Source organism: Ranitomeya imitator, chromosome 1, assembly GCF_032444005.1.
Source record: "Ranitomeya imitator isolate aRanImi1 chromosome 1, aRanImi1.pri, whole genome shotgun sequence".
Lineage (NCBI taxonomy): Eukaryota > Metazoa > Chordata > Amphibia > Anura > Dendrobatidae > Ranitomeya > Ranitomeya imitator.
Window position 1 is genome coordinate 130,294,601 of NC_091282.1, and position 144,179 is coordinate 130,438,779.

The 144,179-nt window shown below is 44.0% G+C and overlaps 2 protein-coding genes across 2 annotated transcripts; both read left to right on the forward strand.

Moving 5' to 3' along the window:
- The first annotated feature begins 14,707 nt into the window (after window positions 1-14,707).
- On the forward strand, window positions 14,708-16,096 carry LOC138656981 (uncharacterized). The gene has a single exon (XM_069744457.1). The coding sequence runs from the start codon at window positions 14,708-14,710 to the stop codon at window positions 16,094-16,096; it is 1,389 nt and encodes a 462-aa protein (XP_069600558.1).
- A 1,246-nt stretch (window positions 16,097-17,342) lies between these two features.
- Window positions 17,343-97,799, forward strand: FAM151B (family with sequence similarity 151 member B). The gene is made up of 6 exons (XM_069750984.1): window positions 17,343-17,494; window positions 22,735-22,860; window positions 36,080-36,239; window positions 77,583-77,797; window positions 84,067-84,202; window positions 96,451-97,799. Exons 1-6 carry the CDS (start codon window positions 17,347-17,349, stop codon window positions 96,614-96,616), a joined length of 951 nt encoding a protein of 316 aa, XP_069607085.1. The 5' UTR covers window positions 17,343-17,346; the 3' UTR covers window positions 96,617-97,799.
- Window positions 97,800-144,179: the final 46,380 nt, after the last annotated feature.

Here is a 144,179-nt window from a genome sequence, read left to right on the forward strand (position 1 = left end):
GCAGTGCTCTGGTCTCATTGCCATGGAGTTACCAGTGTGTCGACTGGACCAGGAGCTTGGAAAGCGGTTTATATACTTATTCATGGAAACTTTTACAGACTGAATCTGCCAGAGAGCAGCTTCACTTTCTTTATAGAGACCCCCCGACGGCAAGAGCACTACTAGATCAAACCGCGACTCTTCTCTCATGGTATCATCCATTTATCATCATCTTCTTCCTAATCCTTACACCTAATAGTCAAATTCAGTTAGAAATGTTTGTGTTTAGGGTTTTTAAGATCTTATAGTATTAAAAATCACAAGGGTCTGGAATAATTCCTTCCTGCTAGTTAAAGCAAGTTAAAAAATAGAAACCAAGCAGGAGCTAAAAAACGATAAAATCTGGAGCCAGCATTACCCGGCAAGCACAATTACAAACTTGGAATCTGCCGCCATCATATAAGGACGATATATCTGATGGGAATCTTCCGCCATCATGTAAGGACGATATATCTGATGGGAATCTGCCGCCATCACATAAGGATGATATATCTGATGGGAATCTGCCGCCATCACATAAGGATGATATATCTGATTGGAATCTGCCGCCATCACATAAGGATGATATATCTGATGGGAATCTGCCGCCATCACATAAAGATGATATATCTGATGGGAATCCTTTTACTGTAGCGCCTATAATTGCTAAGCAAACAGATAACACTTGCTGCAGATGGCACTGTCCTCAGTATGGACGCACTGAACACTACATTGTACTATTGCTTTTTGTATCATTGTAAAAGTAAGACAAGTATTGTATCTTCTGCTAATCCTTGACAATAACAAGGGACGGCTCCAGAGAAACCGCTCAGAATAGCACTTTCCAATTCTCTCCTAGTAGACACGTGAGGTTAGCCATTACAGCATCCCCAGTGCAATTTATCCCTATGTACATTTGCTTTCCTGATTAATATGAAGCTTGTATAATTATTCCTGCCCCTATAATTACACTGCTGGATCAGTTTTTCACATCGAACATGCCAGGCTGGTTTTTCAGGCCAGGGCTGTAAATTTACTGCATAAAGATCTCCCATGTGTTGTCATTTCCAAGGCTGTAAAAGTGTTCTGTATCTTGTGCTTTCCGTGTAGTTTAGATACACATAGATGCATCCCGCCTCCGTGGAGCTCCTGAGGTTCCTCGTCATGCCTTTATATCCTATAAGCTATATTTAGATACGACTGATCAGTATGAGACAAATAATTTAATTTACTTTGTATATTTCTAATGACACAAGCAATAATTTACAGAAGGCTCACATATATTTTTGTATTGCATTTATTAACATTGCATAGCGTATCCATTGCATTTAAGCCATGTGTAATAATTAAAAAAAAATCTTCATATGCAAAACCTTTCGGCGTTTCTGAAGTGGCTAAACCAGATGCTGTACTCCTTGCCAATAATGGCTTATATTTGTGTTTGGTTTGCACATGCTGACTAACTCTCTCTCTTAATATAATTTATTATAACAGTAAAATGTAGAGACAGGGAGCATGATTCCAGTGATGGGTAAAATAAAAGCTGCCAAGACGGTAAGCGCAAAAGGCTATTGTCCAGTAAACAAGGGAAAAAGTGAAAATTGATTTGCTCACCTGACAGGGTTGTGACAGTCACAACAACCCTCTGTGATTGCTTGTTTGAAAAGGCAATCCACTAAAAATGATTGGGTGCAAAACTTGTAAGTAAAATGGATTAAATCCATGCTGCCAGAGGTCCCATGACGCTGAGGCCAAATACAGCATGGATGCAGTTTTTATTTGGCAATGAATTTCAAGATCATCATACCCCTTCATCAGGGCAATTCATCATTGTATGAAACTCATTGACAAATAAAAACCGCATCCATTCTGTATTTGGCCTCTCATTGTCATTGGTCCTCTGGCAGCACGGATTTAAATCCAATTTACCTCCAAGTTTTGCACCTGATTCCAGTGATGTATCACTTAGAGCTGCTTGCTGTAGTTTTGACAAACTCCTGCTAAGTAATTTTATCATTACAGGACTAGTAAACCTGTTCCCAAGTAGGCAAGCAGCATATTAACAATCCTGCCACCACCACTGATAGGCAGCTTTCTGTATATACTGTGCATAGGCAGAAATCTGACAATCTGTGTTGTGGGAGGGATTATACTGAGTTCAACATTCAGGCTACCGTCACACTAGCAGTATTTGGTCAGTATTTTCCATCAGTATTTGTAAGCCAAAACCAGGAGTGGAACAAATAGAGGAAAAGTATAATAGAAACATATGCACCACTTCTGAATTTATCATCCACTCCTGGTTTTGGCTACAAATACTGATGTAAAATACTGACCAAATACTGCTAGTGTGACGGCAGCCTTAGAGAACTGCTAAATCTGCAGTAAATAATGGTTTCAAAGCGCCAGCAAGCAGTAAGTGATTGCTGAAATCTGGGTTTCTGCCCCTACATCATGCTGCATTCAAAAGAGGCATCAAAGCATGGTGACAGATTCCCTTTAAAATGAGAAATGTTGCCATGATTTAATATTTGAGGTTGACCCAATCATCTTTCCTCTTGCTTCTCTTACATTGCAGTGTATAACCTGGGAAGTGTGCTATGTACTATAACATTTGGCCTGCTAATGGTGGAGTTATCTAATCTGCTGAAACGTCACTTAACCAATTGGCTATCTATTGTCTGTATACTGACTGACATATTTTTTTTCTCCCCAGTTTGCAGATCAAACTCTGCTATTCATGTGAATGAGTCTGTCAAAAAAAAAAAAAAAAAACAGCATGCACTTGGACAAAATCTTTGTCATCCAAGTGCTGTCCATTTTTTGCTGTTTTTAAATATAGGTTTTTTGTTTGTTTGTTTTTTTGGCACAACAGAAAAATTTATGCCAGACTGATGGTGAAAAAGAATATACAGACCAAAAAAAGATAAAAGCAGATTCGGCATACTGATGAAAGACCATTATGTTGTTGTTTTTTTTTGCTATGTAAAAAACCAAAGCCCAGACGTCTGAATAAGGCGTTACCTAGTTTTCACCAAACAACCCGTAATCCCCATCCATGGAAAAGGTGATAACTTGTTGATTGGTGGAGTCCGACCCCAGAGCACACTAAAGGTACCTTCACACTGAACGATATCGCTAGCGATCCGTGACGTTGCAGTGTCCTGGCTAGCGATATCGTTCAGTGTGACAGCGACCAACGATCAGGCCCCTGCTGGGAGATCGTTGGTCGCTGCAGAAAGTCCAGGACTTTTATTTCGTCGCTGGACTCCCTGCAGACATCGCTGAATCGGCGTGTGTGACGCCGATTCAGCGATGTCTTCACTGGTAACCAGGGTAAACATCGGGTTACTAAGCGCAGGGCCGCGCTTAGTAACCCGATGTTTACCCTGGTTACCATCGTAAAAGTAAAAAAAAAAAAAACACTACATACTTACTTTCAGCTGTCTGTCCCCAGCGCTGTGCTTTCCTGCACTGGCTGTGAGCGCCGGCCAGCCGGAAAGCAGAGCGGTGACGTCACCGCTCTGCTTTCCGGCCGCTGTGCTCACAGCCAGTGCAGAGAAGCAGAGCGCCGGGGACAGACAGCTGAAGGTAAGTATGTAGTGTTTGTTTTTTTACTTTTACGATGGTAACCAGGGTAAACGGGTTACTAAGTGCGGCCCTGCGCTTAGTAACCCGATGTTTACCCTGGTTACCGGCATCGTTGATCGCTGGAGAGCTGTCTGTGTGACAGCTCTCCAGCGACCAAACAGCGACGCTGCAGCGATCGACATCGTTGTCGGTATCGCTGCAGCGTCGCTGAGTGTGAAGGTACCTTAAGGCTATGTGCACACGTAGGAAATGTGGTGCAGAATTTTCTGCACTAAATCTGCATCTCCTGGCAGAATCCGCAGGTGCGTTTTTTGTGCAGATTTTACCACTGTGGATTTCTATAAGGGGTGCAGAAACGCTGCAGAACTGCACAAAAGAAGTGACATGCACTTCTTTGAAATCTGCAGCTTTTTCTGCACCATGTGCACAGCTTTTTTTTTTCACATTGATTTACATTGTACTGTAAATCACAGTGCAGTTCTGCAGCGTTTCTGCTGCAGAAAAATCTGCTGCAGTTCTGCACTAAATCTGCATCGTGTGCACATACCCTTATACCTGTTAGGATGGAGCAGCAGTGCACATGTTTGACTGTCGCTCAGTTTATTTCCTATGGGGCTGCCAGTAGCTGCACTGGGTAGAGAATGAATAGAGCTGCGTTCAGGTTGCATTTTTGAACTGGGATAAAAATTCCCATTTTTCTGATCGTTGCGAGTCCCAGTGGTTGGACCACCACCAGTCAGCAAGTTATCACCAATCCTTCCGTCAGATAGGTGATAACTTGATTCATTCATATTTGTTTAAGACTCATAATACATGTGGTATTGGTTCAGTTAGAGAATCATTTTCCAAACATCAGCCTATGGGGACCACACTCTTAAAGGGAACCTGTCACCCCCAAAATCGCGGGTGAGGCAAGCCCACCGGCATCGGGGGCTTATCTACAGCATTCTGGAATGCTGTAGATAAGCCCCCGATGTATCCTAAAAGATGAGAAAAAGAAGTTAGATTATACTCACCCAGGGGCGGTCCCGCTGTTGGTCCGGGTCCTCCCATCTTCATCAGATGACGTCCTCTTCGGGTCTTCACGCTGCGGCTCCGGCGTACTTTGTCTGTCCTGTTGAAGGCAAAGTACTGCAGTGCGCAGGTCTCTGACCTTTCCCGGCGCCTGCGATTTTGGGGGTCACAGGTTCCCTTAAAGTCCTATAATTTTACTTTGCCGTTTTCTTCCTTTAAGAATGACTGATCTCCTTTTTCGTGACCATGTAATGTATTTGTTCACCAGGTGCCTTGCATTTCAATGATATGCTCAGTCCCTAGAAAACTACAAAATATTTATCATGTAAATTTAAGCCTGATCATTCAATAATATGTCTGCATTGTCCTAAAATTTCCTCTCCATTTTTCCAGTCAGTATTGGCAGTGCTTTGGACGCAGCACATGAACGTCTCCGCAAGATAAATTGACATGCTGCGGTCTAGAAAGATGCGCCTCGTGTGTATATGCAGGGAAGCCGGAGTCATCCGTGCATGCATAGTGCAGATGGGATTTCATAAAATCCCCCCCACTATGCTGTAACATCTGGCCTCTGCTGATGTACGCAGTGTTCAATCCGCAGCGTATACTGACTGTGGAAACATACCCTAACTCTCTGGAATTCTTCCAATCACCGATGACAAACACAGATCCTAAGAATTTGAGCGATTACACTTCATTTATGTACACCCCATTAAATCCCAATCATTTTGAAAATTCAGTTTTACCCCGGAGATACCACCAATGATTCCACTAGGATTCAGCAAAGGGTATTTATTATGCAGATACCTTGCCGCTGAAGGCAAGACCTGTCACTAACCTGTTCTGGAGGCTATCGGATAGAAAAACTCTAGGGGTTTTCACAGTGCTGTACCCCTGATAGGTAAACATTAGAGAATGGCTATTTCAAATCAAAAATCTAAATATATACTTTTTTCCATTTTTATGCTGCAATTTTTGGTGTTTTTTGTGTTCTGTATGTGTCTACACCCACACATTGCATTTATCATACAGTTTATAACAGTGCTCTCTTAGGCTGCTTTCTCAGTCTGTCATTTTCAGATTGTCCACAGACCTGACATGAACTCCAAGGGTTTGTACACACGTTGCGGATTTGGCTGCGGATTCGCAGCAGTTTTCCATGCGTTGTACAGTACTATGAAAACCAAATCTGCAGTGTCCATGGTGCAAAAAATACCACACGGAAATGCTGCAGTTTATATTCCGCAGCATGTCAATTCTTCCGCAGCGTTTTACACCTGCTCCTCAATAGGAATCCGCAGGTGTAAAAACGCAGGTGAAATACGCATAAAAAATGCAGGAAATCCGCGGGTACAACGCAATCTGCAATGTGGGCACATAGCCTTAAAAAAAATTCCTTCGCGTATCAGGCTATAGTCAGGAGATCTGTGGCCCAAAATCACAGGTCATATGCATAGATCTTACTGTGTCCCATACTATGTTACATACTCCTATAGTGCCAAAGAGATCCCATTGGTTCAGTCTTCAGAGATTTTTTTTCTTTAATGGTTAGGCTTGCTTCACTCTTCACTTTGTGACAAATCTCTTGTGTTACAACAGCTTAAAGCGTTATCTGGCATCGGCCAGAGCGGCTCCCTTATGGGAAGTGACATTACAACACGCATACTGGCCGAGACGTGTCTGATCAGCAGGTGGTGTGCTCCTGTCCTAGGGAACAGGATAATACCTGCCAGTTGTGCACAGCTCTCGGCAGTTTCCAAAGCGGTAGTGATCTGCTGTGGATGTCAATGGCTAACCCAATTAAGAGGAACCTATCAGCTGAATGGGCAGCTTGCTTACAGCCAGGTACGTTTTTATCTGAAATGCTTCGGCGCTTGAAAAGCTGGGATTATAGGCAGAGATGAGACTAGTCTGGCCCCGGCCTGCTTCTCCCCGCACTGCTGTGGTTGATGAACAGGTCTCTCCCATGTGAGTACATTGACAGGTATCTCCCAATCAGCTAGAGTGGTGCTGGGAGAAGTTGGCCGAGGGCTGTGCCGGACTAGTCTGTCTTTTTCTGGGAAAGACATAACTGGCTACAGTCGTGCTGATACAGGCTGCCTGCGGTTTGGGCAGCATGACTCGACACGCCCGTTTCCTGTAAACCCAGTTTCCCTATAAACAGCAGTATTGTTTTCCATGGTTGGTGACTGGTATTGCAGCTTAGTCCTTTTCACGTAAATACCAGATGCAGCTCGTGGACATTTTGCTTTTCTTGGGCAAGACTTTCCAGTAAGTATTCTAACTCTACACATCAACTGATGAGATTCTTCTCCTCTGAAACGAAAAACTCTTGGTTTTTGATCCCTATCTTCTGAACAGGAAAAACTTTTATACTTGCGTATTCTTTAGATGATTTATTAATGATTTTATATGAAAAGATATCTTAAAATATCAGCATTTAATGGTCGCTCATTTTCTATCACCTTCATCCTAGATGAGTTGTAGTTTTGGATCAATGAAAACTGTAGTCTTTTTCACAAGATACAATTATCCAAAGCTTCCATAGACAAGTCATGCTGGACTGGATAGTTTCCTACCACTATATTTTATGGTGTCGTAGTAAAATAATCTAGAGTCACATGCAGATCCATTCATAGTAGTGGCATGACATTGGTTAAAGCTAGAAAAGCAGGTATTCATATATGAAGTGAAGATTAATGCGCTTTACTGATGCTCTCGAAAAATGGCAAATTTCAGCTATGCAATCCTATAGATTCCCTAAACTGCTGGCAGTCCATAGCTTTTCAGTGCATTCAGATCTCTTGTAATCGTCACAGGCTTTAGCATTTGTTTTGTATTGAATCTCTCTACACTTTTCTACCTGTCTGTCAAAAGATTAAATGTAAAATAACACAAAAATGGGGGCTGTATTGTCCCCCGTGCAGGGTCGTGTGTGTGCACCACTGCAGAATATGATGGTATAAGTCTAGACTGACATTCAAAATTCTGTTGGTAGTTTTCAGAAACACTTGACAAGTTTGTTATTAGACACATTTCTGAGCCGTACTTCTTTAAGGCTATGTGCACACTGTGCGGATTTGCCAGCGGATCCGCAGCGGATTGGCCTCTGCGGATTCGCAGCAGTTTTCCATCAGGTTTACAATACCATGGAAAACCAAATCCGCCGTGCCCATGGTGCGGAAAATACAGCGCGGAAGGCGCTGCTTCCTGTCCTGGCCGCACCTTCTACTGTATGAGCGGTCACGTGGGGCCGCTCATTTACAGTAATGAATGTGGCTCCACCCCTATGGGAGGTGGAGCCGCATATTCATGACTGTAATTGGCGGCCCCACGTGACCGCTCATACAGTAGAAGGTGCGGCCAGGACAGGAAGCAGCGCCAGCCAGCGAGGGAGCCGGGTGAGTATTTTAAGAACAGCGGGTGGGCGCACAGGGGGTGGGAGCGAGGTGGGGACATGGAGCTTTATTTTAGACATGAGAACCAAAAAAACAAAAACGAATATTCATATCTTCTCTACAGCAAACGCTGCTGCAGGAAAGATATGAATGGGGCTTCAGCACCAGTGGGGGGGACAGCGCTTACTGTAGCGCTGTCTCCTGCACGGCACACGGACTGCACACAGACAACGTCCGTGTGCGGTACGTGTTTTACACGGACCCATTGACTTTAATGGGTCCGTGTAATCCGTGCGCTCCCACGAACACTGACATGTCTCCGTGTTTGGCACACGGAGACACGGTCCGCAAAAAATCAATGACATCTGCACAGATGCATTGATTTTAATGTGTCTACGTGAGTCAGTGTCTCCGGTACATGAGGAAACTGTCACCTCACGTACCTGAGCCACAGACGTGTGAAACCGGCCTAATGGCTGTCTCACAGGAACATGGTTTACACGTATCACAGCTCCTGGGCAGAGGAAGAAACAAAGGAGTATACAGACAGGACAGCATGGCATTGTAACTTGGGCTTTCTTTGAAGTAAAAAATTTTGCTTTTGTTTTATCACGGGAGCATTATTAATCAAGTCAATGAGGTTGGTACTGCAGCTGCCACTCAGCTAATATGTTCAGAGGGCTGGAGACGAGCAGAAATACTTGCTCCTGGGATTAAATAGGACCATAAGTGACTTGTGCTCCCCTCCCACACCCCAGCCAGGAGCTGTGATATGTACTGACCATGGATAGGAGCAGCTCTGCACAGTCACACAGCCATTACACAGTACACAGCAGGACACCATTTATAAGATTGCAAGGAAGAGGGAGGATGAAGGAAAAGTCAGCTCACCGAAATGCCTTGCAACATGTTTGCAAAAATCATGCACACAGAGCCGTCCTAGTCTAAGGCTACTTTCACACTAGCGTCGTACGACGCACGTCGCAATGCGTCATTTTGCAGATGCAGAAAAAACGCATCCTGCAAAGTTGTTTGCAGGATGCGTTTTTTCTCCATAGGCTTGTATTAGCAACGCATTGCCACACGTTGCAACCGTCGTGCGACGGTTGTGGCGGACCGTCGGCACCAAAAAACGTTGCTTGTAACGTTTTTTGGTGCGTTGTGTCCGCCATTTCCGACCACGCATGCGCGTCCGGAACTCTGCCCCCTCCTCCCTGCAACTCACACTGGGGCAGCGGATGTGTTGTAATAATGCATCCGCTGCCACCGTTGTGCTGCGTTGTCACAGGATGCGTTGGTACGTCGGCCCGACGCTAGTGTGAAAGTAGCCTAAGATGTGGTCAGTGAGGCAGGAAGGAAAGGAGGGGTTCTCCAGAGATGAGGTAAGTAGAATCCACCAGTAAGATAAAAAGTAACTTTTAATTTATTGAAAAATTGTTTGCAACCAGTATAGCAGTATAGGACTCGGTTCAGATGGTACACATAAAGGAAACCAACGCGTTTCAGCGATATACCTTAGTCACCATACCATGATTAAGGCATATCGCTGAAATGCGTTGGTTTCCTTTATGTGTAAGATCTGAACGGAGTCCTATACTGGTTGCAAACAATTTTTCAATAAATTAAGTTACTTTTTATCTTACTGGTGGATTCTACTTTCCTCATGGCTGAAGAACCCCTCCTTTCCTTCCTGCTACATTTATAAGATTATCGCAATACAAGAACTTTTTTTTTACACCTCCAATTGTGGAACATATTATTGTTTCAAGATCTATTGATTTAAAATGTACGTTTTCGCGGAATATATTTAAGAGCCTAGACTCTTGGCTTTCTTTGATAACAGGAATGTGACGACTTGGCTCTGAAATAGATCCCAATGAATCCAGATATATCCCATAAACCTATATTTCAGCTAAACCTAACTTAACTTTATAACACTATTACATTTAATCTGCATAAAAGAGATAATCTTAGATGCAGCCTCGTGCTAGAACGCTAAAGATTGACTTAGTAAGGCAGTGTGTGCTGACCCCCAGTAGTTCCCAGTCATGAGCTTCTCCAAAGTAAGGACCTTTACCCATTATAGTTTATGGTGCTAAGCAGGAGTGTCTGCAAAAAGAAACAAATCAAACTCTGCGATTTTAAACCAATGAGTCCCTGAAAAATTAAGGACTGTGCGTAGATACCATCTGGGTGTCATGAAAGTGCTTCCCATCTTTAAATTTTCTAATGGTTTGGAGAAGATTGTAGGGCTTCTTTTTTCCCATACGAAAAAAACTGATGCCATACTGATGGCTAATAGACCAAAAATGGATAAAATGAGATCCAGCACACTGATACAAAGTCAATTTGTTCCCATAAGCAACCCCCATCCACTTGTTCCCTCTGCAAAAAAAAAAAAAAAAAACTTCACATGTGGGACGTTGCATAGATGTGCTGCCACACCTGTGCTGGAGGCTGTAGAAGCTTAGCACATCACCAGCACTTGCAATTCCATGATACAGGTATTGCACATCAATAAATAAGAGTTTATTACAATGATCTGTAAATAGTCCAGTTATGGTTTAGTTTTGAACCATTATGCATTTGGACAAAACACTTGATTCAGACTTAATTTTTTTTCCCTTCCTTTGTAAAGGGCTTGGCATGCCCGTCCATACGATTGCCACATACCGGCCTTCCTATGCTTGTTATGCACATTACTGGGTTTTTCTAAAATTCGAAAAATTTCTTGATAATAAAGGTTCTTGGTTTTTTTCCTCCTTTCCCTATCAACATACTTAATTATTCTTAAGAAATGACTTTTCTTTTCCATTTATTTATTTTTTAAACTTTATATGCAAAAGCCGAGCATGAGTTTATCCTATCAATGGTGCACATCTCCTCTGTACTCCACATCAGGGATATATATATTATTATTATTATTATTATTATTATTATTATACATACGCTCAGGATTTTCATAGCTTACGTGCAGTCTGTTAACATTTTCAACCATTGCGGATAGATACATCATACATCACTGACACCGCTCGGTAACGCAGCGCTGCCAGGATTTTGGAAAGATCATTAATTATTTAATTACAACGTCTGGCGTATTTTGTGCTCATTTTACCACTTCGTCCAAAGGTCCATTTACACGACAGGATGAAATATCTGTTTCATGTCGGTGTATTAGAGGTGTGTTAGGGTATGTGTCCACGTTCAGGATTGCATCAGGATTTGGTCAGGATTTTTCATCAGTATTTGTAAGCCAAAAACCAGGAGTGGAACAATTAGAGGAAAAGTATAATATAAACATATGCTCCACTTTTGCATTTATCACCCACTCCTGGTTTTGGCTTACAAATACTGATGAAAAATCCTGACCAAATCCTGATGCAATCCTGAACGTGGACACATACCCTTACTGTTTCTGCAAATAAGGGTATATTATTTTGTATAATGAAAAGCTTTACAACCATCCAATATAATATTTGTATTCATTCCCACTGGGTTTCCAGTGTGATCACTATATTAACCGAACAAGATTTGTATCCATAGAAGTAACGTTGTTACTTTCTGTGGTATGACAGCAAGCCGAGGTATTGAAAATGGTGAGAAATCGGTATAGAAAATATATTGGGAGATTATAGAACAATTATTTATATACGAAGAATGAGGCTACGTGCACACGTTGCGGAAAGTCCTGTGGATTTTTCCGGACTGATTTTGGTAAATCCGCAGGTAACCCGCACTGCGGATTACCTGCTGGATTACCGATTTTTTTGTGCGGATTTCACGTGCAGATTTACACCTGCGGATTCTTATTATGGAGCAGGTGTAAACCGCTGCGGAATCCGCACAAAGTATTGACATGCTGCGGAATAAACAACGCTACGTTTCCGCGTGGTTTTTTTTTTTCCACAGCATGTGCACTGTGGATTTTGTTTTCCATAGGTTTACATGGTACTGTAAACTCAGGGAAAACAGCTGCGGATCCGCAGCAAAATCTGCAACGTGTGCACACAGCCTAAGACTTATTTGCTGGAAGTAGAGATGTGCAAAAAGATTTTCAGTACTCTGTTCCGACCTCTCATCCGATCCACTGCTGCGGCTGAACGGACTTCTGCTGCTGGTATCCTCATCTGGGAATCTTCATAGTGAACGGGTCTCGCCCAATATCATGATGATTCAGGGTCTAGGATGAGACGAGCGCACAGCAGATGCCAACGGTGTCGGCCACAGGGTGAAGTCCGAGCTGCAACATCGGAACGGACAGGATAGAACAGGGTACTACAGAACTTTTTTGCTCATCTCTATCTGGGACAGTAATATCCCTTTAGGAAATTCATGTATGACCGTGTTCTGGGTCAGAATTTTGCATCAGTATTTGTAAGAGAACCAGGAGTGGATGAAAAACAGCAGGGTTTTTTTGTTTGTTTTTTCTCCGTATTACTCCACATGAGAAATCCAGTGTTGCCAGGAGAAACACTATGTATATTACCCATATTTTTGATTACCGTAGTTTTTCATGCGTGTTTTGTTTTTGATGCATTTTATATTTATTCAATTGCATGAATATAAAAGCATTGTCGTTGTGCGATTTAAAAAAAAAAAAAAAAAAATGCACCAGAGTTTAAAAACCATAAGTAAAAAGGCACTGTGTGAATGGCAATTCAGAAATTATTTGTTCTCCACTTCTGTAACATGCAGCATTTTTTTTCCCCTGCACAGAAAAAAAGGCCACAAAACACACTGTGGGTGAAAAAAGTCCTAATGAAAAGAATTGCACCACTTCTGTATTTTAACCCCACTCCTGGTTTTTGTTTTGAAAAAAACAAAAAAGCAAAATACTGACCAAAATTATTTCAATGGCCATGTTCAACTGTGAACAAGGTAATTTTGGTGTGAAATATCAGTTTCCTGCTCCCGATTTATACAGTCTGTTTGCATTGTTATATGTATATTAGTTATGATGTTATGAAACGCTGACAAATGTGCGTTACCGATGGGTTAATGGTTCTCATTTCTGTATTGGTGTCAGTGTCACACCATGGCCCTGAGCATTACCAAATGTTCATAACCATCACACACACCGATTACCCAGCATTATATTGGATTGTTTTTATGCAAAAAAAAAACAGTTAAAATTAAAAATGGCACAAAATGGTGATAGAAGCAGTAAGGAGGAGATGGGAATATTTCTCTACAATGATCGTCCTCTGCACTTTGTAAAGGTTGGGAAACAATTTTATCCTATTTTGTATTTTTTCTTTACTTTTGCGTTTGTCTTGATTTTTAGATAATTTGTAACGTGTTAATTCATTGTACAATAAAGCAATTTGTATTTAATAAACTGCGAATAAACGTTATTCAGTCCAGTCGTGTCCGTGTTTGTTGAATGCACCTTTTTAGTTGTTGCCATTCATCTTGTCATAGACATACAGCATAAGCCCACATCTGGATGTAGGGTGAGTGGGTGCTAAGGAACAGAGATGAGCGAATATCGTCGGCTCCCTCCTTATACTGAAGTAGATGCAGCGGGAACCTGGATACCTGGAGCGCTCCCGATTAATCAGGTGTTCGGAGCCGCAACTGCATGTGTCGTGGCTGTGTGACCGTTACATCACACAGGCTCTCTCCATGCATGTGTTGTGACTGTCACACAGCTGCGACACATACAACTGCGGAGCTGATCAGCCGGAGCGAGCTTCCCTCTGCAGCTTATTCAGTAAGTACCATAGCTTGCCAAATAAGCCCGGACCCAATCAAATTCGCTCATCTCTACTCAAGAGCCACCAACAGGTCATGTTTTCAGGATTTCCTTAGTATTGCACAGGTGATCATTTCATCACCTGCTCAAGCGTTAATTCCATCACCTATGCAATACTAAGGAAATTCTGAAAGCACACAGCAGAAGCTGCAGAGATCAGCAGCAGGGTCCTGGCTTGTGGTGCTTTCACACTGTATTTTGGCACCCATTCGTTGGTCCCTTTTGGTGCTTATGTCTGTATCCCCCCACCCCTCCTCCCCAACCCAGCGAAATTGCATTCAGGTGTAGACGCCAACAGGGCTATAGACAATAATTTTGCCGATAGTGAATGTGCGCTCTGTTGTGTATCCTGCTCGATCTGCAAAATTATAGTTTATGGCCTTGTCGGCGAATACATCTGAATCCCGTTTTGCAGGGGGTTCAGACATAAGCCCAGACGGGACCAGTGAACAGGTGTCTGAAGGCAATGGGATAGCACAGTTAGGCTATATGCTCACATTGCAGATTTGACTGTGGAATTTTCTGTGCAGATTCTGTATTTCTTGGTAGAAAACGCAGGTCAGAATCTGCACCTTTTTTTTTTTGTATGTGCACACGTTGCAAACTTTTGTGCAGATTTTTTCCTTTTTTTTACCCCTGCGGATTTCTATTATGGAATGGGTGCATAAATGCAGCAGATCTGCAAAAAGAATTTACATGGTCCTTTTTTGACTCTACTGCGTTTTCCGTGCACCATCAACACAGCATTTTTTATTTTTTTTTGCCATTGATTTACATTGTACTGTAAATTACTTGTGGACCTGCAGTGTTTCTGCACGGAAAAAAACACTGCAGATCTGCAGGAAATCTGCAATGTGTGCACATACCCTTACATTGTGGGACCCTCCCAGACCCTCAGGAGACCACCACTCTCAAATATATCTGTATCTACATGACCCTGGTGCAGTTAATCATGATAGATCACAGCACTACGGCCTCCAGCTCTACCGCTCTAGATCACAGCACTATGGCCTCTGGCTCTACCGCTCTAGATCACAGCACTATGGCCTCCGGCTCTACCGCTCTAGATCACAGCACTATGGCCTCCGGCTCTATAGATCACGGCACTATGGCCTTCGGCTCTACTGCTCTAGATCACAGCACTATGGCCTCTGGCTCTACCGCTCTAGATCACAGCACTATGGCCTCTGGCTCTACCGCTCTAGATCACAGCACTATGGCCTCCGGCTCTATAGATCACGGCACTATGGCCTTCGGCTCTACTGCTCTAGATCACAGCACTATGGCCTTCGGCTCTACCGCTCTAGATCACATCACTATGGCCTCCGGCTCTATCGCTCTAGATCACATCACTATGGCCTCTGGCTCTACCGCTCTAGATCACAGCACTATGGCCTTCGGCTCTACCGCTCTAGATCACATCACTATGGCCTCTGGCTCTACCGCTCTAGATCACATCACTATGGCCTCTGGCTCTACCACTCTAGATCACATCACTATGGCCTCCGGCTCTACCGCTCTAGATCACATCACTATGGCCTCTGGCTCTACCACTCTAGATCATAGCACTATGGCCTCTGGCTCTACTGCTCTAGATCACATCACTATGGCCTCCGGCTCTACCGCTCTAGATCACATCACTATGGCCTCTGGCTCTACCGCTCTAGATCACATCACTATGGCCTCCGGCTCTACCACTCTAGATCACATCACTATGGCCTCTGGCTCTACTGCTCTAGATCACATCACTATGGCCTCCGGCTCTACCGCTCTAGATCACATCACTATGGCCTCTGGCTCTACCGCTCTAGATCACAGCACTATGGCCTCCGGCTCTACCACTCTAGATCACAGCACTATGGCCTCTGGCTCTACCACTCTAGATGACATCACTATGGCCTCCGGCTCTACCGCCCTAGATCACATCACTATGGCCTCTGGCTCTACCGCCCTAGATCACATCACTATGGCCTCTGGCTCTACCGCCCTAGATCACATCACTATGGCCTCTGGCTCTACCGCTCTAGATCACAGCACTATGGCCTCTGGCTCTACCGCTCTAGATCACATCACTATGGCCTCTGGCTCTACCGCCCTAGATCACAGCACTATGGCCTCTGGCTCTACCGCTCTAGATCACAGCACTATGGCCTCCGGCTCTACCACTCTAGATCACATCACTATGGCCTCCGGCTCTACCGCCCTAGATCACAGCACTATGGCCTCTGGCTCTACCACTCTAGATCACAGCACTATGGCCTCCGGCTCTACCACTCTCTATCTTGTAGACAGCAGGTTGCTTTATGGCTGCAGCCTGTAGGACATTGAGGGGCACATACAATGCCAGCGTCCTGGGCCAGGAGCTGCAGTGATGACGCCGTATTGCTTGTCTACTCTTTGACGTTAATGCTGGGGTCACACAAGTGTGTGTGTGTGTGTATATGTGTATGTATATATTATACACACACATAATCCAGAAAAGTGGGATGACTTTTTGTTTTTTTTTCTTCCCATCAAGTGTCAGTTTTTTACAAGACTGTAATGCATCTGGAAAAATTCTATGCCACACTGGGTCTGTATGACATGCGACTATTTTTTTTTTTCCCCTTTTCACACCCATCCAATTTTGGAGTGAAATCACATCACACAGTAATGAAAAAAATCTTTCATCGGCAAGTTAGGTAAATCTAAATATATTAGGCTTTATTACAAGTGTCTCTCTCTTGGACATTACTAATTGTTAGAGGGGCACTTTACTGGCAATGTTACTTTTGGGGGGCGGTCAGGACAATATACCGTAATATGGGCACACAAGTGACTGTAACGTTCACTAAGTATTGCACACAGGAGTATTGTTATTCTTTAGGGCATTAGGTTGAGGGGTGTGAAGGAAAAGTCACAAGTCCAATGTGTCAGTCCTAACCGCTGCAGCCAGTCAGGGCAGCCTGATGGAAAGGCCTGACTGGCATTACTGAGCTTCCTGCCATTCCATCTGGCCCAGTCATTGCACCTTCCAGACACACCAGGGCTGCAGCTCGGGGATTTTCTGTCTATTTTCTATGTCTTTTTCTACCACTAACAAGGTCAGTAGTTTTGGGGGGGTCAATGTGGGCTATAAAGGTGGTCTCACTGCAGTAGAGGTTCGACTGATGGGCACAGTTCTGCTCCACTCCCAGCCTATGGCCTGGCTGCAATAGCTGTGGGCAGGATTCATCTGTGACCACCCCTACAAGCAGACCACTGGCGCAGCACCTCCGTTCTGGGGGTCCCAGTGATCCTACAGAAAAAGATTTCTTGTCCGACAACCACTTTCTTAGTGCATGGAAACGTCAAGCACCTGACCTGCATTTCCTGACGCCTTTTTAAAAAGTTCTGGTAGCTGAACCTTCCACAGTGTGATGAGGGCACAGTCACACCTGCGGCATTCATTGCTCCCCGCTCACACTGAGGATGACACGTCTGCAGCAGCACGATGGCGGCGGTCCCTCCCCTAGGATCACACTGTACGTATGAAGCTCCGCCTACGTGGTGTAGGTCACGTGGTGGGCCGTGGCGCCGCCCTCTTCCCTAATGCTCGCTCAGTGCGGCGGCGCCGGCTCGTGTATGCAGCGCTGCAGGTTGTCGCTGTGTATCGCTGGCAGCGCAGTAGCAGCGCTCGTCACTTTCTGCCTCCTGTTCTGTGCGCTGCCCCCGGGGCGGACCATGGCCAAGAGCGGCGGTAAGGCCCAGCGCCGATGTCACTGCTGTCACCAGAGCTCTAGTAGGAGTATAATAAATGGGAACTTACTGACCGCTATGCATTCTGGAACACAAGACAAATTGGGGCCGTTTTCTGATTTAAAGGGGTTGTCCAGTGAATGCAGATGATGATTTATAGCGATCAAAAGAGCACTACAATGGGGGGTCTAGAATGGAGCGGAGGCGCATAGTGTCCCTGACTGCTGCTTCAGTCCTTCTCTGTGACACTGGGGCCGGACCCCACGATAAGTTACCACCGGCCTGTGGAGAGCCGACAACACCGTGAACTTCTTGTCAGGAGAATGTGCAAAATCCTCTTCACAGGAAGAGGACAGGAACTCCACAGCGCCACCTGTTGGAAGCAGCCATCCTACAAGTCACTATTGACCCATTAACAAGCCTTGGAATGTGAAACCTTTAGGCCATGTTCACACTATGCGGTTTTTACTGCGGAACCGCGGCGATTTTGCCGCTGCGGGTCCGCAGCTGTTTTCCATGCAGGGTACAGTACAATGTTACCCTATGGAAAACAGAAACCGCAGTGCACATGATGCGGAAAAACCCGAAAAAAAACGCACAGAATTGCTGCGGAAAAAAAGAAGGACCATGTCACTTCTTTGTGCAGAATCGCAGCGATTCTGCACCCATAGAAGTGCATTGATCCGCTTACTTCCCACATGGGGCTGTGCACACCATGCGGGAAGTAAGCGGATAATGTGCGGGTTATACCCCTCCAGGCCCCGGGAACCATATTTGTATTTAAAAAAAAAAGAATTAAAATAAAAAATCATGTATACTCACCTCTGAAGTCTCAGCGCTGCACGCGGCCGTCCGGTCTCAGGTTTGCTATGCGACCAGGACCTTCGGTGACATCGCGGTCACATGACCGTGACGTCACCGAAGGTCCTGGTCGCACAGCATCTTTGGAACCGGACCGCCGCCTGCAGCGCCCAGGAGATCGGGACGTCAGAGGGTGAGTATATCATCATGATTTTATTATTTTTAACACTACTATTGATGCTGCATATTGCTGAATATGCAGCATCAATAGTAGGGGTAAATCCCGCAGCGGAACCCGCAGAACAAACCGCGATTAATCTGCAGGGATAACCGCAGCGGGTTTGCCCTGCAGATTTATCAAATCCGCTGCGGGAAAACCCGCGGGACAAAAAGGAACGTGTGAATGTGGCCTTAAGGTACCGTCACACGACGCTGCAGCGATCTAGACAACTATGCCGATCGCTGTGTGGTCGCTGGAGAGCTGTCACAAAGACAGCTCTCCAGCGACCAACTATGCGAAGTCCCCTGGTAACCAGGGTAAACATCGGGTTACTAAGCGCAGGGCCGCGCTTAGTAACCCGATATTTACCCTGGTTACCAGTGAAAATGTAAAAAAAAAAAAACACTACATACTTACATTCCGATGTCTGTCCCCCGGCGTTCTGCTTCCTGCACTGACTGAGGGCCGGCCATAAAGCAGAGTGTTGACGTCACCGCTGTGCTTTACGGCCGGCCGGCGCTGACAGTGCAGGAAGCAGAACGCCGGGGGACAGACACCGGAATGTAAGTATGTAGTGTTTGGTTTTTTTTACATTTACACTGGTAACCAGGGTAAACATCGGGTTACTAAGCGCGGCCCTGCGCTTAGTAACCTGATATTTACCCTGGTTACCAGTGAAGACATCGCTGAATCGGCATCACACACGCCGATTCAGCGATGTCTGCAGGAGATCCAGCGACGAAATAAAGTTCTGGCCTTTCTGCTCCGACCAACGATGTCACAGCAGGATCCAGATTGCTGCTGCGTGTCAAACACAACGATATCGCTAGCCAGGACGCTGCAACGTCACGGATTGCTAGCGATATCGTTGTTAAATTGTTCAGTGTGAAGGTACCTTTACACTAAACGACTTACCAACGATCACGACCAGTGATACGACCTGGCCGTGATCGTTGGTAAGTCGTTGTGTGGTCGCTGGAGATCTGTCACACAGACAGCTCTCTCCGGCGACCAACGATCAGGGGAAAGACTTCGGCATCGTTGAAACTGTCTTCAACGATGCCGAAGTCCCCCTACAGCACCAGGGTAAATATCGGGTTACTAAGTGCAGGGCCGCGCTTAGTAACCCGATATTTACCCTGGTTACCATTGTAAAAGTAAAAAAAAAACCACTACATACTCACATTCTGATGTCTGTCACGTCCCCCGCCAGCGTCCACAGAGTTAAAACTGCTTTCGGCAGGAGCACTGCTAATGCACGAGCTGCTGCCGAGAACTTCCCTGCACTTTCTGTGTCAGCGCCGGCAGTAACAGCGGTGACGTCACCGCTGTGCTCTGCTTTACGGCCGGCGCTGACACAGTGGACGCCGGGGGACGTGACAGACATCAGAATGTGAGTATGTAGTGTTTTTTTTTTTAACTTTTACAATGGTAACCAGGGTAAATATCCAGTTACTAAGCGCGGCCCTGCGCTTAGTAACCCGATATTTACCCTGGTTACAAGTGAACACATCGCTGGATCGGCGTCACACACACCAATCCAGCGATGACAGCGGGTGATCAGCGACCAAAAAATGGTCCTGATCATTCCCCAACGATCTCCCAGCAGGGGCCTGATCTTTGGTCGCTGTCACACATAACGAGATCGTTAGCGGGATCGTTGCTACGTCACCAAAAGCGTGACGTTGCAACGATGTCATTAACGATATCGTTCTGTGTGACGGTACCTATAGGACAAAAGCCAAATCGGAATCTGTTTGCAGACGCGGTGTTTCAGGGTATTGTCCCCTCATCAGTGTCACAAGTATGAGAACTGATTTAACCTCAGTTTAGAGCCTCTCACCCAGCCAAATCAGCTCTCATACTTTGCACTGACGAGGGCCATTAGTGCGAAACACCACGTCTGCAAACTGCGATTCTGATTTGGCTTTTGTCCTAAGTCACATTTAGGCCATGTTCACACGTTCCTGATTTCCATCCTTTTTTTTCTGCACTAGAAACCGCAGCTCTTGGCAGAAAACGCAGGTCCTTTTTTTGGTGCGTTTTTTGATGCGTTTTTTGATGCGTTTTTTAGTGCGTTTTTTTATGCAGTTTTCTATGCAGAGTCTGTGTGTTTTCTAGGGAGTTTTTTAGGGTTAAAATGGCTGAAAATACCCTACCCCTAACCCTAACCCTACCCCTAACCCTATTCTAACCTTAGTGGAAAAAAAAAAAAAATTCTTTATTTTTTTTATTGTCCCTACCTATGGGGGTGACAAAGGGGGGGGAGGGTCATTTACTATTTTTTTTATTTTGATCACTGAGATAGGTTATATCTCAGTGATCAAAATGCACTTTGGAACGAATCTGCCGGCCGGCAGATTCGGCGGGCGCACTGCGCATGCGCCCGCCATTTTGGAAGATGGCGGCGCCCAGGGAGAAGACGGCCGGAGGGACACCGGGAGGCCGGGTAAGTATAAGGGGGGGAGATGAGGGCACGGGGGGGGGCGTCGGAGCACGGGGGGTGGCATCGGAGCATGGGGGGGGTGGGATTGGGGCACGGGGGGCAGCCACACTGCAGCGGTTCTGCACCACAAACCGCAGGAAAACCCGCAGATATATTTTTCATCTGCGGGTTTTACTGCGGGTTTGACCTCACAATGGAGGTCAATGGGTGGGTGCAGAACCGCTGCAGTTTTGCAAAAAGAAGTGACATGGTACTTCTTTTTTACCGCGGCTATTCAGCGCGGCTTTTTTTTCCCGATTCCCGCATCATGTGCACAGTGGTTCCTGTTTTCCATAGGGTACAGTGTACTGTACCCTGCATGGAAAACAGCTGCGGAGCCGCAGCGGCAAAATCGCGGCGGTTCCGCAGTAAAAAAATGCACTGTGTGAACATGGCCTTAAAGGGTCAATAGTGACCTGTAGGATTGCTGCTTCCAACAGGTGGCGCTGTAGAGTTCAAGTCCTCTTTCTCTCTGAAGATGCAATTTGCATATTAAATTTCCCAGAGGAGCATTGCACGGCGACTAAGCCTCCTTACCTTGGCATGCCAGAGTTGGTATGTTGCTCTCCACAAGGAGAATCCTTACCCCTTAGACCTTTGTCGGGAAAATGTGAATCAGAATATCTGCCCTTATCTCCCCCTCATCTCTCCATAGAATTTCATGTGCACCAACTGCCATCTCCTGTCCCAGTAATAGGAAATCTCACTGGATCATCCGTCAATTAAAGCACCAACACAGTGTTTTGTTTTAATTTCAGTGCTGGAGTGGTGCTACTAAAGCAAGACCCCTGCACCTAATATTATGCTCCCCACCCGCTGTCTTCAGCTTTTCCCGGGGCCTCTCCGGTCCTGAGCCGCGGACGTCAGAGGTAACGGCCACAAGCTCCGTGTCAGTCTATGAGCCTCGTTCTGCCTCTCATAGACTTACATTGAGTTGTGACTTCCGTCTCATCCAGCAAACAGGAGCGATCCGGCCGGTCACAATCTGCAGAAGAGAAGCGGTGCCGATTACAGAGTTACTTACGTTAGTGGCGCCACTCCAGCGCTGGGGAAAAAATAAAACCGCTGCAGTGGTGCTTTAATAATTTAGAGAATCAATGATCGGTCTGGGAGGAAAAAAGAAGCAGATTTCTCCAATAATCAATATATGAAAACGTTTTTTCTTTGTGTGTGCTATTGATTTGTGGAAATAAAATGTTAAATATTGGTTACAATTGACACGTTGATAAATCTGGATGGGGGTGACCAGATCTCCTCCCAATTTCAGCACTTTGCCAAACTGTAATGTGCAGCGAAAAGTGTGAACTGCTGCGTTTCTGTGTTTGAACAACTGGACACTCAGGAAAAAATAAGCACAAGCAATTTTTAAGGGAATTCTGGCAGAACCCCCGGATGCACTGAGAGCACCAGTGTGAACATTGGAAATAAAGCCGTTGTGTGGGTGTTTCCAGTATGACACCCTGATATTTACCGGCCACGTAGAAATGCTTGACAATTAACACATCCATGACCAATCTGAGTCTTTTTTTGTCATCTGTTGGGAATGTTATGAGCGTATAAATAATAGAAATGTGTATGCCGCCATCATATTTCACTGCAGGGAAACTACAAACTGACATATCTTTATCATTACTATCTCTTCCTTTCTCCTATATCCATTTTCTTGGAAATAAAAGTCCAGAACTTGTGTCCTTTTACTCGGCCTGACAGAGGATCGCTGTTGTTCTTCCCTTAGGTCGATGGCGAGAGGATATCTTGGATTATTTCCTGGACAAGGACCTGATAAACGTCAGAGATGGAGTAGAAATACTCTGGGAGCATGCGACAAACAGCAAGGAGAAGCTAGAGCAGGCGCTGCAGGGTGAGTAGTGTGGATCCCAGGCAGCTGTAGGTGACACAGAACCAGCACTCCACGGACATTTGGCTTTCTATGATGGATCCCAGTCACTTTCTTGCAGATCTTATATTTCAGTTGTAGATCTCGCCACCTTCTGACATCGGTGTACTACATGGTGATTAAAAAAAAAATAATCCCCAAAACGAAAAAGTGAATCACAGAGCAAAATATATATAAAATATAATGTCTTTATTAATCCAAATGATAACAATAAAACCAAGTAACAAAAGAAAAATCAGCAGGGTAAGTGGCACCAATGGGCTATGCTCAATAAATACAAATATAAGGGGGTATACATATGTTATATATTCAGAGCGGATAATCCACAGGGTGGGTAATAGGAGACATATTTAGCAGAGTACACAGTGGTTAAATGTGGCGGCCTGGATGGACATACAAAATATGCAGTCACTAATAGTAAACAACAATGAATATGTCTATAATGACCAGAATCAAACCATATATGCCCACATAGTGCATAATATAAATCAAGAGTCCCCAATATCCACAGTGGGTATACCGGCAGATGATAAACAGTAAGTAAAAAAAAAATATACCAACCTAAGTACAGAGCATAGAAGAGGCCCCGACGCGCGTTTCGCTTTCAATGCTTCCTCGGGGGGCCTAATACTCTGGGAGCATGCGACAAACAGCAAGGAGAAGCTAGAGCAGGCGCTGCAGGGTGAGTAGTGTGGATCCCAGGCAGCTGTAGGTGACACAGAACCAGCACTCCACGGACATTTGGCTTTCTATGATGGATCCCAGTCACTTTCTTGCAGATTTTATATTTCAGTTGTAGATCTCGCCACCTTCTGACATCGGTGTACTACATGGTGATTCAGTGCAAAAAGTGGCTGTGATTGACAGCTGCCCTCCTTCTCTAATAAAGGAGATCTAAGAAGTTCTTATTGACCCCATAGCACTTCAATCATCAGTGCTGAATGCAGGGCCGACAGGGTGGGGGTTCCCTTTTTACTTTTCAATCTGTCTAGTATCAATAATAAGAAGCAAAAAATCCAGCATCCGCAGCAATGTTTGGTAAAGTTAAAACATAACTGTTATTGCGACATTAAAACAAAAATGGGTAAAAAAAAACGCGGTAAGGAAAGGGGATGGTTAAAGGATCCTGAGGTCTACATGTCTAAGAGTGTGTGCGACACACATAGACTTGTGTCCCCTGAGATCCTTTTAAACCCCCCTATTCTCTTTTTGAGATTTTTTTTTTTTTACCAATTTTTTGTTTTAATGTCACAATAAAAGTCATGTTTTAACTTTACTAAGCCTTGCTGTGGATGCTGGATTTTTTCCTTCTCATTACTCCTGTCCCCCAGCTGTTGGTTTGGAGTATCCGTGCACCACAGTTGATGGAGGCAATCTATATTTGATGAGCTGATCTACTTTTTTCTTGTCTAGTATCAATGTCTGCTGTGTTTTATACCTTTAACCCAAACCACGGGCAGCAAGAATCAGACTTTGGCTGCATGAATCACATAGGGAGAGACCTGTCAGTCAAATTGATCAGGGTGGGGAGAAGCATCAGACTAGTCATTCGAGACACACAAGCTCTGATTCATCAAAGTGTTAATACCCAAAATCTGACATAAAACCTTACAGCAGAAATACATAAGTTTTTTTGTAAGGCGCTTACCACTTTTCAGATGTGCCTGATTTATTTAGAGGCATGCACCTCTTAATGAATCCAGCACCTCTGACTCCGGCACACCCCCAATAACTTGGGTCTTGGTCCTCTTGGAGAATCGAGGCCTATAGTGCCCGGCCAGCTTTTCAATATATCTTTTCTCTGACATCTCCAGCATTTCACAGGACACCTACGTAGTGCAATCACACAGTCAGTGTCTGATTCACATGGTTCTGATGAAAGGTTCCCTTTTAGGGCAGTCTCACACGTCCAGATAATTCCGGTACCGGAAAAATCAGTACCGGAATTATCCGTGTCCGTGTGCCGGTGCGTTTCTGTGGCACACCAGTGTGGCACACGTGTGCCGCCCGTGTGCCCACAGGGTACCACTTGCACCGTGCAGGAGACAGCGCTAAAGTTTAGCGCTGTCCCCTGCATCTGGTGCTGAAGCCGCGATTCACATCTTCCCTGCAGCAGCGTTTGCTGTAGAGAAGATATGAATAATCGTGTTTAACCCCTTAATGACAGCCAATACGTCTTTTAACTGACCTGAGATATAAGAGAATAGCCTCCCCATACAGGTGACAATCCAGCAGCTGTCGCTGTCCATTATAGCTGACAACTTTCTGCATCAGCCACGATCAGTGTTTGCACCTTCCAAATCTGTTTAACCCCTTAGATGCTGCTGTAAATAGTGACTACGTCATTATAAATGGTTAACAGAGTGTGGGGGCTTCATCTTTATCCCAATTGGTGCCCTCAGATCATGATTTTGTGGTCCTGATGTTTGCCGTGGCAATTCATGACCAAACAGCAGCATTAGCATCTGATGGCTTTTGTAACCTGTTCAGAAGTTAGAGGCATTTAGGTGGTAAAAATGCACATTTACATTCCTGTCATGCCACTTTGCATTAATTCCTGTAAAGCACCTGAAGGGTTAATAAACTACCTGACAGCAGTTTTCGATATGTCAGGGGGTGCTGTTTTTAAAATGGTATAACTTGTGGGGGTTTCCCAATATATGAGTCCCCTAAAGTCACTTCAAACATGGATAAGTCCCTAAAAAAATAAATTTTGTCAATTTCCTTGAAAAAATGAAAAATTGCTGCTACACTTTTAAACCTCCAAAAATGCTAACAAAATAAAATAACATTTTACAAATCATGCTGCTATAAAGCCGACATGTGGGAAATGTTATTTATTAATGGTTTGCTGTGGTATGACCATCTGGATTAAAGGGATAATCATTCAAACTTTGAAAATTGCTAATTTTTTAACATTTTTCTCAAATTTTTTGATATTTTTATAAACAAACACAAAACATATTGACCTAAATTTACCATTATCATAAAGTATAGTGTGTCAAGAAAAAACAGTCTCAAAATCACTGGGATTTGTTGAATCGTTGCAGAGTTATTACCACATAAAGTGACACTGGTCAGATTTCAAAAATTTGGCTCCGTCACTAAGGGGTTAAAATAAAGCTCCATGACCCCATAGCCCCCTCCCACCACCTATGCGCCCCCCCCCCCCCCCTGCTGTTATTAAAATACTCACCCGGCTCCCTCGCTGGCTGGCGCTGCTTCCTGTCCTGGCCGCACCTTCTACTGTATGAGCGGTCACGTGGGGCCGCTCATTTACAGTAATGAATATGCGGCTCTGCCCCTACAGGAGGTGGAGCCACATATTCATGATTGTAATGGGCGGCCCCACGTGACCGCTCATACAGTAGAAGGTGCGGCCAGGACATGAAGCAGCGCCAGCCAGCGAGGGAGCCGGGTGAGTATTTTAATAACAGCGGGGGGGGGGGGGGCGCACAGGGGGCGGGAGGGGGTTGGGGTCATGGAGCTTTATTTTAAACACGATTATTCATATCTTCTCTACAGCAAACGCTGCTGCAGGGAAGATATGAATCGCGGCTTCAGCACCAGTGGGGGGGGACAGCGCTTACAGTAGCGCTGTCTCCTGCACAGCACACGGACTGCACACGGACAACGTCCGTGTGCGGTACGTGTTTTACACGGACCCATTGACTTTAATGGGTCCGTGTAATCCGTGCGCTCACATGAACACTGACATGTCTCCGTGTTTTGCACACGGAGACACGGTCCGCAAAAAATCAATGACATCTGCACAGATGCATTGATTTCACTTTGTCTACATGTGTCAGTGGCTCCGGTACGTGAGGAAACTGTCACTTCACGTACCGGAGCCACTGACGTGTGAAAACGGCCTTAGGTATGGTCCACTCATGAAGTACGGCTGTTTACTGTGTAGTGGCAGTTGCTGAGAACTGAAGTTCGGCTCCTATTCATTTCAATAGCATCTGATCTGCAGTCCCTGAGAACGGCTACTACTTAATAAATGGAGCTGTGCTGGAACCGAATCCGGAGCTGATCCTTGGGGGTGCTGGGTTTGGAAACGCCATTGATCTGATATTTATGCCCTACCTATAGATTTGGTTATCTATTTCATTAGTGTGGATAACCCTTTTAAGGATTTAGATTGAGAAAAAAATGCTTTTTCTTGCTTTATGGAATTCTGAAGAGTTTTGTCTACAGCTTCTATGGAGACTTATGTGTCTCCATTATGAAAGACTGCAAACCAGCGGTGTGATCTGCCATAATACCTCCTCCGCCTGTCCACTACTTACTTTTTGATAGGTTATTTAGAATTAGCAGAAAGATGTAGACAGGCAATTAACAGTAAAAAGAAAGCATTTGCACTACTAAAGCAGGATGGCACCATTGAAGCTCTAAAAAACTATAGGGAGAAAAATACTTTATCTAAAAAACTAATTAAAGCTGCCAAAAAGGAAACAGAGAAGCACATTGCTAAGGAGAGTAAAACTAATCCCAAACTGTTCTTCAACTATATCAATAGTAAAAGAATAAAAACTGAAAATGTAGGCCCCTTAAAAAATAGTGAGGAAAGAATGGTTGTAGATGACGAGGAAAAAGCTAACATATTAAACACCTTCTTCTCCACGGTATTCACGGTGGAAAATGAAATGCTAGGTGAAATCCCAAGAAACAATGAAAACCCTATATTAAGGGTCACCAATCTAACCCAAGAAGAGGTGCGAAACCGGCTAAATAAGATTAAAATAGATAAATCTCCGGGTCCGGATGGCATACACCCACGAGTACTAAGAGAACTAAGTAATGTAATAGATAAACCATTATTTCTTATTTTTAGTGACTCTATAGCGACAGGGTCTGTTCCGCAGGACTGGCGCATAGCAAATGTGGTGCCAATATTCAAAAAGGGCTCTAAAAGTGAACCTGGAAATTATAGGCCAGTAAGTCTAACCTCTATTGTTGGTAAAATATTTGAAGGGTTTCTGAGGGATGTTATTCTGGATTATCTCAATGAGAATAACTGTTTAACTCCATATCAGCATGGGTTTATGAGAAATCGCTCCTGTCAAACCAATCTAATCAGTTTTTATGAAGAGGTAAGCTATAGACTGGACCACGGTGAGTCATTGGACGTGGTATATCTCGATTTTTCCAAAGCGTTTGATACCATGCCGCACAAGAGGTTGGTACACAAAATGAGAATGCTTGGTCTGGGGGAAAATGTGTGTAAATGGGTTAGTAACTGGCTTAGTGATAGAAAGCAGAGGGTGGTTATAAATGGTATAGTCTCTAACTGGGTCGCTGTGACCAGTGGGGTACCGCAGGGGTCAGTATTGGGAGCTGTTCTCTTCAACATATTCATTAATGATCTGGTAGAAGGTTTACACAGTAAAATATCGATATTTGCAGATGATACAAAACTATGTAAAGCAGTTAATACAAGAGAAGATAGTATTCTGCTACAGATGGATCTGGATAAGTTGGAAACTTGGGCTGAAAGGTGGCAGATGAGGTTTAACAATGATAAATGTAAGGTTATACACATGGGAAGAGGGAATCAATATCACCATTACACACTGAACGGGAAACCACTGGGTAAATCTGACAGGGAGAAGGACTTGGGGATCCTAGTTAATGATAAACTTACCTGGAGCAGCCAGTGCCAGGCAGCAGCTGCCAAGGCAAACAGGATCATGGGGTGCATTAAAAGAGGTCTGGATACACATGATGAGAGCATTATACTGCCTCTGTACAAATCCCTAGTTAGACCGCACATGGAGTACTGTGTCCAGTTTTGGGCACCGGTGCTCAGGAAGGATATAATGGAACTAGAGAGAGTACAAAGGAGGGCAACAAAATTAATAAAGGGGATGGGAGAACTACAATACCTAGATAGATTAGCGAAATTAGGATTATTTAGTCTAGAAAAAAGACGACTGAGGGGCGATCTAATAACCATGTATAAGTATATAAGGGGACAATACAAATATCTCGCTGAGGATCTGTTTATACCAAGGAAGGTGACGGGCACAAGGGGGCATTCTTTGCGTCTGGAGGAGAGAAGGTTTTTCCACCAACATAGAAGAGGATTCTTTACTGTTAGGGCAGTGAGAATCTGGAATTGCTTGCCTGAGGAGGTGGTGATGGCGAACTCAGTCGAGGGGTTCAAGAGAGGCCTGGATGTCTTCCTGGAGCAGAACAATATTGTATCATACAATTATTAGGTTCTGTAGAAGGACGTAGATCTGGGTATTTATTATGATGGAATATAGGCTGAACTGGATGGACAAATGTCTTTTTTCGGCCTTACTAACTATGTTACTATGTTACTATGTAGGCGGTCCGACTGCGGTGTCAGATTGTTCAAGGCTGGTTTGTTGTATGTCACTGTTATGTCCTATGAATGAGACATTTTACATACTGTCCTGTACATTTTACATGCAGTCTCTCATATTGTTTATTGTTGCTATGTGTTCCTGTGTTTTGCATAGCCGAAATCCTCCCTTTCCATGAAGTTTGTCCCTTCTGTCTCCCTGTCTCCCTCCCTGTTACTTCCTTCTTCTTCTCCCTGTGTATCAGTCTCCATCTTGGCTTCATTACAGGCTCATGTGCTTTCAGTTTGTCTGAAGGAAGTCTTTTTTACCTGCTGCTGTTTGTATGCATTCAGCAAGAATTCTTAAAGATATCAAAGTCTCCTCTGGATTCTTCATAACATGTGTGCCTGCAGCTGAGTTAAGCTATCTGTGAATGTCGCCAATTGTAAGTAGGGTGAAGAGATTCAGCATCTCACAGAGCCATATTTGCAGCCATAGGCCCTGTGGACAGAATAGTAAAAAAGACTTACTAGATTAATCTGTAAAGCCACCCACAGCTTCCATAAAGCTACAGAACTTTCTGCAGAGCATCTGCTCTCCGCATATAAGAGAGTATACAACCCCCTTCTCCCTGTGAATCAGGATGGCTGAAGGAATGACTACACGGTCTCTGCCAGACCCATTGTTAGAGGAAGAGTGCATAGAACTTGATCCACCATCTAGTGAGAAGGCTAGACGTCCCACAAAGCCCACATGGAAAGTAAGGGAGAATCTGGAATCCAGTAAATGTGATCTTCTCTGTGCTATGGCAGAGCTATGGCAAAAACTGCTGAGTCACATAGCCTGTCTCAGCCTGCTTCTCTCGAACGACCACCAGAGGGATCCCTTGCACAACTGTGTTCAGCTTATCGACTGTATGCAGAAATTGCAGCTCAGTGCTCCTCCGTGTTACAGAGACTTAACCCGTCAGTGTCCTGCAAAGAGCTGCAAGCTTTCCAACAACTTAACTCTGAGAGAGAAAGCATGGTGCGCAATATAAAATCCAAGACAGAGGCAAGAATCGCGCTAATAGCCGAGATATCTTGTATTTCCGGCTCAGCCAGACAGTCAAAGTGATCATCTAAGTCACGTTCTTCAAAATCCTCAACCCTCAGTGAATAGCTCGTAAGAGCACGTGCAGAAGCTGAGGCCACTAAAATACAAGCTGCCTTCGCTCAAAAGAAAACTGAGATAGAAATAGAGGCCCTAGAGAAGGAAAGAAAGGCAGAAAAAGAGGCCCTAGAGAAGAAAAAAAAGGCAGAAATAGAGGCCCTAGAGAAGGAATGTGAATATGCCGCAGCCATGGCAAGGTTAAAGGTCCTGGAACAAGCCATCAGTGAGAGCCAAAGAGACAGTGTCAGTTTAAGTGATTTTGATACTGAAGACCCTCTTAAGTGTACTAGAGACTATGTACAAAGCCAACACAGCGCTCCCCCTGCTCCTGCAATCCTTCCTGACTGCACAGATGCTCCCCTGAGACAACAGGACACAGATTGTTTACCCACATCCTGCACCCAAGGTCAGTACAATACGCTGCCCACCCTGCATCCTGATCCTCCTCTGTTCTCCGGAATGTACCGGAAACCTGCACCGCTCCAAGCCTTATACACAGAATGTACGTGCAGGCCAATATGCAGGCAAGTCACCACACTCCGGTCAGTCACACAGTTCTAGTCCCATGTGTGGCAGAAACTAAGCTCATTATGCCAGTTAATGGACTTAATGCCTACGCTGCCCCATATTTTCCTGCATTCCCAGGTCAAAGCACAGACTGTATAAACAATGCTACCCAGCCAGCAACGGTCCTTCCAAAATTGGAGAATGTTGAGATGACTGGCTTTGCAAGGTACATGATTCGGCGTGATCTAACTAAGACCAGTCTTACAAAGTTTGACGATAAACCTGAGAACTACAGGGGTTGGAAATGTACCTTTAAAACCAAAATCAGTGACCTAGGCATCACCGCCGCTGAAGAGCTAGACCTGCTAATCAGGTGGCTTGGGCCACAATCCACCGATTGGATCAAGAGACTTAAATCCGTCCACATCAGTAATCCTATTGCGGGTCTCACCACTGCATGGAAGAGACTAGAAAGAAGCTATGGCAGTACTGAGACCAAAGAAAAGACCCTGTTCAAGCGACTAGAGGAATCTCCAAAGGTATCTAGTAAGGACAGTACAAGGTTCCTAGAGCTCAGCGACCTCCTGTTAGAGCTTCAGCTGGTCAAAGCAAACCCGTACATGCCTGGCCTCAGCTACCTGGACACTGCTCATGGGGTAACCCTAATAGTTTCCAAGCTGCCGTCCAATATCCAAAATAAGTGGGCCATGGTTGGATCAAAATACAAAAGGGAAAACCAAGTCTCCTTCCCTCTATTTTCCTACTTCTGCGAGTTCATCGAAAATATTGCAGAGTGTAAGACTGATCCAAGTTTTTCCTATGAAGAACACAGCGACCCTGTTTCATCTCCTAAACACGAGAGTCCACATCTTAACTATAGGAACCGCCGAGCTCCAATGTCCATAACGAAGACTGATGTTCTTCCCACACCTACAGTATCACAAGATAAGAGCAACAAAGGTGAGAAGGTTGAGAATCCTAATCGTATGTGTCCCATTCACAAGAAACCTCACCGCTTAAAGAAGGGCATCGGCTTCAGAAAGAAACCACTCCAGGAACGCAAGAGCTTCTGAAGAACTTTGGGATATGTTATAGGTGCTGCACTTCTACTGAACACTTTGCTAAGGACTGTAAAATATCTAGTAAGTGTTTGGAGTGCGACAGTGAGGAGCATGTGCAAGCGCTCCATCCATCCCAATCTAACACTGCACAGCTTACTCCTTCCCCCACCACAAGGCAAGGCGGGGAGGATGAGGTTCAAACAGTGAGTTCTATCACAATATCTTCATGCGGAGAAGGCCTCTGGGACAAGTCGTGTACGAAGATATGCCTGGTGAATGTGTATCCCAAGGGTCAACCAGAGAAAACCGCAAGGGTGTATGTTATCCTGGACGATCAGAGCAACCGGTCACTTGCAAGGTCAGAAATCTTTGATATGTTTGACTTAAAGGGAAACTCTCACCCCTACACCCTGGGCACCTGCAGCGGTGTTACGGAGGCCTCTGGGAGAAGAGCCATTGGACTCATGGTGTCTTCTCTTGAGAACAATGTGAAGATACCCTTACCCACTCTGGTCGAATGCAACTAGATACCGTCCAACAGAGAGGAAATCCCAACTCCAGAGGCTGCACTCCATCACCCTCATCTAAGGACTTTGGCAGGCAAGATACCAGCTCTCGACAACAGCGCAAACATTCTGATCTTGCTTGGCAGAGACATTCTGCAACTACACAAGGTACGTAAGCAAATCAACGGGCCACACGACGCTCCATTTGCTCAACGCTTTGACCTAGGCTGGGTTATCATAGGCGATGTCTGTATAGGAAAGATGAAGAGACCCACGAGGATTTCCTCATTTAAGACTCACATTTTACCAAATGGTAGCAGCGCTTACTTTCAACCATGCCCACATCATTACTGAGTGAAAGAGAAGATAAGCGATAACAAGTGGATGAAAGAAACCTCTGACGACATGAACATATTCCTGTCCCGCAATGATGACCTCGGGCCAACAGTGTTCAACTCTACAAGAGAAGACAACCAGCTAGCACCTGCAAGAAAGGAAAAAGAGTTCGTAAAGATTATGGAAAAGAAATTCGCCCAAATGATTCAAATAGCTGGGTAGCACCTTTACCTTTTTGTTCTCCAAGAACAAGACTACCTAATAATCTGCAACAAGCAACGGCAAGGTTTTCATCCCTAAAACGCACCTTAAAGAGAAGGCCAGAGATGGAGAAACATTTTGTCGACTTCATGCAGAATACCTTCAACAGAGGTCTCGCAGAACCCGCACCCCCGTTAAAACAAGGTGAAGAATGCTGGCATCTCCCATCCTTTGGTGTCTACCATCCTCGCAAACCCGACCAAATTAGAGTGGTGTTTGACTCCAGTGCTCAGTATGAAGGCATCTCCCTAAATAGCCTGCTGCTCACTGGGCCTAATCTAAACAACAGCCTTATAGGAGTACTGATTCGCTTCAGACAAGAACCTGTCGCAGTAATGGCTGACATTCAACAAATGTTTCATTGTTTTATCGTGAGAGAAGACAGCAGAAGCTACCTCATATTCCTATGACACAAAGACAACGACATCCATAACAAGGTCATAGACTACAAGATGAAAGTGCACGTCTTCGGGAACAGCCCCTCGCCTGCAGTGGCCATCTAAGGATTAAAATGGACAGCACAGGAAGGTGAGAGAGAGTATGGGTCTGATGCACATCTATTTGTGGAAAGAAACTTCTACGTAGATGATGGGCTTAAGTCTCTACCCACAAGTGAAGAGACAATCGATCTGCTTTCTAGGACTCAGGAAATGCTGTCAATAGCAAACTTTAGACTCCACAAGATCATCTCCAACAGTAAAAAGGTAATGAAAGCATTTCCATCTGAGGATCACGCTGCTGGTGTAAGGGATCTTGTTCTGGGTTGTGACGTTCCTCTCACGCAACGCAGCCTTGGTCTGCTTTGGGATATTAAGCAGGACACGTTCACTTTCCAGGTGTCAGCTTGTGATAAACCTTTCACTAAACGAGGAGTCCTATCTGTTGTGAACAGCATCTATGATCCACTCGGGTTTATCGCACTCATCACCATTCAAGGCAAGATACTGTTGAGACAGTTGACCGCTGAGAGTACGGATTGGGACACTCTGCTACCATCCCAGAAACAACAAAGGTGGGAGGCATGGAAGAAGCCTCTGAAGGTCTTAGAACATTTCCAAGTCCCACGATGTTGTTCCCCTGGCACCCTTTCAGCCACCATCAGAAGAGAAGTCTCTCCAAGAGGGAGACCTCGTCCTCCTTAAAGATAAAGAAGCTCATCGCAATGACTGGCCAATGGGTCTTATCACCAAGGTTACACCAAGCAATGTCGGGAAGATCCGTAAGGGAGAAGTCAAGGTTACGAAAGGCGGTTCAACTCGTATTTTCTTCCGTCCAGGCACTGAGCTTGTGCTACTTTTACCAAAGGAGGACATCATATAAAGTCGTTGTTTATGGACACAGCTCAAGGCGGGGAGCCTACCGCCATATATTCCTCCAGCTGTGTTGGAACATTTGAACTTTCTCCAGCGGATTGTTGGGTTGGTGGAAATGTTTGCACGTTGCGGCTTCCCCAATCTGAAGATGGGTTTACGTTTGGACTCGGACTATCCCGCTGTTGAGGAATTTATGTCTCCAACTGAAGATTGGACCATGCCAATTGGACTACAACTGTTGTTGTTTCTTGCATGCTTGTTTTCCTTTTGTTTTTTCAGGTCTACAGTGATATCCCCAGAGGACATCATAAGAATTATGAAATCTAAAGATTTCAGACGGGGAGTGTTATGTCCCATGAATGAGACATTTTTCATACTGTCCTGTACATTTTACATGCTCTATTGCAGTCTCCCATATTGTTTATTGTTGCTGTGTGTTTCTGTGTGTTGCATAGCCGAAATCCTCCCTTTCCATGAAGTTTGTCCCTTCTGTCTCCCTCTGCTGGGTGTCATGTTCCATCCTTCTTCTCCCTGTGTCTCAGTTTCCATCTTGGCTTCATTAGAGCCACATGTGCTTTCAGTTTGTCTGAAGAAAGTCTTTTTTACCTGCTGCTGTTTGTATGCATTCAACAAGAATTCTTAAAGAAATCAAAGTCTCTTCTGGAATCTTCATAACATGTGTGCTGTGCCTGCAGCTGAGTTAAGCTATCTGCGAACGTCGCCAATTGTAAGTAGGGTGAAGAGATTCAGCATCTCACAGAGCCATATTTGCAGCCACAGGCCCCGGGGACAGAATAGTCACCATGGAGACACATTGTTCTACATAGCGGCCTTTCTTCTCCATATTTAGGCCTATAGAAAGGTTTATTCATTTTATACACAATGGCACAATAAAAAAAAGTTGATCACAAAGGTGAACCTATCCTTAAAGCATAACTGTCGTTTTGTAGACTTTTTTTTTATTGCATGTGCTGCATAAGGTTTTTGATAGATGGGCGTCCGAGCCCTAAGACCCCAACTGATCGCTGGCAAGAGCTCCCTGAAGTGTGCAGCTTCTGCATGATCTGTGCGCACACAGCAGTGTACAGACCCATAGATTGACTATTGTGCTCTTTCCTTCATGCAGGAAGTTGATTATTGGGGGTCTCGGGAATCGGAAACCCATTGATCAGAAATACTGTGCAGTACCTTTCAATATATAAAAACTTTACATAGTTTTACATATTGAGAGTTACACTTTAAAGATTCCCACCGAACCCTAGTCTTAGGCAATGTACACACGCTGAGCAGGAGATTTTTTTTCTACAGCAAAAAACAGAGTGTTGGCAGGAAAAATACATAAAATACCTGAGTTTTTGCCATATTGTTAAATGCGTTTTTGGTGCTTTTTTACTTGCGTTTTTTCCCATTTATTAGAATGGATGAAAGAAACACTTGCAAAATAATACAAGAATTTACATGTTGCAGATTAAAATAACAAATAAACGTTATAATGGTTCAAAGCCGCAATGAAAAACATTAAGCAGCATTAGGATGAGATTTCAGAAATCTCATTCACTTTGCTGGTGCTGTAAAGTGCAGCGTGTTTCCCCCCCCCCTTTGAAAAACGTGTGGAAAAAACTCAGTGTGTGAATAAACCCTTATATGTTTTTGTCTAAAACATGGCAGTGGTGAGAAATGTCATGGTTCAGCTTCCTGAATAATGGTGCCTGTACCTTTGGTATCATACGCAGGTGATGTGCACATGATAGAGGCAGACATTCTGCTTCGAGGGACTGGAGATAAAGAACCAATAATGGCTCATCCTCCTGCATCGGACAGTGACATAAATCTACAAGACTGGTTGGCCAAGGTCTCTGCCTCTAACAAAGGCATTAAGCTTGATTTCAAAAGGTAAGTTCTGTTATAGAAGCAAGAAGGGTGAAATGCATTTTTATCACTTTTTTGGGGGGTGGCTACACACAGCTATGGCACTTGAGCAAAAATTAGAAAGCCCTTTTATTTTCACGTCTCAACGTTATAAACTTCTGTGAAGCACCTGCGGGTTCAAGATGGTCACTGCACATCTGGATACATTCCTTGAAGGGTCTGGTTTCTAAAATAGGTTCACTTGTGAGGGGTTTCCATTGTTCTGGAACATCAGGGGCTCTCCAAACAGGAAATGGCGTCCACTAATGATTCCAGGAAATTTTATATTCAAAAACTCAAATGACGCTCCTTCTCTTCCGAGCCCTGCTGTGCACCCAAACAGTAGTTTTCTCCCTCATATATGGTATCGATGTACTCGGGTGAAATTGCACTACAAGTTGTATGGTACAATTTCTCATTTTACCCTCATGAAAATGCTAACTTTGAGGCTAAAAACATTTTTTGTGGAAAATGTTTTTATTTTATTTTTTTCACGGCTCAACGTTAAAAACTTTTGCGAAGCACCTGAGAGTTCAGTGTACTCACCACACATCTGGATCAGTTTCCTGAGGGTTCTAGTTTCCAAAATGATGTCACTTGCATCAGATTTTCACTGTTTAGGCACATTCAGGGGCTCTTCAAACGCGACATGGCGTCCACAAATTGTTTCAGCCAATTTTGCATCCAAAAACGTCAAATGGTGCACCTTCCCTTCCGAGCTCTGCCGTGCGCCCATACAATTGTTTTCCTCCATATATGAGGTATTTGCTTGCTCAGGAGAAATTGCACAACACATTTTGGAGTCCATCTGTTCCCTGTGAAAATTTTAAAACAATTTGGGTCTAAAGTAATATTTTTATGAAAAAAAGTTAAATGTTCATTTTGTTTGCACATTCCAAAAATTCCTTTGACCCACCTGAAGGGTTAATAAACTTCTTGAATGTGGTTTTGAGCACATTGACAGGTGCAATTTTTAGAATGGTGTCACTTTTGGGTACTATAATATAGTATCTATCATTTAGACCACTCAAAGTCACTTCAAATGTGAGGTGTCCCTAAAAAAAAAAATGGTTTTGTAAATTTTCCCTCACGCAATCTTTGATCCTCCCAAGACCTCCTACTCTCCACCACACTTATTCGTTCTTCACACAAACGCTTCCAAGATTTCTCCTGAATATCCCCCATCCTCTGGAATTCCACGCCTCAACACATATGATTATCCACCACCCTCGGATCCTTCTGACGGAACCTGAAAACCCATCTCTTCAGAAAAGCCTACAGCCTGCAATAACCATTCTTCTGCCTCACCACCACCACCCGAGCTGCCGCCTCACCACCACCAGAGCTGCTGCACCCACGACCTTCTGTCTCTTCCCCATTATCCCATGGGATGTAAGTCCGCAAGGACAGGGTCCTCTCCCCTCTGTACCAGTCTGTCATTGTAAATTCGTTTACTGTAAATTATATCTATGACTCTGTATGTAACCCCTTTCTTATGTACAGCACCATGGAATTAATGGTGCTATATAAATAAATAATAATAATAATAATAATAATAAATGTTGTTGGAAAAAGGAGAAATCGCTGGTCAACTTTTAACCCTTATAACTTCCTAACAAAAAAAAATTGTTTAAAAAATGGTGCTGATGTAAAGTAGACATATTGGAAATCTTGTTATTTATTAACTCTTTTGAGTGACATATCTCTCTGATTTAAGGGCATAAGAATTCAAAGTTTGAAAATTGCTAATTTTTCCAAATTTTTGCCAAATTTCAGTTTTTTCACAAATAAACTCAAGTTATATCGAATAAATTTTACCACTGTCAAGAAATACAATACGTCACCAAAAAACAGTCTCACAATCAGTGGGATCCGTTGAAGAGTTCCAGAGTTATTACCTCATAAATTGAAACCGGTCAGAATTTGTAAAAATCGGTCTGGTCATTACCGTGCAAACCAGCTTGGGGGTAAAGGGGTTAATATGATAGTGGAGTGCTTCTAATCAGTGCTGGAGTATGAAAATTCAGACCGCGCTGTCTTCTGGCTCTTCTCTGTCTTGGTAAATCCATGACAGCGGCAATGGAGGTCTATGTCTTCAGCGATGAATCCTACTTTTGTCTTGGTCTCAATGACAGCAAGAGATTGGTCTGCAGACCATGTGGGCATTGCCATAAAAGGCAACGTCACACTGGTCCTACTCCTAGGATTATGGTTTGGGTTGGCAGAATGTACGGTAGCTGACCTCTCTAGTCTTCATTCCGGGTATACTAACAGCTCGGTGTTACACTGGTTTTGTCGTAGAATTACTGGAACGGCCATTTCTTCAAAGTTAATTTTTTTTTTTTATGTTTCCATTTTTTCATCATTTGCATATTATTAATGCGTCTATCGATCCTGTGATTTCCATAATTCCATTTGTTTATTTTATATCTGAAAACTCATGTCTGTGTAGTAGCTGGATGTGTGTTGGAGAGATTACTGGTCCCGAGACCTGCTGCTCCCACACTGTATTATGACAGGCAGAATGCAGAACAGCCAACGGTGGGAAGTCTCGGTCTTACGGACGAATTGGCACAGATGCTGTTTGTTATAGCAGATTATCCTGTCTAGTAAAGCTGTGAGGATGGCAGCTAGCATGGCACATGACATCCACTGTAAGAACGCTGAGAGCTTTCTCTGCAAAGTGAAGCAACGCCGCAGCTGACAAATATAAAAATACTTCTGGGAAAGCAAAGCAGTGTAAATACTGAGGAGAAATCATTGGCTTCATGTTTCCACATTATTAACTTCATAACCGTAACCACCAATAAATGTCATTACAGTAGAAACCTGATGAGTCTTCTTCCTCTTAATCCCATAGCTGTCACTTGCCTCATCCAAATGCAGAGTAATTCTGGTCCCTGTGGTGATAAATGGCGAACTTGTGTTTCTTCCTCAGTTATTCGAAAAAATAAGCTGTCGGCTCAATAAAGCAGTAATTTGTTATATCCTGTATGTCATGGACACTATTTACATGTATCTGCACCTTTGTTATCCCGTCTTCTGCACCTCTGCATTGAAAAGTGGAGGTTACATCTTCTGGGCAAGAACAGAAAGGCCAAATAACAATTTTTTGGTTAGCAGAAAGGACTGATACGCTGCAAATGTAACCCTTTAAGGACCAGAGAATTTTTTTGCGTGTGTATGTTTTCTTTGGGGGGGTTGCCTTGTTTCAAGAGCCATAACTTAGGGGTTTTTTTGTTTGCTTTTTTTGCAAGATGAGTTGAGTTGTAGTTTTGAAGGGCAAAATTCATTGCCACTGAAATGCCATGCTGGAAAAAATTCTAATTGAAATTGGGAAAAAATAAGAATGGAGTTTTAAAATTTTTGGATTTCTTTTTTTTTTTTTTTGGCTTTTACGGCATTTATTGTGAAGTAAAAATGACCAGGAATTGTCCAGGTCAGTCTGATTACGGCAATATTAAACAAGCATCAATATTTTTAATTTTTTTTTCGATCTAAATGATGAAATAAAGCTGTGAATGTTGCTTTGTGTCACCATTTTTTGAGACCTGTAACATGCAGCTGAGTGAGAGCTTATTTTTTTGCACGGCGATGTTTTTCTCTGCAGTCAAGTCCTGGCTGGAAGAAGTTGTCATGTCGGTCTGGGCCAGATGGAAATGACTGGAAAAGTGAACAATTCCATCAGAACGTCAGCTGTAAGTTACACTATATTCAGTTGTGATCAAAAGTTTACATACCCCGGCAGAATTTTTGCTTTCTTGGCCTTTTTTCATAGAATATGAATGATTACGCCAAAGCTTTTTCTCCACTCATGGTTAGTGGTTGGGTGAAGCCATTTATTGTTAAACTTACTGTGTTTTCTCTTTTTAAATATGACAACCCAAAACATCCAAATGAGCCTAATCAAAAATTCACATACCCCATTTCTGAATACCGTGTATTGCCCCCTCTAACATCAATGATAGCTTGAAGTATTTTGTGGTAGTTGTTAATGAGGTTCTTTATTTTCTCAGATGGTAAAGCTGCTCACTCTTCTGGGCAAAAAGCCTCCAGTTCCTGTAAATTCCTGGGCTGTCTAGCATGAACTGCATGCTTGAGATCTCCCTAGAGTAGCTCAATGATATTGAGGTCAGGAGACTGAGATGGCCACTCCAGAACCTTCACTTTGTTCTGCTGTAGCCAATGACAGGTCGACTTGGCCTTGTGTTGTGGATCGTTGTCATGTTGGAACGTCCAAGTACGTCCCATGTGCAGCTTCCGGGTTGATGAGTGCAAATTTGCCTCCAGTATTTGCTGATAACGTGCTGCATTCATCTTTCCTTCAACTTTGACCAAGTTTTCTGTGCCTTTGTAGCTCACGCATACCCAAAACATCAGCGATCCACCTCCTTGCTTTACAGTAGGAATGGTGTTCCTTTAATCTTAGGTCTTGTTGACCTCTATCCAAGTGTAACGTTTGTTTGTGGCCAAAAAGTTCAATTTTAGTCTCATCACTTCAAATTACCTTGCTCCAGAAGTTTTGAAGCTTGTCTCTGTGCTGTTTTGTGTATTGTAGACGAGATACTTAGTGGCATTTGCACAGTAATGGCTTTCTTCTGGTAACTCAACCAAGCAGACCATTTTTCTTCAAGTGCCTCCTTATTGTGCATCTTGGAACAGCCACACCGCTAGTTTTCAGAGGGTCCTGTATTTCAGCTGATGATATTTGTGGGTTTTTCTTTGCATCCTGAACAATTTTCCTGGCGGTTCCTGGACGATATTTTTGTTCATCTACCTCACCGTGGTTTTGTTTGTACAGAACCCCTAATTTTCCATTTGTTAATCACAGTTTGAACACTGCTGACTGGCATTATCAATTCCTTGGATATCTTTTTGTATCCCTTTCCTGTTTTATACAGATCTCTTGACAATTCTTTTGCTTTCTCCATGATTCACAATCCAGAAACATCAGTGGCTGGATGAAAGATACAAGAGTCTGTCTGGATCCCAGAAACTCAGTCACCTTTTATGCACACACACTGATTGCAAGCAAACAGGTCACAGGTGAGGATGTTACCTTTAATAGCCATTCAAACCCATTTGTGTCAACTTCTGTTCATGTTATCAGTCCAAAATCACCAGGGTATGTGAACTTTTGATCAGGGTAATTTGGATGTTTTGGGTTGTCATTATGACTTTAAAAGAGAAAACACAGTAGTTTGACAATAAATGGCTTCACCCAAACACAAACCACGAGTGGAGAAAAAGTTTTGGTGTTCTCATTCATATTCTCTGAAAAAAGGCCAAGCAAAAATTCTGCCAGGGTATGTAAACTTTTGAGTGAGCAAAACCGTAACCGTTCTATAATCTCCTATATGTTCTGCGGGCCTACTATATGTTAACACCACGGTTATCTGCTGAGGTTCTCCTACATGCACTATTAAGGGGGGCCACCACAGATGTAATCAGGGTTACCTGGTTAGGTGCCCACACAGAAGTTTTCCTCCTTTCGAAGGCAGAGGGAGGTCACACTCCGGCGCAGGCGCCTTTCTGACCTTTCCCGGCGCCTGCGCACTGCAGTACTTTGCTCTGCCCTCAACAGGGCAGACAAAGTACACCTGCGCCGGAGCCGCAGCGTGAAGACCAGAAGAGAACGTCATCCTATGAAGTTGGGAGGCCCCAGACCGGACCTCGATGCCCACCAGATCGGACCGCCCGCCCAGGTGAGTATAATCTAACCTCTTTTTCTCCTCTTTTAGGATACATCGGGGGCTTATCTACAGCATTACAGAATGCTGTAGATAAGCCCCTGATGCCGGTGGGCTTAGCTCACCCTCGATTTTGGGGGTGACAGGTTCCCCTTAACTGATAAAAATAAACTATTAACACTTCTATTTTTGAGAAGATTCTTAGGCTGCCGTCACACTAGCAGTATTTGGTCAGTATTTTACATCAGTATTTGTAAGCCAAAACCAGGAATGGGTGATAAATGCAGAAGTGGTGCATATATTTCTATTATACTTTTCCTCTAATTGTTCCACTCCTGGTTTTGGCTTACAGATACTGATGTAAAATACTGACCAAATACTGCTAGTGTGACGGCAGCCTTACTTTCCAGATTTTTTTTCCCAAACCTGCCTAAATCTTTAGCGCAGTACTGTATATTTTGTATATTACATTTAGATAATACTACCCTCTTTGAAGTTATAATGAATTGGTAAAATAAAATGAAGTCCTTATTACATGAAGCCACTAGGCTGCAGTATCCATCTCCTGTCTGTTCGTAAGTAACAGCTTTGTCCAAACAGTACAACAGTAATCTAGTGCAAAATAGGGATAATTGTGATGAACGTGTTGTTTCTGTGTGTTAGCCTCCAAGGCCATTGTCTGGCTCTTTTAGTTAAGATGTGGGCAGGCTGAACTAAATAATTTAGCAGAAAGATGCACAACTCGCAGGAGTTTTGTAAAAGTTTTGAGTCAGAAAGAAAATGTCACTTGGGAAATGAATCTACTAAAATTTGTCCTGTTCTCAATAGATGTGATGTCAAAACTGTATGGAATGTTAATTGTGAAAAAAATCTCAGCCCACCATCGTCTTCAAACTTAAAGTGTAACCGTCATTTTAATTTGATTTCATAAATCAATATTTTAACCCCTTCACGACATGCGCCGTACTTGTTGGCATGTTGTAGAGCGATGCGTTGGCATAACAACCTGAGGTCTCCTTGAGACCTCTATGGTTTTGACTCAAATGTTTTTATTAAATATAAGAGTACAAAAAAACATTTTACATTAAGGTATACATTCCCATTTTAGACAGCCCTTCCCTTTTAGACAGCTCACGCCTTCCTGTTAACATATCCTGTAGTATTATATTCGTTATCCATATACAATAACTTTTATGTGTACACAAGTACACCATAAATATATAGGCGAACCCTCCTCAGGCCTAACTTCTCTTAGCCTCCCCTAGCCTAGATCCAGCCATGGCATCCACAATTTATCAGACAGGCCCATCTTCCCTCTTTTCTGATATACACCTTTTTCCAGGGTAATGACCTGCTTCACATATTTAAGATATTCTCCCCTCGAGGGAGGTTCCTCTTTGATCCAATTTTTGGCTATGACCTTTCGAGCCATGTATAGTAGTCTAGCGATTGCTATTTTCAGCTTGTTATCCACAGTTATCTCTTCCACGTACCCCAGCATGCACACCAAAGGTTCTCTTGGAATTACACATCTGTATGCCCCTTCTATCTGGCTTACAACCACCAACCAAAAAGCAGTCAATCTCGGACTCGACCATAACATATGAAATATTCCAGCACTATCATTCCTACATCTAGGCCTAGGGCATTCCGAGTCAGATCTCAGCCCTGCTCTATACAGGACATCTGGGGATCTGTACACTCTGTGTACAATATAAAGCTAGGAGAGCCTATATGGCTCATTCAGTGATAGTTTCGGTATCCATTCTAATACAGACTCCCACGTTTCATCCTCCAAACGACCCAGCTCTCTTTCCCATTTAGCCCTCGCACCAATCAGATATTCTAATAGGTGAGTGTGAAGCAGATCCTTATATAAAGATGAAATAGCACCCCTCGTTGTCCCCACTCCACAGATGTAGTCTAATACTAAGTCGAATCTGGAAACAATCCCCCTCAGTCTGGGCCACAAACGCATGCCGTACTTGTGCATATTGGAACCCCCCAGATGCCTTAAGACCATATTCCGATTGTAGCTGGGAAAAGGATTTCAACTCCCGTCGCTCTAAAATCTGACAAGCATACAGGATCCCCCTGGCTTGCCATTCTGGTATTTGTCCCATCGCCAAAAACTCCGGGAGATTATTATTAAACCACAGCGGAGAAAACCTGGTCAGACAAGTAACCCCGCAAATTTATTTAACTGTCCCCCATACTTTATATATCATTAATAATGTTGGGTATTTCTTCCCCAGTATCCCTAGGGATCCATCTTCCAGACACTGTACCGCCGGACTTCTCTTCACCACCCTTTCCATCAAAAGTTGTGCTATATCGGTAGACGACTCATGTTCCCAGCCCTTTAAATGCTGACATTGGGCCGCCAAGAAATATTTTTCAGGGTTAGGTAAAGCCAAGCCTCCTGCGTCCTTAGGGCGTTGAAGCGTCTCCAATCTAATTCGCGGGTGTTGCCTCCCCCACACCAGGCCTCTAAATAAAGAGTTAATCAATTTGAATTTTACACGTGGTATCCAGATTGGTGAGTAATGGAGAACATACAGTATCTTTGGCATCAGAATCATCTTACTGAGATTAATTCGGCCTACAACAGATAAATGCAACTTAAACCAAGCTCCTACCTTTGCCTTAAGAGTTCCCAGCATCGGTGTAAGATTCATATGTAAGTAATTCGTGATCGGCAAAGAAATTAGTGTCCCCAAATATTTGAATTGATCTGCTACTTTAAAGGGAACCTGTCACCCCGTTTTTTCAGCAGGAGATAATACCGTTAAATAGGGCCTGAGCTGTGCTTTACAATAGGGTATTTTTTGTCCCCTGATTCCCCACCTATGCTGCCGAAATACCTTACAAAAGTGTCCTTTTTCGCCTGTCAATCAGGCTGGTCAGGTCAGATGGGCGTGGTCACAGCGCTGTTTCTCCCCCACATCTTGCTTATGTTCCCGTTGGTGGCGTAGTGCTTCTCGCATGCACAAGTGCCGAATGCACTGCGCAGCTGTAGAAAGAGAGCGCGCTCGCCGCTATTCAGCGGTTTCTCGGGCGCGGCCATCTTCCTGAGGCCGCGCGTGCGCAGATGGAGTCTCCTGCTTCCCGGGGCTTCAGGAAAATGGCCACGGGATGCAGATAGACATAGACAGTTCGAATCTCGGCTTCAGGAAAATGGCCGCTGAGATGTCCATCTGCGCACGCGCTGCATCCCGCGGCCATTTTCCTGAAGCCCCGGGAAGCAGGAGACTCCATCTGCGCACGCGTGGCCTCAGGAAGATGGCCGCGCCCACCGAGAAACCACTGAATATCGGCGAGCGCGCTCTTTTTCTACAGCTGCGCAGTGCATTTGGCACTTGCGCATGCGAGAAGCACTACGCCACCAACGGGAACATAAGCAAGATGTGGGGGACAAACAGCGCTGTGACCACGCCCATCTGACCTGACCAGCCTGATTGACAGGCGAAAAAGGACACTTTTGTAAGGTATTTTGGCAGCATAGGTAGGGAATCAGGGGACAAAAAATACCCTATTGTAAAGCACAGCTCAGGCCCTATTTAACGGTATTTTTATCTCCTACTGAAAAAACGGGGTGACAGGTTTCCTTTAAGTCTACCCTGTTGTGAATTCCGCTCTTGGGCTCCGTCCGGTGGTTGTAAGTGGCACTTTTGTGAGTTCTGCTCTTGGGCTCCATCTTGTGGTTTCTAGTGGTATGGCTGCTCCTTGGAGTTAGCTGTCATCAGCTGCCTCCACTTATCGTCTCTTCTGCTCGGCTATTTAAGTCTGGCTCTATCTTCAGACAGTGCCACTTGTAAATGGTTCCTGGTTGGATTCACATCTCTTTGGAGTTCCCTGTTATCCTGACCAGTTCAGCTAAGCCAAGTTTTTGCTTGCCCTTTTCTGTCCATAGATTGTGGACTTATCCATTCTGTGCTTTCTATGTTTGTCCAGCTTATCAGTGTGAATTAATTCTGTCTTGCTGGAAGCTCTGGGAGGCAGATTTGCCCTCCCCACCTTTAGTCAGGTGTGGAGATTTTTTGTAAACTCTGCGTGGATTTTTGTAGTGTTTTATACTGACCGCACAGTATTCCATCCTGTCCTATCTATTTAGTTAGACTGGCCTCCTGTGCTCATCCTGGTTTCATTCTGTGTATGTCTTTTCCCTCTCCACTCACAGTCATTATTTGTGGGGGGCTAATCTATCCTTTGGGGATTTTCTCTGAGGCAAGATAGCTTTCCTGCTTCTATCTTTAAGGGTAGTTAGCTCTTAGGCTGTGACGAGATGCCTAGGGAGAGTTAGGAGCAGTGTTGTGTTGAGCTTAGGGACTGCGGTCAGTACAGTTACCATTTCCTTCAGAGCTTGTTCCATGTTGCTCCTAGACCACCGTATCATAACAGTACAAGTGGCCAAAAATGAATTAAATGCATCTCAAAAGAAGGAAAAGAAAGTTCTGAACCATTTTTTTTTCTGAGCTCTAGTTTGTCTTTTTTTTTTTTTCTTTTCCTCTTGATATCTGGGTGGTTCAGGATATATGCTTTGGCATGGATGTTCAGGGTTTGTTTTCTCGTGTGGATCAACTTGCTGCAAGAGTACAGTGTATCCAGGACTATGTTGTCCAGACTCCGGCTTTAGAGCCTAGAATTCCTACTCCTGATTTGCTTTTTGGGGACAGATCCAAGTTTTTGAACTTTAAAAATAACTGCAAATTGTTTTTTGCTTTGAAACCCCGTTCTTCTGGTGATCCCATTCAGCAAGTAAAAATCATCATATCCTTGCTGCGTGGTGACCCTCAAGACTGGGCTTTTTCTCTTGAAACAGGGGATCCGGCATTATTGAATGTAGATGCATTTTTTCAAGCGCTCGAATTATTGTTTGATGAACCTAATTCTGTGGATCATGCGGAAAAAACCCTGTTGGCCTTGTGTCAAGGTCAGGAAGCGGCAGAGTTATACTGCCAGAAATTTAGAAAATCGTCTGTGCTCACTAAATGGAATGAAGAGGCTCTGGCTGCTATTTTCAGAAAAGGTCTTTCTGAAACCCTTAAAGATGTTATGTTGGGCTTTCCTACGCCTGCCGGTTTGAGCGAATCTTTGTCTCTAGCCATTCAGATTGATCGGCGTCTGCGCAAGCGCAAAGCTGTGCACCATATGGCAGTATCCTCTGAGCAAAGACCTGAACCTATGCAATGTGATAGGATTTTGACTAGAATAGAACGGCAGGAATTCAGACGCCAGAATAGGCTGTGTTTTTACTGTGGTGATTCGGCTCATGTTATCTCTGATTGCCCTAAGCGTACTAAGAGATTCGCTAGGTCTGTTACCATTAGTACTATACAGCCTAAATTTCTCTTATCTGTTACCCTGATTTGCTCATTGTCGTCCTTTTCTGTCATGGCATTTGTGGATTCAGGCGCTGCCCTGAACTTAATGGACTTAGAATTCGCCAGGCGCTGTGGTTTTTCCTTGCAGCCTTTGCAGAGCCCTATTCCTTTGAGGGGCATTGATGCTACACCCTTGGCCAAGGATAAACCTCAGTACTGGACACAGATGACTATGTACATGGCTCCTGCATATCAGGAAGATTGCCGTTTTTTGCTGTTGCATAACTTGCATGATGTTGTTATACTGGGATTTCCATGGTTACAGAAACATAATCCGGTGCTGGATTGGAAAACTATGTCGGTGACTAGTTGGGGTTGTCGAGGAGTACATAGTGACGCTCCTTTGATGTCAATTTCCTCTTCCTCCTCTTCTGAGGTCCCTGAGTTTTTGTCGGATTTCCAGGATGTATTTGATGAGCCCAAGTCCAGTTCCCTTCCTCCGCACAGGGACTGTGATTGTGCTATTAACTTGATTCCTGGTTGTAAGTTCCCTAAGGGCCGACTTTTCAATCTGTCTGTGCCAGAGCATGCCGCCATGCGGAGCTATGTTAAGGAATCTTTGGAGAAAGGGCATATTCGGCCCTCTTCGTCACCATTGGGAGCGGGTTTCTTTTTTGTTGCTAAGAAGGATGGCTCCTTGAGACCCTGTATTGATTATCGTCTTCTTAATAAGATCACGGTCAAATTCCAATACCCCTTGCCTTTGCTTACTGATTTGTTTGCTCAGATTAAGGGGGCTAGTTGGTTTACTAAGATTGACCTCCGAGGGGCATATAATCTTGTTCGTATTAAACAGGGTGACGAATGGAAAACTGCATTTAATACGCCCGAAGGCCATTTTGAATACCTTGTGATGCCATTTGGGCTCTCTAATGCTCCATCTGTGTTTCAGTCTTTCATGCATGATATTTTCCGCAATTATCTTGATAAATTCATGGTTGTATATTTGGATGATATTTTGATTTTTTCCGATGATTGGGAGTCTCATGTGAAGCAGGTCAGGATGGTGTTCCAGATCCTTCGTGATAATGCTTTATTTGTGAAGGGGTCTAAGTGCCTATTCGGAGTTCAGAAGGTCTCTTTTTTGGGTTTTATTTTTTCTCCCTCGTCTATAGAAATGGATCCTGTTAAGGTCCAAGCTATTCATGACTGGATCCAACCCACATCTGTGAAAGGTTTTCAAAAATTTTTGGGTTTTGCTAATTTCTATCGCTGTTTCATTGCCAACTTTTCCAGTGTGGTTAAGCCCCTGATTTGACGAAGAAAGGCGCTGATGTGACGAATTGGTCCTCTGAGGCTGTTGAGGCCTTTCAGGAGCTTAAACGCCGATTTACTTCTGCCCCTGTGTTGCGTCAACCGGATGTTTCTCTTCCTTTTCAGGTTGAGGTCGACGCTTCTGAGATTGGGGCAGGGGCCGTTTTGTCTCAGAGGGAGTCTGATGGTTCTTTGATGAAACCGTGTGCTTTTTTTTCCAGAAAGTTTTGGCCTGCGGAACGCAATTAGGATGTCGGCATTCGGGAGTTGTTGGCTATGAAGTGGGCGTTTGAGGAGTGGCGACATTGGCTTGAGGGAGCTAAACACCGTGTTGTGGTCCTGACCGATCATAAGAATCTGATTTACCTCGAGTCGGCCAAGCGGCTGAATCCTAGACAGGCTCGATGGTCCCTGTTCTCCCGTTTTGATTTTGTGGTCTCGTATCTTTCGGGATCTAAGAATGTTAAGGCTGATGCCCTCTCTAGGAGTTTTTTGCCTGATTCTCCTGGAGTCCTTGAGCCGGTTGGCATTCTTAAGGAGGGGGTGATTCTTTCTGCTATCTCCCCTGATTTGCGGCGGGTGCTTCAGGAATTTCAGGCTGATAGGCCTGACCGCTGTCCAGTGGGGAAGCTGTTTGTTCCTGATAGATGGACAAGTAAGGTAATTTCTGAGGTTCATTGTTCAGTGTTGGCTGGGCATCCTGGGATTTTTGGTACCAGAGATTTGGTTGCTTGGTCCTTTTGGTGGCCTTCCTTGTCACGCGATGTGCGTGCTTTTGTGCAGTCCTGTGGGACTTGCACCCGGGCCAAGCCTTGCTGTTCCTGCGCTAGTGGGTTGCTTTTGCCTTTGCCGGTCCCTGAGAGGCCCTGGACGCATATTTCCATGGATTTTATTTCAGATCTTCCTGTTTCCCAGAAGATGTCTGTTATCTGGGTTGTTTGTGACAGGTTCTCTAAAATGGTCCATCTGGTACCTTTGCCTAAGTTGCCTTCCTCCTCAGATCTGGTTCCATTATTTTTTCAGCATGTGGTTCGTTTGCATGACATTCCGGAGAATATTGTGTCTGACAGAGGTTCTCAGTTTGTCTCTAGATTTTGGCGGGCCTTTTGTGCTAGGATGGGCATTGATTTGTCTTTTTCTTCGGCGTTTCATCCTCAGACTAATGGCTAAACTGAGCGAACTAATCAGACCTTGGAGACCTATTTGAGATGCTTTGTGTCTGCTGATCAGGATGATTGGGTGTCTTTCTTGCCGTTGGCCGAGTTTGCCCTTAATAATCGGGCTAGTTCGGCTACTTTGGTTTCACCTTTCTTTTGTAATTTTGGTTTTCATCCTCGTTTTTCTTCTGGGCAGGTTGAGCCTTCTGATTGTCCTGGTGTTGATTCTGTGGTGGACAGGCTGCAGCAGATTTGGACTCATGTGGTGGACAATTTGACGTCTCAGGAAAGGGCTCAACATTTTGCCAACCGCCGTCGGTGTGTTGGTCCCCGGCTTCATGTGGGGGATTTGGTTTGGTTGTCTTCTCGTCATGTTCCTATGAAGGTTTCTTCTCCTAAGTTTAAGCCTCGGTTTATTGGTCCTTATAAAATTTCTGAAATTATTAATCCGGTGTCGTTTCGTTTGGCTCTTCCTGCCTCTTTTGCCATTCATAATGTTTTCCATAGATCTTTGTTGCGGAGATATGTGGTGCCCGTTGTTCCCTCGGTTGACCCTCCTGCCCCGGTGTTGGTTGAGGGAGAGTTGGAATATGAGGTTGAGAAGATTTTGGATTCTCGTTTTTCGAGGCGGAGGCTTCAGTATCTTGTAAAGTGGAAGGGTTATGGCCAGGAGGATAATTCTTGGGTTGTTGCCTCCGATGTCCATGCCACCGATTTGGTTCGTGCTTTTCACTTGGCTCGTCCTGATCGGCCTGGGGGCTCTGGTGAGGGTTCGGTGACCCCTCCTCAAGGGGGGGGATACTGTTGTGAATTCCGCTCTTGGGCTCCCTCCGGTGGTTGTAAGTGGCACTTTTGTGAGTTCTGCTCTTGGGCTCCCTCTTGTGGTTTCTAGTGGTATGGCTGCTCCTTGGAGTTAGCTGTCATCAGCTGCCTCCACTTATCGTCTCTTCTGCTCGGCTATTTAAGTCTGGCTCTATCTTCAGACAGTGCCACTTGTAAATGGTTCCTGGTTGGATTCACATCTCTTTGGAGTTCCCTGTTATCCTGACCAGTTCAGCTAAGCCAAGTTTTTGCTTGCCCTTTTCTGTCCATAGATTGTGGACTTATCCATTCTGTGCTTTCTATGTTTGTCCAGCTTATCAGTGTGAATTAATTCTGTCTTGCTGGAAGCTCTGGGAGGCAGATTTGCCTTCACACCTTTAGTCAGGTGTGGAGATTTTTTGTAAACTCTGCGTGGATTTTTGTAGTGTTTTATACTGACCGCACAGTATTCCATCCTGTCCTATCTATTTAGTTAGACTGGCCTCCTGTGCTCATCCTGGTTTCATTCTATGTATGTCTTTTCCCTCTCCACTCACAGTCATTATTTGTGGGGGGCTAATCTATCCTTTGGGGATTTTCTCTGAGGCAAGATAGCTTTCCTGCTTCTATCTTTAGGGGTAGTTAGCTCTTAGGCTGTGACGAGATGCCTATTGAGAGTTAGGAGCATTCCACGGCTACTTCTAGTGTTGTGTTGAGCTTAGGGACTGCGGTCAGTACAGTTACCACTTCCTTCAGAGCTCGTTCCATGTTGCTCCTAGACCACCGTATCATAACACTACCCCTTTTCATAGAATCTCCCAACTCACCCTCTACATCATCCACCATAAACAGAGTTGACTAAGGCTACTTTCACACTGGCGTTTTTTGCCAGACGTTGCAATGCGTCGTTTATGGCAAAAAACGCATCCTGCAAAGTTTGCAGGATGCGTTTTTGCCCCATAGATTAACATAAGCGACGCATTGCGATGCTTTGCCACACGTTGCAACCATCCTGCGACGGTTGCGCTGTGTTGTGACGGACTGCCGGGAGCAAAAAACGTTACATGTTACTCCGCCCTTACCTCCCCGCACCTCACAATGGGGCAGCGGATGCGCCGGAGAAATGCATCTGCTGCACCCGTTGTGCAGTGCGTCAAACGCTAGCGTCAGAATCTCTGCCCGACGCATTGTGACGGGGAGATTCCGACGCTAGTGTGAAAGTAGCTTTATTCCAGTTTATTTTAAGCCCCGACAAAGCACCAAATCCCTCAATGAGCCGAATTGCATTACTCAATGAATCATGTGGATCACTCAAGATCAGCAGTATATCATCCGCATAAAGTGCAATCTTTTCCTCTATCATTCCATATTTAAACCAAGAGACGGACTGTCGGATCTTGGCGGCCAGCGGCTCCACAGCTAAAGCAAACAAAAGAGGGGAGAGCGGGCACCCCTGTCTCGTCCCGCTATGTAGCCTTATCGTGTGAGAAAGCTCCCCATTCACTCTCACCCTAGCTGATGGTTGCGCGTACAGTAGCTGAACCCAGGACACAAATTGTGGGCCGAAGCCAAAGAATTGCAATACCTGCCTCAAGTATCCCCATTCCACACTGTCAAATGCCTTATGGGCATCTAAAGAAGCAATAACTCTATGCCCACCATTATCAGTCCCCAATTGTAAATTCAAAAATAGCCTTCTAAGATTGACTGCTGTGGACCTGCCTGGCATAAAGCCAGATTGATCTGGATGAATCAATCCAGAAATAACACCTGATAATCGGGCCGCCAACACCCCAGACAGTTTAACATCTGTTGTGAGCAAAGAAATCAGGCGATATGATTCAGGCAGTCGTAAATCTTCATCTTCCTTCGGGATTACAACTATTATGGCCTCCCTCATAGAGGCTGGGAGAATCCCCCCATTCCTAGCCTCCTCCAAAACTACTCGTAATCTTGGTAGCAACACCTCCTCCATCCATCTCCTTATAAATTTCAGCTGGCAATCTATCTGCTCCTGGGGCCTTACCTCTTGCCATGGCTCTTAAAGCTTGACTTAGTTCTTCGTCCGTGATAGGTCCCTCCAAACTTTCCCTATCCTCCTCACTCAGTCTAGGTAGGACAATACCTTCTAGAAATGCCACGTTGTCAGTCCCCGATGGGTCCACACCAGAGGAGTATTGATCCGTGTAGAAGTCCGTAAAGACCCTTAAGATCTCAGAGGTATCCAACACTTTTATACAGTTAACAGGCTCTAGTGAATGTACGAATAGTCTACCCCTCTGGGCCAACGCCTCCAGCGAGAGCATATGTCCCACTACCTCCCCTTCCTGGTAAAAGGCTAGTCGTTGGAACTCTCTCTTCCTCCCTGCCCTCTCCAGAAGAAGTTTATCCGTATCATTCTGGGCTTCTCTTAACCGTTTCCCAGCTTCAGGGGTACCTAGTGTGGCCATTTCATCTTCAGCAATTCTCAGCCTTTCCCTTGCAGCATTCTCCGCCTGTTTTGATCGCCGCTTACATCTACTGATGTCCCTGAACAGCAAACCTCTCAAATATGCCTTCATCATCTCCCATATAGTGGGTATGTCCGAGCTGCCCTCGTTAATTTCAAAAAACTCCTCCACCTCCCGCTATATGCCCTCCAAACTCACACTATTCGGCCAGTTAGGGTGAAATTTCCACTCTCCCCTATGCCATGCTTGTGTCCCCATTGGCCATAACTCCACCTCTATCGGATTATGATCAGAGATCGCCCATGGCAAGTACCTCACTTCTCCCACCATAGAATCAAACATATTGTTTTCGAGCGCCATATCTATTCTGGATAAAGTATCATGAGCCGGTGAATAGCAAGAGTATCCTCTCTCCCCCACGTGCCGCACTCTCCACAAATCAGTCATACCGATCTCTCGAATATATGTTCCGAACGGCGTAATATGGCTTTCCGACATGTTTTGAGTATTTTTGTTTTTATCCCAGAAATCATCACATATATTGTTGAGGTCTCCAATAATTAAAAGCAGCATCGGATCTCCCCGTCCGATCAATTCTAACACTTCTCAAGTTTTTTACTCGAATAAGGGGGAGGAATGTACATAGCCACCACACACATCAATATACCAAGCATTCTGCATTTCACTACCACATACTGTCCATCCACATCAGCATACACCTTCATCTCTTCATAGCGCACCCCTGATGGGACCAACACCGACACCCCCCTCGAGTAGAGAAAGTGGAGTGATACGTTTTTTGCAACCCCCGCCTGCGTAAGACGTCCACCCTCTCACGAACCAAGTGTGTCTCCAGCAGACATATCAGTGAGGCCCTCTGGTCTCGTGCGTATTGTAGCACCGACGCTCGTCTAGTTTTGTCAGCTAGGCCTCTAACGTTCCAACTCTGTATTTTAATACGGTCCCCCATCATGATGCAGAACATTAATCAAGAAAATCCTACTCCTTAACCTGAGCTGTCTAACCCCTCTCCCCCACCTTTTAAACTCCCACTCCCCCAACCTCCCCCCAAGATGAAACCCTCTCATGGAGAGTGGGTCTCCTTGGCCCGTTTGAAGCACTCTCACCTAAGTAACCTCCTCTAACTGGCTCCCGCGACCCTCAGAACCTCATCTCTTTACATTAATTATTAACAGTACAGAACAAACAGTGAAGTAAAGAGAGTCAAAAAACAAACAAACATCGTTTGCAGTACACCCTATTAACAATCCCCACCCCACCCCTCATTTTCCAGCACAACTCTAACTGGCGTAATAGTTAAGCCCAGTCATATTCCACTCCTCCAAAAGTGAAAGAGACACAGATATTAAATGGGTACAAATAGCAATCCAGTTCTCTTATCCCAAACATCTTGGTAACAATAACAGCTCACGCCTCCGCTGAAAGTCAGTCTCCTGCCGCTTGTAGTTTCTTGGCATTGATGTCTATCCATTGTGTAGCATCCTCTGGTGTCGTGAAGAAATGAGCTTTATTAAAGGCAACCACTCTCAACCTCGCAGGAAAAAAATAGGAGTATTGCACCCCCAGTTCTCTCAGTCGCATGCCAGTAAATTGCATTCTCTGTTTCTGGACCACAGCAGAGTAATCCGGGTAGATGGCAATCCTCTGTCTGTCAACAGCGAGATCCTCCATTTCTCTGGCCTTCCTGAGAATAATATCTCTGTCTCTGTAGTTTAATATCTTAGCCAGCATGGTACGAGGGTTGGCTCCAGGGCGAGGGGGCTGCGGCGGAACTCTGTGTGCTCTTTCCACAGCAAAGACCCTTGTCAGAATCTCGGTTCCAACCTTCTCCTTCAACCAGTTTTCAATAAACTCAGTAGAATTTCTCCCCTCTGTTTTTTCTGGCAGACCCACTATCCTGATGTTATTTCTTCTAAATCTGTTTTCTAGATCCTCATTTTTTGCCACCAATTCCGATATCTGTTGGGCAAACTTTCTCTCTGCTTTTTGTAGTTGAACCACATGATCCTCCGCTGTACTCATCCTCTTCTCCACCTCCCCCATGCGTTTATCCATTTTTTGTATGGCAGTCTTTATCTGTATAATTTCCCCTTTCATCTCCTTCATCTGAAGGGTTAAATCATTCAGGGACTGGTTACAACAGGATAAAAGGATAAAGACGTCCTTTATAGTCGGCTCCCCTCTCAATTCCACTTCCTTCTCAGCCTCTCCTGCTGCAGCCATGCTACTTTCTTCTTCCCCCTTCTGTGCCCCCCTCGCTCCATCATCAGTTTTCTCCTCCTCCTCCTCTCCTTCAGATCTCTCCTCCATAGCCTCTTGTGCCTCTTCCCCACCAACCACCCGGGCAAACCTTTGAAGTTTTGCTGCAGCTTCCATGTGCTTCTGACAAGCAGCATTCTCCTTCTGAGCTTCTGCTCCGGCCTCAGCGCCATCTTGGGGCCCTCCAGCATCTCCTGCCCCTGCATCTCTCTGCCTCCTCTGTGTCATTGCGAGCCTCTCCGGGTGTCTCCACAGCTCTCCTTCACGCTCGGGTGATTCAGCTTCCAGCTATTGCTAGATTTATGGCAAAGAAAATAGCAATATCTGTAGTTCAACTACCAATCGTACAGATGATCCCACTGAAAATGTCTATAATACAGCGTAAATATAAAACATAACTTTTAATAATTATTTAAATAAGTACAACCAAACAAAGTCACCCAAAGTGAAAATAAAACTTGGGGTAAAGTCTCATACAGACCAAGGTATGATATATAAGATAACTGCAGTTATCTTATATATCATACCTTGGTCTGTATTTATTTCGCAAGTGCCACTGCAGGCGGAATTTCTGAATCCTAACGGGGGCTTTCAAGTTTCTATGGTTGAGACTTTACCCCAGGTTTTATTTTCACTCTGGATGACTTTGTTTGGTTTTACTTATTTAAATAATTATTAAAAGTTATGTTTTATATTTCCACTTACGCTGTATTATAGATTTATGGCAACCAGCAATGTCTGTTCAGGATAATTATGCTTGTGGCCGCGGGAGCTCTTTCCTCAGCGTCCGCTCACATGGCCGTCCAGGCCACGTCCCTGAGACCTCTATGGTTGTTGACTCTGTGGACAGCGCTCATAGCAAGCCTGTAATTCAGCTACATAGGAGCGATCTGATGATCGCTGCTATGTAGCAGAGGCGATCAGGCTATGCCAGCTTCTAGCCTCCCATGGAGGCTATTGAAGCATGGCAAAAGTTAAAAAAAATGTTTTAAAAAATATGAAAAAAATTAAAAAATATATAAAAGTTTAACCCCTTCCAAACCACAGTACTAGTACGGCGCTGCTATTTCCGGTCACCGCGCGATGTTTCTAACAGCAGGCCATCCAGGCATGTCACCGCGAGGGGCTGATCCGCCCCCCCCCCCCCCCGTGTCGGCGATTGCTGTTATTGGCTGGTGAACTCTCACAAGCCAATCACAGAAAAGCTCCCAATAAAGTTGCTAAAAAAAGAAAAAAGCATGTGACAGGCTGTGATTGGTGCTGTGTGACGTCGCACCAATCACAGCCGTCACAGTAGGTGGGGTGATCGCCATGTCACCTCACCTGATTAACCCCTATGGCGCTGATTGGCTGAACAATACCTTCTAGCCAATCAGCCCCAAAGGGGTTAATTTAAAATACCGATCACCGCCCTGCACGCCATCTTTACCTCATATTTGGCATGCAGAGCGGTGGTCTAAGCCCCTCTGTGTTACCTGACATAGAGAATCCATTGGTGGCCAGTGTGATCAACCCGGCGATCTCCTGCCTCCAAGTGCTGCTTCTTCACTGAAGTCTCCTGGGATCTGCCTGCTCTCTGCTGCCATCTGCCTGCTGTGTGAGGCCTGTGATCACAGCAGCAGCACCTCCCCCACCCCTTTCCCATCCCCCATCCCTGTTCCACTACCCCCCTACCCTCTCCTCCCTCCAATTGATTTTTTTGCGTACTTTTTTGCGCTTTTTTTCCTGTGTGCGGCGTCCCGCACAGACCATTCGTGCTCTTCCTGTGTCCGCAGCGCTTTGATCAGTATTGCTGCTGATCAGAGACTGCGCCACGGGAATTTTTCTTTTCTAGCTAGTTAGTGTAGCGGACTTCGCAGTCTAAGCGACATCCAAGTTTTTTTAGAAAAAATAATAGTAGTTAGTACAGCATAGTTTTAGACATACTGTAGCAAGGTAGCGTAGCCGGCGTCACATTGTTAGTGACGACCGATCTTTTATAGAAAAAAAATTGTACAGCGTAGTTTTAGTGGTAGCGTGTTAGTACAGCCGACGTCACAACGTTAGTGACGGCCGATCTTGTTTTAGAAAAAAAAAGTACAGAGTAGATTTATAGGTAGGGAGGTAGCTTTTTTTTTCTTGCATAAAAAGTGCATTAGGGGAGCGTAAGTCACATTGTTGGTGACGTCCTTTTTTCTTTTGTAAAAAAAATGAATTAGTTGTGTCGATTAACTTTTTAGCGAGTGCATTAGGGGAGTGTACTTCACATTGTTGGTGACATCCGTTTTTCTTTTGTAAAAAGGAATTTTCGTCGGATAAATTTATAGGGAGGGCATTAGTGTAGTGAACGTCTGTTTTTTTTTTATCCAAACTTTTTTTTTAAATCTGATTTTTCTTTACATTTTTACTTCTACATTTTACCTCTCTACTTCTTTTTTCTCTGGTTTGTTATAATAATGAGTACCCTATACACAATCCCCACACATTACACATGTAAAACCACCACTTACATACACATCCCCGGGGTTTGGGGAAAAAAATAAAAATGTCCCATCCATCAACAAGGCGCTATTCACCAGAGGAGGCTTACGCCATCCTTGCGTCCGACACGGATACAGCCAGTGAGGAAGATCCCACATTCCTCTATTCCTCCTCCTCATCCTTTTCATCTGGTGAGGATGGACCCCCAACAAGGTGCCCTAGGACCCAGGCAACTCCTGCAGCAATCGATCCCGTATGGATTGCACCCCACGAACATTTTCAGCCTGTCATTCCGGATATCAGCAGCAGCCCAGAAATCCAGTTTGACACCACTGGCCTCACTGAAATTGACTTCTTCAAATTCTTTTTCAGTGAGGAAATAATAAATCTTATGGTGGCCCGGCGAACCTTTATGCCCAGCAATTTTTCACCCAAAATCCCATGTCATCTGGACCCCCATAAATGCAGGAGAGATGATTACATTTTGGGGAATTGTGCTGCATATGGGCATAATAAAAAAACAGAGATTATTTATAAATAAATAATAATAATAGTAATAAAAGTACTGGAATGCTGATATTCTCTACAGTACACCAGTATTCCGCATGGCCATGACAAGGACACGATTTGAAGGGATCCAAAGATTTTTGCATTATAGTGATAATGCGCAGTGTCCTCCCCGAGACGATCCTAACTTTGATCGTCTATATAAAATTCGGCCAGTGGTTGAACACATCAGCAGAAAATTTGCTGAAGTGTACATACCCCAGAGGGACATTGCTATTGATGAATCTCTCGTTCATTTCAAAGGGAGGCTAAAATTCCGACAATACCTGCCCAGTAAGAGGTCCAGGTATGGAATAAAGCTGTACAAACTGTGCGAAAGTACCTCAGGTTACACCCACAGATTTAGGGTCTACGAGGGGAAGGACACCCAAATTAACCCCCCTGAATGCCCCCCATCCTGGGGGTGAGTGGGAAAATTGTGTGGGAATTGCTGCACCCACTGCTGGATAAGGGTTATCACCTCTACATTGACAACTTTTACACCAGCATCCCACTCTTCAAAGCCCTCTCTGCCAGAGGTACAGCTGCATGTGGCACCGTACGAAAAAACCAGCGAGGCCTCCATAAGCCACTAATTGGGCAAATGCTGAGAAAAGTGGAAAGCAGAGCCCAATGCAGCGACAACATGCTGGTGGTCAAGTACAGTATAAGGACAAAAGGGATGTCCTTATCCTGACCACCATACACCATGACAACAGCACCCTTGTCAATGTTCATGGGACCACAGCACAAGTCCGAAAGCCAGATTGTATCTTGGATTACAATAGGTACATGGGGGGTGTGGATCTTTTAGATGAGGTCCTCCAACCATACAGTGCATTGCGAAAAGCCAAAGTATGGTACAAAAAATTGGCCGTGCACATTGTACAGATGGCACTGTACAATGCTTTTGTGCTGTCCAGATCTGCAGGCAATACGGGGACCTTCCTTCATTTTCAGGAGGAAGTCATCAATGCCCTAATGTTTGGCACTCGAGGAGGTGAGGGCCCCAGTACTTCTGAATCTGATAGTGCCCGTATTGTCCCAAGTCAACATTTCCCAGGACAGGTTCCCCAAACAGCGAGGACAGGACGATCACAAAAACGGTGCAGAGTATGTTCCAAGAGGGGAATCCGAAAGGACACAATTTACCATTGTGAAAACTGCCCTAAGAAACCTGGCCTTTGCATTAAGGATTGCTTCAAAGCATACCACACGTCCACAAATTAATAAAATTTGTTTATACCCTGTTGACACAACACACTTTTATAAATCTGATGTACCCCGCACATCTTACATATTACATTATAAATTCATACACCAGTAAAACAAAAAGCATTATAATCAATACTATAAAACTATGTCTCTAGATAAATTCATTCAGTGGTTTAGATTCCAAAATGGGGGCCACTTGTGAGGGGTTTCCACTGTTTAGGCACATCAGAGGCTCTGCAAACGCAACATGACGCCTGCAGACCATTCCATCAAAATCTGCAATCCAAAACGTCACTCCTATTCTAAGCCCTGCCGTGCGCACAAAGTGGTTTTCCCTCACATATGGGGTATCGGCGTATTCAGGAGAAAATGTACAACAACTTTAGTGGTTTATTTTTTCCCGTTACCTTTGTGAAAATAAAAAAATTGGGGCTAAAAGATCATTTTTGTGGAAAAAATGTTGTTGTTTTTTCAGGGCTCTACGTTATAAACTTCTGTGAAGCACCTAAGGGTTCAAAGTGCTCACCACACAGCTACATAAGTTCGTTAAAGGGTGTAGCTTCCAAAATGGGGTCACTTGTGGGGTTTTTTCAATGTTTAGGCACGTCAGGGGCAACATGACGCCCGCAGACCATTCCATCAAAGTCTGCAATCCAAAACAGCACTCCTTCTATTCTGAGCCCTGCCGTGCGCACAAAGTGGTTTTCCCCCACATATGGGGTATCGACGTATTCAGGAGAAAATGTGCAACAACTTTAGTGGCTTATTTTTTCCCATTACCTTTGTGAAAATGAAAAAATTGGGGCTAAAAGATCATTTTTGTGGAAAAACGTTATAAACTTCTGTGAAGCACCTGGGGGTTCAAAGTGCTCACCACAGTTACATAAGTTCGTTAAAGGGTCTAGTTTCCAAAATGGGGTCACTTGTGGGGGTTTTCCAATGTTTAGGCACATCAGGGGCTCTGCAAATGCAACATAGAGTCCACTCTCAATTTTAGCCAATTTTGCGTTCAAAAAGTCAAAAGGCGCTCCTTCCCTTCCGATCCCTGCTGTGTGCCCAAACAGTGGTTTTCCCCCACATATGGGGTATCGTTGTATTCAGGAGAAATCGCTCAACAATGTTAGTGGACCATTTTCTCCTTTTACACTTGTGAAAATAAAAAAATTGTTGCTAAAAGATCATTTTCGTGGCAAAATTGTGATTTTTTTTTCACGTCTCTACGTTATAAACTTCTGTGAAGCACCTGGGGGTTCAAAGTGCTCACCACACAGCTACATAAGTTCATTAAAGGGTCTAGTTTCCAAAATGGGGTCACTTGTGGGGGTTTTCCAATGTTTAGGCAAATCAGGGTCTCTTCAAACGCGACATGGCGTCCACTCTCAATTCCAGCCAATTTTGCGTTCAAAAAGTCAAAAGGTGCTCCTTCCCTTCCGAGCCCTGCTGTGCACCCAAACAGTGGTTTTCCCCCACATATGGGGTATTGGCGTATTCAGGAGAAATAGCTCAACAATGTTAGTGGACCATTTTCTCCTTTTACACTTGTGAAAATAAAACAATCGTTGCTAAAAGATCATTTTCGTGGCAAAATTGTGATTTTTTTTCACGTCTCTACGTTATAAACTTCTGTGAAGCACCTGGGGGTTCAAACTGCTCACCACACAGCTACTTAAGTTCGTTAAAGGGTCTAGTTTCCAAAATGGGGTCACTTGGGGTTTTCCAATGTTTAGGCACATCAGGGTCTCTTCAAACGCGACATGGCGTCCACTCCCAATTCCAGCCAATTTTGCATTCAAAAAGTCAAAAGGTGCTACTTCCCTTCCGAGCCCTGCTGTGCACCCAAACAGTGGTTTTCCCCCACATATGGTGTATCGGCTTATTCAGGAGAAGTTACTCAACAATGTTAGTGGACCATTTTCTCCTTTTACCCTTGTGAAAATAAACAAATTGATGCCGAATGATCATTTTTGTGACTAAAAAGTTACCGTATATACTCGAGTATAAGCCGACCCAAGTATAAGCCGACCCCCCTAATTTTGCCACAAAAAACTGGGAAAACCTATTGACTCGAGTATAAGCCTAGGGTGGAAATGATGCAGCTACCGGTGAATTTCAAAAATAAAAATAGATCATTATTTCCCCATAGCTGTGCCATATAGTGCTCTGCGCCGTTCATATCTCCCCATAGCTGTGCCCCATATAGTGCTCTGCACTGTTCATATTCCCCCTTGGCTGTGCCATATAGTGCTCTGCAGCATTCATATCTCCCCATAGCTGTGCCCCATACAGTGCTCTGCAGCGTTCATATCTCCCCATAGCTGTGCCCCATATAGTGCTCTGCAGCGTTCATATATCCCCATAGATGCTCCACATAAATCTGTGCCATGGCCGCTGCTGCAATAAAAAAAAAAAAGCCATACTCACCTCTCTTGCTTGCAGCTCCCAGCGTCCGGTCCCGGCGTCTCGTCCCGGCGTCTCTGCACTGACTGATCAGGCAGAGGGCGCCGCGCACACTATATGCGTCATCGCGCCCTCTGACCTGCACAGTCAGAGCGGAGACGCTGGGAAGATGGAGCGGCGCCCGGCGGCTGGAACGCGGACAAGTGAATATTACATACTTACCTGCTCCCGACGTCCGGCTCCCTCTGCCTGTCACAGCTGTCTTCGGTGCCGCAGCTTCTTTCTCTATCAGCGGTCACCGTTACCGCTGATTAGAGAAATGAATAGGCGGCTCCACCCCTATGGGAGGTGGAGCCGCCTATTCATTTCTCTAATGAGCGGTCCCACGTGACCGCTGAAGAGGGGAAGAAGCTGCAGCACAGAAGACCGTGGGACGGCAGGGACAGCGCGAGGATCGCAGGGACTAGGTAAGTATGCCTCAGCGCCCTCACCCGCCGACCCCACCGCTACCGTGACTCAAGTATAAGCCGAGAGGGGCACTTTCAGCCCAAAAATTTCGGCTGAAAATCTCGGCTTATACTCGAGTATATACGGTAAATGTTCATTTTTTCCTTCCATATTGCTTCAGCTCCTGTGAAGCACCCGAAGGGTTAATAATCTTCTTGAATGTGGTCCTGAGTACTTTGAGGGGTGCAGTTTTTGGAATGGTGTCACTTTTGGGTATTTTCTGGTATATAGACCCCTCAAAGTAACTTCAAGTGTGAGGTGGTGTCTAAAAAAAATGGTTTCCTAAATTTTATTGAAAAAATGAAAAATCGCAGGTCATATTTTAACCCTTATAACTTCCTGACAATAAAATATTTTGGTTCCAAAATTGTGCTGATGTATAGTACACATGTGGGAAATGTTATTTATGAACTAATTTTTGTGACATACCTCTCTGATTTAAGGGTATAAATATTTAAAGTTTAAAAATTGCAAAATTTTCTAAACTTTTCACAAATAAACGCAAGTCAAATCGAAGAAATTTTACAACTATCATAAAGTACAATATGTCACAAGAATGACCAGGATCCGTTGAAGCGTTTCAGAGTTATGATCTCATAAAGTGACAGTGGTCAAAATTGAAAAAAATGGCCTGGTCAGGAAGTTGAAAGCAGGCTTCAGGGTGAAGGGGTTAAGTCACCCCCCTTTTGCTCCATTCAAAATAAAACAATTAAAAAAAAATCAAACATGCACATCTTTGGTATCGACGTGTTCAGAATCGCCCGATCTATCAATTAACCCCTTTACCCCCAGGGGTGGTTTGCACGTTATGGACCGGGCCAATTTTTACAATTCTGACCACTGTCCCTTTATGAGGTTATAACTCTGGAACGCTTCAACGGATCCCGGTGATTCTGACATTGTTTTCTCGTGACATATTGTACTTCATGATAGTGGTAAAATTTCTTTGATATTACCTGCGTTTATTTGTGAAAAAAACAGAAATATGGCGAAAATTTTGAAAATTTCGCAATTTTCCAACTTTGAATTTTTATGCAATTAAATCACAGAGATATGTCACACAAAATACTTAATAAGTAACATTTCCCACATGTCTACTTTACATCAGCACAATTTTGGAACCAAATTTTTTTTTTGTTAGGGAGTTATAAGGGTTAAAAGTTGACCAGCAATTTCTCATTTTTACAACACCATTTTATTTTAGGGACCACATCTCATTTGAAGTCATTTTGAGGGGTCTATATGATAGAAAATACCCAAGTGTGACACCATTCTAAAAACTGCACCCCTCAAGGTTCTCAAAACCACATTCAAGAAGTTTATTAACCCTTCAGGTGTTTCACAGGAATTTTTGGAATGTTTAAATAAAAATGAACATTTAACTTTTTTTCACAAAAAATTTAGGAGAAAATGGACCCCAAACCTTGTTGTACAATTTGTCCTGAGTACGCCAATACCCCATAAGTGGAGGTAAACCACTGTTTGGGCACATGACAGAGCTTGGAAGCGAAGGAGCGCCATTTGACTTTTTAATGCAAAATTGACTGGAATTGAGATGGGATGCCATGTTGCGTTTGGAGAGCCACTGATGTGCCTAAACATTGAAACCCCCCACAAGTGACACCATTTTGGAAAGTAGACCCCCTAAGGAACTTATCTAGAGGTGTGGTGAGCACTTTGACCCACCAAGTGCTTCACAGAAGTTTATAATGCAGAACCGTAAAAATAAAAAATCATTTTTTTTTCACAAAAATTATCATTTCGCCCCCAATTTTTTTATTTTTCCAATGGTAAGAGAAGAAATTGGAACAAAAAAGTTGTTGCACAATTTGTCCTGAGTACTCTGATACCCCATATGTGGGGGTAAACCACTGTTTGGGCGCATGGGAGAGCTCGGAAGGGAAGGAGCGCCGTTTGACTTTTCAACGCAAAATTCACAGGAATTGAGATGAGACGCCATGTTGCGTTTGGAGAGCCACTGATGTGCCTAAACATTGAAACCCCCCACAAGTGACACCATTTTGGAAAGTAGACCCCCTAAGGAACTTATCTAAATGTGTGGTGAGCACTTTGACCCACCAAGAGCTTCACAGAAGTTTATAATGCAGAGCCGTAAAAATAAAACAAAAATTTTTTCCCACAAAAATTATTTTTTAGCCCCCAGTTTTGTATTTTCCCGAGGGTAAAAGGAGAAATTGGACCCCAAAAGTTGTTGTGCAATTTGTCCTGAGTGCGCTGATACCCCATGTGTGGGGGGGAACCACCGTTTGGGCGCATGGGAGGGCTCGGAAGGGAAGGAGCGCCACTTGGAATACAGACTTAGATGGAATTGTCTGCAGGCGTCACATTGCGTTTGCAGAGCCCCTAATGTACCTAAACAGTAGAAACCCCCCTAAAGTGACCACATATTGGAAACTAGACCCCCCCACAAACTTATCTAGATGTGTTGTGAGAACTTTGAGCCCCCAAGTGTTTCACTACAGTTTATAACGCAGAGCCGTGAAAATAAAAAATCTTTTTTTTTCCCACAAAAATTATTTTTTAGCCCCCAGTTTTGTATTTTCCCAAGGGTAACAGGAGAAATTGGACCCCAAAAGTTGTTGTCCAATTTGTCCTGAGTACGCTGATACCCCATATGTTGGGGTAAACTCCTGTTTGGGCACACGGGAGAGCTCGGAAGGGAAGGAGCACTGTTTTACTTTTTCAACGCAGAATTGGCTGGAATTGAGATCGCACGCCATGTCGCATTTGGAGAGCCCCTGATGTGTCTAAACAGTGGAAACCCCCCAATTATAACTGAAACGCTAATCCAAACTCACCCCTAATTCCAACGGTAACCCTAACCACACCTCTAACCCAGACACACCCCTAACCCTAATCCCAACCCTATTCCCAACCGCAAATGTAATCCAAACCCTAACTTTAGCCCCAACCCTAACTGTAGCCTTAACCCTAACTGTAGCCTTAACCCTAACTGTAGCCCTAACCCTAGCCCTAATCATAACTCTAGCCCTAACCCTAGCCCTAACCCTAGCCCTAACGGGAAAATGGAAATAAATACATTTTTTAAATTTTTTGATTTTTCCCTAACTAAGGGGGTGGTGAAGGGGGGTTTTATTTACTATTTATAGCTTTTTTTAGCGGATTTTTATTATTGGCAGCCGTCACACACTGAAAGACGCTTTTTATTGCAAAAAATATTTTTTGCGTTACCACATTTTGAGAGCTATAATTTTTCCATATTTTGGTCCACAGAGTCATGTGAGGTCTTGTTTTTTGCGGGACGAGTTGACGTTTTTATTGCTAACATTTTCGGGCACGTGACATTTTTTGATCGCTTTTTATTCCGATTTTTGTGAGGCAGAATTACCAAAAACCAGCTATTCATGAATTTCTTTTGAAGGCGGCGTATATACCGTTCCGCGTTTGGTAAAATTGATAAAGCAGTTTTATTCTTCGGGTCAGTACGATTACAGCGACACCTCATTTATATCATTTTTTTATGTTTTGGCGCTTTTATACGATAAAAACTATGTTATAGAAAAAATAATTATTTTTGCATCGCTTTATTCTGAGGACTATAACTTTTTTATTTTTTTGCTGATGTTGCTGTATGGTGGCTCGTTTTTTGCGGTTATTTATATCCGTCTTTTTGATCGCGTGTTATTCCACTTTTTGTACGGCGGTATGATAATAAAGCGTTGTTTTTTGTCTCGTTTTTTTTTTTTCTTACGGTGTTTACTGAAGGGGTTAACTAATGGGACAGTTTTATAGGTCGGGTCGTTACGGACGCGGCGATACTAAATATGTGTACTTTTATTGTTTTTTTTTTTATTTAGATTAAGAAATGTATTTCTGGGAATAATATTGTTTTTTTTTCATTATTTAGGATTTTTTTTTTTTTTTTTAAACACTTGTAAAAAAATTTTTTGAACTTTTTTACTTTGTCCCAGGGGGGAACAATACAGATCGGTGATCTGCCAGTTTGCACAGCACTCTGACAGATCACCGATCTGTCTCAGAGTGCTGCAGCGTTACCAAGTGCCTGCTCTGAACAGGCACTTGGTAAGCCACCTCCCTCCCTGCAGGACCCGGATCCGCGGCCATCTTGGATCCGGGACTTGCTGCAGGGGGGAAGGTAGGAGACCCCCGGAGCAACGCGATCACATCGCGTTGCTGCAGGGGTCTCAGGGAAGCCCGCAGAGAGCCCCCTCCCTGCGCGATGCTTCCCTGCACCGCCGACACATCGCGATCATGTTTGATCGCGGTGTACCGGGGGTTAATGTGCCGGGGGCGGTTCGTGACCGCTCCTGGCACATAGTGCCGAATGTCAGCTGCGATAAGCAGCTGACACCCGGCCGCGATCGGCCGCGCTCCCCCCGTGAGCGCAGCCGATCGCCTATGACGTACTATTCTGTCCTTGGGAAGTAAAGCCCACCCCACATGGACGGAATAGTACGTCTAATGGCAGAAAGGGGTTAAAAAAAGGATTAACCTGATCGCTCAACGGCGTAGCGAGAAAAAAATTAAAAACGGCAGAAATTTTATTTTTGGGGGTCGCCGCGACATTGCAATAACGGGCGATCAAAAGAATGTATCGGCACAATAGTGGTATCATTAAAAACGTCAGCTCGGTTCGCAAAAAATAAGCCCTCATCTGACCCGAGATCCCGAAAAATGGAAACGCTATAGGTATCAGAAAATGGCGCAATTTTTTTTTTTTTTTTTTAGCAAAGTTTGGAATTTTTTTTCAACACCTAGATAAAAAATAACCTAGACATGTTTGGTGTCTATGAACTCATAATTTCCTGGACAATCACAATGGCAGGTCAGTTTTAGCATTTAGTGAACCTAGCAAAAAATAAGCCCTCACATGGCTATATTGACGGAAAAATAAAAAAGTTATGCATCTGGAAGGAGGGGAGCGAAAAACGAAAAAGCAAAAACGAAAAAGGTCTGCGTCTTAAAGGGGTTAAATGAATATTTAAAAAAACTTTGTAATATATTTTATTAGAGAAATCTGGTTCTTTCTTCTGGATTCATCTTTCACTCTCAGTTTATTGGTAAAATCTGTACAATTTTTATTCAATGAATGACTGACATTTACAGTGAACTTGCAGCAGAGTGTCTGTCTCTGCCTCCATCTCCTCCTTCCTTATCCTGCTTCTTTTATGAGCGGTATCTCAGTGATGGTAAAAGTGACAGCTTTTACCTATGAATTGAGATTGAAAAATCAGTCCAGGAGAAGAAAGAAACAGATTTCTCTGATAAGATATATACAAAGTTGCTTATTTTCATGTGTGCTATTGATTTATGAAATAAAAATTAGACTGTAAATATTTTACTCTTTCACCCCTGAGCCTCTTTTCACCTTCATGACCGTGCCAATTTTTTTAACTCTTAGGCCGGCGTCACACACAGCGTATGAAAATACGGTCCGTATATTACGGCCGTAATACGCTGAAAAGTCCCGAAAATAGTGGTCCGTAGCTCCTCCGTCGGCAGGGTGTGTCACCGTTTTTTGCGCATGGCATCCTCCGTATGTAATCCGTATGGCAGCCGTAATGCTTGTTTTTAGCGCAGGCTTGCAAAACCGACATACCGCTATACAAGGGATCCATGTGTAAAAAAAAAAAAAAAAACATATATACTGTCTCTATATATATATATATATATATATATATATATATATATATATATGTCAGTAGACACATATATGTATATATATTATTGCTTCATACAGCGCGAGATAGCAGAAAGCCGGTAATTCAATTACCGGCTTTTGCTTTCTCCTTCCTAAACCCGACATGATATGAGACCTGGTTTACATATAGTAAACCATCTCATATCACCATTTTTTTTGCATATTCCACACTACTAATGTCAGTAGTGTGTCTATGCAAAATTTGTCCATTCTAGCTAGTAAATTAAAGGGTTAAATGGCGGAAAAAATTGGCGTGGGCTCCCGCGCAATTTTCTCCGCCAGAGTAGTATAGCCAGTGACTGAGGGCAGATATTAATAGCCTGGAGAGGGTCCACGGTTATTGCCCCCCCCCTGGTTAAAAACATCTGCCCCCAGCCACCCCAGAAAAGGCACATCTGGAAGATGCGCCTATTCTGGCACTTGGCCACTCTCTTCCCATTCCCGTGTAGCGGTGGGATATGGGGTAATGAAGGGTTAATGTCACCTTGCTATTGTAAGGTGACATTAAGCCAAATTAATAATGGAGAGGCGTCAAATATGACACCTATCCATTATTAATCTAATACTAGTAAAGGGTTAAAAAAAACACACATTATTAAAAAATTAATTTATTGAAAAAATCACAAAGGTTGTTGTATTAATTTATTCTACTCTCAATCCACTCACTGAAGACCCTCGATCTGTAAATTAAAAAAAAATAATAAACCAACAATATACATACCTTCCGAGGATCTGTAAGGTCCAACGATGTAGATCCATCTGAAGGGGTTAAAATATTTTGCAGACACGAGCTCCGCTAATGCAGGCTGCTCATTTCTGCAAAACCCCGGCGAATGAAGCTAAATATAGATCAATCAGCTATATATATATAGGTGCGAAAGAAAAAAATGACAATTTTAATTTTTCCGACAAAGATGTTATTTTAGTCCCACATTTTACATTTTCACAAGGGTAACAGCGGTACCCATGTGTGATGGAACCTAGTGTTTTGGCACACAGCAGAGCTTGGAAGGGGAAAAGCAATATATCACTTTTGGAGCTCAAAATTGGCTGATACAGATAGCGGATGCCATGTCGCGTTTGCAAGAGCCCCTGATATGCTTAAACAGTGGACCCCCCCAAGAAGTGACCCCATTTTGGAAACTACACCCCTCAACGAATTTATCTAGAGTTGTGGTGAGCACCTTGAAACCACAGGTGCTTCACAGAATTGTATACAGTTGAGCCATAAAAATAAAAAATACATTTTTCCCATGAAAATATTGCTTTAGCCCTACATTTTTCATTTTCACAAGGGTAACAGAAGAAAATGTACCTCAAAAGTTATTGACCAATTTCTCCTGAATACACACATGCCCCATATGTGGTAGAAAATTAGTCTTCAGGCACACGGCAAGGTTTGGAAGGGAAGGAGCACAATTTGACTTTTGAAGTGCAAAATTGGCTAGAAAAGAATGCAGACACCATGTCATATTTCAAGACATGCCAAAACAGCGAAAACCCCCACGAGTGACCCCATTTTAAAAACTACATCTCTTGAGGGATTCATTTAAGGGTTTACAGGGCATTTTTAGCGATTCACAGAATTGATCACATTGGGCTGAGTAAATGAAAAGTTACCATTTTTTTCCCTCTAAAATTTTGCTTCAGCCTCAAGTTTTTAATTTTCAAAAGGGATGGTGGGAGGCAATAACAGTACAATTTGTTATGCAATTTCTCCTGAGTACTCCAATACCCCAAACTACTTTTGAGGCACAGTGCAAAGCTCAGATGGCACGGAGCGCTATATTGGAGTTCAAATTTTGCTGGAATGGTTTGAGGGTGCCATGACTCACTGGCAGAGCCCATGAGGTGCCAGAACAGCAGAACCTCACCATAAGTGACCCCATTTTACAAACTACACACCTCAGTGAATTCATCTAGGTGTGCAGTGATCATATTGACACCATGGAGTGGTGAAGAAAGAATAATTACATCTTTACCACAAAAATGTTGTTTTAGCCCCATATTTTTTATTTTTATATTACTAATAGTAAAAAGTGCACCAGTACCCTTCCTTTAATCTGGAACTACTTTTCAGGCACAGTGGAAAGCTCAGAAGGGAAGGAGCACCATATTATAGTACAGATTATGCTGTCATGATTTCTGGGTGTTACGACCCACTGAAAGAGCCCCTGAGGTGCCAGAACAGCAGAACCCCCACATAAGGGACCCCATCAATGTGCACCTCTTAATTCATTTAAGGTTGCAATGATCATAGTGACAGAATCACAGAATTGAGTACCATTGGTCGGTGAAGAAAAAATAATTACATATTAACTACAAAAATTTAGTTTTGGTCCTAATTTTACATTTTCACATGGGGGAAAAATCGCACCAAAATTTGTCACACAATTTCTGCTGAACATAGCATTTCCCTATGTGTGGTTGTACAGTACTGCTTAGCCACACAGCGCAACTCTGGAAGAAAGGAGCGCTATTTGACTATCAGAGTACAAATTTTCGTTGAATAGTTTGTGTACTCCATATGCAGAGCCCCCAAGTGCCAGAACAGCAAAAAAAAAAACTCCCTACAACTGACCGCATTTTGGATTTTACAGCCCCCTGAGAATTTATCTACAGGTGTACTGATGATTTTTACTCCATGAGTGTTTTATAGTGATGAGCGAGTGTTCTTGGATATAATGTTTTCCGAATAGCGCAGGGGTTCGAGTAATATATTTGAGTCCCCACGGCTGCAATTTTAGCTTCTGTTAGACAGCTGCAACACATACTGTGGTTGCCTGTTTTCTAAAGATATGTTTATGTATGTAATGTAATAATACAGGCACTGTTAGGCAGGGACTTTATATATGCAGACACAACTGCTGGTGGTTTTGGGGGCATGGGGGACCTAATGGGTTCCCTTTAAAAAGATGGACATTGCCGGATCATAGGCCAGAAAGAGTCCAAAGTGCATCCACCTGCCTCATAGGGAATCTTCTGTCGTAGTTTCTATCTGAATAATGTATTTCAGAGATTTACACACAAACCCTGGTGTAAGCCCTCAGCCACAGTTTTGTGAGCCCAAAACAAATGTGCGCCGAGCCTTACTGCAATCTTTGGGAAGCAGAATAAACAAATCAACAGCAGGTTAAGCATGTGTTCTATTTATTTTTTACGCCGTTTTTCATGGGGTATAAGTGATTTATTTCTTGGGTCGGTGTGATTACAGCAATACCAGATTTTTATCATTTTTTATGTTTGGCTGCTATCACACACTAAAAAATTTCCCCCTAATTTTTTTTATTTGCCATATTTTGAGAGTTCTTTCCTTTTCTATGTTTATGCCAACAGTCAAGTGAAAGCTTGTTTTTTTGTGTGATGATTTGACATTTTTATTTGTACCATGCTTGGGTACATAACATTTTTTATTGTTTTCTACTACAATTTTTGAGAAGCAGAATAAACAAAAATCAGCAATTGAGGAATTTTTTTTTTCTTTTGTTTTTTTAAAACACTGTTGTAAAAGTCATAGAACAGCTTTATTTTTCAGGTCAGTACTACTACAGCGATAACTCGCACATATATATATATATATATATATATATATATATATATATATATACACACACTAGATGGTGGCCCGATTCTAACCCATCGGGTATTCTAGAATATGTATAGTAGTATATAGCCACTACCCACGTAGTATATAACACAGCCCACGTAGTATATAACACAGCCACGTAGTATATTTCTTGCATAAGAAAATAAAACAGAAGAGCTTTTCTTCAGCTCAAAACACATAATAAACCAAACAGTCCTTTTGTCAAAGTAAGTACAGTACTTTAGTATGGTTGTGCTCCCAGCACAGGCATTAGTTGTTGCAGGCACAGTCTGTAAATCAAGATTGACTTCTCTCCAGCTCCATTACTTCAGAGACGTTTTCAACTCCCTGATAGCTCACATTTGCTGGTCACACACCAGCTCCAACACACAGACTGCTCTGCTTTCCTGGCTGACTAAACAAATGAAATCAAGGCCTAGCTGTAGACATAGCAAACAGTGTGCACGTAATCAGGACCTCCAGGTTTTAACTCTGTCTTACCATGTACTATATGATTAAATGAGCTGTTGGTTTTTAGCACTACCTGTCACTATATAGTCAGGTCACTTTTTGATATTACTAAGCCAGTTTTTCAGTTAAAGGGAACATGTCACCTCAGAAAATGCTATTTGTCTGCAGATATAGGGTTAATCTGCAGGTAAAAATCATTACAATGCTGCCCAGACACACAACAAAAAGCACATCCCAACACTTTGACTGTAATTTTGCAGAGCATCTATGCAGAGCGACCTGTCAATCAAAGTTCCAGGGAATGCTCACATTATATTGTGTGGTACTGTGAGCAATGACTAATTTTTCCTTGCAAGCTCCCATGACTGAAAGCCATCAGCTCCCAGGAGGAAATAAGTTCATATTCTCCTGGTAGCTGCAAGTTCAGTTAGGTGGCCATGCAGCAAACTATATTTTCAGGTAAATACCTTATATACTCGAGTATAAGCTGACCCGAGTATAAGCAGTGACCCCTAACTTTGCCACAAAAAACTGGGAAAACTTAATGACTCGAGTATAAGCCTTGGGTGGAAAATGCAGCAGCTACTGGTAAATTTCAAAAATAAAAATAGGTACCAATAAAAGTAAAATTAATTGAGATATCAGTAGGTTAAGTGTTTTTGAATATCCATATTGAATCAGGAGCCCCATATAATGCTCCATACAGTTCATGATGTGCCCCATAAGATGCTCCATACAAAATATGCCTCATATAATGCTGCACAAAGGTTAATAATGGCCCCATAAGATGCTCCATAGACAAATTTGCCCCATATAGTGCTGCATAAAGGTTAATAAGGGCCCCATAAGATGCTCCATAGAGACATTTGCCCCATATAATGCTGCACAAATGTTGATTATGGCCCCATAACATGCTCCATAGAGATATTTGCCCCATATAATGCTCCACAAATGTTGATTATGGCCCCATAAGATGCTCCATAGAGATATTTGCCCCGTATAATGCTGCACAGATGCTGATTTTGGCCACATTTGAGTATAATGGGGAGGGTGAGCAGCATTGCGCGATATTCACCTGTCTTTTATAAAGGTGACTATGTAAGACAGCTGTCTTTAATGCAGGTAACGAGTTGACTACCAGTGTCTAACTGGTCTGTAGGAACCAGAACTCTTAATGGTAGGTAGGGGATCAAGTATCGTACCTTCAACCCATAGAAAACTTATGGAGGAAGTTGAAGCTCCGAGTTACCAAGCGACAGCCTCAAAATCTTAATGATTTAGAGATGATCTACAAAGAAGAGTGGACCAAAATTCCTCCTGACATGTGCGCAAACCTCATCATCAACTACAAAAAACGTCTGACTGCTGTGCTTGCCAACAGGGGTTTGTATTAAGTGTTGTTTGCCAGAGGAATCAAATACTTATTTCTCACTGCAAAATGCAAATAAATTTATATAATTTATACAATGTGATTTTTTGGATTTTTTTTTTGATATTCTATTTCTCAATGTTAAAATTAACCTACCCTTAAGATTACAGACTGTTCATGTCTTTGTCAGTGGGTAAACTTACAAAATCAGCAAGGGATCAAATACGTAATTATTTCCTTCACTGTAAAAGTTCTCTTCCTTCTGAAGAGGATATTTGCATATTTAAATTCCCCGAGGAGCATTGGATGACCTTTTGAGTCTCCTTACACTGTCTTGATGTTAATTTCAAAATAACAATCTATTCTCTCTTGACCACCACAACAAAACGTTAGCATAATCTAAAGTCAGACAGGGTTATTTGTGTCAAATATTATTAAAAAAAAACCTTATGAAAATTTGCTATATGCTTAAGTACATCATAATCACAGTGAGAGATGAATTACATATCCTGCCCTAGGTATGTCCAGTTTACTGATAGTCTAGCCAAAAGTTTTGAGACTGACACAAATTGTATTTTTAGCAAAGTTTGCAACCTTTACTCTGATGTTTTTTGTGGTAATTGAAGTACAATTATAATAATTTCATAAGTTTTTAAACTTTTATTGACAAATAATACAACTTTATTGAAAGACTCAATATTCACAGTGTTTACCCTTCGGCTACGTTCCCATGATGAGCTTTTGTTTTGTTTTTTGCGTTTTTGATGCTGCGTGTTTTTGCTGGTTCAAAAACACAGCATATTCCATTTGTAGCAAAGTGATGTCATTTTTACAATCTTATGCCCACTGTGCTTCTTTGTCATTCTCTGTAAACTGACCTGCAGTGCGTTTTTCAAATCCGCAGAGTGCCAATTTCTCTTGCAGGTTTGATGAGTTTTCAGTGCGGATTTTCCCCATTGACTAACATTAGATTTGGAAAATCCTCAGTACAAAAAAAAGCAGAAACTCATCAAAAACAAATGTAATCCGCACCTAAGTATAGCAATAAAGTTTGGTCAATGCAAAATAAAAATTAGTATAAAAAACAAAGCAGCTTTATTTAAAGCATGACACACCAAAGAGAGACAAAAAAAACAGTTCAAAAACATCATAAAAAGACACGTTGAAAAAATGCAGTGAAAAAACTCAAGTAACCTACCGTATATACTCGAGTATAAGCCGAGATTTTCAGCCCATTTTTGGGGGCTAAAAGTGCCCCTCTCGGGTTATACTCGAGTCATACCCGGTGGTCGGCAGGGGAGGGGGAGAGGGGGCTATCTAATTATACTCACCTACTCCTGGCGCGGTCCCTGCAGTCCCTGCTTTTTCCAGCGCTGCAGATTCTTCCTGTACTGAGCGGTCACATGGTACCGCTCATTACAGAAATGAATATGCGGCTCCACCTCCCATAGAGGTGGAGCCGCATATTCATTTCTGTAATGATCGGTAACTGTGACCGCTCAATACAAGAAGAAGATGCAGCGGTGGTAGAAGCAGGGACTGCACAGCGCCAGGAGCAGGTGAGCATACGGGGAGCGCTGCGCGATATTTACCGCTCCTCGTTCCGGTGCGGCTCCGTCTCCAGCGTCCTCTGGCTGTGACGCTCAGGTCAGAGGGTGCGATGACGTGGTCAGTGTGCGCCCTCTGCTTAGCGTCAGTGCTGGAGATGGAGCCGCACGAGGAGCAGGTAAATATTGAAAGCGCCGGCATCCTGAGCGAAGAGAGGGGAGTATGTGATTTTTTTTTATTGCAGCAGCAGCATTATATATTGCACAGCTTTATATGGAGCATCTATGGGGCAATAATGAACAGTGTAGAGCATTATATATGGCACAGCATTATATGGAGCATCTATGGGGCAATAATCAACGGTATGGAGCATTATATATGGCACAGCTTTATATGGAGCATCTATGGGGCCATAATGAACGGTGCAGAGCATTGTATGTGGCACAGCTTTATATGGAGCATATATGGGGCAATAATCAACGGTATGGAGCATTATATATGGCACAGCTTTATATGGAGCATCTATGGGGCCATAATGAACGGTGCAGAGCATTATATATGGCACAGCTTTATATGGAGCATATATGGGGCAATAATCAACGGTATGGAGCACTATATATGGCACAGCTTTATATGGAGCATCTATGGGGCCATAATGAACGGTGCAGAGCATTATATATGGCACAGCTTTATATGGAGCATCTATGGGGCAATAATGAACGGTGCAGAGCATTATATCTGGCACAGCTTTATATGGAGCATCTATGGGGCAATAATGAACAGTATGGAGCATTATATATGGCACAGCTTTATATGGAGCATCTATGGGGCAATAATGAACAGTATGGAGCATTATATATGGCACAGCTTTATATGGAGCATCTATGGGGCAATAATGAACAGTATGGAGCATTATATATGGCACAGCTTTATATGGAGCATCTATGGGGCAATAATAAACAGTATGGAGCATTATATATGGCACAGCTTTATATGGAGCATCTATGGGGCAATAATGAACGGTATGGAGCATTATATGTGGCACAGCTTTATATGGAGCATCTATGGGGCAATAATGAACGGTATGGAGCACCTATTTTTATTTTTGAAATTCACCGGTAGCTGCATTTCCTACCCTAGGCTTATACTCGAGTCAATAAATTTTCCCAGTTTTTTGTGGCAAAATTAGGGGGTTCGGCTTATACTCGGGTCGGCTTATACTCGAGTATATACGGGTAATTTAAGTAATAGGTGCAGAAATGGTACAGAAATTCTGCAACATCAAATACACCTCAAAAGCTCTTCATGGGAACATAGCCTTATTTTTTAGACTTTTGTAATTCAACTTGGCATGCTGGATATCCACTTCTGGGTCAAATCCTGACTGATGACATTCCGTTATTGTTTAATCAGTTTTTGGAGTTTATAACAATTTCTATGTTCTTGTTAGTCCACCCGCATTTTGAGGATTGCGTACAGGTTTCCAATGAGATTGAGATCTGGAGAGTTTCCTGGGCCATGGACCCAAAATTTACCTTATTTTTCGGATTATAAGACGTTCTGGATTACAAGATGCACCCCAAATTTTGAGGAGAAAAATAGTGAAAAAAAACCTTTTTTTTTAATAAAATTGTGGTGCTTCTTATCCATGCATCTTATGGCTTACCGGGGGTGGTGGCTGTGGTGAAGTGGGGTACCAGGGTCGCTGCTGGAGGAGGCAAGAGTGGAGCGTTGCTGCAGGCCGCAGGCTGGGATGGGGGAGTGTTCGGATGTGCGGTGTGCCGCAGCAGTTGGTGTGCGGTGCTGTGGTTGGTGTCAGTTGCTGCATGTGGTGTATGGTGCTGCTGCAGGGGGCTCTGCCGACATTTTGTGAAAGGCCAGAGCCCCCACAGTTCCATGGTTTCCGATGCGGTGGACTCATCTCCTGAGATCTTGATGCCGAGATCTCCATTTGCATGCGCCGCCCCCGGCAGCCATTTTTCCAGAGTCCACTGCATAGGAAACCATGGAACTGCTGGGACTCTGACCTTTCACAAAATGTCGGCAGAGTCCCCCGCAGCACCGGACACCACCCTCAGCGGCACATCTGAACACCCCCTGCGGCCTGCAGCAACGCTCCACTCTTTCCTCTTCCAGCCACGACCCTGGGACCCTGCTCCACTGCAGCCGGTAAGGTATATCGGGGATGGAGGGGGGGGGGTGCGTCTTACAATCAGAAAAATACGACATATGTTTTACTCACTGAGCCATTTCGGTATCACTTTCGCCTTATGGCATGTGGCATGGTTTCCATCATGCTAGAAAAAGCATTGTTCATCAACAAATTACTCCTGGATCTTTAGGAGAAATTGCTCTTGGAAGATCTTGAGATCCCATGGTGAGCACACTCCAATAAATAAAAAGCCCCCACACATGAATGGTCTCAGAATGTGACGCTTTGTACATGGACATTTTTATTGCATCAATTGTTATTACTGTATATGTTTTATTCATGTATTTTACTTTATAGTTTGGATGCTGTTTTGCCTTCTATGAAGATCTTGGATGCAATGAAGGATAAAATTCATCAACCTGTGTGGATAAATGCTGACATACTTCATGGACCTGGTGGAAATGTCAGAGTAGAAGCAACAGAATTTCTTAAGACTGTAACCTCCTTCTTCCCAGACTTTACCCTATCATTGGGCTGGACAACTGTATGGTATCCTGACAGAAGAAATGAAGGTATGAACTGTTGTTTAGTCAACAGATATATGGATATAACTTTTCCATAATGCTTTTATATTACTGTTGCGAGTGTGTGGTTTAATAGCATTGTCACATTGAGACAATCACAGTCCATATGTCCATATTATTACACATGAACGTTATAAAGGTGGGTGCTCTGGTCTGCACAAGGGGGTCCTGATGGACTTCTCTAGACAAACTTTGTCTGACAGTCTCTAGTTATTACCATGTTTATTTTTTTCAATCTCTGTATACACTTCGCAGAATTAGTGCTTGTGTACACAGACGAGGAAGCGGTAGCACTTGACAGTTCTTCCTCCTCCAGACCCAGTGAACATGAGATAGCTGGGTGTAAGGAAGGAGATCCAGTCAGCACTGCTATTCAGGCAGAAGGCTAAAATTCCTCTGTAACTAGGGTTAATATACAAGCCCCAATCACAGGGGAAATCGGCAATAAAACCAATGTATTAATGTGTTAAAATGCTCCTAACAGGTCTTTTAAGACTTTATAGGGAGCACAATGTGTAAAATAAATGAATGAATGAATGAATGAATGAATGAATGAATGAATGAATGAAAGAATATAATTAAATTAAAATAGAAAAAAAACACACTCACAAAAATGAGACAATGGCAGTCTAAATCACTCTTTCTGTCCTTCACCCATCTGAAAAAAATGTGTGCAATATATTAACATTTCTGTGGAAAAGAAACATAATTTACCCTATATTTTGGATTGTGAGACTCCCTTTTTTTCCTCCTGATTTGGGAGGAAACTGGGTATGCGCCTTATAATCCGAATGCAGCTTACTTGCTGCTGTGCAGCGGGATCACAGTTAGTCTGGCCGCAGCAGGTGTGGGGTGATGCTGTGGGCTCTGAACTTGGAGGAGGGGGTATTCCGGCGGTGCGAAGCTGCTGGCCCTGGGCTTTCATAAAATGTCGGTGGTGAGCAGAGTACCATTCCCATTGGTTTCCCTGCTGTGGGCTTCGGGAAAATGGCCAACAGAGGCAGCATATGCTCATAATGAGGTCTCAGGAGTCTTATAGTCCTCAAAATACGGGTAAAATGTTTTTACTGGCCCTTTGTGGTCGTAAAAAAAAAAAAAATAAACTGAAAAATGGACATGCATTTCCTATTTTTTTTTTTTACATATAGGCAGCGCATACTCATAATGAGGTCTCGGGAGTCTTATAGTCCTCAAAATCTGGGTAAAATGTTTTTAGTGGCCCCTTGTGGTCGTAAAAAAAAAAAACTGAAAAATGGACATGCATTTCCTATTGTTTTACATATAAAGGTAACATAAAAACAAAGCCCTTTGTATTGCAAATGAAAGGCAATTATTTGAATATCTCAGCAAGAAAAAATGTGAAGAGCACATGTACAAATGGCCAGGTCATGAGCTGGTTAAAAAGGGTTCTCTTTATCAAAACTGAAATAAATGTCACCTACAGTCATGGCCGAAAGTGTTGGCACCCATCAAATTATTCCAGAAAATGAAGTATTTCTCCCAGACAAGTATTGCAGTTATATATGTTTTGTTATACACATGTTTATTTCCTTTGTGTGTCTTGGAACAACACAGCAAAAAAAAAACCGAAAAAAAAATCAAATTGGACATCATTTCACACAAAACCCCAAAAATGGGCCAGACAAAATTGTTGACACTTTTCCCTTTCCAAAACTCTGGGTAAACAACTTTGTTTCAAGCATGTGATGCTTGTTCAAACTCACCTGTGGCAAGTAACAAGTGTGGGCTGTATGAAAATCACACCTGAAACCAGAAAAAAAGGGAAGATGTTGACTCAATCTATGCATTGTGTGTCTGTGTGTGCCACATTAAGCATGGAGAACAGAAAGAGAAGAAAACTGTCTGAGGACTTGCAGCCTTGAGATTGTTGATATTGCTCAACAATTTTGGTACTCAAGCCCATCTCCAGAGATCTTACTGTTCCTTTGTCCCAGATGCGCAATATAATCAAGAAATGTACAACCCATAGCACTGTATCTAATCTCCCTGGATGTGGACGGCAGAGAAAAATTGATGAAAGGTTGCAACGTAGGAGGGCCCGGATGGTGGATAAGCAGCCCCAATCAAGTTCCAATGAAAATCAAGCTGTCCTACAGGCTCAGGGTGCATCAGTGATCAGTGTCAGCACAAACTATCCATCGACATATGAATGAAATTAAATGCTATGGCAGGAGATGCAGAATGATCACACTGCAGCCATAGAGACCTAAAAGAGATAGACTGCAGTTTGCCAAAATGTATTTGAGTAAGCCAAAATCCTTCTGGGAAAGTGCCTTGTGGACAGATGAGACCAAGATAGAGCTTTTTGGTAAAGAACATCATTCTACTGTTTGCCAAAAATGGAATGAGGCCTACAAAGAAAAGGTTCAAATATGTTTTGAGGTTGTTTTCTACCTCTGGCACTGGATGCCTTGACTGTGTGCAAGGCATCATAAAATCTGATGATTACCGGTAATTAAGAATTTTGGGTCCCAATGTAGTGCCCAGTGTCAGAAAGCTGGGATTTGCGTTCTAGGTCATGGGTCTTCCAGCAGGACAATGACACCAAACATACTTAAAGAAGCACCCGGAAATGGATGGAAACAAAGCGCGTGAGAGTTCTGAAGTGGCCAGCAATGAGACTGGATCTAAATCGCATTGAACACATATGGAGAGATCTTAAAATTTACTTTTTTTTGTGTTGATCCAGTACGCACAAAGGAAATCAACTTGAAAACAAACCATGTGTAATTGCAATATTTTTCTGGGAGAAATACTACATTGTCTGTAATAATTTCAAGGGTGCCAACACTTTCGGCCATGACTGTATAACATATATCTGCATGTGCCTGATATTATTGAGGCCCATTGTGGATACTGTATGTTGCCATCCAAGAACATTGCCACAGTTTTAAGATTTATATTTGTAAAACAATTAGAAAACCATGTTTCATTTCTTTACACTTTACAAACATTTGCTACTTTATGGTGGTATACCACATAAAATCTCAATAAAATTAATTTATGTTTATGGGTGTACCGAGAAAATAATGTGGATATGTTCATGGAGTATGAACTTGTATGGCATCTTTGAAAGCCACTTTTCTATGGGACCTCAGTGACTATAACCCATCCCGTGGAGCTTCGGACATACGTACCTGATAATTATCGTTCTCATGTTATAATGTTGACAAAACATTATAATTGATTGAAGTTCAACCTCTACTTAAGTGAACGTGTTGCATTTCCTCGCTCAATGGCTGGGAATATAGAGGAGCAGAGAAACAACATGAGGCAGCAGCAGAGCTTAAAATAGCTGTAAAATAGGGATGTTCAACAAGCGTATTTATGTAGGTGGCCAAATGATAGAAGTCTGTGCTCCAACATAATCGGCAATAAAACTGATCAAATATGGCCCCCTTGACACGAAATACACAGTGTAAACAGGAGTGATATACAACATGTTAAAGATACATATGAAGATACATATTTCTTAGTCTTAGGCCTTAGATTATAAATGTACGTACTATAATACTTAGTAATGATTACTGTCCTTATAACATATACGGTATTGGTTCATTATCCTCTTTTATCACTAGTGCAAACTTTCTGGTCATTTACGTCTTACGTCTTTGAGAAAAGTGTGGCATAAAGGATCCAGACTCTGAATGCCTGTTTGTTCCATCACTCGGTGACTTGATCACGTTTAAATTCTTAAAATTTCATTTCTCCTTTGATAAAAGCTGAATATATTCAATGTCAATGTATTTTTCACTGACGCGTAAATGCCAGTCTCTGCCGCTGCCTAACAAAAAATGGCCTTGATGAAAAGAGCAGAACAGGTAGAAATTGTTGGTTCCGATGACGCTGTGAACACAAAGCTTGTATCTGATGAAGGACAGCCAATATATTCTCGTCTCACTTAAATAAAACATTGGATCTCAATGAACAGAAGACATTTTTTCTTATATATATTGTGGTATTCGGTAAGAACAAAAAGACATATCGATGGTCAGGGGAAACAAAAAACTTTAATTGAGGGCTGTATTCCAAGTCACAAACGTTGTACTGGGCAGCCCCCAAAGAAGGAATGATTTAAAAATCACCTGTCGTGATTTTGCCCTGAAAGTCAAATGAAATAAAGTTCACATCACAGGCGGATAAACTTTACATGAATTTTCATCATGGCATCTCATAATGTTATTCCACAGCATGTATGACTACCCATGCCAAATGTCTTGGCCTGCGCCTGATGCTGTCCTGTGGTATTGTCTCCCAAACCTGGACCGAGGGTATCAGAAAGCTCATGGGCAGTCTGTGGTGCTGTCGTATGAACTGATACATCAGGTTCCAGAGGGTCTACATTGAAATCGGGTCTGGGTAAATGTGAAGGCCTGTCAATGACATCAATGGCTTTGTTATCCAGGATCTGACTACATTCTCTGGCCACTTGAGGCCCATCACTGTATTGCACATGATTAAGGTTTAGCATTTTAATAGTTTTGAGTATTTCAGCCCAACAACAGTCAGGACACCACTGGTTGTCATGTGGAAGTTTGTGTAACCCTCTTGATATGCCTCCCCAAAGGCCATCACTGATCCTCTGTCAAGCCAGTCATGATGGATGATGATGCAGGCAGCATAACATTGACCACTACGGCTCCAGACATTTTCACGTCTGTCATGTGCGCAGTGTGAACCTGCTTTTATCTGTGAAGAGAATTTGGTGTCTATAGTTGACCTATTAAATCTGGTGTTTTTTTTGATGAATGTAAAACAAGCTGCAAATTGTTTAGCTGTGGAGCAGAGTTCCCACTGCAGGACATCAGGCCTTCATGGAATGTGGTTTTGAGTTTGCCCATTGGAGGTCTTTTTTGTATATTTTTTTAAGGTTTTAAGCATACAAATTGTTACAGTAGTAAATTGGGTACTCCCCTGCCACCTGTACAACCGCACTTTATGATGTTAACTGTATAAAGAAATAAAGGATTTTTCACCTTCAAGGATCAAGTAAGTGCTGCCATTTCTTATTTCTTTCTCGGATAGTTTATGCATTCTCTGGTAGTGCACCACCCTGAAAAGATCTCAACAAGAGGTTCATAAAGCAAACCAGGATCACTGACACATATAAAGCCAGAACTTGGTCCCTCGATTTCTCTTTTAGAAGTTGAAATTGAACAATACCTGACCAACTCAAATGCTATCCAAAGTGTGAAAAACAGTGTCCTACAATGTCAGTGTTCTGCCAATGTCCTAGGTAAACTATGCCTGACCAATTCAACTCCCCCACTGTTTCATTTGTATCTGTATTTTTTCATGAACTTTGCTGTTCAGAATAGTCACTATTTTTTCAGACATAAAAATCTTTTTCCACTAAATAATTTGATCAAATTGCTCTTTTTTCTAAAAATGGTTTTATGGTTTCACATCTGTCTTGGCGGCCTAACACCTTGCATTGTTCTTGCTTCTTTGGTGTAACCAAAGTTGAACTTTGGGATCCTGAAAAATGCAGCAGAACCTTCTTTTTGAAGGCCACTTTTTTACTGCCAAAAGAACAGGTTTTGTCTGCAGAAAAAAAAAATGGACCAAAAACGCAGCGTGTGATCATAGCCTAAAAGGGATTTGAGCTGTTTTTCAGAGTGAATGACAAGTTCAGGGAGGGAGTGTCTGATTAAGGAAGCTAATTTCTCTGATAAGATTTATTGCAAGGTTTATCATATTTGCTTGTACTATTGATTTTAATCAAAGCTTGTTGAAAGGAAAGTACACTTCCATTTTAAGTGATCATATGGCGTTGTGTCCTGATGTGCAGAACCAAGCTCATTTAGATAGTCATTATTTTATGAAGATCACGAATACCAAAAGTTAAGTTCCGTTTGCATGGAGTTACCTGAGACAATCTCGTAGGTGGGATGACGTCTCGGACTACTAAAGCACACTGTGCAGACTGGTTCAGGAAAGTCGCAGTCATTTTACAGAAATGAAGATGGGACTGGAAAGCATAGGAGCCGCACTAGAAAGACTGAAAAGCAGGGCATCTTGTATTTTAACTATGTATTATGCAGTCATAACTACATTTTTATCCTAAGTCAGAAGGCCGCTCTAGGGCAGTTATTGTATTTCAGACTAAGTAAGGTTGTATTCACACTAGCCTCATGGCTTTTATCTATATTATGCCATGACTTTCCATTTCATTGTGGAAATGTGGATGACGCTACTGTCACTATTTGTAATTTCTTGTACTAAATGTCTTTCAGGCTACAGCTGGGAGATGGTAAGAGAAATGGAAAAGATCTGTAAAGGTCTGAGTCAGCCTGTGACATTCCCAGTACGAGCGGTGTTAGTGCGACAATCGTGGCCTCAGCTGCAGTGGTTGCTGCAGACATCAGACAGGTAAAGTAATGAAAATAATGACTCTTAGGATGATCATATCGGCATATGTCCATCTAGTATGTACTGTACATATGACAGGGGTAGGGCCAATGGGGTATGTGCACTGGGTGCTTTGTACTAAGGAGTGGGCCAACAATCGCCTTACTATCCAGTGTCTTAAGATACAAGATAAGGACAGAAAATTAACAGTGCATTTATCATTTTCACTGCCTCTTTAATTCTCTGCCATTGCCACATGATACTTGTGCTTTGTACTCAGGCTGTCAATCATATGACAACACTTGTTTATTGGGTGAAATGATCTTTTCATTTGCATCATCGTTCTTGGCAAATCATCATCCTGTGTAAACAGGACTTGTGCTGCCGAGAACACTAGTAGCCTATGTGCACTGATCAATGTATAACAGATCGTTCAGTGCGCCTTTGAAGTATGGTTTCCCATTGCCAACAGGCTATTAAACAGACAGCGGCCAATCAGAAAACAAATTGCTGATCAGCGGTTGTTTAGTGCCACCTGTTGGTAGATGAAAATGGACCTTTATTTTTTTTTCCTTGGAGAAAGAAACCCTTGCTACTGTTAGACTACATGGCTGTGGGCAAACCGACATGGATTTTTGCCACATAACAGCGATTAATCCACATTAAAATCTGTAACATGTAGATATTCTCATGAGTTTAGGCTCTAATTTCACCCTCTGAGTGACCTCAATCTTTCTAAATGTCCATTTACACTGCAAGATTATCGTAAACGAACATTCCTAGCAAAGCAGGCTGCCAAGCTCCCGACAAATGGGCAAAACATTCATTCTTTGTATGAAATGAATGTTTTTTCAACAGCACATTGTTCTGTGTAAATGGGACCTGTGCTGCCGAGAACAATGTTAGCCTGTGTGCCATGAGCGATCGATTACTGATTGTTCTGTGCACAGCTGAAGATCAGTCTGCCTGTGTAAACGGTATTAAACGACTACCATTTTCAGGTGTAAACACACAGACCCTTAGAAGAGATAAATCACAGCACTATGTTCTGTTTCTTTCCTGGCTTTCATACAATAGCCCTTCAGTGTGTTATATAGTATTTTCAGTATTTTTTAGCTCATGGTTTGTATTTTAGATTTTTATCTTTTGCATTGGTTGAAAATGAGAAAGAATAGAAAAGCCCACTGCACACAAGCTATAGCCCAGTTCCATGCAGTGTTTGTTTGAGGTGAGCTTGTGATTATACACAGCAGCCGATCGGAAGAAATAGAGCCTCAGTTTATAGCATGAAGCAATAAACTTCTAATGCACTTGCAGCGCCCCAGAGATCTGGTCGTTGCAGTATGACACTCTGCCACTAAGGGGAGTGATGGTACGTCTGATGGCACTGAAGGAATTCTCCTGACGAGGTATCACCAGAACACATTACACTTCACACTCCGGCCACTAGGGAGAGAGAAAGGCTTTATTTATTGGGCCCCTCCTCACACTGGTAAAACTAGGGGTTGGATAGGAAGTTAGTCAGAAGCTAACTGGGTTGGATTCAGGCAACATCCCGTGGCAGGGGGTGTTGCAGGGAGAAGACACAGGGGGGTCCCTGTCAGGCGTGGGAACCTGGCAGGTGCCTAGCGAACAGAGCAGAACGTAACGGAGCCGCGCCTGCACCCCCTTGCGGCGGCATCCTAAGAAAGAGACACGAAGGGAAGGATATTGTGGAACAGTGTAAACGAGATCAAGCAAAAAGGAGTACCAGTAGGAGTCGTGCCGTGAGACCGAGGCAACATCCTACTGAGGCGCGTAGCCGGTGGCCGGAACACCGCGGGAGTAACTGACTCTAGGCCTTACTTCGAACTCCGCAGGACAGTTAATTATAGGTTGGCTGTCTACCTTAAATTTCCTAAGAAGACGTAGGGGGCAACAGTGGGAGAGGGGCGTCTCTAGGGTCCCGGAAGACCTCCAGGCCTTCCCGTCATACGGCTGCGTCCTACCCATAACATATCTGGGGGACGAGAAACTAGCAACATCTGGAACTAAAGAGAGAGAGAGCTGTAGAGAACGACGAACGAGAACAGCAGTTGTGAGGACTATTCCGAATGCTCAGCAGGGTAGGACTAAAACACACAGGCGCTAGTGGTGGGCAACGATTTCCATCTGCGAGGGAAACTCTGGAAGTGCCCATCAGGCCGGCCGGTCTCTGATAGCCCTGTTAAATGTGCTCTGGATTGAGGATCCTGAAGTCTTCAGTAAAGAGGTAAAGAGACTGCAACCTTGTGTCCTCGTTATTGACTGCACCTCACACCATCACCATCCACCTTACTGGGAAGCCCTGGGGACATACTTCACCTGTGGGAAGGTATACCATCCAGCTGCCATTCCATCACCCCAGTGGACCCCACAGCAGCGTCGGTCACCCTGACCGAACACCACAGGTGGCGGCACAAACCCCTGACAGACTGCACCACCTTTATTGGACGCCCCTTAGCAGGGTCGCAGACCGGGTCTAGCCACCGTGACAGCCTCAGAACTGAACCAGAGAAGTCCGGTACCGAGAACTCGTGGCCCTGTGTCTGGGGGCGATCCACACTCATGTAGGTTGCAGACTACCTAAGTTTTTCCATAAGCTGGGATCACGGAAAATTAAACTTTATAGATTTTTTTTTGCTACATGGCTTCACCAATCTTGGACGTCTGAAATTATTTTAGAGTTGCCTAAATTTAATGTAGTATGTTGCTTTATCACGAGACCCCGATCATATTTCTGTGGGTTCCAGTCATTTTGTTGACCATCCATATGCTAAATTTGATTTGACTAAATATGTGTCACCATTTGATTGAAAGGGGTTGTCCAGGATTAGATAAACTTGTTTTTTTTTTTGTTTTTTTTTTTAGCAAAAATGGCACCACACTTGTACACTGGTTTTGTAGTGCAGCTTAGCTTCATTGAAGTCAATAAGGTTGGGTCGCTGTACTGCACATAACGTATGGGGAAAGCCATGTTTTTCTAAATCTGGAGACATTGATTTGTCAGATACTGAAGCAAGGCAACAACACCACCAAGGGAGTGGTCGAGGGAGGGGGCAGTATAACAGGAGAGGAGCACACAAAAAATGGTCAAGAGGTGGTCAGAAGGGAAGACCAGGGCAAAACTATCAGATCGCCCCGGGAGCTGGTCCATCAAACGGCTCAGCCTCCTCCTCCTCTGCTTCCTCTTCTCTTACTTTTTTAGAGCGGAGAGAAATTCCCTCATACGATTTACGCACACGATTTCCTCAAAATCAGAGAAGATAAATAGTAATTTAGAAGATGGGGGAGCGGAACATATCATTAATCTCTCTTCTCATTCCCTGTCTTCTTCAGAAAAAATGGTATTGAGCCATGGCTTGTCATTTGTTCCAACTACTAAATTTGATCCGTTTATATGGATAAAAGATCTTAATCTTTTTGTAAGAAAGTTAAAGTGGAAGAAATTCTTTTCCCAAAAAGACAGTTTACAGTGTCAGCAATTGGGTATATCATCTGACTCACTGGAGGATGTGAGGTTATTGGCTGGTTTAGCTGAGGAAGGTGCACGACACAGTGGAGACGGTCCATATTCAGAGCTTAAACCAAAAAGCAAAAGATCACCCCTTATTGGCAACTATGGTAACATTGATATGTTCTTGACCTTGGTTACTGATGAGATTAAGAGAATAAAACCAAGGTTAGGTACGCCAGAACCCAATTTGGAGAAGCATGAATGGGAGGCACTTGCCTCCTTAGAAAAGGATCATAATATTGTTGTTAAGCCGTCTGACAAGGGGGGCAATGTGGTGGTCTTGGATAGGTCACAGTATTTAATTATGTGTAAAAATATCCTATCTGATGTAACAACTTATGAGATACTTAAAAAGGACCCCACATTGCCCTACCAAGCAGAATTAAATGGATTACTGACAGAAGCTTTGGGAGACGGTCTCTTATCCAGGAGTGAGTTTGATTACATGTATCCAAAATGTCCTACATTAGCGACCTTCTATTCCCTACCCAAGACATAGTAACATAACATAGTAACATAGTTAGTAAGGCCGAAAAAAGACATTTGTCCATCCAGTTCAGCCTATATTCCATCATAATAAATCCCCAGATCTACGTCCTTCTACAGAACCTAATTGTATGATACAATATTGTTCTGCTCCAGGAAGACATCCAGGCCTCTCTTGAACCCCTCGACTGAGTTCGCCATCACCACCTCCTCAGGCAAGCAATTCCAGATTCTCACTGCCCTAACAGTAAAGAATCCTCTTCTATGTTGGTGGAAAAACCTTCTCTCCTCCAGACGCAAAGAATGCCCCCTTGTGCCCGTCACCTTCCTTGGTATAAACAGATCCTCAGCGAGATATTTTTATTGTCCCCTTATATACTTATACATGGTTATTAGATCGCCCCTCAGTCGTCTTTTTTCTAGACTAAATAATCCTAATTTCGCTAATCTATCCCACATAAGGGATTGGACCCATTGAAAGGGCGCCCGATTGTGGCAGGTATAGACGCATTGTGTCAAAATTCAAGTGTATACCTTGACCAGATCTTACGTCCCTTTGTGTATTCTTTACCATCGTTTATCAGAGACACCTCTGACTTACTTACGAAGTTAGATGGTGTTTACCTTGACCACAACACCATTATGGCATCTATAGATGTTGAAAACTTATATAGCAGCATACCACATAACAAAGGCTTGGAAGCTGTTGAGTATTATCTTAGAGCAAGGGGTAATCACTGTCTCCAGCATAATGATTTTTTGATGAGATTGCTTAAATACGTATTAACACATAATTTTTTTCTTTTTGATGGGAGGGTCTTCCACCAGCTCAGGGGCACAGCGATGGGGAGTCCATGTGCCCCAACTTACGCTAATTTGCTCCTGGGCTGGTGGGAGGAGACGATGGTGTTTAGAGATGACGATGACAAGTGGTGTCCCCATATTGTTTTTTGGGGACGCTTTATTGATGATATTTTGGTTATCTGGTCTGGTGATGGAGGTACATTTAAGGAATTTGTGGCACATTTAAATGTTAATGATGTGGGCCTTAGGTTCACCCATGAAGTAGGGGGTGATTGCATCTCATTTCTGGACGTACGGCTGAGGAGAGTTGGGTACCATTAATAGCACCATCTTTTGTAAAAAAACGGCAACTAATAGTCTCCTACGATGGGAAAGCTATCATCCCACTAGTTTAAAGAAAGGGATCCCAAAAGGCCAGTTTTTTAGACTTCGGCGTAATTGTTCCTCACTACAGGACTTTGACTATCAAGCCAATATTCTAAAAAGGAGATTTAGAGACAGGGGGTACCCCGAACATGTAATAGAGAAAGGGTATGAGATTGCAAAGAATTCCAATCGTTTGCAATTACTTACACCTAGACCAAAAAAGGAAGAGGGTAATGTTACCCGTCTGATTGCGACTTATGACGATCAAAATTCTAAAATGATGAGAATACTGGGAAGGTATTGGAATATCCTGAGGGCAGACCCCGATATAGTGGATTATATCCCTAAGACTCCTTCGGTGACATATAGGAGAGGAAAGTCGATACGGGATCGTGTCATCCATAGTCATCTCCAACCCCAAAAAACAGGTGGTACGTGGCTAGAACAGAGGGGTATAGGTACCTTTAAATGTAGAGGATGTAAAGTGTGCCAATATGTTAAACAATCTAATACCTTCACTAGTGCCACAACAGGACGGATTTTTAAGAATAGAGATTTTGCTAGTTGTGTAACGGCGGGGGTTGTCTACCTGTGTACCTGCAGCTGTCCTTTGAACTATGTGGGAAAAACTAAAAGGCAGTTGAAAATAAAGATAAGTGAACACATAGGGGACATAAAACATAAGAGGGATACCCCGTTGGCACGACATATGGTGGAGAAGCATAAAGGTGACCTAACATCTTTCCACTTTCAAGTTATCGAGACCGTCCCTCAATCTGTCAGGCTAGGTGATTGGGATCGCAAGATATTACAGCGAGAAACAAGGTGGATTTACCTGCTAGACTCCATGTCCCCTTTGGGATTAAACGAGCAACTTAGCTTTACCAGTTTTATTTAAAGTAGTGTTCACTTTGGTTTACAAGATGAGAACTGTTTACTGGTATATGTCCTCTTAGTGACCACCAATTTGTTCAGTACCTTATGGTGTGAACATAATTAATAGGCAGCACGGTGGCGCAGTGGTTAGCACAGCAGCCTTGCAGCGCTGGGGTCCTGGGTTCTAATCCCACCCAGGACAACATCTGCAAAGAGTTTGTATGTTCTCTCCGTGTTTGCGTGGGTTTCCTCCGGGCACTCCGGTTTCCTCCCACATTCAAAAGACATACTGATAGGGATTCTAGATTGTGAGCCCTATCGGGGACAGTGATGATAATGTGTGCAAAAACTGTAAAGCGCTGCGGAATATGTTAGCGCTATATAAAAATAAAGATTATTTTTTATTATTAATAGGTCTTTCTAAAATGGAATCATACTTATTCTGTATGATGGTCAGTTTTGGACTGATTTTATTTTTGCTGCACGGTCATTTTTTCAAAAATATTACCTTCCCCTTTATTTTTGGGGCCAGGTTATAATTTTAGTATTACTTTATTAAAAGTTTTGAATTAGTAGAGCTCTTATATATTTGCGGTATTGTATACAATGCTTGGTACTGCCTCTTTTTTTTGACCAGTGTACAATGCGGTGAGCTCTATTGGCCGAGTATGCTCTGATGTCGTAGGCCAAGCAAGCTTGTATGAGGCTTGGTACAAGTTTGACAGACCAGCGTGGAACGCTGTGAGCTCCACAGAACGGAAATACTCTGGCGTCATAGACTAAGCGCCACTTCCGGTTTCTTCGGGCGCTCTGGCATGGCGGTGTATAAGAAACACATTCTGGTAAGACACGTGCAGCCCTTCACTGAGAGCGGTCATTCCGGGACGCAGCTCATTATAGTTGCCCCGGACTTGCTGAGCGGTTACTTCGGGACGCAGCTTATTATAGCTTCCTCGGTCCGCTAGAGGCCCCACTCCTTCCCCTGGTGCATTATCCTGGGGGGAAACGCGTCGGGATGGGCGGCAGCATATGGATGAGTACATCCTTTATTTTTGACCATTGCTTTATTATTTGAGAGGTGCTAGTGTTTGGCATATTGGCATTTGATTGTCTCTGTAGTATATTAATTTGCTAACATAAGGTATACTCCTGTGAATACACTGTGCTTATGATTAGGGTATACCATAAGGTGTTGACAAAAGGCTTATTATTATTGTATACCGCAACTGATTATTTTGCCTCTATATATTAGACACCTTGTGCACCTTTCTTATATTAAGATCAATAGAAGGGTAACAGTCTATATGACCCTCTTCTTGTGGAAACTATCCCACATTAGATCTTTAAAACTATTTCTTTACACCTTATAAGTATTTGTACACTTTATATTAAGTTATGGTGTGGTGGTGGTTTCATTTTTGATAAGATCCTGTAGGGTCACAAGGGAGAGCCGTTGACGAGTGGGGGCGCCACATCGATTTTAGGGTGCCAACCTCCGCTGTTAGGTAGGGTGAGTGAGGGAAAGATCACGCCCCCCCCACCGTCTAGTCTCTATCCTTTCATATATTGTTTATGTTAAGATAGATTAAGGTGTTACTGTCTCCTGACCTGTTTTTATGGGTATTTTTACTCGGTATTTATTAAAAGTTATATTTTAAAGGGTTTTTTCAGTTCTTTGGTTATACCCCCTAAATCTGGAGAACCCCATTAATGAATGAGTCGTTTGTTTTAGTCACTTTGCGGATCCTGTACAGCAGGGGTTTCAAACTGCATTCCTGGCATGTTTTCAGGATTTCCTTGTATTGCACAGGTGATAATTTAATTACCTGCACAGAATGATTCCAGCACCTTGTGTAATGCAAAGGAAATCTTGAAAACACGCATGGTCTGAGGCCCTCGAGGAATGCAGTTTGACACCCCTGGTGTACAGTCATTCAGTTTGAGGTATTTTAGCTCCAAGCAAATTTTATATTTGCGGTGTATGTTATTTTACTATGATGCTATTTTATCAAATGATTCCTAAACACGGTATTTTTTTCCCCAAATCACTTCAGTTTAATATATATATAGTTTTTAGTTTGACCCCTAAAAAATTGAAAATGCTAAATTACAGAGAATGACATCTGACGAGTCAGCAGTCTCACACAACGACTGAATGAAGATCTGGCTTCCACCCTAAAAACTACCAAGCTTCCATGAGAGATTAATGCTTGTTACATACAGTTAGGGCCAGAAATATTTGGACAGTGACACAATTTTCGCGAGTTGGGCTCTGCATGCCACCACATTGGATTTGAAATGAAACCTCTACAACAGAATTCAAGTGCAGATTAAACGTTACAATTTGAAGGGTTGAACAAAAATATCTGATAGAAAATGTAGGAATTGTACACATTTCTTTACAAACACTCCACATTTTAGGAGGTCAAAAGTAATTGGACAAATAAACATAACCCAAACAAAATATTTTTATTTTCAATATTTTGTTGCAAATCCTTTGGAGGCAATCACTGCCTTAAGTCTGGAACCCATGGACATCACCAAACGCTGGGTTTCCTCCTTCTTAATGCTTTGCCAGGCCTTTACAGCCGCAGCCTTCAGGTCTTGCTTGTTTGTGGGTCTTTCCGTCTTAAGTCTGGATTTGAGCAAGTGAAATGCATGCTCAATTGGGTTTAGATCTGGAGACTGACTTGGCCATTGCAGAATGTTCCACTTTTTGGCACTCATGAACTCCTGGGTAGCTTTGTATGTATGCTTGGGGTTATTGTCCATCTGTACTATGAAGCGCTGTCCAATCAACTTTGCAGCATTTGGCTGAATCTGGGCTGAAAGTATATCCCGGTACACTTCAGAATTCATCCGGCTACTCTTGTCTGCTCTTATGTCATCAATAAACACAAGTGACCCAGTGCCATTGAAAGCCATGCATGCCCATGCCATCACGTTGCCTCCACCATGTTTTACAGAGGATGTGATGTGCCTTGGATCATGTGCCGTTCCCTTTCTTCTCCAAACTTTTTTCTTCCCATCATTCTGGTACAGGTTGATCTTTGTCTCATCTGTCCATAGAATACTTTTCCAGAACTGAGCTGGCTTCTTGAGGTGTTTTTCTGCAAATTTAACTCTGGCCTGTCTATTTTTGGTATTGATGAATGGTTTGCATCTAGATGTGAACCCTTTGTATTTACTGTCATGGAGTCTTCTCTTTACTGTTGACTTAGAGACAGATACACCTACTTCACTGAGAGTGTTCTGGACTTCAGTTGATGTTGTGAATGGGTTCTTCTTCACCAAATTAAGTATGCGGCGATCATCCACCACTGTTGTCATCCGTGGACGCCCAGGCCTTTTTGAGTTCCCAAGCTCACCAGTCAATTCCTTTTTTCTCAGAATGTACCCAACTGTTGATTTTGCTACTCCAAGCATGTCTGCTATCTCTTTTTTTTTTTTTTCAGCCTCAGGATGTTCTGCTTCACCTCAATTGAGAGTTCCTTTGACCGCATGTTGTCTGCTCACAGCAACAGCTTCCAAATGCAAAACCACACACCTGGAATCCACCCCTAACCTTTTAACTACTTCATTGATTACAGGTTAACGAGGGAGACGCCTTCAGAGTTAATTGCAGCCCTTAGAGTCCATTGTCCAATTACTTTTGGTCCCTTGAAAAAGAGGACGCTATGCATTACAGAGCTATGATTCCTAAACCCTTTCTCCGATTTGGATGTGGAAACTATCATATTGCAGCTGGGAGTGTGCACTTTCAGCCCATATTATATATATAATTGTATTTCTGAACATGTTTTTGTAAACAGCTAAAATAACAAAACTTGTGTCACTGTCCAAATATTTCTGGCCCTAACTGTAGGTCTCATGACGCTGTAAGGCACTAACCGCCGATACCACTATCCATTCTTACATGGAGGACTCCCCTCCCTCTCCCCTATCTCCTCTCCTTCATCTGATTTTCCCCACCCTACTTTTTCTACCTGTCTCTCTACATCAATGTTATAATTTAAGATCAATAGGTGTGTACACATTTGGTTAGACTCCTTCCTTATAAAAAAAAGTAGGGAAATGAAGACAAACTTGTGGAATGAAAGATTGTAACTTCTACTATGATTAATCTTAACATGTACTATGTGACGACCTAACGAAAGAACTTTTGATAACATTCTATTGAAAAACACACACACCCTCTTATGTAGTTTTACATTATTGTTTACTTGTGTTATATAACCCAATAAAAAAATGTTTAAAAGAATGAAATCTGACGTTATCAGATTGCAGAAATCCAATGGCACAAAAGAAAAGAGCAGAAACATTATACACTAAAATGAAGCATGGCAACCATGCTTTGGCTGGGGCAGAGACACAGGTTCTATAGTTTGACAGGCAGAGTAGACATTAGTACATATGGAAGACCCAACTAGTTTGTCTCATGTTCTCTGCATCTACACCAAATCTGAAGACTGAAAATATCTTCAGCAGATAACAGTAGGAGCAAAGCCAATGTGATTTACCACTCGCTTTGGATCATTTCTGTGCCAAAACAGACCTGCACTGCGGATTTATAAATCTGTGTGTCACTTCTTTCTGCAGGTTTTCACTGTGGATTTCATCCATTGCAACACAATCACATTTCTTTTTTGTTGTGTACACTCATTTATTTCTTTTCTTATTTAATGCTGTTTTTGCCACTTTTAAAATGTGGGTGAACAAAAGAGTGTGGTTAACCAGAATTAAGACAACTTTTGACACACAAAAAAGTTTCCCTTCTGACTCCAGGAAGGGGTGGAGTAAACAGTAGTTAAAAAAAAGCTTTAGAATAAAGTGTTATAGCTAATAATTCGCTAAATTTATCAAACTGACAAGATAAATTCCTCCGATTGCCTTTTGTCACAATCATATGTGAGGAAATTCTTTAATTTTATCATGATTATAACGTTTGTATTCAACTGCTGTGAACAATTATCTGTTTTTCTTTGTAATTGTATAAGGCCAGCATAACAGCAGCGTTAGAGTACCTTTTTATTTAATAAGAGCGGGCAGCCTCAGACTAGTAACTTTACGAAATATAAGTTATTGTCAAAAGTGCTCATATCTAACCCTAATGCCCCGCAAAAGGACCTGATTTTCTATCAAAAGTCAAGCCTACACTTCTTTTCCGTTGTGGGATCCTGGTGTGCGGAGTGGGATCCCATAACCCTTCATGGTCCTTCCTTGCAGTGAAAGAGTGAGGTCTTGCTCCTTGCACTAATCCAATCCTGCAGCCTACTTTTATAACATGTTAATGAATGGTACCTGCGCTAATGATGGTGCTGTTCTGTAACTTCTTAGTAAAGTTTGTAGTAGCACCGAATTAGTGCAAAATGCAAGATTCCACGATCTCTCTTTCACTGCAAGAGCGACCCAGAGTGTTTGGGATCCCACATTCTGGAAATTCGGACTCAACTTTTGTTAGAATGTCAGGGCCCTTTTGGGGGCATTAGGGTTACTTATGAACACTTTTGGCAAAACTTATGTTTAGAAAAATCACAAGTCCAAGACTGCCTTTCTTTTATTAAAGTCACAGATTGGTGATAGATACTACTTAAAACCAAAAAGACTTTGGCCAGATGTTATATAAGAGCCTAAAGTGAAAGATAAATGGTCAACAATAGAAGCAAAATACGGTACAATGCATTTTGGTTTGGGCCACAATTATTTATTTATTTTTTTAACTCTCACTGTTCTGGTTTTGTCATTCTTCCCATTGGCTTCTCTATGTAACTTGAAAAACACCTGTATAAAATAACACCTAAATAGAGAACATAAAAATAAAGTTTAATAACCATAACATAGCACTGGTATTAGATTTAGGGAGAAAATAATAATTTTACGTGAGGCACAAATTTGCATATTCACAATTTTTAAATCCTACCCAATGTATCCTTATATCATGTATACATTTATACATTAAGTCCTTCCCACATTATAGTTCAAGTAAATTTGCTTAGAGGTCTAGGGACGTCAAGAGATTTTTTCTATTTGTGATGAATAATTTAGTGTATGTCATTAAATAGCAAAGTTACTTTTTTATAATTGTGGTATTGTATGCCTTTCTAATTGGGTCTTATTGAGCTAATTAAAAATAATTCAAAATAATAATGATAAAAATTTATTGCAGCTGAAAATGATGATAAATAACATTGACTTATTGCAGGTACAGCCTCACTGTCTGGTCAGGGAAGGATGACATTTACCCGGTAGAGGATCTTCTGTACATTCGAGAGCATTCAAGGAAAGATCGGGTATTTTATGATTTGTTTGAACCTCAGAACAGTGAACTAAAGAAAACTGTAAGACAGAAGCAGCAAGCAGAAAAGTGACTTCAAGACACAGACAATGGAAAGTTGACCTCTTTTATTAAACCTCAATTAGATGATGACTGGGAAAGTTTCCCAACTGGCTTTCAGGTGTTAAAGCTGGGAAAACCGCTGGCTCAGAATGCAGCGCTGCGTGGAACATGGCGCTATACATATTCTCCATTACAATCAGTATCTGTACATCTGTTTCTTACAGGAGCTCGGGGGGGAGCCTCCATGCTACTCTCTCTTGGGCCTTTGAATGGCATTCTTCACAAACCTTCATTTTGAGATAATTTTACATTCCTTTCTTTGCACTCTGCATTTCGGGATACATCATGTAGATTGATCACATTTTTCATTCCACCTCCCTAATAAAAGTTACAGCTACACGTAACAAATTTTGGGTTCTTTATTTCATAAATGTAGTAAAGCTTAACAAAAACTAATTATGTAAATTTGGTATTGCTGTAATTGTACTGACCTACAGAATAACTTCAAAAACAAAATCCAAACAATTGTGGCTGAAATTGTTTTTTTCCCATTCCACTGAAAGTTTTTCAAAATATATGATGTAAAAAAAAAGTCCTCAGGAAAGCATTTTGACTGAATATTTATAGTGGGATTAACAAATAAAATAAGACTGATTTTGGCGACAGTGGGTTTAAAGGGAACCTGTCATCAGATTCTTGCTGCCTGTGTATGTTTTACTTTGAAATTCTACAGCTGACTTGTCCTATGCGGCCTACATCCGCCTTCTTCCTGCCTTGCTACCTATGACTGATAAGAATAAACAGCTCCTCTCAATCCCTCAAACTCTGTCATTGGAAAAAAAAACTTTTCTGAAAAATTCCGAATCAGATTATTTACTATCATTGGGAATATACATTGTAAGCTTTGTTTAACATATACCATCTGTTACAGAACCCCCAGCACCAAGAATATGTTATGCTATATATATATTATGTATAATAGGTTCCATGTGAAATGCATCAGTCCACAGGCTGCATCCCTGGGCAGAGAGGACAAGATATCCCCCTTCTGTCCTCCCCCACCTTTGTAATTCTCCCAGTAAATACCAGCAGGCTCCGGCCTCCTGCGGCTATTGTAGTGTATATCTGGCCTGTTTTTTCTATTGGCCGGCCCTGTGTATCTGTGTTATATATTCTGTGTGCTGTAAATAAAGTGTGTTCGTTTAGACCGGAAATACCTGGAGTAGCAGTCAGCTTTTATATGCTCCCATGTAATCAAGAAATCCTAGCCAGCGTCCTTCATTCAGAATCCAGCAAAAGCAGAATGAACCTCCTGAAACACGGGGGGTGCTGAAAGAGGTACTACAGCACAGTAGACCCCGTTACACCATCTTATCAAGTCAGATCTGATGGCTAGTATATTTAAGTCGTATACCTGTAGAAGAAGACTCATTACTTATCCAGTGGTGTTTACACTGCTCAAAAAAATAAAGGGAACACTAAAACCCCACATCCTAGATATCACTGAATTAAATATTCCAGTTGTAAATCTTTATTTATTACATAGTGGAATGTGTTGAGAACAATAAAACCTAAAACTTATCAATGTAAATCACAACTAATATCCCACAGAGGTCGGCAGGTGGAATGATGCTCAAAATCAAAGTGGAAAATGAAGTTACCGGCTGACCCAACTTCAGTGGAAATGGCTCAAGACAAGGAAATGATGCTCAGTAGTGTGTGTGGCCTCCACGTGCCTGTATGAGCTCCCTACAATGCCTGGCCATGCTCCTGATGAGGCGGCAGATGGTCTCCTGAGGGATCTCCTCCCAGACCTGGACTAAAGCATCCGCCAACTCCTGGACTGTCTGTGGTGCAACGTGATGGTGGATGGTGCAAGAGATGTCCCAGATGTGTTCAATCGGATTCAGGTCTGGGGAACGGACGGGCCAGTCCATAGCTTTAATGGCTTCATCTTGCAGGAACTGCTGACACACTCCAGCCACATGAGGTCTGGCATTGTCCTGCACTAGGAGGAACCCAGGGCCAACCGCACCAGTATATGGTCTCACAAGGGGTCTGAGGACCTCATCTCGGTACCTAATGCAGTCAGTCTACCTCTGGCGAGCTGTGCGGCCCTCCAAAGAAATGCCACCCCACACCATTACTGACCTACTGTCAAACCGGTCATGCTGAAGGATGTTGCAGGCAGCAGATCGCTCTCCACGGCGTCTCCAGACTCTGTCACGTCTGTCACGTGATCAGTGTGAACCTGCTTTCATCTATGAAGAGCACAGGGCTTCAGTGGCGAATTTTCCAATCCTGGTGTTCTGTGACAAATGCCAAGCGTCCTGCATGGTGTTGGGCTGTGAGCACAACCCCTATCTGTGGCCGTCGGGCACTCAGACCATGCAGTTGGTTTTTAACCATTTGTGCATACACATACACATTTGTAGCCTGTTGGAGGTCATTTTGCAGGGCTCTTGCAGTGCTCCTCCAGTTCCTCCTTGCACAAAGGCTGAGGTAGCAGTCCTGCTGCTGGGTTGTTGCCCTCTTATGGCCCCCTCCACATCTCCTGGTGTACTGGCTTGTCTCCTGGTAGTGCCTCCAGCCTCTGGACACTACGCTGACAGACACAGCAAACCTTCTTGCCACAGCTCGCATTGATGTGCCATCCTGGATGAGCTGTGCTACCTGAGCCATTTGTGTGGGTTGTAGAGTCCGTCTCATGCTACCACGAGTGTGAAAGCACAACCAACATTCAAAAGTGAACAAAACATCAGCCAGAAAGCATTGGTATTGAGATGTGGTCTGTGGTCCCCACCTGCAGAACTGCTCCTTTATTGTGTGTCTTGATAATTGCCAATAATTTCCATCTGTTGTCTATTCCATTTGCACAACAGCATGTGAAATTGATTATCAAACAGTGTTGCTTCCTAAGTGGACAGTTTAATTTACTTGGGAGTTATATTCTGTTGTTTAAGTGTGCCCTTTATTTTTTTGAGCAGTGTATAAGTTCTAAGACAAAATAAATTAGACACAGCCAATCTGATGCATTTGTCTCTGGACATGATAGACATATTTTCTGACATCGTATTTCTATAAAAAGACCAGTAGCGCTTCTACCCTTAGGAAACTCGGCAGCAAGTAATGATACAATTCCACCTTATTGTATCGTAATATATAGAGAAATAAAAATCAAGTAATACCTGCGCTGAGTAACAAAAAATCCTCCGTACCCTACAATCTATGTTATCCAAAAGAGAATTATTACAGGTTACCTAACCAAAAAGCAGAAGCATAGCCACAATGTAGATAAATATCCTATAAAATACCAGGAGCGTCTTAGTTGTCAAATAGGTAAATGTAACAGATTATTACCTTGGAGTAATGAGTAGAATTAACAAGTAGAATCAGCCGGCTCCTTATGATGGTCTTACTAAACTGTATCAATTGCATCCGTGATGTTGAAAGGAATTAGCAGGCTTCTTATGATGATCCTACTGGGCTGTATCCACTGCGTCCGTAGTTGCGGTGTAAATCTTCAGGTGGAGCCGCTCTGGGCTGTATCCACTGCGTCCGTAGTTCCGGTGTATATCTTCCAGTGGAGCCGCTCTGTGCGCTGCCCCGGCCGGTGACAGGACGCTCAAAGCACGCTCCCCACTTGGGACCAGTGAGCGCTGGAATAGCCGCTGGGTTCTGTGCCGAGGCAGGACCTTCCGTGACGTCACGATCACGTGAGTAACCACGTGACTAGGCTAAGGAGAGCAGCGAGGACCAAATCCTACACGTTTCGGAACTAACGTGTTCCTTCTTCAGGGATGGTCCGTGATAGCAGCTCTACATCTTATATACCCTCCAGCGCTCATTAGGTACCCTTAATTAGTGAATGCAAATAACTCTACTTCGCTGTTGAGGCCCCTTGGGGCCAATGTATCCAACTCAAAAATCATTTTCGTTTCCTCTCTCGACATTTGTCTGATATAGTCACCCTTTCTCCAACTTTTAAGTACGGTTTTCAAACCTGTGATACATGTACCACTGAGTGAGCTTCCATGATAGGTTGAAAAATGTTTAGATAAAGGGTGACCTTGGAATTTTTTCTTTATGTTCCTAAGATGTTCATTTATCCTCACATGTAGGGGACGCTTCGTCCTCCCGACGTAGATCTTATCACACGGGCACCTTATGGCCTAAAGGACTAAAATATGCTCCAAACACCAAATTTGATAAGTTCCAAGCTTTTATTGGTATTAAACAATTTATGAGACAACTTGCTATAAAAAAATATTTTATGAAAAACAAGGTCTCTACTGCCAGTGTCACCTCATCTTCCTCCCCCCCCAAGTCTGATCCATTCATTCATACCTCACTAAGAGCTAAATCTAACTTTAATCCGTCTCAAGAGTATTCGGAATCATTTGAAGCCTTCCAAAAAAATGTTATTAGGGACATCAAGAAAGTCTCTGAAAAAAGATGTTCCAAATTTAAAAATAATTTGACAAATGAGGAACGGAAGGCCATAAAACGGATTCAAGACAATAAGGAAATAATAATCCGCCCAGCGGATAAAGGGGGAGGCATTGTTATCTTGGATTTGGAAGACTATACGAAAGAGGCCTCACGCATACTTGGGGACAAACAAACATACAGCATCCTACCAGAGGACCCATCAAAGGGATACATCCAAGAGATGAAGACACTGATTAAAAGGGGTTTTCAACAAGGGATCCTTAATAAACACGAATTTGAATTTATTAATACGGAACATCCAAGAACTCCTTTCTTTTATTATCTCCCCAAAATACATAAAAGTTTAACTAATCCTCCTGGGAGACCAATTATATCAGGGGTTGGGTGCCTAACAGCTAATATGTCCAAGTATGTTGATAGCCATTTACAGAAATTGGTTCCGAAACTCCCCTCGTACCTAAGGGACAGTACACATATATTGCAAATTCTAGAGGGTGTGGAATGGAAGGACCACTATATCCTGGGAACCCTGGATATCACATCCTTATGTACAGTCATACAGCATGATAAAGGGTGTGAGGCTACTAAATTCTTTCTAGACACAGGGGGATGTTCCTGGTGAGCAAGTGGAGTTCATTTTAGATTGTATGAAGTTTATTTTAACACATAATTATTTTAAACACAATGTGCACTACTACTCCCAGCAGTGGGGCACTGCTATGGGTACCAGGTTCGCACCAAGTTATGCAAATTTATACGTGGGAGAATGGGAGCATCATACTATTTATGAGAATGGCTCCCTTGGTGCGAACCTGGTACTCTGGCAGCGTTTTATTGATGACATTGTTTTTATCTGGTCTGGTGGCCCTAACTCATTGTTGGATTTTATTACTAATTTAAATAAAAATTCGTATTTTTTAAATTTTACTGCGGTCACCAGCACCGTATCCATAGATTTTTTGGATCTCACTTTTTATAGAGGACAAACACATTTGCACTAAAACTTTTCACAAGCCTACTGATGTGAATAACTATATCTCTTTGGGCAGCTGCCATCTCCCTAGTTGGTTAATGAACATTCCCAAGAGTCAGTTTATACGTGCGCATAGAAATTGCTCTAGGGCACAGGATTTTAACAAAGAAGTGGACATCCTGACACAGAAATTTGTGCAGAAGGGATAGAATCAAAACTCTCTGTCCAATACCAAGAATATAATTGGGGGGATTCCTAGAAGCCAATTCTTGAATAATAATAATAAAAAAGAAAAAGAAAAACAATTCCCAATGGAGATTACTCCTATCATTACGCAATTTAATGCGAACACGTATATTTTGAAATGCATAGTTAATAGACATTGGGACATATTAAAAGAAGACAAAATAATTGGGGAGAAGATTCCGGATCGTCCCAATTTTATTTACAGAAGGGCAAACAACCTGGGTAATAAAATAGCCCCTACTGTACCACACTCCTATGCTGCCAAGTTATATCCATCTGTCTGTAAACCATCAGGTTTTTATCCTTGCTTAAAATGTAAATCTTGCAAACTACTAAACACCAAAAAACAATTTATATTGTCAAATGCTAATACCAACTGGCATATTAAGGATCATATTTCCTGCAAGACTGAAGGGGTGATTTACGCCATAAGGTGCCCGTGTGATAAGATCTACGTCGGGAGGACGAAGCGTCCCCTACATGTGAGGATAAATGAACATCTTAGGAACATAAAGAAAAAATTCCAAGGTCACCCTTTATCTAAACATTTTTCAACCTATCATGGAAGCTCACTCAGTGGTACATGTATCACAGGTTTGAAAACCGTACTTAAAAGTTGGAGAAAGGGTGACTATATCAGACAAATGTCAAGAGAGGAAACGAAAATGATTTTTGAGTTGGATACATTGGCCCCAAGGGGCCTCAACAGCGAAGTAGAGTTATTTGCATTCACTAATTAAGGGTACCTAATGAGCGCTGGAGGGTATATAAGATGTAGAGCTGCTATCACGGACCATCCCTGAAGAAGGAACACGTTAGTTCCGAAACGTGTAGGATTTGGTCCTCGCTGCTCTCCTTAGCCTAGTCACGTGGTTACTCACGTGATCGTGACGTCACGGAAGGTCCTGCCTCGGCACAGAACCCAGCGGCTATTCCAGCGCTCACTGGTCCCAAGTGGGGAGAGTGCTTTGAGCGTCCTGCCACCGGCCGGGGCAGCGCACAGAGCAGCTCCACTGGAAGATATACACCGGAACTACGGACGCAGTGGATACAGCCCAGAGCGGCTCCACCTGAAGATTTACACCGCAACTACGGACGCAGTGGATACAGCCCAGTAGGATCATCATAAGAAGCCTGCTAATTCCTTTCAACATCACGGACGCAATGGATATATTTTCTGACATGTAGGCAATAGGATTAAAAGAAATCCATGCTTTTCAAAGACTAAAGTACTTTCTGTGGAAAATTTAAAATTGAGAAATTCTATGAGGAGCATAAAATGAGATTTCTCAATTAATTTTAGAATTCTCTTAAATTTCCAATAGGACTGACATAACTGGCTCAATTAGAAAATACATTAAAAGGAACTTTATTCAGCTTTTTCTTCAGAAGAGATTTACCGTATATACTCTAGTATAAGCCGAGATTTTCAGCCCACTTTTTTGGGCTGAAAGTCCCCCTCTCGGCTTATACTCGAGTCATACCCAGGGTCGGCAGGTGAGGGGGAGCGGGGGCTGTCTAATTATACTCACCTACTCCTGGCGTGGTCCCTGCAGGTCCCTGGCTTCCCGGAGCCGGCAGCTTCCTCCTGTACTGAGCGGTCACATGGTACCACTCATTACAGTAATAAATATGCGGCTCCACCTCCCATAGAGCAGGAGCAGGTAAGTATAACGGGGAGGGGGAGCGCTGCGCTGCGCGATACTCACTTGGTCCTCGTTTCGGCGCCCCTCCATCTTCAGTAGTGGCGCTCAGGTCAGAGGGCACGGTGACGTAGTTAGTGCGCACCCTCAGCCTGAACGTCAGTGCTGAAGATGGAGCAGCGCCAGAACGATCAGCACGTGAATATTGAAAGCGCCGGGGGCCTGAGCGACGGAGAGGTATGTGATTTTTTTTTATCACAGCAAATGGGGCAAGTGTCTGTATGGAGCATCTATGGGGCTATAACGTTTGTGCAGCACTATAAGGGGCCATGACGTTAGTGCAGCACTATATGGGGCCATAACATTTGTGCAGTACTATATGGGGCCATAACATTTGTGCAGCATTATATGGGGCCATAATGTTTGTGCAGCACTATAAGGGGCCATAACGTTTGTGCAGCACTATAAGGGGCCATAACGTTTGTGCAGCACTATAAGGGGCCATAACGTTTGTGCAGCACTATAAGGGGCCATAACGTTTGTGCAGCACTATAAGGGGCCATAACGTTTGTGCAGCACTATATGGGGCCATAATGTTTGTGCAGCACTATATGGGGCCATAATGTTTGTGCAGCACTATATGGGGCCATAATGTTTGTGCAGCACTATATGGGGCCATAATGTTTGTGCAGCACTATAAGGGGCCATAACGTTTGTGCAGCACTATAAGGGGCCATAACGTTTGTGCAGCACTATATGGGGCCATAACGTTTGTGCAGCACTATATGGGGCCATAATGTTTGTGCAGCACTATATGTGGCCATAATGTTTGTGCAGCACTATATGGGGCCATAATTTTTGTGCAGCACTATATGGGGACATAATGTTTGTGCAGCACTATAAGGGGCCATAACGCTTGTGCAGCACTATATGGGGCAAGTGTCTGTATGGGGCCATAATCAATGTTTGCACTATATGGGGCAAATATCTTTATGGAGCATCTTATGGGGCCATAATCAGCATTTGCGCAGCATTATATTGGGCAAATATGTCTATGGAGCATCTATGGGGCCATTATTAACCTTTATGCAGGATTATATGGGGCATATTTTAATATGGAGCATCTTATGGGGCCATAATGATCTTTATGGAGCATTATATGGGGCTCCTGATTCAATACGGATATTCAAAAACACTTAACCTACTGATGTCTCAATTAATTTTACTTTTATTGGTATCTATTTTCACTTTTGACATTTACCGGTAGCTGCTACATTTCCCACCCTAGGCTTATACTCGAGTCATTAAGTTTTCCCAGTTTTTTGTGGCAAAATTGGGAGGGTCGACTTATACTCGGGTCAGCTTATACTCGAGTATATACGGTATGTAATTTGACAGTCAGACTCTCATAATTATCTCAGTTGATGGAGGGAGATCTTGCATCTTGATGTACAGTATTCACAGTTTAAACACATGCACAAATAGAAAATAATAAAGTCCTTATTGCTCAAGTTATACTTTCATTGTAGGTCATTAAGGCTGTGTGCACACATTCCGGATTTTTCGTGTTTTTCCGGTGGTTTTCCGCTGCAAAAACGCTTAAAAAACACATACATTAAGCATCCCATCATTTTTAATGCATTCCGCAATTTTTGTGCACATGTTGCGTTTTTTTCTGTGATAAAAGCGCATTGCGGAAAAAACGGAGCATGTTCATTAATTTTGCAGATTTTTAGCGGATTTCCCACTATTGAATGCATTGGGAAGCACCGGAACAAAATGTGAAAAATCCGCACAAAAAACGCGAGTAAAATGCGAGAAAAGCTCGAATATCCTGCAGAAAAAGTCCCTGCAAAGATTCCTGACGTGTGCACATACCCTAAAGCCAAGCGCAATCCCCTTCTTCAACTTTCTTTTCTAGTGGAAACAGTCTCTTCCCTTTCCAAAAAGATGGATCTATCACTGAAATCTTATGTCAGACAGGAATGCCACCAGAAATATTACGGTCCTTCTTGACACCTCTCCAAATGTTATGAACGATATGATATGAGGATAGCACACATAGGGTAGTGTTATGAACAGGTAATTCAGAACCACAATGGACCTTGAAGTTCAGAGCACACAAAGTGACCTGACAATTACCAAAAACATAGGACGAGCTCTGAGACGTGGGAACTCTGCTGACCGCAATCCCTAATCCTATCCAACCACACTAGAGGTAGCCATGGAGCGCTCCTGACCAGTCCTATGCGCCTCGAGCACAGCCTGAGAAACTAGCTAGCCCTAAGAAAGAAAAATAAGCCTAGCTTGCCTCAGAGAAATACCCCAAAGGAAAAGGCAGCCCCCCACATATAATGACTGTCAGTTGAGATGAAAATACAAACGCAGAGATGAAATAGATTTAGCAAAGTGAGGCCCAACTTACTGAACAGACCGAAGATAGGAAAGATTGCTTTGCGGTCAACACAAAACCCTACAAACAACCACGCAGAGGGGGCAAAAAGACCCTCCGCACCGACTAACGGTACGGAGGTGCTCCCTCTGCGTCCCAGAGCTTCCAGCAAGCAAGAAAAACCAATATAGCAAGCTGGACAGAAAAAATAGCAAACAAAAAATAACACAAGCAAAACTTAGCTTATGCAGGAAGACAGGCCACAGGAACGATCCAGGAGAAAGCAAGACCAATACTAGAACATTGACTGGAGGCCAGGATCAAAGCACTAGGTGGAGTTAAATAGAGCAGCACCTAACGACTTAACCTCATCACCTGAGGAAGGAAACTCAGAAGCCGCAGTACCACTCTCATCCACCAAAGGAAGCTCATTGACAGAACCAGCCGAAGTACCACTCACGACCACAGGAGGGAGCTTAGCCACAGAATTCACAACAGTACCTCCCCCTTGAGGAGGGGTCACCGAACCCTCACCAGAGTCCCCAGGCCGACCAGGATGAGCCACATGAAAGGCACGAACCAGATCGGCAGCATGGACATCAGAGGCAAAGACCCAGGAATTATCTTCCTGAGCATAACCCTTCCACTTAACCAGATACTGGAGTTTCCGTCTCGAAACACGAGAATCCAAAATCTTCTCCACTATATACTCCAACTCCCCTTCAACCAAAACCAGAGCAGGAGGATCAATAGATGGAACCACAGGTGCCACGTATCTCCGCAACAATGACCTATGGAACACGTTATGGATGGAAAAAGAAGCTGGAAGAGTCAAACGAAAAGACAGGATTAAGAACCTCAGAAATCCTATATGGACCAATGAAACGAGGCTTAAACTTAGGAGAGGAAACCTTCATAGGAATATAACGAGATGACAACCAAACCAAATCCCCAACACGAAGTCGGGGACCCACACAGCACCTGCGGTTAGCGAAACGTTGAGCCTTCTCCTGGGACAAAGTCAAATTGTCCACTACATGAGTCCAAATCTGCTGCAACCTATCCACCACAGTATCCACACCAGGACAGTCCGAAGACTCAACCTGCCCTGAAGAGAAACGAGGGTGGAACCCAGAATTGCAGAAAAACGGCGAAACCAAAGTAGCCGAGCTGGCCTGATTATTAAGGGCGAACTCAGCCAACGGCAAAAAGGACACCCAATCATCCTGATCAGCAGAAACAAAACATCTCAGATATGTTTCCAAGGTCTGATTGGTTCGTTCAGTCTGGCCATTTGTCTGAGGATGGAAAGCCGAGGAAAAAGACAAATCAATGCCCATCCTAGCACAAAAGGCTCGCCAAAACCTCGAAACAAACTGGGAACTTCTGTCAGAAACGATGTTCTCTGGAATGCCATGTAAACGAACCACATGCTGGAAAAACAATGGCACCAAATCAGAGGAGGAAGGCAATTTAGACAAGGGCACCAAATGGACGATCTTAGAGAAGAGATCACAAACCACCCAAATGACCGACATTCTTTGAGAGACGGGGAGATCCGAAATAAAATCCATAGAGATATGTGTCCAAGGCCTCTTCGGGACCGGCAAGGGCAAAAGCAACCCACTGGCACAAGAACAGCAGGGCTTAGCCCGAGCACAAATCCCACAGGACTGCACGAAAGAACGCACATCCCGCGACAGAGACGGCCACCAAAAGGATCTAGCCACCAAATCTCTGGTACCAAAAATTCCAGGATGACCAGCCAACACCGAACAATGAACCTCAGAGATAACTTTATTCGTCCACCTATCAGGGACAAACAGTTTCTCCGCTGACGGTCAGGTCTATTAGCCTGAAATTTTTGCAGCACCCGCCGCAAATTATTATTATTATTATTATTATTTATTTATATAGCACCATTGATTCCATGGTGCTGTACATGAGAAGGGGTTACATACAAGTTACAAATATCACATACAGTAAACAAACTAACAATGACGGTGTCACGATTCCCCTGACCGCTGTCACCAATTGGTCAGGATTCCCACCTTGACCGTCACCCCTACGTCACGGATTGAGGTGACTTTAGGCCAACAGACGGCTACCACATGTGCAGGGGGGCTTATCTTAGTTATCGCTCCACTCCACGATGTGATGAAAAACCACACACAAGGCTATTGACCTCCTAGTTTACAGCAGGGGCTTATTCTAGGTATCCCACTGCTTTTCTATATACCACGAACTGCAGGGATTTATGTATATCCCGCTTACAGTTCCACTTAACACTTGCAGCTCTCTGGCGCCCCCCTTACTCTCAGGTCAGATTAGGTACTGCACCCTGGGTAATTAGTCGCCAGAAAGGCTGCCTGCTATGTACTGGCTATTGGGCACGCTGCAACGACGCGATAACTACTCCCACTTAGGCAGGATCAATAATTATTAACGACGCAGCCGCTACAACATAACCCAAAAGTCTGCACACTTCTCGCTGCCACCAGCTTCGATTAAACGGGTCCGAAGCTAACCCAACACAGTAGCGTAATTCTCTTCAAGAGACAGGGTACGTTTAGAGCATGGATGAACGAACTAATATGAAATATTATATCCCATAAAAATAATTAGGCAGTGCTTTATCAAAAATAGTTTATAAAGATGTTACAAATGAGACAATTGCAAATATGTACAAGGGTAATTATAACATAAAGGGAATAAATGAGAAAAAAAACAACACTTACATGTTCAAAGCATGACAGGCAAGCAGGCTAGTGGAGTTTTCCATATGTCCCAGCTCATTAGGATGGGCTGCTGGCTTCAGGAGAAGACAAGAAGTCCAGTAGAAGAAATCAAGCAGAGAGAGTGAGCTGGGGAGCCTGCCACAACTTAACACCTTAAGGCTTTGACATCACAGAAGGGCTGGCTTATCCAGACCCTCCTCTCTCTACATTCTGAGTACTTCAATCTTAAATTTATCTACTTGCTATAACTTCGCTACAACACATGACAGAGTCAGACCAAACCTATCATTCATCTCGGATTAACGTGAGCATTCTAATGAGATCAAATATGTCCTATCTGGGATACATATTTACAGAGAAAACCCTACTTCTTTACCAGACGGAGTTAGAAGCCCGAATTTCAAGGGATGGGTAGATACACCGAGTGAGGATAAGAATATATATTTTCGTATTTCTAGCTTAAAATGTTTGCCTAATATCTAACAAAAACTAAACAAAGAATCTTTCATGGATCCTTGAAGTTTCTACTTCACTGATAGCTGAACAAGAGCTTACACAGGAAATGCCGGTCGTAAATTCCGTTCGGCCTTAAAACTCCCCACACTCTCTGAGAAGGAAAGCCAGGAATTGGCAGCTACAAACTGTTACTCCAAGAAGGGGGGCTTAGCCCACGCAGGCTAGCAAGAGAACTACTTATGATATTTCATACCATATCGTGACACCTCCCCCTTTTGGTGTGCGCTAGGGAGGTAGAACCCGACGGTATGCCTCCATGGGCACCTCAGTAGGTTCACCCTGGCGGGAGAGTCCATCTGCATTCCCATGCTCCCTGCCCGTTTTGTGTTCAATGGTGAAGTCAAACTGCTGAAGGGCAAGGCTCCAGCGTAGCAACCTGCCGTTGGTTCCACACATGGCGTTTAGCCAGCGCAGAGGGTTGTGGTCGGTCACCACAGTGAAAGTGTGACCGTACAAGTAGGGCTGCAAGCGCTGCAGGGCCCAGACTATGGCCAGGCACTCCTTCTCGATTGTGGAGTAGGCCACTTCCCTCGGCAAAAGTTTCCGGCTCAGGTATAACACGGGGTGTTCTTGGTCCTCCGAGTCAACCTGGCTGAGCACAGCACCAAGGCCAAACTCGCTGGCGTCGGTCTGCACCAAGAACGGTCGACTGCTGTCAACTGCTTTCAACACAGGGGCGTTGCACAGTGCGGTTTTCAACGCCTGGAAGGCCCCCTCACAGCCATCTGTCCAGTTGACGATGTGGGGTAGCTTCTTCCTGGTGAGGTCCGTCAAAGGTTTTGCCAGGCTACTATAGTGCTGTACGAAGCGCCTATAGTACCCTGCAGTGCCCAAGAAGGACATCACCTGTTTCTTGGTCACGGGAGTGGGCCAGTTCACGATCACTCCCACTTTGTCAGGCTCTGGCTTCAGGGTGTTCCCGCCTACCCGGTGCCCCAGGTAGTGAACCTCCCTCATGCCCATCTGGCACTTTCCCGGCTTGATAGTCAGTCCTGCTTGGTGAATTCGCCTGAGCACCTCCTCGAGATGCTGCAGGTGTTCCTTCCAGGAGGGACTGAAGATGGCAATGTCATCCAAGTGCGCCACGGCGTACGTCTCCAGTCCCTGAAGCAGGAGGTTGACCATCCGCTGAAAAGTGGCAGGGGCATTCTTCATGCCGAAGGGCATGACCGTGGACTCGTACAGTCCGAAGGGCGTGATAAAGGCGGACTTCTCCTGCGCCTCGGGGCTCAGGGGAATCTGCCAGTATCCTCTACTCAAATCCATTATTGTCAGGTATTTTGCGCCAGCTAACTTCTCAAGCAGCTCCTCGATGCGCGGCATGGGGTGCGCGTCAGATGCTGTGATGGCGTTGAGCCCCCTGTAGTCCACGCAGAACCGGGTGGACTACAGAAGGGCAAGAGAACGAGAACTACAGGTGAGGCCCACGCACTCTTTGTCGAATCACCCCCAGCTGTAACATCTCATCAATCTCTTGGCGCATAATCTGCTGCACCTGGTCAGAGATTCGATAGGGTGTTCGCCGTAGTGGGGCGTGATTCCCGGTGTCCACCTCGTGGACTGCTAACTCAGTCCTCCCAGGTCGGTTGGAGAACACGACCCGGAAAGGTTCCAGTGTGGTTTGCAACTGCACCCGCTGGGGTTCAGTTAACGAGGCGCTTACCTCCACATCCTCGATGGACCCATTGGCCTTGGCTTGGGCCAGCAAGTCCAGGAGGGTGTCTTCCTCACCGTCTTCGGGCAAGCTGCAGACCGGTAGGACGAAAGGTTCACGTTCGTGATGAGCCTTCATCATGTTGACGTGAAAGGCCTTTCGCCTACCCCGAGCGTGGTCGAGCGTGACCACGTAAGTGACCGGGTTGAGCTGTTGGTGGACGACGTACGGGCCCTCCCAGGCGGCCTGAAGCTTATCCGTTGGTACGGGGACCAGCACCCACACCTTTTGACCCACGTGGTAGGTCCGCTCCCGGGCGTTCTGGTCGTACCAGTGCTTCTGATCAGCCTGAGCCTGCGTCATGTTGTCATGCACCAACTGCGTCAAGGTCTGCATCTTGTCACGGAAGCGCATGACATACTCCACTATGGACACTTCAGAAGGGTTCAGCTCCTCTTCCCAGGATTCTCTTACCAACCCATGGGGTCCCCGGACTCGCCTGCCATACAGGAGCTCGAAGGGGGAGAACCCCGTCGAGGCCTGCGGAACCTCTCGGTAAGCGAACAACAGGTGTGGGAGGTACCGCTCCCAGTCATGCCCTTGAGTCTCAGCCAGCATGCGTAGCATCTGTTTGAGGGTACCATTGAAGCGTTCACACAAGCCATTGGTCTGTGGGTGATACGCACTCGATACCAGGTGCTTCACCTGCATTCTCTTACAGAGAGCCTCCATTAGGTGAGACATAAATTGGGTCCCTTGATCAGTAAGCATTTCCCTGGGAAATCCTACACGTGAAAAGATAGCCAACAGGGCATCCGCCACCTTATCTGCCCTAGTTGACGACAGAGCTACTGCCTCTGGGTACCGGGTAGCATAGTCTACCACAGTAAGGATGTATTGCTTTCCAGAGCTGCTGGGGACGGCCAGCGGGCCCACAATGTCCACCGCGATCCTCTGGAAAGGCTCCTCTATCACTGGTAAAGGGATCAGGGAGCCTTAATAGCAGGCCCCGCCTTCCCCACTCTTTGATAAGTGATACAGGAGCAGCAGTAGTTTGACACATCTGTCCCCATCTTAGGCCAATAGAAGTGTTGAGACAGCCGGGCCTTAGTTTTGCTGATCCCCAAGTGTCCAGCTAGCGGGATCTCATGGGCAATCCGCAACAACTCACCCCGGAATTGCTGCGGGACGACCAGCTGTCTTTCCCTCAACCACTCCTTTTGTGATTCTCCGGGTACTGTCTCCCGGTACAACCTTCCTTGTTCCCAGAACACCTTCTCCTTATCAGTCTCGGAGAAGCGCGTCCCGGCGAGTTGTCTCAAACTCTCTAGGCTCGCATCTGTGTGCAGAGCGGCCTGAAACTCCTGGCTAGGGGAAGCCAGAAGCGACGTCAGGGTCCCTTCCCCACGGGAACCCTCTTGGACCTGCTCTGGGTCCACCTCTGGTTCAGTCACAGTGGTGACTGAGGAGGGTCCGGAAGGCTGACAGTTATCTGCGTTCCGGGCACTCTGACTGCGGGTGACAGCAGCTACGTAGGCTGTCTCCCCGGGGGTTTCTACAGACCCATCAACCGGCGCTGCTATGGGCTCTACCTCCCCATCCACCCCCAACACTCCAGGGGCAGTGCTACTTATGGGCCAGTTACCTTCCTCGGTGGCACTAGTCACTTTCATGGCGTCACCTTCCTCACGGTTCCCATGCATCTCCCCATTTCCTGTAGCACCGACACTTGCCCCTGTTAGGGGTTCCTCAGCCGTCTCACTCCGCAGAGAGACGTGGCTGGGCACACCTGTACCTATGGACACATTAACCTTCACAGAAAATTCATTATCAGGTTCAGCTGGCACAGGTACAACATTTTCACCATCAATCCTAGGGAAAAAATGGTTATTAGATGCATCATTACAAGATAAAGCATGGTCAGGTAACACATGCGATCTCCCATCATCATCATCATCAGGGTTAACGTTACCCTTATTAGTAGATTGGGGAGGGGTATCAGTGACGTAGTGGGCAACCAACCTCCCCAAATCAGTCCCCAACAAAACATCAGTGGGCAAATTATCAGACAGCCCCACTTCCTTCACCCCGCTCCCGGCACCCCAATCAATAAAAACCCGGGCCATCGGTAAGGGACAGCTGATGCCCCCAATCCCAGTGACAGTTAGGGTTTTCCCCGGAATGATTTCTTCAGGGGCCGCCAGTTCGGGTCGGATGAGGGTTCGTTCAGCCCCGGTGTCCTTGAGGCCTGTAGCAACATGGCCTCCCACAGTGACGTGCTGTACGTTGTCACACACCCTCCCAACCATACCACCCACCAAAAGAACTGCTGCATTAGGCCCTGGGGCCTTGGCTGGGGTGTTCTTCTGCTTGGCTGGGCAGTAGGTACTGATATGACCAGTCTGATTGCAGTGGTAACACTTGCGAGGTTCGGTGGTAGGTCTGGTGCTGTTGGCTATGGGGACAGGACCTCTGGTGTGCTGGCTGGCAGGGGTACTGGCGTTGGTTGCAGGCTTACCCCCTCTCCAGCTGGTGGTGACTGGCTTCCGCGCTTCCGATCTACGGTTGGCCTCATAGGCATCGGCAATCTGCGCTGCTTTCGTCACGTCTTTGGGTTCTCTGTCCATCACGAACTGTCGCACCTCAGCTGGGCAAAGATGAAAGAACTGGTCTTTGATCATCAGGTCTCGCAGCTGTGCAAAGGTGGTCACTGACAGTCCTTGGGTCCACTGGTCAAAGTGGGTCCCCAGTCCATGCACCACATCACTGTAACTGTCGTGTGGGCCACGTTGGAGGGTCCGGAACTTTCTACGGTACACCTCGGGTGTAAGCTGGTACTTGGCTATCAGAGCCTGCTTGATGGCCTCATAGTCACCATCTTGTTCTTGAGGGAGGGCAGCAAACGCCTCCAGAGCTTTACCTCTCAGCCCTGGTGTCAGGTATCGTGCCCATTCATCTGTAGGCAGTCAGTACTGTCTGCAGGCTTTCTCAAAGGCCCGCAGAAAAGTGTCCAAGTCTCCGTCCTTCTCCATAACAGGAAAGTGATTGGGCCGGGGCTTAGGTATCTGAGCGCTGCTGGGCTCACGGCTGGACTGGGACGACCCCTGCATTTGCAGTTGGGCTAACTGCAGCTGGTACTCCCGCTCCGCTTGCCGCTCGGCTCGCTGGGCCTCTCGCTCGGCTCACTCATGGTATTGCTGAATCAGCTGCCGACGTCCCTCTAGGTCATCTGCGGCGCATTGTTGCAGAGCCAGCTGAAGGAGGAGGTCTGCGCCCCCCTGGTTGCCAGTAGGGCCCGTATTCAGTGGTTGGACCTCTGCTGCAGCACCATGTTCACTTGTGCTGGCTTCTGCGGCCTCTGGGCTCTGTGGCCTGGCTTGGTCTGCTTCAAATTGCACCAGTTCAGCGACCATTTGAGTCTTGGTCTTACCCTGGGGGTTCAGGCCATGGCACGTGCATATCCCAGCAAGAAAGTCCTTCTGCTGGTTGTACCAGGCTTCCCCTTTCGCAGCCATGGTTGCCAAATAAAAGATAGGATAGAAAAACGAAGAGAAAGGGAAGGGATAATTACCAGTACGCAATTGTCTCACAACAAAAAGCACTGAGTTCGTTCTCCAAACTTATTTGCGCAGAGTCCTCGCAAGAACTTTCTGCAAGTTTTTAGTGAGAGGAATGATTACTCAAACCAAATCACTAATGCTCTAAGATATCCCACCGCCTTGCCACCAATTGTCACGATTCCCCTGACCGCTGTCACCAATTGGTCAGGATTCCCACCGTGACCGTCACCCCTACGTCACGGATTGAGGTGACTTTAGGCCAACAGACGGCTACCACATGTGCAGGGGGGCTTATCTTAGTTATCCCTCCACTCCACGATGTGATGAAAAACCACACACAAGGCTATTGACCTCCTAGTTTACAGCAGGGGCTTATTCTAGGTATCCCACTGCTTTTCTATATACCACGAACTGCAGGGATTTATGTATATCCCGCTTACAGTTCCACTTAACACTTGCAGCTCTCTGGCGCCCCCCTTACTCTCAGGTCAGATTAGGTACTGCACCCTGGGTAATTAGTCGCCAGAAAGGCTGCCTGCTATGTACTGGCTATTGGGCACGCTGCAACGACGCGATAACTACTCCCACTTAGGCAGGATCAATAATTATTAACGCCGCAGCCGCTACAACATAACCCAAAAGTCTGCACACTTCTCGCTGCCACCAGCTTCGATTAAACGGTTCCGAAGCTAACCCAACACAGTAGCGTAATTCTCTTCAAGAGACAGGGTACGTTTAGAGCATGGATGAACGAACTAATATGAAATATTATATCCCATAAAAATAATTAGGCAGTGCTTATCAAAAATAGTTTATAAAGATGTTACAAATGAGACAATTGCAAATATGTACAAGGGTAATTATAACATAAAGGGAATAAATGAGAAAAAAAACAACACTTACATGTTCAAAGCATGACAGGCAAGCAGGCTAGTGGAGTTTTCCATATGTCCCAGCTCATTAGGACGGGCTGCTGGCTTCAGGAGAAGACAAGAAGTCCAGAAGAAGAAATCAAGCAGAGAGAGTGAGCTGGGGAGCCTGCCACAACTTAATACCTTAAGGCTTTGACATCACAGAAGGGCTGGCTTATCCAGACCCTCCTCTCTCTACATTCTGAGTACTTCAATCTTAAATTTATCTACTTGCTATAACTTCGCTACAACACATGACAGAGTCAGACCAAACCTATCATTCATCTCGGATTAACGTGAGCATTCTAATGAGATCAAATATGTCCTATCTGGGATACATATTTACAGAGAAAACCCTACTTCTTTACCAGACGGAGTTAGAAGCCCGAATTTCAAGGGATGGGTAGATACACCGAGTGAGGATAAGAATATATATTTTCGTATTTCTAGGTTAAAACGTTTGCCTAATATCTAACAAAAACTAAACAAAGAATCTTTCATGGATCCTTGAAGTTTCTACTTCACTGATAGCTGAACAAGAGCTTACACAGGAAATGCCGGTCGTAAATTCCGTTCGGCCATAAAACTCCCCACACTCTCTGAGAAGGAAAGCCAGGAATTGGCAGCTACAAACTGTTACTCCAAGAAGGGGGGCTTAGCCCACGCAGGCTAGCAAGAAAACTACTTATGATATTTCATACCATATCGTGACAGACGGACTGATACAGAGGGGCGAGGACCCTGCCCTTGCGGGCTTACATTTTACAAGATTATGGGTAAGGAGACAGTAGGTTGAGGGTTGCAGGAGCTCTGGGGTTGGTGAGGCGGTAGCTCCGGTGTTGGTGAGGCGGTAGCTCTGGTGTTGGTGAGGCGGTAGCTCCGGTGTTGGTGAGGCGGTAGCTCCGATGTTGGTGAGGCAGCAGCGGTGTCAGTGCAGGCTGTAGGCTTTCCTGAAGAGATGAGTTTTCAGGTTCCGTCTGAAGGATCCGACTGTGGTTGATAGTCGGACGTGTTGGGGCAGAGAGTTCCAGAGGATGGGGGATATTCGGGAGAAGTCTTGGAGGCGATTGGATGAGGAGCGAATAAGTGTGGAGGAGAGAAGGAGGTCTTGGGAGGACCGGAGATCACGTGAGGGAAGATATCGAGAGATTAGTTCAGAGATATATGGAGGAGACAGGTTGTGGATGGCTTTGTAGGTCAGTATTAGCAATTTGAACTGGATACGCTGAGGGAATAGGAGCCAGTGAAGAGATTTGCAGAGGGGGGAAGCGGAGGAGTAGCGAGGAGAGAGATGGATTAGTCGGGCAGCAGAGTTAAGGATGGACTGGAGAGGTGCAAGTGTGTTAGCAGGGAGGCCACAGAAAAGGATGTTGCAGTAGTCAAGGCGGGAAATGATGAGGGCGTGCACAAGCATTTTAGTAGATTGGGGGTTGAGGAAAGGACGGATCCTGGAGATATTTTTGAGTTGGAGGCGACAGGAGGTGGAAAGAGCTTGGATGTGTGGTTTGAAGGACAGGGCAGAGTAAATCAGGGGAGATGGCAGACAAAATTACCCCCTCTTTGAGAACACCCGCCGGCTCAGGCAAACCCGGAGAATCGGGCACAAAACTCCTAGACAGGGCATCCGCCTTCACATTTTTAGAGCCCGGAAGGTACGAAACCACAAAGTCAAAACGGGAGAAAAACAGCGACCAACGAGCCTGTCTAGGATTCAACCGTTTGGCAGACTCGAGATAAGTCAAGTTCTTGTGATCAGTCAAGACCACCACGCGATGCTTAGCTCCTTCAAGCCAATGACGCCACTCCTCAAATGCCCACTTCATGGCTAGCAACTCTCGATTGCCAACATCATAATTTCGCTCAGCAGGCGAAAATTTCCTGGAAAAGAAGGCGCTTGGTTTCATCTCCGAGCAATCAGAACTTCTCTGCGACAAAACAGCCCCTGCTCCAATTTCAGAAGCATCAACCTCGACCTGGAACGGAAGAGAAACATCTGGTTGGCACAACACAGGGGCAGAAGAAAAACGACGCTTCAACTCCTGAAAAGCTTCCACAGCAGCAGAAGACCAATTGACCACATCAGCACCCTTCTTGGTTAAATCAGTCAACGGTTTAGCAATACTAGAAAAATTATTGATGAAACGACGATAAAAATTAGCAAAGCCCAGAAACTTCTGCAGACTTTTCAGAGATGTTGGCTGAGTCCAATCATAAATGGCCTGAACTTTAACAGGGTCCATCTCGATAGTAGAAGGAGAAAAAATGAACCCCAAAAATGAAACCTTCTGAACACCAAAGAGACACTTTGACCCCTTCACAAACAAAGAATTAGCACGCAGGACCTGGAACACCATTCTGACCTGCTTCACATGAGACTCCCAATCATCCGAGAAGACCAAAATATCATCCAAGTATACAATCAGGAATTTATCCAGGTACTCTCGGAAGATGTCATGCATAAAGGACTGAAACACTGATGGAGCATTAGAAAGCCCGAATGGCATAACCAGGTACTCAAAATGGCCTTCGGGCCTATTAAATGCTGTTTTCCATTCATCGCCCCGTTTAATACGCACAAGATTATATGCACCACGAAGATCTATCTTGGTGAACCAACTAGCCCCCTTAATCCGAGCAAACAAATCAGACAGCAGCGGCAAGGGGTACTGAAATTTGACCGTAATTTTATTTAGAAGGCAGTAATCAATACAAGGTCTCAGCGAACCATCCTTCTTGGCCACAAAAAAGAACCCCGCTCCCAATGGCGACGATGACGGGCGAATATGACCCTTCTCCAAAGACTCCTTCACGTAACTCCGCATAGCGGCGTGCTCAGGTACAGATAAATTAAACAGTCGACCCCTAGGAAACTTACCACCAGGAATCAAATCGATAGCACAATCACAATCCCTATGCGGAGGTAGGGCATTGGACTTGGGCTCATCGAATACATCCCGGTAATCAGACAAGAACTCTGGAACCTCAGAAGGGGTGGATGATGAGATAGACAGAAATGGAACATCACCATGTACCCCCTGACAACCCCAGCTGGACACAGACATTGATTTCCAATCTAATACTGGGTTATGGACTTGTAGCCATGGCAACCCCAACACGACCACATCATGCAGATTATGCAACACCAGAAAGCGAATATCCTCCTGGTGCGCAGGAGCCATGCACATGGTCAGCTGGGTCCAATACTGAGGCTTATTCTTGGCCAAAGGCGTAGCATCAATTCCTTTCAATGGAATAGGACACTGCAAGGGCTCCAAGACAAACCCACAGCGCCTAGCAAACTCCAAGTCCATCAAATTCAGGGCAGCGCCTGAATCCACAAATGCCATGAGACAATAGAAAGACAAAGAGCAGATCAAAGTAACGGACAAAAAAAATTTTGACTGTACCGTACCAATGGTGGCAGACCTAGCGAACCGCTTAGTGCGCTTAGGACAATCGGAGATAGCATGAGTGGAATCACCACAGTAGAAACACAGCCCATTCTGACATCTGTGTTCTTGCCTTTCAGCTCTGGTCAAAGTCCTATCGCACTGCATAGGCTCAGGTTTATGCTCAGATAATACCGCCAAATGGTGCACAGATTTACGCTCACGCAAGCGTCGACCGATCTGAATGGCCAAAGACATAGACTCATTCAGACCAGCAGGCATAGGAAATCCCACCATGACATCCTTAAGGGCTTCAGAGAGACCCTTTCTGAAAATAGCTGCCAGCGCACATTCATTCCATTGAGTGAGCACGGACCACTTTCTAAACTTCTGACAATAAATCTCTATCTCATCCTGACCCTGACACAGAGCCAGCAAATTTTTCTCTGCCTGATCCACTGAATTAGGTTCATCGTACAGCAATCCGAGCGCCAGAAAAAATGCATCAATATTACATAATGCAGGATCTCCTGGCGCAAGGGAAAATGCCCAGTCTTGAGGGTCGCCACGTAATAAAGAAATAATGATCTTAACTTGTTGAACTGGGTCACCAGAGGAGCGGGGTTTCAAAGCCAGAAATAGTTTACAATTATTTTTAAAATTCAAAAACTTAGCTCTATCTCCAGAAAATAACTCAGGAATAGGAATTTTAGGTTCTAACATAGGATTCTGAACCACTAAATCTTGAATATTCTGTACATTTATAGCGAGATTATCCATCAAAGAGAACAGACCCTGAATGTCCATGTCCACACCTGTGTTCTGAACCACCCTGATGTAAAGGGGAAAAGAAAGACAGAACACAGTGCAAAGAAAAAAAAATGGTCTCAGAACTTCTCTTTTCCCTCTATTGAGAAGCATTAGTACTTTGGGCCTCCAGTACTGTTATGAATAGGTAATTCAGAACCACAATGGATCTTGAAGTTCAGAGCACACAAAGTGACCTGACAATTACCAAAAACATAGGACGAGCTCTGAGACGTGGGAACTCTGCTGACCGCAATCCCTAATCCTATCCAACCACACTAGAGGTAGCCGTGGAGCGCTCCTGACCAGTCCTATGCGCCTCGAGCACAGCCTGAGAAACTAGCTAGCCCTAAGAAAGAAAAATAAGCCTAGCTTGCCTCAGAGAAATACCCAAAGGAAAAGGCAGCCCCCCACATATAATGACTGTGAGTTGAGATGAAAATACAAACGCAGAGATGAAATAGATTTAGCAAAGTGAGGCCCAACTTACTGAGCAGACCGAAGATAGGAAAGATTGCTTTGCGGTCAACACAAAACCCTACAAACAACCACGCAGAGGGGGCAAAAAGACCCTCCGCACCGACTAACGGTACGGAGGTGCTCCCTCTGTGTCCCAGAGCTTCCAGGAAGCAAGAAAAACCAATATAGCAAGCTGGACAGAAAAAATAGCAAACAAAAAATAACACAAGCAAAACTTAGCTTATGCAGGAAGACAGGCCACAGGAACGATCCAGGAGAAAGCAAGACCAATACTAGAACATTGACTGGAGGCCAGGATCAAAGCACTAGGTGGAGTTAAATAGAGCAGCACCTAACGACTTAACCTCATCACCTGAGGATGGAAACTCAGAAGCCGCAGTACCACTCTCATCCACCAAAGGAAGCTCATAGACAGAACCAGCCGAAGTACCACTCACGACCACAGGAGGGAGCTTGGCTACAGAATTCACAACAGGGTAGCCAAATTGAAAATGTCAGACTCTCACAACTGAAAAATTGTTTGCCCCCTTCTTGATCTCCTATTCTTTTGCATGTTTTCCACACTTAAATGTTTCAGGTCACCAAGCAAATGTAAATATTAGTCTAAGTTAACAGAATTAAACATGGTATGCAGTTTTTTTTTAATGAATTTTATTATATTGAAGGTTATCGTATATTATATATATAATTATATATTATATATTATTATATATTATTATAAATGAAGGTTCTTATTCATTCTTGTCTGGACTACTGCAACTCTCTTCTGATTGGTCTCCCTCTTTCCAAACTTTCTCCTCTCCAATCCATCTTGAATGCGGCAGCCAGAGTCATATTTCTGTCCTGCAGCTTCACCAATGCCTCCATCTTGTGCCAGTCATTACACTGGCTACCCATTCGCTACAGGGTCCAGTATAAACTCATCTCTCTCACCCACAAAGCTCTCCACAGTTCTGCACCGCCTTATATCTCCTCTCTCATCTCCGTCTATCGCCCTACACGTGCTGTTATGACCTGGTGGTCAGGACAATAATGGACCTGGTGGTTAAGAGCACACGGAATGACCTGATAGTTACTGATAATAAGGACGAGCTCTGGGACGTGGGAACTCTGCTGACCGCAATCCCTAAACCTATCAAACACACTAGAAATAGCCGTGGATTGCGCCTAACGCTCCCTATGCAACTCGGCACAGCCTAAGAAACTAGCTAGCCCTGAAGATAGAAAAATAAAGCCTACCTTGCCTCAGAGAAATTCCCCAAAGGAAAAGGCAGCCCCCCACATATAATGACTGTGAGTAAAGATGAAAATACAAACACAGAGATGAAATAGATTTAGCAAACTGAGGCCCGACTTACTGAACAGACCGAGAATAGAAAAGGTTACTTTGCGGTCAGCACAAAAACCTACAAAAAGACCACGCAGAGGGCGCAAAAAGGACCTCCGCACCGACTCACGGTGCGGAGGCGCTCCCTCTGCGTCCCAGAGCTTCCTGCAAGCAAGACAACAAATTAAATAGCAAGCTGGACAGAAAAATAGCAAACCAAAGAAATACAAGCTGGAACTTAGCTTCTGATGGGAAGACAGGTCACAAGAATGATCCAGGAGTGAACAGACCAATACTGGAACATTGACAGGTGGCATGGAGCAAAGATCTAAGTGGAGTTAAATAGAGCAGCAGCTAACGAATTAACCTCGTCACCTGTGAAACTCAGAAACACCCACCAGAGGAAGTCCATGGACAGAACCAGCCGAAGTACCATTCATGACCACAGGAGGGAGCCTGACAACAGAATTCACAACAGTACCCCCCCCCTTGAGGAGGGGTCACTGAACCCTCACCAGAGCCCCCAGGCCGACCAGGATGAGCCAAATGAAAGGCACGAACCAGATCGGCAGCATGAACATCAGAGGCAAAAACCCAGGAATTATCTTCCTGACCATAACCCTTCCACTTGGCCAGGTGCTGGAGTTTCCGTCTCGAAATACGAGAATCCAAAATCTTCTCCACCACATACTCCAACTCCCCCTCAACTAACACCGGGGCAGGAGGATCAACGGATGGAACCACAGGCGCCACGTATCTCCGCAATAACGACCTATGGAACACATTATGGATGGCAAAAGAAGCAGGAAGGGCCAAACGAAATGACACAGGATTGATAACCTCAGAAATCTTATACGGACCAATGAAACGAGGCTTAAACTTAGGAGAGGAAACCTTCATAGGAACATAACGAGACGACAACCAAACCAAATCCCCAACATGAAGTCGGGGACCCACACAGCGCCGGCGGTTAGCGAAACGTTGAGCCTTCTCCTGGGACAATGTCAAATTGTCCACCACATGAGTCCAAATCTGCTGCAACCTATCCACCACAGTATCTACACCAGGACAGTCTGAAGACTCAACCTGCCCTGAAGAGAAACGAGGATGGAAACCAGAATTGCAGAAAAACGGCGAAACCAAAGTAGCCGAGCTGGCCGGATTATTAAGGGCGAACTCAGCCAACGGCAAAAAGGACACCCAATCATCCTGATCAGCAGAAACAAAGCATCTCAGATATGTTTCCAAAGTTTGATTAGTTCGTTCGGTTTGGACATTTGTCTGAGGATGGAAAGCCGAGGAAAAAGACAAATCAATGCCCAACCTAGCACAAAAGGATCGCCAAAACCTTGAAACAAACTGGGAACCTCTGTCAGAAACGATGTTCTCCGGGATACCATGTAAACGAACCACATGCTGGAAAAGTAATGGCACCAAATCAGTGGAGGAAGGCAATTTAGACAAAGGTACCAAATGGACCATCTTAGAAAAGCGATCACAAACCACCCAAATGACCGACATCTTTTGAGAGACAGGGAGATCCCAAATAAAATCCATAGAAATATGCGTCCAGGGCCTCTTCGGGACCGGCAAGGGCAAAAGCAACCCACTGGCACGAGAACAGCAGTGCTTAGCCCGAGCACAAGTCCCACAGGACTGCACAAAAGAACGCACATCCCGTGACAAAGACGGCCACCAGAATTATCTAGCCACCAAATCTCTGGTACCAAAGATTCCAGGATGCCCAGCCAACACTGAACAATGAATCTCAGAGATAACTCTACTAGTCCATCTATCAGGGACAAACAGTTTCTCCGCTGGGCAACGGTCAGGTCTATCAGCCTGAAATTTTTGCAGCACCCGCCGCAAATCAGGGGAGATGGCAGACAAAATTACCCCCTCTTTGAGAATACCCGTCGGCTCAGGAGCACCCGGAGAGTCAGGCACAAAACTCCTTGACAGGGCATCTGCCTTCACATTCTTAGAGCCCGGAAGGTACGAAACCACAAAATCAAAACGGGAGAAAAATAATGACCATCGAGCCTGTCTCGGATTCAACCGTTTGGCAGACTCAAGATAAGTCAAATTCTTGTGATTTGTCAAGACCACCACGCAATGCTTGGCTCCTTCCAGCCAATGACGCCACTCCTCGAATGCCCACTTCATGGCCAACAATTCACGATTACCAACATCATAGTTATGCTCAGCAGGCGAAAACTTTCTAGAAAAGAAAGCACATGGCTTCATCACCGAGCCCTCAGAACTTCTTTGCGACAAAACAGCCCCTGCTCCAATCTCAGAAGCATCAACCTCAACCTGAAACGGAAGCGAAACATCTGGCTGGCACAACACAGGGGCAGAAGAAAAACGACGCTTCAACTCCTGAAAAGCCTCTACAGCCGCAGAAGACCAATTGACCACATCAGCACCCTTCTTGGTCAAATCAGTCAACGGTTTAGCAACAGTAGAAAAATTAGCGATGAAGCGCCGATAAAAATTAGCAAAGCCCAGGAACTTTTGCAGGCTCTTCACAGATGTCGGCTGAGTCCAATCGTAAATGGCCTGGACTTTAACAGGGTCCATCTCGATAGTAGAAGGGGAAAAAATGAACCCCAAAAATGAAACCTTCTGAACTCCAAAGAGACACTTTGACCCCTTCACAAACAAGGAATTCGCACGAAGGACCTGGAACACCATTCTTCACATGAGACTCCCAATCATCCGAAAATACCAAAATATCATCCAAATACACAATCAGGAATTTATCCAGGTACTCTCGGAAGATGTCATACATAAAGGACTGAAATACTGATGGAGCATTGGAAAGCCCGAATGGCATAACCAGGTACTCAAAATGGCCCTCGGGCGTATTAAATGCTGTTTTCCATTCATCGCCTTGTTTAATACGCACAAGATTATATGCTCCTCAAAGATCTATCTTGGTGAACCAACTAGCCCCTTTAATACGAGTAAACAAATCAGACAGCAACGACAAAGGATACTGAAATATGACTGTAATTTTATTAAGAAGGCGGTAATCAATACAAGGTCTCAAAGAACCATCCTTCTTGGCCACAAAAAAGAACCCTGCTCCTAACGGTGATGACGACAGGCGAATATGGCCTTTCTCCAAGGATTCCTTTATATAACTCTGCATAGCGGCGTGTTCTGGCACAGATAAATTGAACAATCGGCCCTTAGGAAACTTACTACCAGGAATCAAATTAATTGCACAATCGCAATCCCTATGAGGAGGTAGGGCACTGGATTTGGGCTCATCAAATACATCCCGATAATCCGACAAAAACTCTGGAACTTCAGAAGGAGTGGAAGACGAAATAGACAAAAATGGAACATCACCATGCACCCCCTGGCAACCCCAGCTGGACACAAACATAGATTTCCAGTCCAATACTGGATTATGAACCTGTAGCCATGGCAACCCCAAAACGACCACATCATGCAGATTATGCAACACCAGAAAGCGGATATCCTCCTGATGTGCAGGAGCCATGCACATGGTCAATTGGGTCCAATACTGAAGCTTATTCTTGGCCAAAGGCGTAGCATCAATTCCTCTCAATCGAATAGGATACTGCAAGGGCTCCAAGAAAAAACCACAGCGCCTAGCATACTCCAAGTCCATCAAATTCAGGGCAGCGCCTGAATCCACAAATGCCATAACAGAATAGGATGACAAAGAGCAAATCAGAGTAACAGACAATAGAAATTTAGACTGTACCGTACCAATGGTGGCAGACCTAGCGAACCGCTTAGTGCGCTTAGGACAATCGGAGATAGCATGAGTGGAATCACCACAGTAAAAACATAGCCCATTCCGACGTCTGTGTTCTTGCCGTTCAGCTCTGGTCAAAGTCCTATCACATTGCATAGGCTCAGGCCCATGCTCAGATAGTACCGCCAAATGGTGCACAGCTTTACGCTCACGCAAGCGTCGATCGATCTGAATGGCCAAGGACATAGACTCATTCAGACCAGCAGGCATGGGAAACCCCACCATGACATCCTTAAGGGCTTCAGAGAGACCCTTTCTGAAGATTGCTGCCAGGGCACATTCATTCCACTGAGTGAGCACAGACCACTTTCTAAACTTCTGACAATATATCTCCGCTTCATCCTGACCCTGACACAGAGCCAGCAAGATTTTCTCTGCCTGATCCACTGAATTAGGTTCGTCATAAAGCAATCCAAGCGCCAGTAAAAACGCATCAACATCACGCAATGCCGGATCTCCTGGCGCAAGGGAAAATGCCCAGTCTTGAGGGTCACCACGTAACAAAGAAATAATGATCTTTACTTGTTGAACAGGGTCACCTGAGGAGTGAGGTTTCAAGGTAAGAAACAATTTACAATTATTTTTGAAATTCAAGAACTTAGATCTATCACCAAAAAACAAATCAGGAATTGGAATCCTAGGCTCTGACATCGGATTCTGAACCACAAAATCTTGAATGTTTTGTATCCTTGTAGTGAGATTATCCATCCAAGAGGACAGACCTTGAATGTCCATGTTTACACCAGTGTCCTGAACCACCCAGAGGTAAAGGGGAAAATAGAGACAAAACACACTGCAAAGAAAAAAAAATGGTCTCAGAACTTCTCTTATCCCTCTATAGAGATGCATTAGTACTTTGGGCCACCTGTACTGTTATGACCTGGTGGTCAGGACAATAATGGACCTGGTGGTTAAGAGCACACGGAATGACCTGATAGTTACTGATAATAAGGATGAGCTCTGGGACGTGGGAACTCTGCTGACCGCAATCCCTAAACCTATCAAACACACTAGAAATAGCCATGGATTGCGCCTAACGCTCCCTATGCAACTCGGCACAGCCTAAGAAGCTAGCTAGCCCTGAAGATAGAAAAATAAAGCCTACCTTGCCTCAGAGAAATTCCCCAAAGGAAAAGGCAGCCCCCCACATATAATGACTGTGAGTAAAGATGAAAATACAAACACAGAGATGAAATAGATTTAGCAAACTGAGGCCCGACTTACTGAACAGACCGAGAATAGGAAAGGTTACTTTGTGGTCAGCACAAAAACCTACAAAAAGACCACGCAGAGGGCGCAAAAAGACCCTCCGCACCGACTCACGGTGCGGAGGTGCTCCCTCTGCGTCCCAGAGCTTCCAGCAAGCAAGACAACAAATTAAATAGCAAGCTGGACAGAAAAATTGCAAACCAAAGAAATACAAGCTGGAACTTAGCTTCTGATGGGAAGACAGGTCACAAGAACGATCCAGGAGTGAACAGACCAATACTGGAACATTGACAGGTGGCATGGAGCAAAGATCTAAGTGGAGTTAAATAGAGCAGCAGCTAACGAATTAACCTTGTCACCTGTGAAACTCAGAAACACCCACCAGAGGAAGTCCATGGACAGAACCAGCCGAAGTACCATTCATGACCACAGGAGGGAGCCTGACAACAGAATTCACAACAACGTGCCCTCCATTCTACAAATCACCTAAGACTAACATCCCCCGTAATCCGAACCTCGCACCTCCGTCTCCAAGACTTCTCTCGTGCTGCGCCAGCTCTCTGGAATGCACTTCCCAAGACGATCAGACTGATACCTAGCTACGACCTATTCAAGCGCGCTTTAAAAACCCATCTCTTCAAACAGGCCTAGCACATCAACTACTCGGTAAACTAACTTTGTCCTGTTCCCTCCTTCCAAATATTATCTGCATGTGAATCTGCACCCTACTATTCATCTGTCTCCACACCCTCCATGCACATGATAACTGCACTTGATACTTGACTATTGCACTTAAACACACGGGCTGATGACCGGATCATGCAGCTTTATATGAAAATCCCTATTTATTATAATTGCCAGACATGAAATAATAAGCACTTTTCACCTATTGTGTCCCCCCATTTCCTTGTAGATTGTAAGCTTGCGAGCAGGGACCTCACCCCTAATGTCACTGTTTAAATTGTCTTAACTTGTACTGAATTTATTGTCTGTACATGGCCCCGCTTAATTGTAAAGTGCTGCGGAATATATTGGTGCTATATAAATAAAAATTATTATAATTATTATAAATTATTATTATTATTATTATTAAGGGAAAAAGAAATCTAAATCAACAGGACCCTTTGTGAAGAAGTGATTGCCCCCTAAAGCTAATTGGTTGAGCCACCCTTATGCCGTTCAGAAGTGAACTTGCTGGTGTGTTTTGGATCAATATCCTGCTGCATAACCCAAGTGCGCTTAAAGTCATTAATAGATTGCTGGACATTCTCCTCCAGGATTTTTTGGCAGACTGTAGAATTTATTCTATTTATGACAGCAAGTCTTCCAGGGCCTGAAGCAGTAAAACAGCACCAGACCATCACACTACCACCACCATATTTTACTGTTGGTATGATGTTACTTTTCTGAAATGCTGTGTTACTTCTACGTCAGATGTAATGGGACATACAACTTCCAAACATTTCAACTTTTGTCTCGTCAATCCACAGAATATTCTCCCAAAAGCCTTGGGGATCATCAAGTTGTTTTGTGGAAAAACTGTGATAATCCTTTATGTTCTTATGGCTCAGCAGTCGTTTCCATCCTGCCATGCAGGCAATTTTTGCCCAGTCTCTTTCTTATGGTGGAGTCATGAACACTGACCTTAACTGAGGCAAGTAAGGCCTGAAGTTCTTTAGATGTTGTTGTGGGGTCTTTTGTGACCTATTGGATGAGTCATCGCTGCACTCTTGGGGTAATTTTTGTCTGCCTGTCATTCCTGGAAAGGTTCACGATTGTTCCATGTTTTCACCATTTGTGGATAATGACTCTCACTGTGGTTCGCTTGAGTCCCAAAGCTTTAGAAATGGCTTTATAACCTATACCAGACTGATAGATCTCAATTACTTGGTTTCCCATTTGTTCTAGAATTTATTGGATCATGGCATGATGTGTTGCTTTTGATGATCTTTTGGTCTGTCTACTTCACTTTGTCAGGCAGGTCCTATTTAAGTGATTTCTTAATTGAGAGCAGGTATGGCAGTTGTCAGGCCTGTGTGTGCTATGGAATTGGAACTCAGCCTTCCAAAGATGTGATAAACCAAAGTTAATTTATTTCTTAAAAAGTGGTTTAGGGGCAAACACTTTATCACACCGGGCCCTGTAGGTTTGGATTTCTTTTTCCCTTATTAATAAAGACCTTCATTTAAAAGCTGCATTTTGTGTTTACTTGTGTTATCTTTGTCTAATATTTAAATTTGTTTGGTGACCTGAAACATTTAAGTGTGGCAAACCTGCAAAAGAATAGGAAATTAGAACAGGGGCAAACACTTTTTGTGCCACTGTATATTGTATCTCCGTCCCTTATAACCAAGAAGTTATATGTATTTCCTAACAGCAGATTTCACATAAAGTAACATTTAAGATGATCATTAGTGAAATAAGCAAATAGATTAGGTATCAAGAATCCACTGGGAAAAGCAAATAGATAAATTTTTGTCTCAGATATCTTTTCCTCCAGGCCATTTCTCTAAATCTGAAATCAAAGATCTAAAAATATCTCCTTGGAATCCTAACACATCTTAAGTAGCGCAATCAGAATCATCAGCATAAAGCGATATATTTTTTGTAACCTCACCAAAGAGAATTCCCTGCACCTCGACTTCCTATCTCAGAAAAGAGGATTACAGTATATACTCGAGTATAAGCCGACCCGAGTATAAGCCGAGGTACCTAATTTTACCTAAAAAATTGGGAAAACTTATTGACCCGACTATACGCTGAGGGGGAGGATCCAGCAACTACTGGGTCCCCGAGTCTCCCCTCTCCCCACGAGTCTTTCCCCTCCCCATGAGGCAATGAGTCTCCCACAGGAGTGTTTCTTACCCACTTCTACACAGCAGCAGCGGCGGTGGAGCAGCGCCATCCTGTCATATATGGAGTCCCGGAGGTAGCGGCATGCCGGTAACGTATGGAGCAGCAGTAGCAGTCGTGGAGGCAAGCAGTAGCCGTACGGCAGGTGGAGGTTACGGGCGGCCTGTTTTTTCGCTGCCCACACTTCACTTTCTGTCCCACTCATTATGGCTTATGAATATTCGTGACATCACCGGAAGTGAAGCGTGCAGCACTGAAAATACAGGCCGCCCGCAACCTCCACCTGCCGTACAGTTACCGCTTGCCTTCACGACTGCTGCTCCATACGTTACCGGCACGCCGCTACTGCCGTAACCCCATACATGACAGGATGGTGCTGCTACAGCTTGCTCCATAGCTTACCGACACGCCGCTACCTCTGGGACTCAATACATGCCAGGATCGCGCTGCTCCTGTGAAGGAGGAGCTAAAACACCCCCAGGGAAGAGAGATGGACCAAGTGAGAGGGGAGATAGACCGGTGGGGGTGACAGGAGACAGACCGGTGGGGGTGACTCGAGTATAAGCCGAGAGGGGCACTTTCAGCCTAAAAAAATGGGCTGCAAATCTTGGCTTATACTCGAGTATATACGGTAAGGCTCCTGAATTATTTTAAACAACAAAGGGGCTGACTGGGGTCCCCCGTGTTGCTAAAAAAGATGAATAAACTGAGATATTTATATAAACTCAAGGAGCTGTGCAATAATATAACTATTTAATACACTAAATAAATTCAAGCTCGAAACTCCTTTTCAATTGAATAACTCTACTTTTATCAAATGATAATATAATAATAGAATTGTCCTTTCCCAAGGATTATAAGGCGTCAACTAGAAGTCTAGTTAAAAATGTCTAATATTATCAGATGTGTCTCTCCCAGGAATAAATACACATTAGTCCGGTCGTATAATAGATTCAAAAATGTTTTAAACCTTGAAATCAAGATTTTTGTCAAAAATGTTAAGCAGTTGTCCACTACTCAAACAACTTCTTCTCAATCAGTAGGTTCCCCACCTTATAAAATAATAAGAGCTATACTTCCCTCCAGTGCAGGCACCTCTTTCAGGGCTCTCGTGACATTATGTCACACGAGTCATGCAGATGGTCAGCAGACGCTTCACTCTCCACTCCTTTAGACAAATCAGACATCAGGAGGAAGTCGAGGCAGACACAGCTCTGACTTTCTCCGTATAGTTGACAGTGAAGCGGCGGCTGATCGGCTCCAGGACTCGCATGACATAATGTCACAAGAGCCATGGGAGAGTCATTGCCAACACTGATGGAATGGCGCCTGCACCAGAATGACTATAGCTGTTATTATTTTAAGGGGGAAACATGATTTAGAAAGAGTTGTCCGAGTAGTGGACAACCCCATTAATATGAGTGTTAATCAAAGAAATAGAACAACACAATAAAATCCAATTTAATAAGATCCTTATCTTTCCTTAAAATAACTCACTCCCAATTTACACCTTTTTTAACTTTGTATGTCTGGTAAGTTCAGGCTTCCTAAACAGAATATTCCTCACACCCATTGATACTAATTCACACCTACTGTTTATATATCTATTTCTGGTAAGTTCTTGCTTCCCTTCCCTGCTATATACCTGTATTCTTTTCCTGTCTATAACATATCCTAGCTCATACTGTTCCCCAGATTACTTCTGATGGTGCAGCCACCGGGGCCACGTACCTTGCCTTAGACCCCGAATCTGCCTCAAGCTGTACCCTTCCCTCACCAAAGAAAGAGGAGAGTAGTAGTTACAGATAAATCCAGCAAACACCTACTCAAATATCCACCAACAACCTCGAGCCATGCAGCAAAAGCTACTCTGACAATGAGTGCTAGCCAGGACCCAGTGTATATAGGAGATGGGAGTGGCAAACAGTGCACAGCTGAGAGCCAGTAGCTCTCAACTGGACAGATTAACCCCTGCACTGCCGAAATAAATTTACACCATTTAATATGAAGGTGAAGTGCTTCTAATCAGTGCAGGAGAAGGAGGAAACCTGTGATAGTACCTGGCAAGCTTTTCTTATTATCTCCCATCTGTTTATTAATCCTGTTATGAAAGGCAATTCAGTACCACAATGGACATAGCGGTCAGACCACATACAGTGATCTGACAATAACCCAAAATCATAGAACGAGCTCTGAGACGTGGGAACTCTGCAGACCGCAATCCCTAATCCTCTCCAAACAACACTAGAGGCAGCCGTGGATTGCGCCTAACTCTGCCTATGCAACTCGGCACAGCCTGAGAAACTAACTAGCCTGAAGATAGAAAATAAGCCTACCTTGCCTCAGAGAAATACCCCAAAGGAAAAGGCAGCCCCCCACATATAATGACTGTGAGTTAAGATGAAAAGACAAATGTAGAGATGAAATAGATTCAGCAAAGTGAGGCCCGACTTTCTTAACAGAGCGAGGATAGAAAAGGTAACTTTGCGGTCTACACAAAACCCTAAAGAAAACCACGCAAAGAACTAACGGCACGGAGGTACACCCTTTGAGTCCCAGAGCTTCCAGCAACAAATTAGACAAGCTGGACAGAAAAAATAGCAAACAAATAGCAAAGAAGAACTTAGCTATGCAGAGCAGCAGGCCACAGGAATGATCCAGGGAAAAGCAAGTCCAACACTGGAACATTGACAGGAAGCCAGGATCAAAGCATTAGGTGGAGTTAAGTAGAGAAGCACCTAACGACCTCACCAGATCACCTGAGGGAGGAAACTCAGAAGCCGCAGTACCACTTCCCTCCACCAACAGAAGCTCACAGAGAGAATCAGCCGAAGTACCACTTGTGACCACAGGAGGGAGCTCTGCCACAGAATTCACAACATAATCCCATTCCTTCATTGTATGACCTGTCTTCCTGCTCTTCCCTACCGTTGTGACCTGGTATCATTCATGTGCAATTAAAGGTGTATAACATGTATAAATTTAAAGCAACAGGACCCTGACCATGGTCTCTGCATGCACAATTTTCAAGAGCATCTTTGAGTGCACAATAGAAATATACCAGAAGGTAAAATATACTACTGTTTATTAACTGTGCTTACCTTTTTATTTTCCCACACTTACTCTTTCACCATGCTTTCATATGCCCTTACAGTTTTTGCTCCACTAATCCTTACTCTCTTTCTCTAACCCCAAAACCCAGCACTCCCCAAACAAATATCTCACCTTCCCTCTTACCTCATTGTAGACCTGCTCCTTGTTAGGAGTCGAGTTCCCGCCGCTGCACAGGGGGAATCTCGAGCCATGTCTGCTGCGGTCTCCCATTCTGCATCAGCCGCAGTGGAGCCTGCTCAGCGGAGACGTCGGTCCCAGCATCTCACTCAGCCTGATACTGTGCAAAGGGTTACTGCTGCCTTTTCATGCTCTGCTATTGTACCCTGCACTGGTCTGCGGCGAGGACTGTTTGTATGCTTTTCTGGGTGCGTGACCACTGACTGCCTCCAGCTCAGCAGTTAGCTGTGTTCCCCTGTGACGCTAACAGGGCACAGCATCTTATTTCTAGCGACTCTGTGGAGTTAACAGAGTTCGCTTATACTGCCAAATAGCGCCACCATTTGCCAGCAGCAGGATCCTCTCCTGCACGGTGGACCCCGGGTTGCGAACGCACCTATTTATCCATATATATATATATACTCGGTGCATTCCGCCAACCCTAACACTCCTCAACCCCACATCTCTCCTAAAACACAAAACAAGTGGGGCACTCTCCTTTCCCTCTTACTGCTTCTCACTGCTGGCAATATATCTCCAAATCCTGGACCTCCACAGCTGACTCCCCCCATTAATTCTCCCACTTATCACTCCCCACCTACTAGAAACTACCGGAAACTCTGCAACATAAAACCCATTCCTTTGACCTCCACTCCTCTGCTCTCTTTTTCTGGAGCGCTTTGGAACATCCATTTCATCTGCAATAAGCTCTTTGCCATCTACAACTTTTTACCTCTCGCAATCTATCTTTCTTGGGCCTCACTGAAAGATGGCTGTCGCCCCCTGACACGTCTTCACGTTCTGCGCTGTGCTACAGTGTTAACCCAAAAGAAAACCTGAACAAGATTTTTTTTTTTATTAAACAGATGATATAGATACAGGTTAAAATACCTTTACAGTATTAATATTGGTAAGGTAAGTAATGCTATCAACACAAGATGTGCCCGCACTTGTAATGACATTTATGACATTAAAAAAATGTATAAAAGACCACCAAAATCAGGTACAAATAACAAAAAGTAATCAAATACTGTGAAAGGATTAAATATCCATTTTCACACAGAAAAGAAAAAAGAAGTCACAGGAGAGCCCACCTAATGCTCCATCATAAATTATAATATATAATAATCACAGCAGTGGCAAAAAGGCTTTCAAAGTGATAAATATTCTAGTGATTTTGTCCATAAGTATGCATTGTAGAAAAAAACAAAAACAAATATATATTACAAAAAATATACTGCACATAAAAAAGTTCTATGTGCAAAGTGCAAATTCTTGAAAAAAATTATAAATAAAACATATATACTGAAAAAAATATATAAAATACTCAGATGATTGACAGAGAAGATTTGGCCACAATAAAATACTGTGATAAAAATGGATGTTACAATGACCAGGATGGTACAAGGTAATATGGTCAAAATAGTGTACCCAGAGTTGCTGCAAATGAATAAATTATACTGCAGTTGTATAATTAATGTTGAAAAAGAATTCTCCATAGTATAACCATAATTTGATTTAAAAAATGCAGCAAATCTGGGAAGCACTGCGGCTAGAAAGGGGAGTATATCGTAATGCTCCCAGTGTTGTCCTAATTAGTTTCAGTATAAGCAGATTTAAAATACACAAAGATAGATTACCTGATGTACAGTGGTCTACACAAAGATAGATTACCTGATGTACAGTGGTCACAAGTGTGGAGCACACCCCGACGTGCGTTTCGGAGATTGCTCCTTCGTCAGTGGCCTTTAATTCACCAATACTTTACACCCTGCCAATAGATTCGGTGATAGAGTGGGCCTTCTCCTTTCCTGCAATTGCACCTTCAACCCCATCCCACCTCTACCCTCCCTCATCCTCCCTTTTTTTGAAGTGCAGTCTGTCCATATCTACTTTCCCTATAATCTACAAATGGCCATCATATATGGGCCCCCACCACTGCCTTTTACTACCTCTCCGCCTGGCTTCTACATTTTCTTTCTGCTGGCATTCCCACCATCATCATGGGTGACCTCAATATCTCCCACTGACACCCGCTAGTGTGCAGCCTCAAAAATCCTGTTCCTCTTAGTCCTTTGGTCTTGCTCAGTGGTCACACGGACATACAATCACGCCTTATCTTCACCCGCATCTGCTGCCTATCTAACCTCACAACTTCACCTTGTCCCCTATCTGACCACATCTACTTTCTCATCCCTGTCCTCCTCACCTACTGTCCATGTCCAGCAACTTAGATCACCCCCTCAGAAACCTCGCACATCTAGATGTTCACAAACTTTGACTATGTTATACCACTGTCCTCCATATCTTAACTCCATGACAAACAGCTCCACCGCTTTCTGCAATAACATGCTCGCATCAGTTATTGACTCAGTCGTCCCTCTCATGCATGGTAGAGGGTGGCAAATCAATAGACAACCCTGGCAAGAAGACTTAACCGCATTTAAAAAGTAACTTTCACTTTCACAAGTCTGCCCTCACATCTGTTAAACAGCTCTACTTAACAACACTAGCATCTTCTTTATCCCAAAACCCCAAACAGTTATTCAACCCTATTAACTCTCACCACGACCCTCTCTGACCTCCCTCATCTCTGCAGAAGACTTTGCAGTATGTGTCAAAAATAAGATCGCACAAATAAGACAAGTCTTTACTGCACAACCCCTACATATAAGAGACCAGTGCCGCTTCTCCATAACCTTCCTCCCAACCATCACTAAGGAGAGCTTTCTCATTTGTTTTCCAAATCCTACTTCACCACTTGTGCACTTGACCCCATCCCACCTCCTTCCAAACCTCACCACCATGCTTATCCCAGCCCTAACCCATTTCTTCAACCTATCATTAACTTCTGGTACCTTCCCTTCTGCTTTCAAACATGCTATGATTACAGCTATCCTGAAGAAACTATCCCCCGACCTTAGCTCTATGTCCAGCTATCTTCCCATATCGCTGTTCCGGTTTGTCTCCAAACTCCTCAAACAGGATGTCCATGCTGAACTTTCCTCACGCCTCTCATCTAACTGACTCCTTGACATCCTACAATCTGGCTTCTGTCCCCATCACTCTACCGAAACTGCCCTGATCAAAATTACAAATGACTTACTGCCAAAGCTAACATACAATTCTCTATACTCATCCTTCTAGATCTGTCCTCTGCCTTCGACACAGTTGACCACTCCCTCCTACTGCAAATCTTATCTTCCCTTGGCAACAAAGACATTACCCTCTATTGGATCTATTGATACTTTTCTAAAGCACATTTAGTGTCTACCACTCCCACATTGCCTCATAATCCTGCCCTCTTCATGTTGGTGACCCTCAAGGCTCTGTCCTAGGACCAGTAGACTTCTCAATCTATGCCTCTAGCCTGGGACAGCTCATAAAGTCCCATGGCTTTCATTACCACCTATTTGCTGATGACACTCAGATCTACCTTCCTTGCCTGGACGTCACCTCTCTGTTATCCAGAATCCCAGAGTTTCTATCAGCCACATCCTCCTTGTCTTCTAAAACACCTCTCTTCCTAAAACACCGTGTTGACAAAACTGAATTCATCATCTTTCCTCCATCTCGCCTAATCCTCCAAACAGATCAATCTATGACAATTAATGACACCATGCTCTTCGTAGTACCGAAAGTACGCTGTCTCTGTGTTACCCTTGACACTGCCTTGCCTTCAAACCGCACATCAAAGCTCTTGCCGCCTCCTGCAACCTCCAGCTCAAAAATACTTCCGGAATCCATCCTTTCCTCAAGCCTGAGTCTACTAAAATGTTAGTGCATGTCCTCATCGACTACTGCAATATCCTCCTCTGTGGCCTACCTGATAGCACTCTCGCACCATTGGCTCCCAGTTCCCGAATGTATCCAGTTTAAACTGCCAACACTGACATACAAATCCATAATCTGTCTCCACTATATATCTCTGAACTAATCTCCCGATATCTTTCTGTTCCTCGCAATACCTCCTTCTCTCCTCAACACTTATACGTTTCTCACCCAATCACCTCAAAAACTTCTCTGAGTATTCTCCATGTTCTGGAATTCTGTACCTCTTTCTGTCCAGTTATCCACCACATTCAGAACCTTCAGACAAAACTTGAAAACCCATCTGTTCAAGAAAGCTCATCTCATCATGACCAACAAAGCTGCCGTAATTCACTAACCTACTGTATTCTTCCCCATTATCATGTAGAGTGTAAGTCCGTAATGGCAGAGCCCTCTCCTTTCTGCACCAGTCTGCCATTGTTAGTTTGTTCACCATGGATTCAATGGTGCTCTAAAAATAAATAATAATTCTTCATGCTTGGATGCAAGAGTCTCACACATGCCTTTGGTCATCTTCCAAGTCCACGGTAGCCTTGGGAGATAACTCTACCATACACATACTTCTTGACTGACTTAATTGGAATTTTAAGGAAAGGAAAACTTCAGAGGGAGAAGTGCACATATAGGGTAACACCCCAATCATTATTGGTTTCTTCACTTGATAAAGATGCCAGTATGGCCTTGAAACACGTAGCTGACAATGAAAAAAAGTCTCAAATATTAACACAACAATAAACTTTTTTTCCAGAAACACAGCCAGCATACATGTTTATATCCTATTTGGTATAATCTGAATTTTAATATCTCTGTGAATTAATATGTACACAGCTCTCACATGTGAAGTGGAGTGTGAAAAAAAAACAATGAAAATCCATTTTTCTCTAACCATCTCTGCTTCTCTTTCCTGCAAAAGAATAATTGCAGGGAGATTGTTGTTAATAAGATTAAAGTCTGGAACCTAGTTCCCTAACAATCCAGGATAATATATTCATATACAACTAAAACAAAATAAAAAGCTCCTCTAGTGTTTCTGCCCATCTCCCACCTCCCAACAAAATAACCCATCACTTGGAAGATAGTACAAAGCACAGACTTCTAATCTGAGAATTTCTACTCCCATTCACCCATATAAGCAAATGTTATATAGTAAGGTGCCATATTCATTCTATATTTGTAATCCATTCCGAAACTACATTAGGGGTTAGAATATAACAGAATGCTTCCAGATAATCATTAATTCGGCTTTAAAAATTGTAGCATGTTTAATACCATGTGTTCTTAACAAAAAAATTTAAATCAGTCTATTTAAGTTTGTCCTTCCGCATCTCTGCTGCTTAGTCAGCAAAAAGCATTACCTTGCTACCAGGGCTGTGGTGTCAGTAAGCCAAACCTCCAACCTCTTCCACTCATTGATCCTCCTCACTATCAAAAAGTTTTTTCTAATATGTAATCTGTATCTTCTCCCTTTCAGTTTCATTCCATTGCTTCTCGTGTTCCATGTGCAAATCAGAATAAGGATGATCCCTCAACACTGTGACATCCCTTCAGATATTTGTAGACAGCTATTAATAAGTCTCCTCTTAACCCTCTTTTATGCAGGCTAAACATTCCCAGATCCTTTAACTGTTCCTCATCTATATATAATAGTCTAAGGGTCACTTCCGTCTGTTTGTCTGTCTATCTGTTTGTCTGTCTGTCACGGAAATCCCGCATTGCTGATTGGCGGCCGCGACCAATCAGCGACGGGCACAGCCCGACCGCGAATGCGCCCCTTCCTACTCTCTGTCAGTGCCCCCTCCAATCAGCGCTCACACAGGGTTATGTTATGAACTGATGGTTTAGAACCACAATGGACCAGGTGATTAAGAGCACACAAAATGACCTGATAGTTACTAATAACATAGGACAAGCTCTGAGACGTGGGAACTCTGCTGACCGCAATCCCTAATCCTATCACACCACACTAGAAGTAGCCGTGGAGCGCTCCTGACCAGACCTAGGCGCCTCGGCACAACCTAAGAAACTAGCTAGCCCTGAAGATAGAAAAATAAGCCTACCTTGCCTCAGAGAAATTCCCCAAAGGAAATGGCAGCCCCCCACATATAATGACTGTGAGTAAAGATGAAAATACAAACACACAGATGAAATAGTAACATAGTAACATAGTAACATAGTAACATAGTTAGTAAGGCCGAAAAAAGACATTTGTCCATCCAGTTCAGCCTATATTCAATCATAATAAATCCCCAGATCTACGTCCTTCTACAGAACCTAATAATTGTATGATACAATATTGTTCTGCTCCAGGAAGACATCCAGGCCTCTCTTGAACCCCATAGTAACATAGTTTTTTTTTTTCACACAAATAGAAATACAAATAGATTTTAGCAAAGTGAGGCCCGACTTACTGAATAGACCGAGGATAGGAAAGATAGCTTTGCGGTCAGCACAAAAACCTACAAACAACCACGCAGAAGGCGCAAAAAGACCCTCCGCACCGACTAACGGTACGGAGGTGCTCCCTCTGCGTCCCAGAGCTTCCAGCAAGCAAGACAAACCAAAATAGCAAGCTGGACAGAAAAAATAGCAAACAAAAGAAACACAAGCAGAACTAAGCTTATGCAGGGAAGACAGGCCACAAGAACGATCCAGGAGAGAGCAAGACCAATACTGGAACATTGACTGGAGGCAAGGAACAAAGAACTAGGTGGAGTTAAATAGAGCAGCACCTAACGACTTAACCTTGTCACCTGAGGAAGGAAACTCAGAAGCCGCAGCCCCACTCACATCCACCAGAGGAAGCCCATGGACAGAACCAGCCAAAGTACCACTCATGACCACAGGAGGGAGCTTGACCACAGAACTCACAACAGTACCCCCCCTTGAGGAGGGGTCACCGAACCCTCACCAGAGCCCCCAGGCCGACCAGGATGAGCCAAATGAAAGGCACGAACCAGATCGGCAGCATGAACATCAGAGGCAAAGACCCAGGAATTATCTTCCTGACCATAACCCTTCCACTTAACCAGGTACTGGAGTTTCCGTCTCGAAATACGAGAATCCAAAATCTTCTCCACCACATACTCCAACTCCCCCTCAACCAAAACCGGGGCAGGAGGATCAACGGATGGAACCACAGGTGCCACGTATCTCCGCAACAATGACCTATGGAATACATTATGGATGGAAAAAGAAGCTGGAAGGGTCAAACGAAACGACACAGGATTAAGAACCTCAGAAATCCTATACGGACCAATGAAACGAGGCTTAAACTTAGGAGAGGAAACTTTCATAGGAATATGACGAGATGACAACCAAACCAAATCCCCAACACAAAGTCGGGGACCCACACAGCGCCTGCGGTTAGCGAAACGTTGAGCCTTCTCCTGGGACAATGTCAAATTGTCCACTAAATGAGTCCAAATCTGCTGCAACCTATCCACCACAGTATCCACACCAGGACAGTCCGAAGACTCAACCTGCCCTGAAGAGAAACGAGGATGGAAACCAGAATTGCAGAAAAACGGCAAAACCAAAGTAGCCGAGCTGGCCCGATTATTAAGGGCGAACTCAGCCAAAGGCAAAAAGGACACCCAATCATCCTGATCAGCAGAAACAAAGCATCTCAGATATGTTTCCAAGGTCTGATTGGTTCGTTCAGTTTGGCCATTTGTCTGAGGATGGAAAGCCAAGGAAAAAGACAAATCAATGCCCATCCTAGCACAAAAGGCTCGCCAAAACCTCGAAACAAACTGGGAACCTCTGTCAGAAACGATGTTCTCCGGAATGCCATGTGTTGTGAATTCTGTGGCAGAGCTCCCTCCTGTGGTCACAAGTGGTACTTCGGCTGGTTCTCTCTGTGAGCTTCCGTTGGTGGAGGAAAGTGGTACTGCGGCTTCTGAGTTTCCTTCCTCAGGTGATGTGGTGAAGTCGTTAGGTGCTGCTCTATTTAACTCCACCTAGTGCTTTGATCCTGGCCTCCAGTCAATGTTCTAGTATTGGACCTGTTTCCTCCTGGATCGTTCCTGTGGCCTGCTGCTCTGCATAGCTAAGTTACTCTTTGCTATTTGTTTGCTGTTTTTTTCTGTTCAGCTTGTCAATTTGTTTTTTTTCTGCTTGCTGGAAGCTCTGGGACGCAGAGGGTGTACCTAGGTGCCGTTAGTTCGGCACGGAGGGTCTTTTTGCCCCCTTTGCGTGGTTTTTGTAGGGTTTTGTGTTGACCGCAAAGTTGCCTTTCCTATCCTCGCTCTGTTCAGAAAGTTGGGCCTCACTTTGCTAAATCTATTTCATCTCTACGTTTGTCTTTTCATCTTAACTCACAGTCATTATATGTGGGAGCTGCCTTTTCCTTTGGGGTATTTCTCTGAGGCAAGATAGGCTTATTTTCTATCTTCAGGCTAGCTAGTTTCTCAGGCCGTGCCGAGTTGCATAGGGAGCGTTAGGCGCAATCCACGGCTGCCTTTAGTGTGGTTGGAGAGGATTAGGGATTGCGGTCAACAGAGTTCCCACGTGTCAGAGCTCGTTCTTGTTTTTTGGGTTATTGCCAGGTCACTGTATGTGCGCTGACCTCTATGTCCATTGTGGTACTGAATTACCTTTCATAACAGCCATGTAAACGAACCACATGCTGGAAAAACAGTGGCACCAAATCAGAGGAGGAAGGCAATTTAGACAAGGGTACCAAATGGACCATCTTAGAGAAGCGATCACAAACCACCCAAATGACCGACATCTTTTGAGAGACAGGGAGATCCCAAATAAAATCCATAGAGATACGTGTCCAGGGCCTCTTCGGGACCGGCAAGGGCAAAAGCAACCCACTGGCACGAGAACAGCAGGGCTTAGCCCGAGCACAAGTCCCACAGGACTGCACAAACGAACGCACATCCCGCGACAGAGACGGCCACCAAAAGGATCTAGCCACCAAATCTCTGGTACCAAAGATTCCAGGATGACCAGCCAACACCGAACAATGAACCTCAGAGATAACTCTACTCGTCCATTTATCAGGGACAAACAGTTTCTCCGCTGGGCAACGGTCAGGTCTATTAGCCTGAAATTTTTGCAGCACCCGCCGCAAATCAAGGGAGATGGCAGACAAAATTACCCCCTCTTTGAGAATACCCGCTGGCTCAGGCAAACCCGGAGAGTCTGGCACAAAACTCCTAGACAGGGCATCCGCCTTCACATTCTTAGAGCCCGGAAGGTACGAAACCACAAAGTCAAAACGGGAGAAAAACAGCGACCAACGAGCCTGTCTAGGATTCAACCGTTTGGCAGACTCGAGATAAGTCAAGTTCTTGTGATCAGTCAAGACCACCACGCGATGCTTAGCTCCTTCAAGCCAATGACGCCACTCCTCGAATGCCCACTTCATGGCCAGCAACTCTCGATTGCCAACATCATAATTACGCTCAGCAGGCGAAAACTTCCTGGAAAAGAAGGCACATGGTTTCATCACCGAGCCATCAGAACTTCTCTGTGACAAAACAGCCCCTGCTCCAATCTCAGAAGCATCAACCTCGACCTGGAACGGGAGCGAAACATCTGGCTGGCACAACACAGGGGCAGAAGAAAAACGACGCTTCAACTCCTGAAAAGCTTCCACAGCAGCAGAAGACCAATTGACCACATCAGCACCCTTCTTGGTTAAATCAGTCAACGGTTTAGCAATACTAGAAAAATTATTGATGAAGCGACGATAAAAATTAGCAAAGCCCAGGAACTTTTGCAGACTCTTCAGAAATGTCGGCTGAGTCCAATCATAAATGGCCTGAACTTTAACAGGGTCCATCTCGATAGTAGAAGGGGAAAAAATGAAACCCAAAAATGAAACCTTCTGAACACCAAAGAGACACTTTGACCCCTTCACAAATAAAGAATTCGCACGCAGGACCTGGAACACCATTCTAACCTGCTTCACGTGAGACTCCCAATCATCCGAGAAGACCAAAATATCATCCAAGTATACAATCAGGAATTTGTCCAGGTACTCTCGGAAGATGTCATGCATAAAGGACTGAAATACTGATGGAGCATTGGAAAGCCCGAATGGCATAACCAGGTACTCAAAATGGCCCTCGGGCATATTAAATGCTGTTTTCCATTCATCACCCTGTTTAATACGCACAAGATTATACGCACCACGAAGATCTATCTTGGTGAACCAACTAGCCCCCTTAATCCGAGCAAACAAATCAGACAACAGTGGCAAGGGGTACTGAAATTTGACTGTGATTTTATTAAGAAGGCGGTAATCAATACAAGGTCTCAACGAACCATCCTTCTTGGCCACAAAAAAGAACCCTGCTCCCAATGGCGACGACAACGGGCGAATATGACCCTTCTCCAAGGATTCCTTTACATAACTCCACATAGCGGCGTGCTCAGGCACAGACAAATTAAACAGTCGACCTTTAGGAAACTTACTACCAGGAATCAAATCGATAGCACAATCGCAATCCCTATGCGGAGGTAGGGCACTGGATTTGGGCTCATCAAATATATCCCGGTAATCCGACAAGAACTCTGGGACCTCAGAAGGGGTGGATGATGAAATAGACAGAAATGGAACATCACAATGTACCCCCTGACAACCCCAGCTGGACACAGACATAGATTTCCAATCCAATACTGGGTTATGGGCCTGTAGCCATGGCAACCCCAACACGACCACATCATGCAGATTATGCAACACCAAAAAGCGAATATCCTCCTGATGCGCAGGAGCCATGCACATGGTCAGTTGGGTCCAGTACTGAGGCTTATTCTTGGCCAAAGGCGTAGCATCAATTCCTCTCAATGGAATAGGATACTGCAAGGGCTCCAAGAAAAACCCACAGCGCCTAGCAAACTCCAAGTCCATCAAATTCAGGGCAGCGCCTGAATCCACAAATGCCATGACAGAATAGGATGACAAAGAGCAGATCAAAGTAACGGACAAAAGAAATTTCGACTGTACCGTACCAATGGTGGCAGACCTAGCGAAACGCCTAATGCGCTTAAGACAATCGGAGATAGCATGAGTGGAATCACCACAGTAAAAACACAGCCCATTCCGACGTCTGTGTTCTTGCCGTTCAGCTCTGGTCAAAGTCCTAGCACATTGCATAGGCTCAGGTTTATGCTCAGATAATACCGCCAAATGGTGCACAGTTTTACGCTCACGTAAGCGTCGATCGATCTGAATGGCCCAAGACATAGACTCATTCAGACCAGCAGGCATAGGAAATCCCACAATGACATCCTTAAGGGCTTCAGAGAGACCCTTTCTGAAAATTGCTGCCAGAGCACATTCATTCCATTGAGTGAGCACAGACCACTTCCTAAACTTCTGACAATAAACCTCTACCTCATCCTGGCCCTGACACAGAGCCAGCAAGATTTTCTCTGCCTGATCCACTGAATTAGGTTCATCATAAAGCAATCCGAGTGCCAGAAAAAACGCATCAATATCACATAATGCAGGATCTCCTGGCGCAAGGGAAAATGCCCAGTCTTGAGGGTCGCCACGTAATAAGGAAATAATGATCTTTACTTGTTGAAAT

Bases quoted from the DNA above. Each gene is read 5' to 3' on its own strand.
- LOC138656981 (XM_069744457.1), top strand. From the start codon at position 14,708: ATGACCCTGGTGCAGTTAATCATGATAGATCACAGCACTACGGCCTCC.
- FAM151B (XM_069750984.1), top strand. From the start codon at position 17,347: ATGCTCGCTCAGTGCGGCGGCGCCGGCTCGTGTATGCAGCGCTGCAGG. The intron at 77,798-84,066 runs GTATGAACTGTT...AATGTCTTTCAG, and splicing joins TCCTGACAGAAGAAATGAAG to GCTACAGCTGGGAGATGGTA. The intron at 84,203-96,450 runs GTAAAGTAATGA...GACTTATTGCAG, and splicing joins TTGCTGCAGACATCAGACAG to GTACAGCCTCACTGTCTGGT.